The following is a 144179-nucleotide window of genomic DNA, read 5'->3' on the forward strand; positions in this document are numbered from 1 at the left end:
ATTTAAAAAGCTCACCTCTCTCATTATCTCCTGCATCACATCAGAGCAGTGATTGGTACTGACCAGACCTCAGCTTGTTAATAGAGTGGTCTCTCCTGGACACTTTTTAGGTTAGTGTCCTCTCCTCATTCTCTATAAGAACAAGTCACTTTATAATTGTACAACATTTTGCAAGTTAAAACGTGCTTTACCTATCTGACAAAGCGTCACTTCATCTTTAAACAACCCTGGGGAAGCAGACAGTGCAGATATTGACATGTCCTCTGAACATGAAAATGGCTCGTCTGAGGCCACAGAGCCTTTCAGTCCAGTGTTATCATTACTGTGGTCACATTACTTTTGCTTAAAGCTTTAAAAAAAAAAACGTGTTCTTTAGTAATCCCCATATCTCTATTAATATACACGTATGTGCTATATCTAAATATGGAAAATGTCCATAATCTGAATGTATGTTGCCCATGGTTGCTTTGCTCAAAGATATATTCCTGGAAACTATCTGATAAAGCCAATCCAAGTTTCCCGTAGAAAAATGTAATCTCTGAGAATTACGTTGCCAATGACCCAGTATCAACTGAATCACAGATTAGAATCAGAGTGTGTTGGAAAAGCAGTGTTTTATATCAAGTAGAAACTTCTAAAGCTATCTGATTTACCGCTTAAAGTGGCAAATAATAGAATTTTAGAGTTAGAAGGAACTGTGAGGCCATCTAACGCAGTTCATTTATTTTGCAGATAAGGACCCTGAGACCCAGAGAGGCAAAATGAACCCCACAAGGTCATGTATATATCTAAGTCAGGGAAGGGACTGAGACCAGAAGGAAGATTCTGGTTCTTACCTGGTGCTCTTTCTACCACTCCACTTAGCGGTCTCCCTTTTAAAAGCCCTAATTTTGCCGCACTGATAATTCGAAAAATCCCTGTGTGAGGGGTGGGGGTGGGGTTCTTGTTTCAATTCCTGGTTCTTTTTTCGAATCTTGAGATATAAATTATACACAGAGGTTTTAAGCAAATAGATTGATGAATCTTGACAAATAAAATCACCTTAAAAGTTGTATCTTGGAGTCAAATAATGGGTAATAGGGTAGATACATAACTTTGAGAGCTCTAGCTTCTCCACATCCTCACCAACACTTGTATGCTCGGTATTCTAAATTTTAACCAATCTAGCGACTGTATAGTGCTCTCTTATTACAGTTTTAATTTATATTTAGCTGATGATTAATAAAATCCATCTTATTATGACCAATGTACTATTAAGCATATACAGAATAATTTATAAATCCAACCAAATGAACAAACAAGCTAAAGAGTGATAATTTTGTTAGTATCCTTAGACTTAAGGGCTTCCGCAGGAAAATGTGGATACTCTGGTTTTCTTCGCATGAACTCTCCAGGCAAGATTCAACTGACGGTTTCTTTGCTGTTGAACAAATTATTTGTAGCAAGCAGATATATTCAGGGGTATGCCATTAGTGATTCTTTCTAAAGTGGTTGTTCTAGCAATTAAATATTTGATGATTTCAGTAAGGAAATTAGTTACAAAAATTTAAGAAGGCATCAGAAGAGTATAGGGAACGTGTGGCCTTTGAAGTCATAGAGAACTAGATTTTGATCCTGACCCAGGTTTTGTTTTTCTCACCTGTAAAATGGAGACAAGAATACCTACCATATTAGTTTTTTACTGATGCTCTAACAACTTACACAAATGTGGTGGCTTAAACAAATGTACGTATCTGGAGGGCGGAAGTCGTGAGTGGGTCTCACTGAGTTAAAATCAAGATGGCAGCACGGCTGCCATCCCCCTGTGTCTCCTTGCCTTTTCCAGCTTCTAGAGGCTGCCTACACTCCTTGGCTGGTGGCCTCTTCCATTTTCACTCATGGCTTAACACGTGTTTTCCCAGGTCAGGGTCCTGGGAGCAAAACTGGCTACCATAATAGCAACCAAAGGGCGTTTTTCTGGGGAAGCCCTGGCCTGCAGAATTATAGGACCTCCAAACTATGCTCCCATCCCCACAAGAGCCTTTCAGTCCCAATGGAGATGTGGGGCAATGCACAAGCTATCCCTCTTGCAGATTACATTTCTAACCACTACTCCCTAACAGTGGACCCTGCCTGTGCTCCCTTGTACGCAGCACCTCCCTCCATCCTCTGCTAATGTTCCGGCAGCCTCAGCGAAACTGGTGAGATTAGGGCCATGTCCTGAGCCAAGTCACAGCCGGACCCATGAACACCTACCTTCTCCAGGTCTCCACCTGTTACCTGGTGGGGGCCCCATGACAGGGTTTACACTGTTGCTGTTACCACCCACATGCCAGTTCTGCAGGACTGTGTGCCCACCCAGGCCTGTCCAATGAGGTCCCCGAAGCCAGGCCTCATTACCGTCCCCTCACCCACTCCTCTGACCACACAGCGTAAATCTCTACAGCACCATTCACACCCCGGAGGCTGTACATATGCATGTCAATTATAAAAACACTCCAACAGATGGCAGTCTGGAGCCTTCAGGAAGGGATGCTTTTTGTTTTTGAGTATAGTTGCAGGGGTACAACATACTGACTCAACCTAAAAATTTTTTTTTTTAATGTTTATTTATTTTTGAGACAGAGAGAGACAGAGCACGAACAGGGGAGGGTCAGAGAGAGAGGGAGACACAGAATCCGAAGCAGGCTCCAGGCTCTGAGCTGTCAGCACAGAGCCCGACGCGGGGCTCGAACTCACGGACCGTGAGATCATGACCTGAGTCGAAGTCGGACGCTTAACCGACTGAACCACCCAGGCGCCCCGGTACTGACTCAACTTTATACATCACACTATGCTTACGAGTGTAGCTACCATCTATCACCATACAGCTCTATTACAATACCGTCAACTAGGGACATCCTTTCTATTTCACAAAAAGGTACCAGAAGGACTAGCCGCAGTGTCCCTGACACAGAGGGGCCTCGAGAGCTTACTATCCCCCTCCTGAAACATGTGAGGCAGATTCAGCCCTGTGGATCCTGTGCTTTCAATTGCTGATATCAGCCCAAAGGATCGGGAGAGCAAGTGCTAGCATCACTAAGCACGAAGGTGCCCAGCATGCCCTCCCACCCAGGTTAAAGGAGAGGAGTGCCCCTGCTGTGCTGCCCCCCCAAGGACCTTCAACCCCTTTCTGTCCCTGGAGAAGAAGGCCTCTGTCTGAAATGCAGGCAGGATGAAGCCTAGTACTCTCCCTTTCTGCCCTGCCCCCAGCTGCTGCAGGTGCTACCTCTCAGATGCAATGGCGGGGGCGGGGGGGATTGGTTTCCTTTGCCTGGGTAGCAAAAGTTTCTCCTTTCCTGCTCCGTGACTCCATAAGGCATTGCAAATGAGGGGGTGCCTGTACACGTCTTAAAGAGTGACATTCAAGGGTCCCTTAGGTGGTCTTGAATGTGCTCAGAGTGAAACCAGAGGCGTGAGAAAGCTCAGGCTGTCTGTTTGGATAGAATGAGTCACACTGAGCAGAGGGTGTGAAATATTAAACAGTTCAGCCCAGAGCACTCTGATAGTTTAAATGCCTGTCACTGCCCCAGGAAGCAGGGCTGCGCTGCATGGGGTGGCAGGAAGTCGCAGACACTGAGGCTTAGGTGACCAGGGCCAAGCAGACTGTCACCACAGAGAAAACAAGTTGTCAGTTGCCCATTATGTCAATTAGTGGTTGCGTGGGTTGGTGGAACAGGTGACACCAGAGGAAGATGATTTCTGCGAAGGACCCAGTCTGTGTGGGGAATGAGCTGGTTAGAGACTGATAAAGAAATTAGTGATGAAGTTAAGGGTGAAATTAATGATGAACTGGCCATGAGTGGCAAGTCAGCAAACATCAGCAAAGACATTTCTACAATGGAAAAACTTTCCAGACCCTCTTTGTCCTTTCTTCCCAAGACTAGGAGTGGAAAGATTAGGAGCGGATGAAGGGGCACATGTGCACACAATGCACATGCATGAGCATGCTCAGTGAAGGTGAGGGTTGGTGGGGAGGGGATTCTTCAGTCTCCTTATGTCATCTACACTGTGGTCAGAGAGCAGTTTTAGGAAGATAGCTGTGTTCTCCATTTCCGAGCTGCTTCTCTGAAATGGAGCAAGTCTCAGCTAGCCGCCGCTTTCCAACCACTGCTTTCTGGAAAGATGAATAGTTCTAACAGTGATATAATGAAGTATAATAGTAGTAATAACGATATAATAATATCATCTGACTCTACTTTAAAATCTTTCCTATGCATTACCCCATCTGAAGCTATCAGTATTAGGGTGCTGTGAAGAAAAGTAAATAAAAGTGTTGCAAAGTACTTTGTAAATAATTAAATATCTGTCCTTCATCCTGGTAGTATTCTTTTTTAACAATACTTTTTACATTTAAAAAAATACCATGAAATGCTTAGGTGTAAATCTCACAAATTACGTGCGAGACTTACACTCCGAAAATTATAATATTGTTAAGATAAACTGATAAAAGCTAAATAAACGAAGATGTCATATCTGTGCCCTGGAATACTCATCAACCCGAACATACCATTTATCTACGCATCAATCAAGAGTTTCAATTGAATCCCAAGCAAAATCTACAAATTGATTCCAAAAGTTATATGAAACTGCACAGGATCTAGAAAAGCAAAGAAACAACTTTGAAAAAAAAAAAAAAAAAAAAGGTTGAAGAACTCAGATGTTCTGATTTGAAGCCATAATGTCAGGCTACAGTTCTGGAGATTGTGCTTTTCGGGGCGAGTGCATTTCATCCCAAAGGGCAAAAGAGCCTGAGGCCATGTTAGGAGCTTTCACCATAAATAAGCCACCATAAAATCTGTTAACAGGAGTCCCCCCTTTAAATTGTCCTTCTGTCTTTTAAAAATGTTGCTGTGCTAAACCAAAAGGAGGAGAGCAAAGGTTTCAAAGCAAGTGGATAGAATGGCTTCAAACAGGCTCCTTAACCAGGAACAGAGTGCAAGATTAACATTTAATTGCACCAACCCCTTCACAAAGTCATTTTATGACTTTTTTTTTCTTGACCTTTTAGCCAATACACAGAGTCATGCTTCTCCTGGGGGGACCCACCCCCACCCCACCTCAGACCATCTCACCCCCTGGTAGGAAACGTTACCCAGGAGATATTTTTTTCCATTACCCTTTTAACAACGGTGTAATTAGCATATAATCTAAAAGGTTAAGAACCACCTACATTTTGATTTACTTGTTTTCCAAAAGAACAAGCCAGGTATAATAGTTAATTTTTGTTGCTTGCTTTCTGGCTCTGAGGTAATACTACCTTACTTCAAAGTTACACATTTGCAGGTTAATGGTGACCCCCTGTCTTTAAACAAGTAAAGGTAGTTTGTACTTTTTGTCATTCTGCTTTTTTGGCTTATTTGATATTTGCCTAAAAACCACTGATGATTACATAATAATGGGCAAATTCCCTTACCCCCCAGGAATGTTACATATATGAAATGGTCTGAGGCTTGAGGATGAAAAGAGAGAAAGGATTCCCCCGACTGTGGACCCCAAGATGCACAGGTCAGGGTAGAGGGGATTCTCCAGGACATTCTTGGGCTGCAGTCGGTAACCTTCTGTGGACCCAGCCACCTTGGTGCTGATGGGATGTCTCTGGGGAAAAATGTGTGTGTTTGCACCTAAAGAGATATGTCATTAAAGGGCTATAGTGTTGGCCTGAAGTGCCCATAGTGACCCAGGACTCAGAGGCATGATGGTAGGCCAGCAATCATGAGCTCATCAGTGGTTCTAACTCATCAAAGCCTTCACTTGGGTGAACAGAGATCATATCAGACTATACTATCAACAGGTATCGGTGGTGAAATCTGCCTAAATCACCACAGATGATCATACGGTGACTGGAAAGAGGGTATCAGGTGACTGGCTGGCCCCGTTTATTTTTTTTTGCTTTTTTAAATCTTTATTTATTTTTGAGAAGAGAGAGAGACAGAGCGTGAGTGGGAGAGGGGCAGAGAGAGGGAGACACAGAATCTGAAGCAGGCTCCAGGCTCTGAGCTGTCAGCACAGAGCCTGATGGCCGATGTGGGGCTTGGACTCATGAACTGTGAGATCATGACCTGAGCCAAAGTTGACGCTTACCCAGCTGAGCCACCCAGGCATCCCCGGCTGGCTCATTTATAGGGATCATTTTTACCCTGGACAGGACGCTTTGAAAATGTTTGCAGTGACAGTTTAGGGATATTATTAGCGAGTTTGTAAATCATACCAAAAACGGTTGTGAATTTATAAGAAAATCAATTACAATTGTTTTCTATTGACTATTAACAATAACTAAATATTTAAATGCAATAAATTTCATTGATTTTGTGAGGATGTTTGGTAAGATGATGTCAGAACTGTGGATGGCTGATTGGCTGTTCGAAGTGTCAGCGTGTGAGAGGATTTAAATGTTGGAAGCATTAGGGGTGCCCGGCGGGCTCAGTCAGTAGAGCATGTGACTCTTGATTTAGGGATTGTGAGTTTGAGCTCCGTGTTGGGTATAGAGATTACTTAAAAAAAAACAAACATTAAAAACAAACAAACAAATAAATAGTTGGAAGCATTTATGTGTGGCACTGACAGTATGTGGGGAATACATAATTTGACTGGCTGGCTCCTGAGGCCCAGGCACAATACAGGTCAGCACCAGGTAATGTTCTGGTTAACGCCCCAGATCAATATATCCTGGCAGAGCCAATTCCAGCAGACTGCCCCCACTTATAGCCGGCTTCCTTTCCATCCATTGTTGTAGTAAATATCTACTGATTGGCCTTTCTATCTCAGCTATTAGTCTGGGTGCTGGAGAGAGAGCACTCAGCAAAGTCCTGACCTCATGTACCTTCCATTTGTAGCAGAAGAAAACAAACAATAAACAAATATGTTAACATATAGCCTAATGTCAGGAGGTGATGGGTGCTCTGACGAGAAATAAAGCAGGGCAGTGGGGAGGGGTATGTCATCTTAGATAGTATGATCAGGGGAGGCCTCCCTCATGAGGCCACCTGGGAGCCAGGTCCTGAAGGGGGAAGAGGACTCTGAACATACGTGGCCAGTGAAAGGCCCCGTAGTGGCTCCTGAGGCTGTCAGAAAACTCCCGTGACATGAGGGAGGTGAGTACATGAAAGAGCCCTAGGAGCTACAGTGGAAGAGAGAACCAGGAGTGAGGTCAGGTAGACTTAGGCAGGCCCTGGTAAGACATTTGGATGTCGTCTTCAGTGGAATGGAAGCCACTGGAACATTTTGATCAGGGGAGCGACCTGATCGAATCTACCTTGTTAAATCAGTTTTTGGGAAGAAGTTCCCTGTTTGCCATGCAAAAATTGGCTTGCAGGTGGTAGGTAAGGTCAGGACAGCTGGGCCAGTCCTAGTTGTAAGACAGTGGTGACGTGCCTTGTGGAGGTGTGATAGCGGAGATGGTGAGAAGTGATCTGTTTTGAAGCTGAAGCCAGTAGGAGTTCCTGTTGGGTTGGATTGGATTGGATGATGGAATCTGAGAGAAAAGAGCATAGGATGACTCCGCGGTTTGACCTGAGCACCTGGGTAAATAGAGATGCTCTTCACTGAAATGGGTAAGACTTGAGGAAGAACAGGCTTTGAAGGGAAAGGTAAGAGTTAGTTATTGATAGGCTAAGCTTGCAACACCTGTTCAGTGACAAAGTGGAGATGTCAAACAGGCAGCTAGATATGGAGGCTGGGGCAGAGGGAGAGGTCAGGAATAACATATTAATTTGGGAATTATAGAGTATAGATGATATCCAAAGTCGCTGGGCTGGATGAGATCACCTAGGGAGAGGCACAGCTAGAGAAGATGTCCATGGCCCAGCACTCCTCAGTGAGGGATCATGAAGGTGAGGGGGAGTTAGCCAAGACTAAGAAGGAGAAGCCAGGGAAGTCATAGGCAAGTCAGGAGAGTGCAACCTGGAGATGAGAGGGTTTCAGTAGGAACTGGAGTGTGATCAACCCTGACAATTACAATCACGATCGATGAGGACTATGAGTCAACTGACCATTGGATTGGGCAACAGAGAGAAAAGAGGGGTTTTCAAGGTACATAGTGGGCATAAAACCTGATGGGGGAAGAAAATGGGAGAAGAGGAAGTAGACACCCTGAGTGTAATAAACTCTTGAATTTTCCTCTGAATCGGAGCAGAGAAATCAGACAGAAACTGGAGGTGGTGTGGGGCCAAGGGAGGACTTTTTTTAAAATGGGAGATATTGTAGCATGTTTGTTTGCTGATTGGAATGATTCAGTAGAACAGAAAAAATGTGATGACGCAAGAGTCCAAATGAATCCCAAAACAAATAACCCAGTTACTCAAAGCTTTTGGATCCCAGGATGTATGCTCCCTTCCTTCCCCACCTGCTTCACTAACATCAAGAGTATAAATTGGTAAGGGTCCCAGATCTAGAGCAGGTAGATGGTAATCATAGGTAACACATGTACTCAAATGTTCAAATTTCTCTTGTAAATTATGATCTTATTATATCTTGACATTTAATAACAGGATTATACATTTATGTTTACATTCTTCAATCTGTTCCTTTAAAAAAAAATCTCTTAAAACAAGAAAAAGAGTTAATTGGACCCTTGTAGGGCGGATAACTCAGGTTTCAATAGCGACACCTAGTGGCAGTAAGTAGCTCTAGCTGAAAAGAATTGAATTCCTGACTGAGCCAATTTTCCATTTTTTTTCTTCCTCAGGTAATAGTAACTGAGACCGACCCTTTGTATTGAATAAACATCCATAAAGTTTCTTGAAGTCGTCTGAGGAGGGAAGTCCCCAGAGAAGGGAAAAAGCCACTTACTTGGTGGATAGGACCGGGGCGGGGGTGCGGGGGGGGGGGGGGGGGGGGGGGGGGGGGGTGCGGTTGAGAGTCATAATTTAATTTGAGTAATAGGAAAAAATTCTTCTGAGCTTAAATGCTCTTTGAGTAATTTTGGGGGTTAGGTTCTCCCCTGACCTGAATTTTCTGAGAAATAATTTGGGCTGTTACCTACAATTTGTATGCTAAATAAACTGAGCGGAGGGTTGGAATAGACTGGTCTACAGAAAGTCTCAATTTACGACTTCGAACTATGGAGTAGGGGCATAGCAGGTGTTCGTTTCCGATGAATTTTGGTTGGCTCTTCATTTACAGCTTCTCTCAAGAACAAGAGGAGCACCACAATCAATTTTAAAGGCAGGGTTAAATTTCATCTTTTTTGCCATTCGCTTGACGCTGCAGAATGTCCTCAACAGTCTATGATTCCCCAGATGCGAGAGCTCCTGCAATTTTATTAGTGTCACAGGCACATCATATTCTGAGTCTTTATTTTAAATAATGAAACGAATAAACTGTGCAAATAAATGAAAACATCCAAAATGATAAAGGAAGAAACTCACACAGCTGAAAAAATGTTTCTACCCTGAAGTATTTACCATAATAATACCATAAAAGATCATGACACATATGGGAGTATTACAGAGATTAGGAGATGAATAAAATTCACGGGATGAGCTTGGAAATCAACTTCTCATTTGGATTCTGAGGCAAAAGAAAAACACAAGGCAAAGTGCTGGTAACTCTCTAGATTTGCAGTAGTTTGGTTTTCAAGTACTTTGTGAAAACAGGTTGCTTGCCATTCTATTCCAGCCTGGTGTGTATTTTTATATTAGCTTCATTCTTGGCACTTTTAATTTGTAGGGAAAAATTTGTGTTTCGTTGGAAATTGTATGCTGTTTATACTCTAGAGGATACCCCTCTGGCTGTTACAGGATTCTGATGACATGGAAGCCATTTTGTAACTTTGCAAACTGTAGATTATTGATAATAATAATGCAGGAGGGATGCAGAGTAATTCTTGTGAATAGACATGCAAATCCTGTCCTGTCTAGGAGAGGCTCAATGGACTTCCTACTCCTACAGTGAAAGGGGTCAGTTTTGCCTCTATTTGTACATTCAATATTCCTGCTCTTTAAATATTTCATTAAAAAAATCTTTTTAATGTTTATTTATTTTTCAGAGAGAGACAGAGATAGAGCATGAGCAGGGGAGGGGCAGAGAGAGAGGGAGACACAGAATCTGAAGCAGAGCCTGACATGGGTCTCGAACTCACAAACTGTGAGATCATGACGCAAGCCAAAGTCCAACACTTAACTGACTGAGCCATCAAGACATTCCTAAATATTTAATTTTTTTAACTTCTTCCTTAAACTCATTGTAAGACCTTTACCAGTTTCATGAAAAAAATCTTTTAACACATTTTCACTGTATATCTATATTTTATGTCATGGTTCTGCCTTATTTTGAAAATTATATTTTGAAATGATCACTTTTGAAGTTATGAAATTATTTTGAAAACAATATTTTTGAAAATTGTCATTGTTTCTATCTTTTTCTAAAAAAATCTTATGTTACTTTGATTTTCTATTGCCTTGCTATATTTTATATAGTTTTTAAGTTGCCTTAAATCCTTTCTGAAATAAGTTGGGGTATAAATGAATAAAGAGTAAGCACTTGACAATCAAAATGTTTAGGTGATCTCTAAAGTTCCTTCTTTGATAGTCCATTCATCTGGGAACAGGAAGTTCAGAGTAAACCTTTTTTTTCTGATACAACTTTTCTTTTGTTGTGGTAAAATATATGTATAACATACAATTTACCATTTTAATCATCTTTTAAGCCATATGCTTTTGAGAGAGAGAGCCAGCGAGCGCTGGGGAGGGGCGGAGGGAGAGGAGAGAGAATCTTAAGCAGACTCCAAGCATAGTGCAGAGCCTGGGGCAGGGTTTGATCTCAAGATCATGAGATCATGACCTGCTTGGAAACTAAGAGTCAGCTGCTTAACCAACCGATCCACTCAGGCACCCCTTAAGTCATATGCTTTAAAAAAAAAAGGAGGGTATGAGAGTTCCCCGAGAATATACAATTAATCCAGGAAACAGCGATGTCTTAGCCATGTCCCAAGTTCAAAATTTGACACCCCCCCCCAATCTGCCATTGGGGTGCTCCACCAGTCCATTTTCATGATTTAGAACAAAGGGCATTAATAACATGTTGTGGTTGGGTAGACAGAATGTGGGTTACCCCACTTCCTACTGTCACTGTTGGAAACCACAAATGCTTGATTTAAATAAGTTTTTGAAGACAAAGTTCAGCTATGAAGTTTCTTGTAATGACCACGCTACCTGTGACAATAGTTAGGCAGGGAAAAAGCAATCAGAGTACTCAACTTCATTCAGGACACTTGTGATATATGCTGACTGTTGGTTTTGCTTCAGGAAGTTGGAAAAAATGAGGGAAGGACTAGTTTGCAATTGGCCAGGGTTTTTAATCATCTGTATAGCTCAAGACAGAAAAAAATGTCTTAGTGGTTTTAGAAAAGACTCCATTTTATGATCTGTCAAAACTGAAGGTGCTTTCATTGCCTGGGACAGAACTTTCATCATTGTTGTCATCATTAGCATTATTATTGATGAAGAAACTGAAGACACAGGATGGACAAAAGGATGCTACTATCCCTCTTGTCCTTGATGAAATACGAGACCAGACGTTATTACCCTGAGCTCACCTGCACTGTTATTGCACCTCTGCCTGAAGGAGCATGTCTTAATTATCCAAATAGTCCAGAGCACCAGGACCCCGGAAAATGGGGTGGGTCATGCAGGGCTGTGGCTGTCCCCACCCCAGGCCATTGAGTCTCTGCCAAGGTGAGCAGGAGACTGTTCCAAAAAGAGGTGTCCTGAAGGCTTTCATTTCTTTCTTTGGGACATAAAATGTGAACTAGAAGAGACACTCAGTCATAACTCTCAGAGACAATGATGGATGAAAAATTTTTTCCTTAATGGAAATATTTTTTAAATAACCAGCATAATATTTTTATAGAGATGTTCTTCATAGGAAAATTGCAAAGATCACAAATACCCTTCTGAAGAACAAAGTCATACTCTGTGTTTTGGGAAGGTACACACAGATGTTGACTATACTTCCCTTGAGAAAAATAGGTAATACTGAAGAAACTTCTCATTTGACCTATTATAAAATAATATGTACATAATGTATTTGTATACTTTCATTTTTCGTACATAAATCACTTCTATAAAGCATTATTTGTGATTTTGGGTTTCCTTTCTTGAAATAGGGGCCGAGCTGAGCAGGCTCTGTAACATGGCCAATATGATATTTTTTAGTGGCTCAGTTTTATCACTGTAGGATAAGAATTCTATCCCAAAGAAATAATTTTAAAAAATGAGAAAGTGTATGCACTAAGGTGATCTCTCTGTCACCATCTGTATTAATGAAAGAAGAATTAATGTAGCCTAAATAAAAAGTAGCATTTGCCTATCCAAGAAAATACTAAAATCTTATTAGAAAATTTTACAATTATATATAATGTCATAGAAATGCTTATGATAAAACAAGTGAAAAGGATATACAATTATAAATGGAGTATGATTAAAATTATTTTTTAAACATACCGTATATTGAAAAATAATATAACATATCCTCTCCTCTCTTCTTCCAAAGTACTAGCATGTGGCTTTCCATTATCCAGCTTTATTGCTTTCTACTAAGGATGATTCCCCATATCACTAAGGTGGACTCAGTGCCCAGGATGGTTCTGACACTGGGAAAATACAGACTGAGAAGAGTGTGACTAGCATTTCCTGCTGACCTCTTTGGGGCGGGGCTTGAGGACCTGAACTAGTGACTCCAAGAACTGCTACAGCCTTTCTCATGCTACCAGGCCCTTTAGAGAATCTACTCATTATCTCTTTACTATCCATGACCTTCTCCACTGAGGGCCTCACTTCTAGAGCATATCAAGACTTAAAAAAAAGAATTTTTAATATGTTTTAATTATTAAAAAATTACTAAGTAGTAATAAATAATAAAGAATCATTGCTAATTACTAATTTGTAATTGAATACAAAATAGCAAAGTGTAATTTAGTTATAAAAACTAATATTTGCTCATTAAAAGTGCACAAGCCGAGAGGGAGCCAAGATGGCGGAACAGCATGGAAGTTTTTTGTGTGTCTTGCGTCCGTGAAATACAGCCAGACCAACACTAAACCATCCTGCACACCTAGAAAACTAATCCGAGGATTAACACAACAATCTGCACAACCTGAACCACAGAATTCAGCAGGTACACGGCGCGGAGAGATGAACTTGGGGAGAGAGAAGACGCGGAGGGCAGGGAGTCACTTTTACATGCAGAGAGAGGATGGAGACAGGGTGGGGGGGTAGGTTTCAGGAAAAGCACCCCTCCCCCCCAAAATCAGCTGGAGAGATAGTGGAAAATTGGAAACAGCCACAGGGACTAAACTAAAAAAGGGAGAAAGGAGAAAGGAGACAGTTTAAATTCCATTAAGACTGTAAATAGGGGGAGTGCAGAGTCTGCAACTCCACAGCTTGATACCTGGTGGTGCTCTGGTGGGAAGGGCAAATTTCCAGGAGCAGAGTGGAGTCCGGGGTTCTTCAGGTCACACAGGGAGAGGCGGGTCCACTGCTGGAAAGACATTTGTAAGAGGCTGTGAGGCAACCTGGGCCCAGCAGATCCAAGAGAATGGCGACATTCACTGGTGCTGGAACAAGGTCATTAAGGGTGAAGCCTGGTGCCACATGTGTTGTGATTTTCCATAATCCCTGAAACGCTGCTGCTACACTGTCTCGTGAACTTTATCTGGGGTGGGCTGGCACCTGGCCACAGTCTCAGGGCACCGGCAACAGCACAGTCCCATGAACTTTCCTGGGTGCAGCACCCAGCCATTGCTCGATGAGAGCCTCTGCAGAGGGGCGGATCGGGTCAAAGCCTCAGTCCCTCAGAAGTAAGGGGTTGGGGAAAACAGCCATATCAGAGACAAAACTAGGGAGAGAGGTACTGCCTGGGGCCTGGTTGCGGACAATGAACAAGCAGGGAATGGATGAAAGCTGAAGACAGAGGACAAATGTGCAATTGCTGATCGGGGAGAACAGAGTTCCGATACCAGAGACTGGGTAGCTGGGTGACGCCATTTTCACTGCTCCCGCGCATGCACATACCCACCTACGAGGGCAACACTCCACCCCAGTAGGTTAGCAGCACCATCTAGTGGAGAACAGCGCTGTTACACTGAGCCCCACCCAACTGGGCCAACCTTGCTCTTCAAGAACAGAAGTCTCACCACCTGGTTAGTTTATGGACTATAAAGTGCTTCATATTCTGACTTCTAGGGGAAAACGAAGTAATTTCAGTCATATTACAGGCTGTTAGCAGGTCCATCTATTCAATTTTCTTTTTTTCTCTTTTTCATTTCTTTTCTTTTTCTTGAATACAGAAAGAAAAATCATTTTTATTTTCAATTTTTATTAAAAATATTTTTATTTAATTTTTTTTACCGTATTTTTTACTTTTGTAAAAGTAAATTTTTTCAGGAGTGCCTGGGTGGCTCAGTCGGTTGAGCGACCGACATCGGCTCAGGTCATGATCTCATGGTTTGTGAGTTCAAGCCCCGCATCAGGCTCTGTGCTGACAGCTCGGATCCTGGAGCCCACTTCTGATTCTGTGTATCCCTCTCTCTCTGCCCCTCCCCCACTCATGCTCTGTCTCTCTGTATGGCATAAATAAACATTAAAAAAAAGTAAATTTTTTCAAATTCTATTTTACTTCCATCATCTTATTTTAGTCTACTTCAGTGTATTCACTTTTTCAAATTTTCAAACGATTTCCTTTTTGTCCTTCTTTCTCTTGTTCATTTGTTTTCTTTTTCTTGAATATAGAAAGAAAAAATTAATTTTTATTTTCCATTTTTATTAAAAATATTTTTCTTTAAATTTTTTTACTATATTCTTTACTTTTGTGTACACTTTAACAAATTCTATTTTACTTCCATCATTTCATTATAGTTTCCTTAAGTGTATTCATTTTTTCAAATTTTCAAACTATTCTCTTCCCCCCGCCCTTTTTTCTCTATTCTATCAAGCCACTTTCACAACCCAGACCAAACACACCTAGGATCTAGCATCACTTATTCGATTTGTGTGTGTGTGTGTGTTTAATTTTTTAATTTTAATAATTTTTTAATTTTAATATTTTTTAATTTTAATTTTTGCTACCTCATTAATTCCTTTTCTCCCTTCAAAACGACGAAATGGAGGAATTCACCCCAAAAGAAAGAGCAGGAAGAAATGACAGCCAGGGATTTAACCAACACAGATACAAGCAAGATGTCTGAACCAGAATTTAGAATCACAATAATAAGAATATATATATATATATAAATAAATAAATAAATAAAAATATAGATAGATAGATATAGATAGATATAATGGAATATTACTTGGCAATCAAAAAGAATGAAATCTTGCCATTTGCAACTACGTAGATGGAACTGGAGGGTATTATGCTAAGTGAAATGAGTCAGAGAAAGACAAAAATCATATGACTTCAACTCATATGAGGAATTTAAGAGACAAAACAGATGAACATAAAGGAAGGGAAACAAATAATATAAAAAAGGGAGGGGGACAAAACAGAAGGGACTCATAAATATGGAGAACAAACTGAGGGTTACAGGAGGGGTTGTGGGAAGGGGGAATGGGCTAAATGGGTAAGGGGCACTAAGGAATCTACTCCTGAAATCATTGTTGCACTATATGCTAACTAATTTGGATGTAAATTTAAAAAAAATTAAATTAAAAAATTTTTAAAAATAAAATTTAAAAAATAGCTTTAAAAAAAAGTGCACAAGCCAAATGTATAAAAACACATATAAATCCTCTCCAACTTTTCTCCATTCTTCATATCTGAGGTAACTGAAGTTAATAGCTTATGTATAGCCTTATAAATACCCACAAACAAGTATAAGTGACTTCATGGTTTGATATTTACAAATATTGGATTATAGTGTACATGTTGTTCAGCAATTTGTTTTTTTACTTAATAATAATATTTCATATATATCTCTCCAGGTCAACGGTTATATTTGCATATAAGTTTACTTATTATATCAAACGAATCACAAAGTACAGAAACTTAAATGAGACAAAGGTTTATATATCTGTGATGGTTAATTTTATGTATCAATCTGACTGGGCTAACACAGCTATTATAACTATGCTCCATAAGCATAAACATGAGGTAAAGGTAAACACATTTGAAATGAATGGAATGGTAAAAGTCCTCAGCAAAGATATATAAGCTATATAAACTTTAGAACTAAAAAAATATAGTATCTGAAATGAAAAATTTACTGGATATGTTTAATGTCAGGATGGAGAAAAGAACCAGTGAACTTGAAAGTACATCAATAGAAATTATCTACTCTAAAGAGCAAAGAAAAAAAAGATGGGGAAAAAAAAACAGGTTCAGAAACCTGTCAAAAGGTTGAACAATATATTTCATTGAAGTCCCAGAAGAAGAGGTAAAAAATTTGGATTAGACAAAAATTTTAAGTAAAAACATGGCTGAAAACTTCTCAGAATTGGTGAAAGACATAAATTTAGAAGTTCAACAAGTTCAGCCATCCCCAAACAGGACCATTCCTAGATACTTCATAGTCAAATTGCCACAAAAAAGAAAAAAAAATCTTAAGAGCAGCTAGAGAAAAAGTATACATTATTTATGGGGATGGGGGGGCGGTGTGGTTTGGGGATCACTATGGAATTCTCATCAGAAACCACAAAGTTTTTCTCATCAGAAACCACAGACAATAATAGAGGAACATATTTAAAGTGATAACAGAAAAGAATTGTCAACCTAGAATTGCATAGCCTGACAAAATTACCTTCCAGAATGAAGATGAAATAAAAGACATTCTTGAAAGAGGAGAAGGAATGGAATTTGTCTCTAGCAGCCCTACTCTGAAAAAACTGTGGGGGCACCTGGGTGGCTCAGTAGGTTAAGCTTCCAACTCTTGATTTCAGCTCAGGTCGTGATCTCACAGTTTGTGAGATCAAGCCCAGTGTTGGCATCTGCACTGATGTGTGGAGCCTGCTTAGGATTCTCTCTTTCCCTCTCTCTGTCCCTCCCTGCCCTCTCAAAATAAATAAATAAATAAACTTTTAAAACAGCTGAAATCATACAAAGTGTGGTCTCTGAGCAAAATGGAATTAAACTAGAAATCAATAACAGAAATATGTCTGGGAGTCCAAATATCTATAAATTAAAATTTAATAAATATCGGCTGAATATTTTCCCAAGGTTTTAGCAGAGCAAATCCCCATGTATGAGAGTGTTTGTTCCCTGGAGAGAACTTCTTTCTTCAAAGGTGGTTTAGAGGACAAATAAGATTCAGGACTAATCTCTGGTACAAACACGTTAGAAGAGGGAGTATATTAATAGAAATAGCATGGCGTCTGGGGCTAATTGTGTGACATCAGGAAAAACACTCTACCTCTGTCTCGCTTCCCTATAGCAGAGTCACTATGGAACTCGAGTGTGAATATTGGGCTTCCAGTCCTGAGGCCATCACTTACTCATGTGTGATCTTGGGCAAATTAATTAACTTCCCTGTGCTTCATTTTCACCATCTGTGCAATAATAATAACAATAATAATAATAATTCAGGTCAGTGCATGTCCTGGTTTGTCTAGGACAGTTCCCTTATGTTTGTTATTTGGCTATAATTACTAACAATGTCCTGGTGTTGGGAGTAAATTATATGATCACTATAATAATAGTACCTATATATCACCGAGTTGTTGAGAGGATTGAGTTTGTAATGATGCATAGTGTTTTAGAATGGTGCAGGCAGTCAGGATCATATCCATCCATCCTTTTGGTATATCTGAGTGCCTGCTGTGGTCCAGGCACTTTCCTAGATGCTAGGCTATGGTGCAGATGCCACACTCAGGGTCTGGGGCCTGGCGTAGGGATTAAGTGCACAGACTGTGATGCCAGACTACCTGACTATGAATCCTTGCTCTACTCTTTATTAGCTGCATGACTTTGAGCGAGTAATTTTAGTGTATGCCTGTCCTGAGTTGTTACAGTTTGAAATGGGTTAATATTTGCAAAGCACGTAGATCAATACCTGGTACATAGTAAGTACCATATAAATATTTGTTGAATAGAACTTACATTCCAAATGTTAGGAAGATTAAATGCATTGGTATATGTAATGTTTATATGCATTTATACCGGATACTTACCTTTTATTACTCAAGTTGTCCATTCTGGTGTTTTTCTCCAAACAAAGGGAATCTCCTCCAAAGGTGAATTGACGGCTCTTCTCCTTCTAGACAGTAGACTTCCAGGAACTTTTAGAAGACATTTTTTTTCTAGCTTAAAAAAATACAGTCGTGTTGTATTCTCACAATAACCACAGTATTATGAATATGGTTCTTATACAGGCCGGAAGACTTGCCAAGTTCACAGAGCATTGCGTCTTTTTGATCAAGTCTTTGGCAAAGCTATTAAGGTGAATGTTGCATTTCGGTGTGCTTCTAGAGGACAGCAAGCAAGCTTCTGAATGAGTCCAGAACAAGTTCAAGTAGCACACTATCAAAACCAACACGAAGAAGCGAGATTGTTCCATTATCAGAGATAGAAAAGCTGTAATAATGAAATCTCCGTTCAAACACAGGCAGTCTAGCTCCAGACACCATGTACAGAAAATTGCAGCAATAGGAAGGGAAGAGATCCTAGAGTTGACTATAAATACAATAGTCAGCCCTTACCTTTCATGGGGTGAGATAACACAACCTCCCAAGTGGGCCCTGTAGCCTAACTGTACCTGCCACAGTGTTCAAGGACCCTTTGCACCCACCAACTCCCTAGCTTTGATGGATTTCACCCATCACCATTTCCAACATCCATATGCACAGGCAGCACTTTATTTTCTGTGAAGAGACTCCAGACATTTCCAATGGCTAATGCTTGTGGGTCTAATTCAGGATTTGCTGGCTGAAACCCGACTACAGTGACATTTATATGCTATAATATACGCAACCGATGCACTCAGCAATGCTCCCTCCTCACCCCCAGCCTCTTGGAATGTGCAAAATGTGCCTGTTAAGTATCATAATCCTTTTTACTTGGAGTGCCTTTTCCCCTGGAGCCTTGCAAGTGCTCTCCGCTAATGGCCTATTTTTAAGGATCTCCTGGAGACCAGAGATGGCACCCGGGCCTTAAATCTAATAGAATCAGAGCCTGTCCCCATTTTCAACATTTCTAATGTGCTCAGAAAGAGGCCCTGAGACATGGACTATCTTTACCCTCGGTTTCTTACGGGCCCTAGGGAAGTCCTGATTTGGAAGATGCGCCTCTCACTTAAGCTTAAGCTGCTCCTGCTGATGACATATCTGACCGTGAGCTGCTATTTTGTATCCCCAAAGCGGGCCATCAGCCTTTGACCCGTGTCCCAGGCTTCTCTGGATAAATGTGTGGTTTTTCGTGGATCTAAATGGAAAAGAATAAAAAGCGTAGACTAAAAATTTCAGAATTGTAAAGAAGGGGAAGAATCAGACATTTTTCTCTTCCAACATGAATCATTTTAAACGTGTAATTTTAAGGATGCATTTAACCTGCTTGACAGTTCTTGCAAGGAAGACTTCCTTTCCTTTCTTCATTCTGTTCCTGGACCCCCTTCCAGCTATTAGCTAAAGCCAGAGGTGAGACCCTGTTGAGCAAAACTGCTAGGAATCCTATGATTCACTCAGTGGGTGGTTCTGAATGGTTAGTCTGGTGGTGGGTGTTACTTTTACTACTGGTTATCAGTCTCCAACTCTTGAGATGTCAGGCAAAAACATTTGAGAGAGAAGACAAAGGATAAAAGGATGAAGAATCTGAGAAGATGTGCTTTCTCCCTGGAAGCCCTTTCTGTCTTCACTCCATGCGGAAGAGCAGAATCATGAAAAGCCCATTTATGTGGTAGTGAAAACAGGAGCTTTGGGGAATATCAGTCCTGAACAAAGGCAAGAGTGGCAAACCTTTTTTTCTTTTTTAAAAAATAGGCTTCACACCCAGCGTGGAGCCCAATGTGGGGCTTCAACTCACGACCATGAGATCAAGACCTGAGCTGAGATCAAGAGTCAACCTGAGCGGAGATCGAGTCAGACGCTTGACCAACTGAGCCATGTAGGCACCCTACCTGTGACAAATCTTGATAAATTTTGCAAAAGACACAGGAATTTAGAGAGTTGAAATACAGAATGTCATACGTTAGTTGCTAAACTCATAGGGTTCTACTTAAGGTAATTTTTAAAAATAAATGTTATAATGTTGTAAGAGAAAATTCCCCTTAAAATACATATATATATTGGTAGGCATGAACTTTTATTCTGGAAATTGCCAGAGCCACATGTCACTGGTCCACATCATGCTGATTAATGCCTGATCAATGAGAAAAATTCAAGGGTGAGGTATTCAGTGTTGTCAGTGAACTGGCCACATTGGTCTCCAGGATTTTCCCCAGGGGATTAAATGCTTACTATCACCAAGTGTAGCCACCAGAGAAACTTGTACTACCTCTGTGCTTCACAGGGGCAGAGAAGACCCAATAAGAGTAGTTTTCCCCAGTTATCTGAAATTGGAGTGTTCTTACGAAAACTTCCGAAAGCAGGAATGGCATAAATTGAAGCAATTACCACTAATCTATATGGAAACTTTATTGAGCATCCCCAGACCAAAACCAGAACCTCTCTTAGGTTTCTCTAATACCTTAGGATGCATCTTGCTACAGATGCACAGCATAAATCATGATAAAGCACAGATACTCACTGGACACAGTTCAAAGCCAGGCGGCTTGCTGATGAAATGTAGCTCCCAGGGAAGGAGTTTGGTGGGGTCACTCTCACTGCCTCTACAAGCCTCACTGCAAAACCAATGCCAAATACTATTTTCACTTTCACCCTTTTTTCCTAAAAGCAAAAATCCTCTTGAGATTACTTTCGGTTAGCGAAAACCTGTACTTCTGTACCTAACACAGCGGGAGATACCTGTGTTAGGGCCGTGGCAGGAGCTATGCGTGAAAGGGCTTGTCTGCATGGAGCCAGCATGTGAACTCACACAGAAGCCTCCTCTGAGTTACTTATTAGGCTTGTCTTCCTCTTCAGCTCCCGGACATCCAGGGATGCATCTTGGTTTTCTCCCTTTTTCCAGTGAGAGCCATCCAACTGGCCACGGGGTAGCTATTCATTCTGCATTACTGCTCAAATGCAGGCAAATCAGCCCATTTACCTGCTCCAAAAATACTGTGATGTAAGGTTATGCTAATAGAACATGTGAGTCTCTAGGACTTCCTGGCATTCAGAAGCAGAGGAGCAAGTCATACGTACTTCATCATCAGGTTGTTATTATGTAGCTCTGCACTATTTACAACGTTGTTGTTCTTTGTGTGTGTGCTTGCTTTGGCCGTACATATGTTAAATAATTTTTACCAGCATCCTATTAATTTGCAGGCAGCTTGGTGGGGAAGACATGTTTTCGAGTAAAGCACAGCTGTATTTTAACTCTGGGGCTCCTACTCAGCAACTCTGGGACCTCCAGAGGGGAACACTTTACCCCTCTAACCTCTGTTCCTCATTAGAAAATATGGGAGATGCTACCCAGCTACGGAGGAGTGAAAGTGATACCATATTCAAGTTCTTGGTGGAGTGGCTGGTCCGCGGAACACACTTTGAGAACCAGAGCCTAGTGCGTACTATCATCTTACTGTATTGTGTTTCCTTAAACAGGACATAAACTTATTCACAAAGATGGCTCTTGCTTTTATTTTTCTATCACTACCAAAATTTTAAAAGTACTTCCTTGACAAAATCTCCTGTCTTCAGTTATTAAGGTTTTTTCCCCTCTGTTATGAGTGGAATTTTTAAAAATTTTATAATTTGCATTTCTTCATGTAGCAATGCAATTGACTTGCGTGGTTTTCTCTTATATTCTGCAACTCTCACTAATTTTCATTTCCTTCATTTTGTCATTGTGTTTGTTGACTTGCTTAAGTATACAAATAGTTGTGTAACAGGTACATTAGCTGAAAACAAGCACAATCAGAAAACGACTTTATTCTTTCTCCCACTACCTGTTAAATCACTCTTTCTTTCTGCCTCTGGACAAAATCTGTAGTAGGTCTCATGATTTCTCAGCTCAGTCTTCAGTTTTTAAAAACCCTTCAATACGAAAAGTCCTTAACAGTTGTTTGGGTTTGGCTCCAAATCTATCAAAACTCAGGCTGGTCCAAGTGCCAGAGCAGGCTTCTGGAGGCCCCTCTGTTGGGCCAGGTGAGACTTCTTTAATTTCTGCATCTTGCAGCTGATGGAAAGTCCCAGAAGGGTCATGTTTTCTGTGTGTGTGTGTGTGTGTGTGTGTGTGTGCGCACACACACATCAGGGAGAATAGGCTGGAACATTTACCTTCTGGTATAGGACTACTTATGTATTTTGATGATTGGTTCAGCCCTACTGGTGTAGATTGGCTCGGATTCAGCCTTATTCTTAAGTAATAAAAAATCAACTAGTCATGTCCAATGCCAAGTCCCTGATTAAAATTTTATTAGGGGTCCCTGGCTGGCTCAGTTGGTAGAGCATGTGACTCTTGATCTACGGGTCATAAGCCCAAGGCCCATGTTGGGCATGGGGCCTACTTAATTAAAACAAAGACCAAACAAACAACCAAAAATTTTATCTCATATATTAGCCATAATGCTAAATTTCATTTTAATATTAAAGACTTTCCTCCACCCTAGGTGAAGAAAGAAAGGAAAAATCAGCTTCTCTCTTTCCTTGCCCATACTTTCTGCTTCCCTCTTTTCCAGGCGCCAGGATGACTCTGGAAACTCCATGGGTGACAGGGCTGGGAGGCCGGGGAGACAACTGAGGAGAGAGCCAGGAAAGGTGCAAATTCACAGGCACAGATGTAATCTGGCGCTGGAGTCTTTGATGTTGGCAGTATAGAATGCTGTCTGTAAAAAGTAGATAACTACCGCCTACATTTCTAAGATTGTAACAAATCGGAGCGTATGTTAATCCGGGCTATGGTTATGAGGATACAGGTGGCAGGAAGGATCAAGTGTTGATACTGCCACCAGCTGGGCAAAGAATGTAATGCAGCACTTTCTCAGACCAAACTGGACAATAGTCTATGCTTTTAAGAAAGACCATTCAAGAAAGAGGTTGAGGCAACATGTATACACGTTTTAAAAATAGTTTAGTAAAAAGATGGAGAGAGAATAAAAAGTAGCTGAAGTGTACATATGTATATTTACCACAATCTTCAATGATCAAACCACATTACCAAGAAATGCAAAATATATAGAAAAAAGAGAAGAAAACAGAATCCCTCCATGCTAAAACAAATATGGTTAAAATGTTGGTGCATTTTCTTTTAATATTTTTCCTGTAACAAAAATTACTAGGTAGGGGCGCCTGGCTGGCTCAGTCTGTAGAACATATGATTCTTGATCTCAGGGTTTGAGAGTTCAAGCCCCACGTTGAGTGTGGAGGTTACTTAAAAATAAAATCTTAAAAACAATTACTAGAGAGCCTGGGTGGCTCAGTCGGTTAAGTGTCTGACTCTTGATTTTGGCTCAGGCAGGTCATGATCTCACAGTTCATGGGTTCGAGCCATGGGGTTGTGTGGACCGTACCTGAAATTCTCTCTCTCTGCCCCTCCCTGCTCATGTGCTTGCTCTCTCTCTCTTTCCTGTTATTGGCTTATGGCCAATCTTGTTTGCTCTGTTCCCCCTCCCACTCCCAGTCCTAATTTTATTTGATGTTATTTTGATGTTATTTATTTATTTTTTAATTTCAAATTTTATTTAATTTGAATTCTTTTTTTAAATGTTTATTTATTTTTCAGAGAGAGCAGGGGAGGGGCAGAGAGGGAAGGGGACACAGGATCTGAAGCTGGCTCCAGCTTTCCAGTGTCAGTTTCCTGACAGTGAGCTTTGTCTGCATATTACTTTGAGCTTATGTACTTAAACATATTTGATGTTTTTCAGTCTGTTGTAGTTACCGTGGTAGGCCATGTCCCATGTCCACGTCCCTATGCCAGGAACCTGTGAACATGTTCCATTACATGGCAAAGATAAGTTAAAGTAGCAAATAGAATCAAGGACGCTAACCAGTTGACCTCAAAATAGGGAGATATCCTGGATGACTTGGGTGGGCCCAATGTACTCACAAGGGTACTTAAAAGCAGAAGAGGGAGGCAGAAAGAGGAGGTTAAGGGTCATGGGATGTGAGGACTGTTGCTAGTTTTGCAGATGGAGGAAGGTGGTCATGAGTCAAGGACTGCCTGCAGTCAGTCCCCTTGCATTCCTTGGGAAGTCATGCTGGAAAAGGCAAGAAATAGATTTTCCCCCAAAGCTTCCAGAGAGGAGTGCAGACCTGCTGACACCTTGATTTTAGCTCAGTGAGACCATGTTGGCCTTCTAACCTACAGAACCGCAACTTTATGTTGTTTTAAGCCACTAAGTTGTGGTAAATTGTTATAGGGACAATAGAGAACTAGTACAGTTACCATCCTTACTGATGTTCATATTGATTCATCTTTGGCCAGTGTGATCCTTTTCAAACTGGCTTCTAAATCCTTGAGTTTTCTTGCTTTCTGGTATGACAAGATGTCATTGGCCCACCTACTGGTAAGCTCTTGGAATTTGACTTCTATTTAAATTTATCGTGTTCCCTTGACTGTAATCAGGGGTTTTCAATAGGAAAATCCAGTCCTTACGATTCGTGTCTTCTCTGCAGAACTTGACACTATTCATTTCTTTCCAAAAGACATCTATCCTCCCCTATGATATCACCACAGAATCTTGTTCCAAGCTCTTTTTGGGTCTTACTTCCTAACTCCCTAAGGCTGTCCTCAGGCCTCATTTCTTCTTTCTCCACACTGGTGCTTAGTAATCTCATCCATACAGTAATCTCTGCCTACACCCCCCCCCCCCCCCTCCCCCAAGCCGGTGGGTCCTAAAACTGTATTTCTCTACCTCATCTCTCCTGGTACCAATACAGGACCTCATTTCCAACTGCTTGTTGTTGATAGCAGTCCCCTATACAAACAGCTGGCACCTCAAATTCATGGCAAAACCTTTACTATCATTGCCTGCCATCTCTTTTCTATTTCTGCTAATGGTTCTCTCTGGCACTCAGATTCAACCTCAGGGTGCTATTTTAAAATCTTCCTTGTCCTACGACCCTCCTAAAATTAGAAATAGAACTACCGCCAACTAATTATAATATTTTCACTTTTGTTTTGTTATGCCATAAGAAATAAGAATTTTTAAAGTTTATTTTGTCCTTGAGTGTCTGTTTATGGACAAAGACCCTCCTCCCTCCCCCCATGAGAATCCAAATAACCATCAGAGATTGCTTTGTGAGCAGGGAACTAGAGCACAGGGATTGGATGGTTTGAAGAGTTAATGGTGTCCAGCTACAATGGTGTGAGTAATGTGGGTCTTATCACGGAATCACAACATTTGAAGTCTTTGCTAAGCATCCCTCTTCACTGAAAAAGCTTAGGGGATCTCTGCCGATGCTTCTGCATCCTTTCTATACCCCATGCCTGACCAACCTTCTTTTGATTTCCTTAGAAAAACTGGTGTCTTCAGTTTGGTGGCAGACAAATCTTTCAGGCATATAAAAATCACAAAATTAACTGAGATGGGTACCTACTAAACTAGAAGTCGCCATAGCTGTAAGTCTCTGTTTAACATTTGGTATAACCTCTAAGAAATATCACTTGAAAATTACTAGTTGTACGTATGCCATGATATGGACCTTAGTGGCCTGTGCATCATTGTGGAGTTCAGCGCCCTCTTGTGTTCACTACGAAGCCAAGCACAGCGGCTCTCCAGGATTTGCCAATCATATTTTGAACCGCATCTCTTAAGTTCATGGGGAATGTGTGAATTTGGCTATCAGTTTTTTTGTTTGTTGGTTTAAAAATTTTTTTTTTTTTAATGCGGGGCTTGAACTCACAACCCTGAGATCACTACTTGACTGAGATCAAGAGTCAGACGCTGAACGGACGCTGGATAGTCACCCAGACATCCCTATCGGTTGTGAAAAGGATCTGTCGCCCTGAGAAGCATATGTGCACAGAGCCAGCTGTAGGAAAAACTGAGGACGTAAAATTCTTTAGCTCCTTTATTTTCTCGTTCATCCTATTCTCTCTCCAACACTTTCCTTTCCCCCATTTTATAGCCTCCAGAGCTCCCAGATCATATCTGATCCTGTAACTTATTAAGTCATCTAAATTTATATATTTTTTTCATGCTTCCAAGAAATATTTTCTTATATTGGGCATCAAACTATGTTGTATAGATGGATAGATGGAACCAAAGAGATAAGTGATTATTTAAAAATTAAGTGCCATAGCTCTAGGCTCCAATGGGAAAAGCACTTAACCTCAGAAATGAGCTGGCTTTTTAGTCAAAGGCATGGAACTAACTGTGAAGAATGGGAAAGATTCACAACTCTTCCAGAATCTCAAAATGGCAATGACAGCTACAAATCAATGGACATTCATACCGTAGCTCAATGTTAAGGCCCCCCAAAATATCCAGGATACACTAAACAGGATTAAATTATACACAGTCATGGAATTCTTCTGGTTCTCCCTTCAGATAACTTAAAAAAGCATTTATTTTGAACCCTGTGTAAGGCCCTTAACGGACAAGCCAGTCACAGGGCCTGACAGGCCCATTAGCCCCGTCCACCTCGAGAATCTCAAGCTAACTAAAGGGGGTCCTTGCTAGGCTGTTTTTGGATTAAGAAAAGACCACCAATTAGGATAGAAGTGGGCACCTGGAAACCTATTAAGTGGCTTGGTTTAAAAAGCTCTTCTTATCAGGGATAATTAATAAAGTAATTGGATTTTCTCCCTCAGGTAGTTGAATGGGAGTCAGCTGGTTGATAACAGGTGTAGACAAGACATAAAAGAGAAGCAGTCGAAACAGGAGTCATATTAACGGCAGCATGCTGGGTTAAAAATACAACAACTCCTGCTGGAGGAGCAAACATGTTAATCTGGCCCCCAGAGCTGCCTTAGACTGTGAACGGTGCTGTTCTTAGAAGCCTGTATGATCGCGGCCTCCCTTGTCACAGTGAGTTTGTTTCCAATAACCCCCCATTACCTGAAATAGCGTGAGACCTCTGGTTCATGCAATCAAATAAGAGTAATTAACAGCAGCATGGGGATGAAAATTAGAGGAGACGGTTTCTGCCGTCACAGAACTTAAATTGTAGTTGGGAAGATCATGCATATTAATTCATGGAACATTCGTTTCCTACTGTCAAGTGGTGTGTATACATATATTTTTTGTTGTTGTTTATTCAATGTGAGAGAGAGAGAGTGAGAGAGTGAGGGAGGGGCAGAGGAGAGGGAGACACAGAATACGAAGCGGGGTCTGGGCTCTGAACTGTCAGCACAGAGCCAGATAGAGCCGGACCCGGGGCGCCAACCCACAAACAGTGAGATCATGACCTGAGCCGAAGTCAGACACTTAACTGACTGAGCCACCAAGGTGCCCCTGTCGAGTAGTATATTAAGTGCTAGGGAAAAAAAGATAAGTAGAACAGAGACCCTCTGCTCCAGAGGCTGAGACTCTGGCAGGAAAGGGACGGTGTGCAGGGGATACCCAGCACACAAACGGCATGGGGAGGGGCAAGTCACCAATGGTTGTGCCAAGAATCTGGATTTTTTTTTTTTTTTCAGATATAACAAGGTATTTAAAAGCTTTCTATCTTCTTTGTGTGTTCTCAGCCACTGACTAGTACTTAGGCGTAATATTCTTCAATTTTGTTATCAGTATCTAAAAGTGTTCTGTGTGTCATTGCATTTTAACTGTTCAGTCAAGGTGATGGACTGTTCTGAGTCACCCACAGTCTCACTGGGGGGGGTGATCATGATTACTAGACTGGGTTGAGGTTACAAATTGCATGTGGCATCAGACAGTGAGAATTAGGGGGCAGGAGCAGAATGTATTGGAAAGAGTAAGGGCTTTGGACTCAGAGAGACTTGACTTTGAATCTTAGTTCTACCATTTACTGATGAGCAATGTAACATCTCTCAGCTTCATTTCCTGATAAAGAGTACTCACTAATCCCCCACCCTGCATAGGATTGTTGTGCTAAATGAGACCAGGCATAGAAAACACCCACACCCATGCAACCTGAGAACAAAATATCAGAACTATAAAATAGCTAGTTATTATTTTTAATAAATATCTCTGACCTTGCTTACCAAAATAGTCACATATTGACTCATTTATAACTTAATAGAAGAGAATACAACCTACAAGAGGGGTATTATTATATTTCAGGAATAATTTGAAGAACAGAAGGCAACAGATCTATGAATGTCAAAGTGAGCCTTCTTTCATGCCTGATTTGGAGCTGGCAATGCACTTACTCCAGAATTATCAACAAGGAGAGAGGAGGATTTAGAAAGCAGGCAATCCTGCTTTTCAGAAAAAAACAACGAAAGCCCTAGTGTTATTCACTCTGGCCTGGGATGCAGCTTGAAGCACCTGGGGCTTGGGGTAGGGAACTAAACCAGGGAGAGATACCGTTAGATTGTTGGGAAAGAAAAAGAATGTCAGCCTCTGTCATTAAAGCAGGGCTTGGATGCCAGGCAAGTTCTTTACAGGGGCAGGTCACAGAATAGAGCCTGGGGAAGCAGCTGAGGAAGCCTGGGAGTCACCTCTCTCTCACAGGTAGAGCTGCAATTAAGTAGATTGCAGTTACTGTTTAAAGATAATGCAGAAGCAATCAGGTGTTGGAAAGATAAAATCTGGTAGAAAGGAAAATTTGAGACAGAGGTAAAACCACAGGATGTAGCTGTATTTTCCTTCTGGGCACTTACTCATTTTGGGTCAAAAGCCAAAGAGTCCAGGGGAAGGGCTTGGGCAGAGGGTCTCTACTAAAAGGAAAAGAAACTCTGCAGGGATGAAGAAATAAAAAGTAGAGAACAGAAGGGTGAATATCTCAGCAAGAAGGGGCAAAATGTGTACCCAACATCCTGCCCTTAAGACATCTTCCAAGTTTTCAAGCTGACCAAATCTAAGAAGCCAAGCAGACAACAAAGAGCATGATGGAGTTTGTGTCAGTTCAAGACTCACCTTGGGATGAGCCCAGTCAACTTCCCAGGCTCTGCTGGAACCAACTCTACTCTCAGTCTTAGCCAAAAGGCTGAGATGTGATCTCCTGGAACCCTAAAAGGCTACACTTTAACAGCAGGGTTGAACCAGATGTAGATAAAGCCTTTCCAGAGTTTCAACCTAGCCTCAAATCAGCTCAGTTTCTAAATGGCTTGAGATAATCAGCCTCCTTGCAAAGAAAAGGTGAACTTCTTCTGGGGGAAGATATTATCCAGAGCCACTATAATTTTTAATACTCCATGTTAGTATTCAATTAAAAATTACTTGGCATGCCAAGAGAAAGGTCAAAAGGATTGAAAACTGAGAGGAGAAAAAGGACAATAGATCTATAAGTGACCCAGATATTGACACTATTGGTCAAGGACTCTGTAAGTCTCACAATTAACAACAACAAAAAGGCATAACTTGAAAATATAAAGTGAACATCCCAATAAAGTGCAATTTACAATAAAGCAAGTCAAATGAGTGTTTTGGTTTCCCAGTACATATAAAGTTATGTTTACATTATACTGTAGTCTATCAAGTGTGAAATAGCAGTAGGTCTAAAAAATATGTGCACTTTTTTTAATTAAAAATACTTTATTGCTGGGGTGCCTGGATGGCTCAGTTGGTTAAGTGTCTGACTTCAGCTCAGGTCATGATCTCGCAGTCCGTGTGTTCGAGCCCTGCATTGTGCACTGTGCTGACAGCTCAGAGCCTGGAGCCTGCTTTGGATTCTGTCTCCCTTTCTCTATGCCCCTTCCCTGCTTGCACTGTCTCTCTCTCTCTCAAAAATAAACATTACAAAATTTAAAAAAATCTTAAAAAATACTTTATTGCTAAAAAACGCTTAACCATCATCTGAGCTCTCAGTGAGTCATAATCCTTTTGCTGCTGATGGCTGCTGTCTGATGGGGTAGTGGTTGCTGAAGGTCAGATGGCTGTGGCAATTTCTTTTTCTTTTTTAAAAAAAATTTATTTGAGAGAGAGAGAAAGAGAGAGAGAGTGGGCATGAGCAGGGGAGGGGCAGAGAGAGAGAGAGAGAGAGAATCCAAAGCAGGTGCTGCGCTGTCAGCACAGGGCCTGATGTGGGGCTTGAATCCGGGAACAGTGAGACCATGACCTGAGCCAAAATCAAAAGTCGGATGCTTAACCAACTGAGCGACCCAGGTGCCCCACTATGTCAATTTCTTAAAATAAGACAATAGTGAGGTTTGCTGCACAGACTCTTCCTTTCAGGAATGATTTCTCTGTAGCATTCGATGCTGCTTGATGGCATTTTACCCACTGTAAAATTGTAGAACTTTCAAAATTGGAGTCAATCCTCTCAAAACCTCCCACTGCTTATCAACTTAAGTTCATGTAACATTCTAAACCCTTTGTTGTCATTTCAACAATCTTCACAGCATCTTCACCAGGAGTAGATTCCATCTCAAGTAACTACTTTCTTTGCTAATCCTTAAGAAGCAACTCCTTGTCTTTTCCTTTGCATTCACAACTTGGCTATTTGGTGTAAGAGACCTAGCTTCCGGCCTAGCTCAGTTCTTGAGATTTGCCTTCCTCACTAAGCTCAGTCATTTCTAGCTTCTGATTTAAAGTGAGAGACATAAGCTGCTTCCTTTCACTTGAAAACTTAAGAGTCCATTGTAGGGTTATTAATTGGCCTAATTTCAATATTGTTGTATCAAGGAATAAGGGGCCGAAGAGGGAGAGAGGCAGGGGAACAACGTGTGGAGCAGTCAGAATACACACATGGATCAGTTAAGTTCTCTCTTATATGGGTGTGGTTTCTGGGACCCCAAAACAATTACACATCAAAGATCACTGATCACAAATCACTGTAACAAATGTAATAATATAGTAAGAATTTGCAATATTGCGTGATATACCAAAATGTGATACAGAGACACAAAGTGAGCAAATGCTGTTGCAAAGATTGTGCCAATAGGCTTGCTTGATGCAGGGTTGCCACAAACCTTCAATTCTTTTTTTTAATGTTTATTTTTGAGAGAGAGAGAGGGAGGGAGGGAGGGAGAGAGAGCACAAGTGGGGGAGGGGCAGAGAGAGAGGGAGACACAGAATCCCAAGCAGGCTCCAGGCTCTGAGCTGTCAGCACAGAGCTCGACATGGGGCTCAAACTCATGGACCCTGAGATGATGACCTGAGCTGAAGTCTATGGCTCAACTGACTGAGCCACCCAGGCGCTCCACAAACCTTCAATTTGTAAAAAAAAAAATGTAGTATTTCCAAAGTGCAATAAGATACACCTGTACATTTCCCTAGGGAATTGGAAATTATAATGACCATGACTGGAGTGGTTTAATATGTGAAGCAGGGAGACTAGTTTTAAGACTACAGCAGGCTTTTTCAATCTTGGCTTTACGTTTTAGACCAGGAAATTTTGTTGTGGGGCTGTTCTGTGTATTGTAGGTGTTCAGTAGCATCGTTGGCCTGCACCCACTAGATGCCAGCCAACAGCACCCCTACACAGTGGTAACAACCAAAGATGTCTCCATTTTTGGAGACAAAAATGTCTTCCTCCCCTGCCCAAGGTGGCAAATTCACCCCCAGCTGAGAACCATTGTACTACTCTAACAGTACAGATGGAAGATAATGCAGACAAATTAGGAATTGATTTGAGTGACAATTAATGTATAGAAACGAAAATACAAAGTGATAAGTGAAGGATGGTAGAGTGTGACAAATCGAGAATATATGACTGATTTCATATATTTCATATTTTGGATTGTATAACAATCATGATAGGAAATAGAAAAGGATCAGGTTTGGGGGGAAAGTTAATGAATTTATTTTGGGATATGTCAGGTTTGAGGTGCCTGTATCCGTTTCCTATTGCCATTGTAATAAATTATCTCAAACTTTATTATCTTACAGTCCTGGAGGTCAAAATTCCAAAATGAGTCTCAGCAGGCTAAAACCAAAGTGTTGAAAGGGCTGTTTCCTTCTGGAGATTCCAAAAGGGAATCTATTCTGTTTCTTCCAGCTTCTAGAGGCTGCCAGCATTCCCTGGTTTGTGGCCACATCACTCCAATCTCTGTTTCCATTGTCATATTGCCTTCTTCTCTAACTCATCAAGCCTACCCAAATAATTCAGGATAAATTCTTCATCTCAAGATTCTTAACTTGGTTACATTTGTAAAGTCCCCTTTGCCATATAAGGTAGCATTCATAGGTTCCACGGATTAGGGCATGGACATATTTAGGTGGCCTTTATTCATACTACCACTGTGCCCAGGGGGTAAGGCAAATAAAGATGTCTTAAAGGCAGTTGAGTGTATGGCTTTTGAGCTCAAGAGGGATTTGGACTGTAGATAAAGATAAGAAGTCACTGGGATGTGTGTGGATATGTGTGGGGGGGGGCGGGGGGGGCGGGGTAGAAGGGGAATGTAAAGAAAGATATTATGAAAGGACTAACTGTGGGAACACCAATATCACATAAGGGGTGGGCATCAGTTAGGATGAGAATCAGCTGCATATAACAGAAACTGAAAATAACAATGGCTTAAATAAGAAGGAAGTTTATCAAACTATTAAAGAAGTCTGGGCTGGTATGGCAGCTTGACCACATCATCACTGTGCTAGTTCCTTCTATCTTTCTGCTCCACCATCCTAAGGTGTATGGCTTCCATCTTCGATGGTGCAATGTAGTCCAAAATGGCCGCCGGAGTTTTACCATCCCATCTAGTTTCTACGCAGGAAGAGAAGGGGTAAAAGGGCAGTCCTCCTAGCTGAGTCAGATCTTTCTAAAAAAAGATTTCCTGTTAAGACCCACCCAACTGACTTCCATTTGACCCACTGACCGCACCTAGGGAAGTTGGAGTGTAATCTTTTATAAGTACATTACCACCCTAAAAACAAAAAAAATCAAGGTTCTGGTCCTAAAAATGTACGAGAGAATGGGTATCAAATACATAAAGAGTAGTCTGAGAATGAACAAAAACAAAAACAAAAAGCAAAAACCCCAAAAGACTCTATAAATGAAACTGAGAAGAAATGATCAGTAGAAGACCACAGGAACCAAGGGTTTTGGAGCTGTGTCTTGAAGGACAGATCCCTGTCAAAAAATTGTTGGATTCAGAAATTGTACCTGCATGAAGGCCAAGGGTATAGGTTGGCTGTCCACTTTCAAAATAGATTCTGCTGGAAAACCAGCATGGGTAAAGGGGACTTCTCCAGCTGAGGTCTATTAGAAAATCTTACACCTTGCCTGAATTCTGTCGGATCTTCTAATAGAGGCCTTGGTTGTGAACAGCTTGATCAACTTCAGGGTGGAGAATAGAAAGAGAGCTACCAGAATTTTCAGACAGGTTATCTACATATCTGGCATATGCAAGCTTCATTTTGTTTTATTATGCTATAAAAGAGTACTGGAGTCTTTACCTGACCTTGATTTACAATAAAAAAGGCCCTCCTTCCTCCTTCCTTACTTTATCTTGAGAGATACCACGTTGGGAAGGGGCAAAACAGGCAAGCCCTTCCTATTTTTTCCACCAAGCATTCATTCTTTAAAATCCCTTTCCCCCTTATGTACATACCAAGAAACTAAATATCTTAACCTACTCTGATTCAGGAGACTCACAAACTAGAAACTGTCCCCACAGATCTTTTCCCATACTATCTCTAGGCACATAAGTGTTTGTTTGTTAGAATAGTGTTGTTACATCACACATGCCCCATCCAAGAATTATACAAGGCGCTGGTTTCCATTATCAACATTCTTTAAAAATACAACTATGGAATATCGCTCAAGACAAGTTAGCAACCACTGTGCCAAGACAGGAAACAGAAGCACTAGTTCTTTGGACAGGGGCCTTGTAGGTGGTACCCTACTATGACCTGGATTAGGCCTCCAGACAAATCCTGGGAGGTGCAACCATGGAAGGCTGGAGTCAGTCTACTAAACATTACCCTCTAAACTGCCTTTAATGCACAGGGTCCCATCTTAATGTCTCCTTCCTTGTTGAGATTACTTTTAAAGCTTCGGAAGTTGACTAGAGCCAGCATAATCCCAGTAAATAGAGTATTAACAACTATGTCTTTGTTAGGTTACTAGAAAAACTAGACACACAAGATGGGTGTATGAAAATTAGGTGCCCATTTAACCTTTTGACCACATGTCTCTGACCTCTCTGGAAAAGCTAACTGGAGTTGGATATTGCACTTCATGCATTCTTGGTCCTGGTCGCTAAAAGGGAATGAGGTATCACCTGGTCAGTTATTAGTATGGCTACAAGTAAGGAAAGCTGTAATTTCCAGAACTTAGTGATATTTGTTATGTTGAATTGTGGCTCGCTGCACTGTGAAGTTCCTGCACTGAACTGAAAGCAAGCAGTTAGCTCTTCAAACTTCTATGGGAGAGAGAAGCAGAAGACAAGAGGGTTGGGAATGGGTGTTACACGGACCATGCTGGAGGAAGTGTAACATCTGGAGCTCCTCTTGATGTAACTGAACATTCTGAAACATATCTGAATTAAGAACATGGCTGGAGGTGGGGGGTGGGGAACAAAACCCTTCCTTGTAGCCAGGGGTAAAGAATTCATATCTGAAATGGGAGGCAAGGCCATCTACTGTGAGAACAGAAGAGAGGTGAGAGAACCTTGAGGAGCATGATTTTGTAAATTAACCATGAGGAAGACTGGGAAAGAATGGTTACATAAAAAAACAGTTGCAGAGTTTCTGCTAGTTCAGTTGAATCAGAGGTATGTTTACAGTGGTGCCAGTTGGCAGATGTATGTGATTTTCTTCAATAATGCTCAGATCAGATGTGGAAGTGGAGAAAGCAGATGGCTGGGCTGCTTCCAGGCTGGGTGTGTGCAGAGGAGATGCTACAGAAAGCAACCGGTGACAATGGTATTGGATGTAGGCAATGCACCGACTGAAAAGATATGCTGAAAAGTTGGCTATGGAAGGAAACCACAAGGGAACGAGTAGGGACTGGGATTTTGATGAGTAAAAGGAAACAATAGAGAGACACGAAGAAGAGAGACATGTAGTATGAGGTTGTATAATGGGATTTCAAAATTGAGAAGTGGAGAAGTTCTGGAGCAACGACAAGTCTAAGTTGCAGCTATGGGAGAGCAGCAGAGAAGAGTTAAAATCAAGTAAAAAGTTTTGAGGTTATAGTGGCATTAAAGACAGATCATTCATTCACTTTTTTTTTCATTCATTCACGTTTATGTAGCTCTTACCAGTATAATTTTATTTCTTCAAAAGAGTGAGAATGGAGCATGTAAATTCTTAGCAAATGTAGTGAAGGTCCTGAAGTACAGAAAACAGGAAAGGGTCCACAAAGATGTCCTCAATCTCACACAGGTAGTTCTGTCTGTGAGACTAAGAGGAGTCTGGAAGGTGCCAAGACCACAATGATCTCTGCTGTGGACAGTGTGAAAGAACAAGCAGGCTCCACCTGTGAGGGCTGCAGAGGTTTAGAGGCCTGGAGAATGTGGTCTTTAGTAAGAAAAGGAAGTGTGAGTGCTGTAAAGAGGCTACTAGATGATACCCCTTACGAGGTACTGAAGCTAAACTGAAAAGTGAATGGACTTTATAAAGCAATCTGAATCATAGGGCTAGAATTTGGGTAAAATGTCATGCAAAACAATGTATATGAGTTACCAACATATTAAAGCTACATGTGCATAAAGATTCTATGATGCCTGTATTTTATTCCATGTTGAGTGTGAAACCTAAACCAAGGGAGAGTAAAAGAGAAGTCAAGTGTGTCAAAAGTCCTAGAGATCATCATAACTATTGAGAACAGAAAAGAACTAGACATGACAATTAGGTCACTGCTAACCTTGGAAGAGGTTAACTTTTCACTGTGACTTTCAAGGAATTTGACATGAATGTAAAGTATTCTGGTGCTCACCAGTCCAGAGCTTTCACAGATGTCAATGCTCAACAACAGTCATATAAGGTAGCCATTTATAGCTATATAAATCTAGCCATTTTTCAAGGGCTTAATTGTCACATGTAATTACTGGCACTATATTGGATAGCACAAGTACAATCCATCATCACAGAAAATTCTATAGGACAGTGCTGTTCTAGACGAAATCCATGGTGTAGATGGAACTGGGAAGAAAAACTTAAAAGCATCTGGCTCTCAGGGTACCTGGTGGCTCAGTTGGTTGAGCATGACTTGATATTGGCTTTATCATGATTTCATGGTTCCTGGGATGGAGCCTTGTGTTGGGTTCTGTGCTGATAGCATGGAGCCTACTTGAGATTCTCTCTCCCTCTGTCTCTCAAAATAAAGTGTTTTTATCCTATTGATTTCTAAAAGAGCATGTATACCTCATAACTGGGAATTTCTTTTGAATTAGTTTTAGGATCATTTACATTATGTATGAATCACCAGATGCACTTACTGAGTATAACTGTCCTAGAAGACAGCAGGTACTCAAGTATCTCTGTCAACATAGGCTTCTGTTGATGTAGGAGGCACAGAAGTAAATCAGCCCCCTGGACTCCATGTCTTCCCATATTGATCTAGAATTCTTATAAGCTAAATGGCTAGACTGTTTCTGAATACCACTAACTTCTGCAGTTATCAAGTTGTTACAAAGGTGTTACCTCTGATTACAGTAGGCCTTCTTTTGCTTTCCCAAATTGTTTGACTTCTTTGCTTACTTACATTTTTCCAATGATTGAAAACAAGGTTAAATGACAAATTGCTTTGCCAGGCCTTAACAAGCTATCTAATCATCCCCATCATCTTTGAAACCATTGACAGACAAGGCCTCTTCCCAGTTTCCTTATTGTCTCAGAGATAGCTTGTCAGTTTTTCACTGAGAATTTCACCACCTCCATAAAATGGCCAGGGTCTCTCTAATTGTTAGGGCATGGACCATGTATGAAATAACTTGTACAAAAATTATAGTCACACACCACAAAACTGTGACCAGAAGCATGTTGTTTTATCCACGTATGAAAGTCTGAGGGCTCATTCTGGCCAAAGAAACTCTAAGGATGAATCACTGAAGTGTTGTTCTAGTTCAGACTGTCCTAGAGGATAAGCACACAATCTAATACTATTAGTAACACTGCTCCATCAGCACCTAGGGCTGTTGTACTTAAATTCTGGCATCAGTCATTAAATCAAGCACATTAGAAAAATCATGATCTGTGACTTTGTTTTTAATTATCTTAAGCCTTATCACATAATTTACAAATTTGTGCTGATGATATATCTCCTCTACTTTAACCCTTCTAACGAGTTAGCAAAAGCACCATTACCAATCATACATATATGGTAATTCCACAGTTGTATTTTTGAATAGCTATTTAGAAGACAATCCTGAATTATAACTTAGTAAAGAATTCACAGGCCAAATCTGCTGCTATAACTTATCACACTGAATTTTAAAAGCATCTGACCTTACAGATCATCTATAAAATGTGAGAAGTGTTACTATTGTTTATTTAATATTATACATAAACCACACTAAAATGCCTTTCATTAAGTAAAAGGCAACATTTTAAATGCAGGGAATTTTAATTAAATTGGCATAGTTAAGACTAAAAAGATAAAGTGGACATTGCCAGCTTATCTTCAGCCCTTGCCTTTAACAGGCTAACACAACTTTTGAAACACAGCTGAGTCTTGCTGTTCTGATACAGTGAAGGGATTTCCTCAGTATTTAAATATATTAACAGTTATATAAATCTAAATATAAAACCAATCTCCTGTAAGTTCAGAGATGGCATTTACCATCTCTGTGAAAAGCTCAACAATCTAATCAATTCCAATCATATTCAAAGGGGAAAACAGTGACAGCACTTGCTGAACCAGAATTACTATCAAAGGTCAAAAAGTGAATCATATTCATTTAACCACAAGCCAATCTTATTTAAATCAGGACTGTCCAAAAGAAATATTCTATCAGCCATTCATGATCTGAATTCTGGTGTATGTGATCAATTTAAATATGGTACACATAAAAAAAGTCATGAGACATTTTTGTTTTGTAATAAATAAGGCAACAGCCAACTATTACTCCTTAGTAGCTTTTTTGAGATAAGCTATCAAGTCTGCTCTTTCCCCTGCCTTCTTAATGCCAGCGAAGATCATTTTTGTTCCAGGGATGTACTTCTTGGGATTCTCCAAATACTCCATCAGTGTCTCCTCTCCCCAGGTGATGCCTAAACAAGGAGGAATGTATGTTAAGTATTTTACACTCCTGATGAAGGTCTTACCGTTGGTTATATTCATGCAATTTGTGCTTCTGTAATTTTACAACTGTCCCGCCTTACCTTTGTTCTTGTTGGCATCCGTGTAAGAAAACCCAGGGGCTTGGCCTGTCTTTCGCCCAAATAAACCGTGGAGATTTGGCCCAGTCTTGTGCTTGCCTCCCTTTTCCACAGTATGGCACTGGGCACACTTCTGAACAAAAATCTTCTTGCCCTTCTCAACATCACCCATTTTTAAATCTAAAAACGAAAGACTCAATTACTTACTTCCTTCAAGTAAAAGTCCCATGGAAATCAGTGATCACTCTGGACACTTACTCATCCACTGCGAATCTGAACCTATGATAGGATATTGAGCACCAGGGTAAATCCCATTTTACTTACTGGTACACTTGCAACAGACTCTTTAGTACCAAAAACAGGGAAGGAGAACTTCCTTAAAAACACATCTATGTGTGTCTAAGTGACAGAATTAAAACCCAAGTAAGCAAAGAGGGAACCTAGTTCAAAACCATTTCAAAAGTTGAGGTCAAGGTCACAAAAAGTCACAAATCTGAATACGTTGAAAACCATGATTACATTAAACCCAAACTACCGAAATTGCAACTTTTAAGAAAGCCTAGTTATTTATTCATACTACAGTTTGAAGCCACGTCTCAGGAGAGATCAAAATATATTTAAAAAAAATAGAAATCATGGTTGATTCGGCCTGCTCAGGTCACTATAAACTGTCTTGCTGTTGTGAGTGGGAGGGCAGCAGGGGGCTGAGGTCTCGCAAGGAACCCCGCTCTGGGATCTCTGGAAGCGACCACGAGGTCACCCAATCAGGCAGGTTTCAAGGAGACTGATGAAACTTAACTTCCCGAGATGCTTAGGCAGGTTAAGGGGAGAAGCGACAGGTAACCAAGAAGAAAAATGACCCCTTTTTGGAGGAGCAGTTTTTTCCTCTCCATGAAGAACGTGAGGCGTTGCGCACCGTCCCGCCCTCATCCCGGGAAGTCCCGTCGGTCGCGTCTACAACCCTCAGCCCCGACTACGAGAGCTGGGGTCCGCAACCAAGTCGCCTTGGGCTTTCAGAGTCCTGACTGACCCATTCCCTCACTTAGTTGGGATTCCACCCCATTTCAAGCCGTAGCCCACCGGGGTCTGGCTGGCCAAAGTCCGGGGTCTTCACTTCTGGGCCTACTGACCCCGCGTGGGCCCCACTCGCAGAACCCGGGCACTGACCTCGGCCCCGCCCGCATACCTACCAACGCAATTGCGTGCTCCTACAGCTGCGCTTCCCGCCCGCTTCGGCCTCCCCGCTTTGCGCTCACCGCTCTTTGGTTGCGCGCGAAAAGAAGGTGCCCGCTCTCAAGCCGGACGTCCAGCTCTCTCAGTCCAAGGACACGCCAGTCCGCGCCTAAGTACCGGTGTTGGTGCAACCGAACTCGCTCTGCCCCCTCGCGGCCCGAGTGCGGCTGCGCCGCCTGATACGCAGTGATGTCACCGCGCCTCATTGGCTTCGGTCTCCGGGGCCTGCGCCAACGACCTGCGCGTATGCCGGCTAGCAGGGTAAGGTGTACCGCGAGCGTGCCCTTCTGCTCGAGGCCTCTCTTGCCGGCAATTACGACAGGCCACTGGAAGTACGACATCGAGGCGGTGCCAGGAAGGGCTGACGTCACCGTTCGGCCTGTGTGTGCCTGCGGGTGCCCCGGGGAGGGTGGAGCGGAGTCGCGTGGTGGACTGAGGGCGTTATCCTGCTAAGGTAACTGCTCTTGTGCTCGTTGACGTAATGCGCCTTGAGGGGGCGTTTTGCCTGCCCAGAGGGGAACGCCCCAAATCTGTTGTACGTAGAGGTCTCCTGGCTACCATCTTTTCAGCTGGCGACCTTTACCCAGCGTCTGTCGTGGTTCCACGGCTGGCGCCAGCCGCACCCACAAAGAATACCCTGGAACCGGAGTTACGAGAGTTGGACCCGAGCTCCTGACGTGTTCTTGTTTCGCCTCCATTCCGATACTTTGAGTCATCTTTCAGATATCCCCTTGATGGATGCCCCAAGACTGAGGAATGGGGCAGGTGCAGCAGCAGCTGCGGCAAAAACTAGATTGTAGCTTTGGCCCCTCACCTGCCTGTTTGCTCTCTGCCAACACCCGTCTCTCCCTCGCGTCCATGTGCAGAATAAGGAGGATGTTCAGGCAACATTAGGAAGTAACAGTTTTTACATGGTTAGAGAATTCTTGGAAATCTACGGCGGATTTGCATCTCATTTAACCTAGGGTTGAATGTCATGTTCAAATAAGATACGGGGCTGGAGTCACATTAGAAATGCAGGTTTGATAACCCAGTTTCCAGTTATCATACTTTTCCTTTCGAACTAGCTCCCCTTCCTGTCATGCTCAATTATATCACTGGGAAATTTCTTCTGGACTCCCGTGGCCCTCTAATTTAGCCCCCGAGTTCTGAATGATTTTTTCCAACTTTCATATTCTAGCACTGCCATATTCATTCAGTCATGTGTTTGTTGAGTGCATATTCTGTACCTGGAGTAAATCGTTGAGGACTCTCTGGTGGAGCTTACATTCCAGCAATCTTCTTCCTGCTCCCAATTTAAGCAATAGATACTAGATTACCTTACACTCCTTCCAAACCACTGATACTGTGATTTCTGCTCCAGAGCACGCATCTCCCTGTAGAACTGGATTTTTTTTTATTTTCTGTGTCCTGACTGCCAGTTCCCCCTCTCTCTAATTGCACACACTACTGCTCCAGAAGTGTGCTGTGAACCAGCAGAAATCACACTTACTCAAGATCATTTGTGGCTTTTGGATGGGACCAAGATAGTGATTATTTAGGTTTACTCCTGAAGTAGGGTCATTTGGCTAACCAAGTATTTATTTACTTATTTTAAATAATCTTTTTTTTAAAGATTTTATTATTAAGTAATGTCTACACCCAATATGGGGCTTGAACTCACAACCTTGAAATCAAGAGCTGCATGCTCTACCAGTTGAGCCAGCCAGGCACCCCATGGCTAACCAAGTTTTTAAAAGACCAAACTTAACAACACCTTGCAAATTTCGAACACCTGTTCTTTTGAAGCCAAGTACTGATAGCGTCACCCATATTCCTCCAAGGAATGTGTGGTCCTTAAATAGGTATAGTCCTATCAAAATCTGTTTTGTTCATGGCATCAGAAGTTATTAGTCTTTGTTTGTAGAAGAGTTGACTCATGGAGAATATTGTGCTATTACCGCAGATCATATAGATGTAGCATTAAATCAGTTGGCTAAATGAATTGATGTCATTTAAAATTTATTCCTATGAAGGGGAGAATGGAAAGCAAAGTTCTTAGTACTTTTAATTAAAGACATTGTAGATAAAGAGCCTTGTTTTTGAATGTAATGGGAAGATGAAAAAGAAAGAACAAAAGTAAACACTTGGCACATTGCTGTAGTAAAGCAGATACCGTAAATTATGTGTTATAATATTTATGTATTTAGGTTTGGAAGAGACTCATAGTATTTACAGTTAACTCAGGATAACTGAGAGAATTAGTTGGGAACGACAATATTTTGCACTTGTTCTCTGTTATATTCATATGTTATATCTGTTCAGTCTATCTTCCTCTTATCCCGTAGGATAGTGGCTGGTAAGGAGCATAACTATTACAAAGCAAATGCCGTAGCTTTTTCCTTCCAGCAATAGAATGGATGGCATACTTTTAAAATCCCTCCTGATGAAAAAGATCTAATAAGATACCACCCTCCTCCAAATCAAAACATATACGAGGTCGCAAGAAAGAAAGGGAAATCTCCTGGTTGGAGGCAGGGCTGAGGTGGGGAACAAGCACTGAAAAGGAATGTGATAAGCTTAAGCTCACTTTAGGACCACCTGAGGGACTTTTGCTGAAGTAAAAGAGCTTTAGGCTTTAGGAGCAGCTCAGCAGAATGAGAATAAAGCTCATAAAAGGTGACAGTAGGGGGGATGGAGAGGTAAGGTTGGCTGAGACCCCTGCATAATGCTGAAACACTTGAACCTAAAGGATAAAATACAATCTCCCTGGAAAAGGGAAGAACCAGGTTAGTCTTGTCCGGCTTGGCCTTAAGTACTGAGTGAGAAGAAGAGGTATCCTCTGTGCATTCATAACCATGGGTCAGCCCTCATGCAGGTTTGATTTTACCCTACCTGCATGGTCTGAGAAACTCTCGCTGAAAAATTAATACAGTAGTCGTGGATGAGCAGTATGTTCTGGTGTCTCACAGAAGAAAACATAAATCTGCAGAGGAATATTTTAACCCAGGCCCTCAGGATTCCGTACTCTTAAGAAGTGCCAAGCATGAGATCATTATGAAAAAACAACAAAGAGCAAAGTTACACCACAGATGACCATAGGTGTTGGAACTATTAGATGTCACTGGGGAAGTAAAAATCTTACTGAGAAAGATATCTCCTCACATCACCGTATGAGGAAAGAAAACTCGTTCACTGTTGAGTAAGCACAATAAAGTGGTTGTACGTATGTAGTCCACAAGAAACTACCAAATCAGAATAAAATCTCACACAATTAAGCTAAATTAATTATAATCCTTTTATACCATGCTGTTTTTAGCTAGCATAGAACATGAGGCTTTAGGATCAATAGTAGCCTATTTCCCTTTGGGCGCACAATTATTGCTTATTATTTGTATTAATGGTGACCCTTTTTCCATAGGAGATCTTATCACAGTTTATGATTAGATCCTTCTTGGTTGAGGGTTTTTTTTCACATTCTTTTACCTTAAGTTCACTCAGGAATTGGGGTAGCCGTTTGTTTAATTAGTTGTCCTCATCCAAAAGAATAATAAAACTTATTTTCCTGAGAAACAAAGTTACATTAAGCTTTAAGGTGACACTCTACCTCCCTTCATGTTTACCTACCAAAAAGCATAAAACCCAGACCTCTGAGAGACTCTTTTATACTCTTAAAGGCTAGAATGAGGACTCTGGCCCTTTAGATTTTCATAGGAAACACTCCTAGAAGGGGGAAAGAAGAGAAATGGTCTTATTTTCTTTTAAAAACAGAAAATAATTTTTATTTACCTTTACAATGTGTAATATGAAATGACATTTAAAATATTTAGACAAAAGCAGGGAACAAAAGCATTTGCAATGAATAAGAGACTATCCAAAACAACCAGGCCGATTTTAAAAAGAGCCAAAGCTGATTTGTATAAGTAAAAATAATAGTCATTGAAATAAACTACATACAATATGATAAGCAAAACATTTATTATCTTACAGCTTCTCTGGAAGCAGCTTATTTGGGTTTTGGCTATGGCTCAGAATTTGAATTTGTAGTCACACTGTTGAACAGAGATACAGTTATCTGAGGGCTCAAATAGGGCTGGAGAATTCAATTCCAATTCATTTCATATGGTTGTCAGACCTCAGATCCTTGTTGGCTCTTGGTTAGAGGCCTATGGATGGGACCGCTTACCCCATGGAAACTTGCTTCCCAGAAACTGAGATAGAGAAGCTAAGGTAGATGCCAGTCCTTTATAACCTTTTGTAAATCTTAGAAGTGACATACTTGTTTTATTGGTCATTGATTGTGGTACAATGTAAAAGGAGCCTTCAAAAGGGTGTAAATACTAGGCTGCAGGGATCATTGGACATACTATTAGTCGTTAGATATATCGCTATCTGTATCTGTATATAGAAAATGTATGTGTCTTGGGGCATCTGGGTGGCTCCGTTGGTTAAGTGTCCAACTCTTGGTTTTGGCTTAGGTCATGATCTCACAGTTGTGAGATGGAGCCCTGTGTAGGGCTATGTACTGGGCATAGAGCCTGCTTAAGGTTCTCTATTTCCCTTTCCCTCTGCCCCTCCCCTGCTCCTGTGTGCACTCTCTCTCTCTCTCAAAAAAAAAAAAAAAAATTGATATCTACAGTATCAATTCAGGGCTTGCAGAGTTGTCGAGCCTGGTCCCTTGTAAACAACCCTAGCTGTAGGTCAGCATTTGAAATGCCTGCAGCCTGGAAATGAAGGTGAACTGGAAGAAACACTGATCCTACAAGGTCTGCAGCCTGACTTTAGTGGTTGGCCAAGGATACCTCAAATTTTGAACTTGGAATAAGGAATTCTGTTGCCTTCAGGCACCTGGCAGAACCAAATGAAAATTCAGGAAGATTATAATGTCACCCTAAATCTCAAATTATTTATTTTTAATGTATGTTTATTTTTGAGAGAGAGGGAGGGGAGGGAGAGAGAGAGGAGAGGGCAGAGAGAGAATCCCAAGCAGGCTCTCCAGAGGCTGATGTGGGGCTTGAATGTACAAACTGTGAGATCATGACCTGAGCTGAAACCAAGAGTCAGAAGCTTAACTGGCTGAGCCACCCAGGCACCCTTACAAATAAAGTTTTTAAAGTGTTCAGCAAAGAAAGAAAGATAATTTTTAACTCCATGATATGAGTGAGAACTAGCAGAAGCAAGAACAAGGTCGTAGGGATTCCAGATTTTAAAATTATCAGACTGTAAAATATTTGTGTTCTAAACATAAAAGCCAGGCTTGAATATTTTAGAAGGGAACTGGAAAGTATATATATAAAATAAAATGGCAGATTTGAACAAACTGTCAAATAGAAACTTTAGAACTGAAAAATAATCAAAATGAAGAAGATACCAAGATAACGTATAATGTACTGTTTAAAAAGAATTTTAATATTTATTTATTTTGATAGTGAGATAGAACAGGAGCAGGGAAGTGGCAGACAGAGAGGGAGACACAGAATCTGAAGCAGGCTCCAGGCTTTGAGCTGTCAGCACAGAGCCAAACACGGGGCTTGAACCCATGAACCATGACCTGAGCTGAAGTCAGACGCTTAACTGACTGAGCCACCCAGGTGCCCCTGTATAATGTACTTTTAAGTGGAGTCCCAGAAGGAGAGAAGAGAAAATGGGGTAGAAACTATATTTGAGTGAAAGATATCAATCCATAGTTCAAGAATTCCAGTGATTCCTAATACAGTAAAAAGAAAAAAAATACAATAACAGTGTAAAAGCAAAATGAGAAAAACACTGACATTCTAAGAACTCTTAGACTGACCACTGAGTTCTCTACAGCTACAGTGGAAGTCAGGGAACTGTATATGGATATCTTCAATATACTGGAAGAAAGTAGCTGTCAAATCAAATTCTTCATCTGGCAAAATAAAAATATCTCTTAGGAAAGAAAGACATTTCAAACAAAAACTGAGTTTGTCACCAGCATATCCACAATGAAGGAAATTCTAAAGGGTGTTCTTTATACAAAAGGAGAATGATTACAGATTAAGAGATCAAAGATGAAGAGAAAAAATAAAGAGCAACAAAATAGATAAATATGTGGTTGAATATAAAGGAACATTGTTCAGGGGTACCTGGGTGGCTCAGTCAGTTGGGCGTCTGACTCTTGATTTCAGCTCAGGTCATGATCTCACAGTCATGGGATTGAGCCCAGAGTTGGGCTCCATGCTCAGTGCTGAGTGTGGAGCCTGCTTGGGATTCTTTCTCTCCCTCTCCCTCTTTCCCTCCCCTGCTTGTGCACACTTGCATGCGTGCACGCTCTCTCTTTCTCTCAAATAAACAGTAAAAAAAAAAAAAAAGAGTCAGACATTTAACCAAATGACCCACCCAGGCACCCCTAGTCCAGAATAGTTTGAAAGGAGGTGTAATAAAATGACATGATCATGAAATATAAAAATTAAAAGACATCTCAACGAAACACTCATAGAAATTCCTTATGAACTTTCATGATAAACAATGTCTAAAATGTGCCTGTTGGCACATTAGAGTTGGCTTGCATTTGACGGTTAGCTAGCCTCTTGGTAGACACCTTCCAAAAATGATATTTGGCTTTAGAATAATTGATATCAAGCCATCTGCTATGGTGTCCATGTTTATGTCCCCCCAAATTTCATGTGTTGAAAGCCTAAGGTTTATTAGAAGATGGGACCTTTAGGAGGTGATTAGTTCATGAAGACAGCCCTCATGAATGGGATTAGTGCCCTCATAAAGGAGGCCCCGGAGAGATCCCCTGCCCCTTACACCATGTGAGGTTATAGTGAGAAGATGGCTGCAGGGAAGAAACAGACCCTTCCCATTCACCAAATCTACCAGTGCCATATAACCTCAGACTTCTAGCCTCTAGCACTGTGAGTAATAAGTGTTGTTTGTAAGCCACCTAGTTTATGGTGTTTTGTTTTAGCAGCCCAAGTAGACTAAGATGCCTTCCTTTCATGCCACAATTAACTCACCAGTTACTAATTAAAGCCACTGCTAGACCTTCACAATAAAATCATTTTTTTCCTGCGTGAAAAAATTGGTTATGTTTCTCTATCAGAAGGTTAATGGAAAAGAAACATCCAACTTTGAATGTGTGCATGCAAGGCATTTTGGGTTTTGTTTTTTCTACTGACTTAATTTGTCCATGTTTACGTAAAAAAAAGGGCCCATATATTTAATTTATTAAGGTAATGTAGTTTATAGAGCTGCCCATCTGTCAATTCACTGGGCATTTGAATTTTGTCTTTTGTATTTGATGTTAGTTTGTACAAACATTTACAAAAGGGGACAATGTTCACATATTTATTTTATTAAGGTACTATAGTTTGTATAGACATCTGTCAATTACTGGGCATATGAATTTGAAATACTCATTTCTGGAAAACGATGTAAACTTTGTCATACACATTGTTTTTCATGATTTTGGAAAATTACCTTGGAGTATAATTTGAAAATGAGATTAAAGACTATAAAATTTTCTGGTTCTAATATTTTATTGCCGAATTGTTAAACTTTTCAGGAAGTAAGAACATCCCCTTTTTATGGGTTCCTCTGACTAGATCCTAACTTAAAATTCCTGAAAACATAAACTTCATAACAAGGTCATTATGGCTTTTCTAGAAAACAGAATCCAACAACATGGAAGAAATTCTGTTAAATTTTTACTTTTCTTGCAAGAGGCTGGGTTTTGAAGGAAAGGATGAAAATCTCAATTATAGAAATAATAGGAATTATAGCCATAGAATTGGTGTTTCATCCCTGAATGCTCCTTATCCCTGAGGTCTTTATGGTCTTCTAGAATTGATTTATGGAAACGTTTTTGTGCACCAGTTTTTGAAAAAGAGTTCTTAAGCCCTAGCAGGTCAGTCTGAGGCTTGGCCACTCCAGCTCTAGGAATCCAACCCAGAATGGGTCTTGTCTCCTCATTGTTTTCTGTGTTCAAGGTCAGCCTTTCTTCTGGCTTACTTAAAAAATGTTCGAAATCAAAAGCTTCCAAGTCTGATTTACTTTCTAAAATAGTAGGCTTACTAAAGCTAACAGAGTTTTGACACATAGTACACGGGTCACGTATGGCAGGTTTTAGATGCTCATACTGAATGTAATGGTTTGGGCTATAGCAAGGTATAGGTTGGGGTTTTAATGCCAGCTGTCTCCAGTACAAATCTTTTATCTTCTTAGTATCCGTGATTTTTGGAGATATTTTTATGTCGCAAACGTTAGTCAGATCTCTTGTTGGGTAACAAGGTGGGGATGCATAGGTAGATAGCAAACTTTGTTCTTCCTTAATCTTGTCTTCAATTTCCTGTTTTTTATGGGTGACACCTGCCAGTGTGTTATCACTAAGTGCCATCATTTCTGTAGAACTGGGTACAAAGGTATGAAAATTACACAAAACTCTAGGGGTACAATCTGGACAGGAATGTGGTCTCTGCTGGACAACAGCCTCCAGAGGCCGTCGGTTCTGCATCAGTCGAGCAATTCGTCCTGCTAGGGGTCTTGGAGGTTTTAAGACAGGATGGAATTTTTCTTGCTGTAGTGGTGGGATAAAAAGGAGAAAATCAGTTAATAAATCTGGCATTGTAAGGGTATCACCACAAATGGCAGGTCAAATTTGTACCTGTTTTCACTGAGTAAATGTAGAATGGGTGTAGGAGTGCACATTGCAATGTTTGCTTATTTATTTATTTATTTACAGACATTGACATTTGGGTCCTAATAAACACATGTTTTTCTCTTCTACTGGTTTTTGCTGATAGGGAAAGGGGATGTTTTCACTTGGCTATGGAAAAATTCCTCTGTGTAGGAACTCTTTGCTTTCAAATGTTCAAAGATATAAAAGAATCACTTGAGCAGAATTTCTGCCATCTCCAACAGATGATGTTGAAGGTTATGTGTGGTTATTTAAATCTCAGTGAAAGCTTTCCAATGCAAGGGTTCTTAAACCTCGGTTGAATCAGAATCAGCTTTGGAGCTGGGGAAAATGAGATTCCTAAGCTTGATCCACTTGAGACTGTGATTCAGAGACTGTGATTCTGCAGTGGAGCTCAGGAATCTGCTTTTTTTTTTTTTTAAGTTTATTTATTTATTGAGAGAGAGAGAACAAGAGAGCACAAGCAGAGTGAGGGGCAGAGAGAAAAGGAGAGAGAGTATCCTAAGCAGGCTTCACACTGCAGGATGTGGGGCTTGAACTCATGAACCGTGAGATCATGACCTGAGCCGAAACCAAGAGTCGGATGCTTCACTGACTGAGCCACCCAGGTGCTCCGGGAATCTGCTTTTGTAACAAACATCTTGAGTGATGCTGAGACCAGTGATGTGCTGTCTTAAACAGCAGTCTGCGGGGGGCTTGTTCTATCTGTGCTTTTTGAGATATTTTACAGATATTATGAATCATGTCTGGTAACTGCAAAAGTAGTGTATTTACAAGTTTACTAATAGATATATGTCAGTGGGGGTATAGGAATAAGAGGGAGGAGTTGATTAGAAAGGGGCATGGGGAAACTTTCTGGAATGATGGTAATATTTAATGTATTGATAGGTGTTTGGGTTACAAAGGTGTACGCGTTTGTCAGAACTCAGTGAACATGCACTTAAAATATGTGCAATTTCATTGAATGTGTATTTTGCCTTAAAAGAAAAGCTGCAACAGATTGAACTCTGTTTAATGATATGCATGCTGATTGTTTAAGGATGAAGTATCCTAGTGTCTGCAATTTCTCTCAAATGCATAAAACATAATAAAGTGTATTGATGGGTGGCTGAAGAGATGGAAAGATGGATAGATTATGTGATAAAGTAAGTATAGCAAAATGCTGATGGTAGAATCTAGGTGGCGGGTGCATGGATGTTAGTTGTAAAATTATTTCAACGTTCCATAACTGTCAAGATTTTTAAGATAGTATGTTGAAGAAAAACTAACAGAATGGATGGATGGTGATAATGGAATCGATAGCAGAGGCAATAAAAATGAGAATGGCGAGAAAACAGTAACTGGAGTTTGGACGTAGAAAACAAAACTGAGTTAGGAGTGTCTTCTTGGATCCTAATTTATCAGAGTTGGAGGAATTTCCATCTATTATTAACAAATCTGTTATAACCTTTAGCTAGTTAGGTTTCAGTAGATACTAGAAGAAACCCCAGCTCTTAAAAATACTTTGTTAAATTTGTCATAAACAAAAAAGTGTGGGGTATATGATATCCTCCTTGGACAGGACCCCTTTATGCAAGAAGCAGTTTTTAGTATCTTTATTTCATTCTGTAACAAAATACTTCATACACTTATTACCACTAAAACATGCCTTCCCAGAGTCTGTTATTCATGTCTTAGTCAGAAACCAGAAAGAGGCACTAAAACTTACTTTCATTTATTTTTTTAAAGTTATTTATTTTGAGAGAGAACATGCATGCATGCACAAGTGGGGGAGGGGCAGAGAGTGGATGGGGGGAGAGAGAGACAGAGAGTGAGACAGGGAGAGGGAATCTCAAACAGGCTCTGTGCTGTTAGTTTGGAACCTGATGTGAAGATCGAACCCATGAACTGTGAGATCGTGACCCGAACTGAAACCAAGCTGGAAACAACCGACTGAGTGAGCCACCCAGGCACCCCTAAAACTTTTAAACTTTATTTTAGGCATAATTTATCTTATTATTAATAAAAATTTAGTTGATGGTTTACTTGCACAATAATTTTGCATATAATATACTTGGCAAACATTCTTTATATAACTGTACATGTATTTCTTTGTAAAAATGATAAAGCTGCTTCCTGAAGGGCTGGACTCTACAGGGTCAAATCTGTGGAAATCTGGATAGCTGATGAACACACTTGACAATGTTGGAGTACATGTATAGTGCTTTCTAGCCTTAGAGAATATTTGTTGCAAGTGAAAAGTAAAAAAAACCCTTCAATGAATGATAAAGCACAGTCTGTATAACTATTTCAGGTGTTATGATTTTTTTATCACCTTGGGAAATACCAAAGCTAATGTAAAATAAATGTGTTCAGTTCAGTCTAAATTCTATGGTTTATATCTTTGGAAATACTAATTTTGTTTTAAAAACCGTGTAGCTTTAGAGGATAAAATCTAGGCCCCAGATAAAATAGCATATATGTCTATTGTTAAATTATTTTATTTCATGTATATATAAGTAATCCAACAGACTATAATTTCTGTCAGTAACGGGCTTGATCATTTCTTTCAGGCCATTTCACATAATCAATTAAGAAATTTGTATTGATATTTGCAGAGAATTTATTGGCTTTCAATTGCAATTTAGCCAACTCTCAATTGTGAATATCAGGCTTTATCTCTTCAAAAGCAGTGGTAATGTACAAGATATACAAGTATATAAACATTCATAGAATTATTAAGAATCTCATTAAAGGGTAAGCATTTGTAAACCTATTCCTTTGTAAATTTTAGCAACAGTAGCATAGTAGAAAATCTGTTTTTTAAACAGAATTTCAGTGGGTGCCTGGATGGCTCAGTTGGTTAAGCCTCTCAACTCTTGATTTCGGCTCAGGTTATGATCTTACAGTTCATGAGTTTGAGGCCTGCATTGGTTGCACTGACACTGCAGGCCTGCTTGGGATTCTCTCCCTCTCCTTCTCTCTCTCTGTCCCTTCCCTGTTCATGCGCTCTCATGCTCTTTCGCTCTCTCAAAATAAATAAACTTAAAAAAAAAAACAACAAAACCAAACCCTCAAAACACCAGCACTGGGAATAGGAAAAGAAACCTCGCTTGTTCTTTGTAATAGTGGGCAAAGGTATTTAAAGCAGTTCAGATCAATTCAAAACTAACTTCTATAATGAGTTAAATTTTCCTTTTGTTAGCTTGGTCACCAGTACTCATGAAGCAAATAAAAAGTGGGTAAAGCAAGAAGGGGCCTAACACTTGGATACTTTCCCCCTATGTAACTGCGAGTTGACTGCAATTACTTACAGGCTCTGGGTCAAATCTTATCTGTCCAGTTAACTCTGCTCTCTCCTTTTCATGGTAATCATCCAGTTCAAGGGGGTTCATGGGCCCCAGACCTTAATGGAAACATCACATCTTATTACTTTGTTAGAGTAAATGAAGGATGGCTCTTAAATGACATTTTATAGAAAAACTTACCCATTTCCCTTTGTAATATAATTAGAATGAATAAATTGAAAACAGTTTTACCTCCCAGTTCCCCGCTAAGAGAAGCTTACTACCCACCCTAATTTCTATTAGTATTCAGGTTAAGAAACGGGAAAATATTAGAAGATGCAAGCTGGTAACAGCATTTGTCAAATATTCTAATTTTCTTCTTTTTACTTGTATTAAAGTAAACCCATACCTGTAAAATCATGAGCATATGAAGTGATCCAGTGGGACCTCTCAAGATTTCTTTGTATATTGGCTTCTTTTAGAGAGTTAATCGGGTCCCACGAATTTAAAGAAGTGTTAGGAGCGAAGGTTTTAGGAGGTTTCGGGTAGAACACTGGCTTGTTCTTTCCAACACATTTAGGAAACTAGAATATGAACATCAAAGTTTATTTTTATTAATGCCATCTAGTAGAATAGGGCTGATTCACTATCTTAGCAAGAAGGAGCATAAAGGAAATTCTAGGCTGAAGTCAGATATGATTTTTTTCTTCATTAATCACTAATATTCTGCAACTTAACCATATTTAGAGTTAAACACAGTATTTTATCACATGAATGATGAGTTTTTTGCTTTAGCAGGGACTCTATCTGATAACATACCTTGGAGAAATGTCCCTGAGAATACTCTACCTCCAGTAAAATTTTATTAGAGATAAGTGTTCTGAGGTACTCCTTTGGCTAAATTCAGCCAAAATTGTGTGTCTCCCACTTCTCTTTCCTTGTCAGAAATGGCACCACTTGATATATTTTATGGATTTCTGATGAAGTTTAAGTCATTTAAATTCAAATAAAATTTTTCCTTCTATCAATATAACTTTACAATGGAGTTTATTTTGTATTTTCAAAAGGAGGTGTATGTAAAAGTGAATGAATGAATGAGGTTCATTGAGGTCTCTTTGGGTATTTAGAAATTCACCTTTTTCTCAGATTGAGCGTACTCAGTAAATATTTACTGAGCACCTATATATGCAAGGTAGTGGCAGGGAACAAGGATGGACCAGAAACAAGTCATCCAGGGATGTATTGGCTAGAAGAGGAGAGAAGGAATGAACATAAATGACTCTAAGATGAAAAGTAACTGTTATAAAAGAGGTCAAGAAAGAATTATTGGTAAGTTCTGAGGAGGGAGAGATTGATTCTAACTGAACAGGAAAGTAAAGTGGGGAGCAGAGAAGAATGGAGGAGACAAGAGCCCATGTTATGTCATACCACAGAAAATAGGCCTTGAAGGACATGCAGAGATAGGGAGGCCAAAGGAACAGCAAGAGCAGAGGTATGGATGGTGGTAGAAAGTATGGAATTAACTTTCATGAACACTATGCACTTGTCCTGAACAAAGCCTATCCTTAACGTTTGCAGGTCCTGGGGCTATATTGAGACCCTACATTCCATTAGTGTAAATTATTTTATTTTATTTTATTTCATTTTCTTTTATTTTATTTTACTTTATTTAATTTTACTTTATTTCATTTTACTTTACTTTTTTATTTTATTTCATTTTATTTTATTTTACTTTATTTCATTTTACTTTATTTCATTTTACTTTATTTTATTTTATTTTATTTTTAAGTTTATTTATTTTGAGAGAGAGAGAGAGAGAGTGAGCATATACATGTGTGCATGTAGGAGGGAGGGTAGAGAGAGATGGAGAGAGAGGATCCCAAGCAGGCTCCATGCTGCCAGCATGGAGCCCAATGCAAGGCTCAGTCCCATGAACCTCAAGATCATAACCTGAGCAAAGATCAAGGGTTGGCCACTTAACTGACTGAGCCACCCAGGTGCTCCTAAATAGTTTAATTTATAAATCAAGCAAATAAGCTGTTAAATAAATATGTTCCATTTTCCTACCTTGACAAAATACCTTCATGACAACTTGGAAGACCAAGTTCAAATTTAGACTTATTAGACTGCAGTGGGGACACTGGTTCAAAAAGAGCTAGCTGCTGGCCCCTGGCCTCAACATCACTTGCTGCTTTCTTCCTACCCCCAATTCCATCCCAAATGGTGAAGTGCCTTATATATAAGGGTACCCTGGCCCTCAAGTTCAAGCTCCATTATACCTATTACCTCTACTTCCAGCAAACAGCCATCACTTGGCAACTGCTTTGGCCCTGTGGTAGATATTGGCTTGGAGCACTGTCAACCCCTGGGAGGATGGACCTGGGGAAGAGACCTCATGAAGGCCCTAGTACTGCATTCAAAGCCATTTTTTTAGGGAATTCTGCAGTGTAACATCAGTCTGGGGTGGGAGCCTGGGGAGCATGGGCTCTAGATGGACAGATTGTCTTGTTCCCATAAACATCCTGTCCCATAGGGAGGGGTGTAGCCAGAGGAAGGCCAGAGCTGGGCCCTAAAGGCACGGGGCCTTCTAAAATTCCTGGACCTAAGGGTGATGCTGATTATAGCAACTCTGTGAGGTTGGAGTGCTCCCCATTTTCCACATATAGAATAGTCATGATAAAAGGCACTTGTTAGAAAACTGTCTCAAGTATTCAATAACCACCTCTATAAACCTTTAACTAATATGTGGTTTGCTTATTCAGGGCTAAAGAAAACCCTTTCTGTTCTCTTTATCTTTACAATGATTTGCAAAGCGAGCTTAGAAATAAGGACTTTTTTCAAATATTGTTCTGAGGGGCTGGATTAATCTTGTGTCTTAATCTAGTTTAAGTAACAGCAGTGATCTACTAAAATGCAGGCAAGGGCACAGAGGAAGAAAATAGGGAATGGGAAATTGTATTGTAACCTGTGGTATTTTGGAAGAGTGTAAAGAGTCAGGGATATTTGAAGTGAAGAGTTGGCCAGTTTTCAATATAGAGATGGAACTGTCCTAGGAATGAGAAATATATCTCTAGGAGGGGGATGGGCACTTTAGATTAGAAAGAGGGCTGGTGGTTCAAGAAGGAAACCACATTCCTCTGTAAGGATGGTATAAGTGGATCCTCTTTGCAAGAGAAGCCAAAGGTCTTTCCAAATATTTACAGATAAGGAATAATGGATAGTAGGCTCGGTTAGGCTTTTAAAATTGTTCCTTAAAATATTTCAGATAGTCCAAAGTTAGGGAAGTTTATGTCACTTGACCTCTGTGGTTATTATATTTTATCTTACTCAAAAGATGATTACAAGGTAGATATTATCCCAAAGAATATTTTCATATTGCAAAAGCTAAGACCAGATGCTTTGGCTCTTGAGAAATAGAACAAAAAATCTTTGGCCATTTGAGGAAGAGACAAAATCTCTTGAGGAAAGGAAAACTGGGTCAGGCCAAAGAGATAAAAAGGTAGGGTGTCTCTGGGGAGTGGGTGGGAAAGAGGTACCTAGATTTCTGTGACTCTTGAGGGCACAGGCTTCATATATATGGAATGTAAAAGGATGAAAGCAAAATGACATTTAAAATAGTGTTAAAATTAAGGCCCAGAACTTAATTTTTAAAAGGTTAAACTCTTATTTAGAATATTCCCCTTTCCAAGACCACCCATTTCTTAATGTTCTAGGTCAACAAAGTTTTGTAATCATTGGAATAATGACATTGACAGAAGGTTACACTTATTATAAGCTTACTCTCTGCTAATATGGTGCTGAGTGTTTTTACATGCATTTCATTCTCAAGACAACCCTATGAGGTAGAGTTTATGATTATTCCTGTTCTATCTATGAGGTGACTGGGGTATTGAAGAATTAAATATATTATCAAGGGTTATACAATTGATAAATTATTTCATTTTTTCTTTTTCTTTTTTAAAAATTTTATTTTATTTTTAAATGTTTATTATTTATTTATTTATTTATTTATTTATTTATGAGAGGGAGAGAGAGACAGAACGTGAACAGGGGAGGGGTAGAGAGAGAGGGAGACACAGGATCTGAAGTAGGCTCCAGGCTCTGAGCTGTCAGCACAGAGCCGGAAGCAAGGCTCGAGCTCAGAAACCGTGAGATCATGATCTGAGCCAAAGTCGGGTGCTTAACTGACTGAGCCACCCAGGCACCCCTACAGTTGACACATTTTTAGAACCAGGAGCTGAGCCACTTTAAAATTTATACTTTTAAAAAAATTTTTTGTTTTAAGTTTATTTATTTATTTATTTTTAATTTTTTTAAATGTCTTTATTTATTTTTGAGACAGAGAGAGACAGAGCATGAGCAGGGAAGGGGCAGAGAGAGAGGGAGACACAGAATCGGAAGCAGGCTCCAGGCTCTGAGCCATCAGCCCAGAGCTCGATATGGGGCTCGAACTCACAGACCGTGAGATCATGACCTGAGCCGAAGTCGGACGCTCAACTGACTGAGCCACCCAGGCGCCCCAAGTTTATTTATTTTTGAGAGAGAGACAGACAGAGCAGAGGAGGGGCAGAGAGAGAAAGGGAAAGAGAGAATCCCAAGCAGGCTCCATGCTAACAGCATGGAATGAATTGGGGCTTGAACTTACAAACCATGAGATCATGGCCTGAGCTGAAACCAAGTCAAGCCTGAGCTGACACCCAACCAGTTGAGCCAGCCAGGCACCCCAAAATTTGTACTCTTTACGAAATGTTATACATGTTGTCTTATCAGCTTAGATAGAAAGTACTAAAATATGGTTTCTGGAAGTTTTCTTTTTTATAACCAGGAGATATATTTCTGGAATTAGTTAAGTTATTTTTTTTAAGTTTATTTATTTATTTTGAGAGAGACAGAGACAACACAAGTGAGGAAGGGGTAGAGAGAGGGAGACAGAGAATCCTAAGCGGGCTCTGTGCTGGCAGCACAGAGCCCGATGCGGGACTCGAACCCACAAAGCCAGGAGATCATGGCCTGAGCTGAAACCAAGAGTCAGATGCTTAACCGACAGAGCCACCGAGGCACCCCTGGAATTACTTAAGTTCTTAGTGTCCCTCTGCCTCCTCCCACCCTCAGAGAATGCTGATTATAATTATGTAATCAATTATAATGTGGGTGGGGTACAGCCTGGGAACTGGGATTTCTGAAAACACCCCAGGTGATTCTAATGTGCAGCCAAGGTTGAGAACCACTGCTCTAACAACAGGAAAGGTAAATACTATACAAAATATTCTCCTTTAACAGAGATAGAACATTGCAGATAAAGTTGAAGACCCCTTGGCCACTCTCCCCAGTGAAGTGGTGAAACGCAAGGAGGACAAGAATAGGTATTATCCTAAAGGGGGAAAAATGGATGAGTCATGAGATAACTGCCTTCAAGCCCAGTATCAAATTTATTTTTATTTTATTTTTCTGTCCAGCGAAGTACAAAACTTGATTAGGGTTAGGGATAAACCAGAAGAATAACTGAAAGATTGAAAATTAAGATTAGAAGAGATTAAGAAAGTTGGATTAATCATTGGATGAAGAGTCAGATAAATCAGTCAAAAATATTTACGTACAAAGTGCTGTGGGGAATATAGATATTATAAAATATTCCACTTTCAGAGAGCTTGTAATTGAGTTGATAAGATATAAAATACATGTAAAAAGTTATTGGTTATAATAATTGTAGGAACTCAGAAGAGGGGAAATCACTTCTGTTGGAGTGAGTAATAATGCTTATAAATTATAGCACTTTCCATTTTTCAAAGTGCTTTTTATAGCCTTCATATAATCCTCATATCCTGTGAAGTCTGCTGGACAGATTTTAGTGAAATTATACAGGTATATTTTATTAATGTAAACTCAAAGAACAGAAATAATATTGCTAATATTACCAAGAGAACAAATGGCAGGTATAGAAATAACTAGAATGCAGGTCTCCTTATTTGGTTCACTTTCTGCTCTGCAGCAGAAACAACCAGAGTTGAGCTGAGCCTTGAAGAATGAACAAGTTTTGCATAGGCAGAGAGGCCATGAAAGGAGAGCATTCCAAGAGTGGGAGATGGCCATCCACCTGTTCAAGGACCAGCGAGCTGAGCCAGGCTGCAGGAAGGAAGGAAGGCCAGACTCTGAAGGGTCTTCAGAGCTCAGTTAACCCTTGGAATTTACCCTTAGGTAAAGGAGAGCTAGTCAAGATTGTTGCAGAGGGCTGAGATATGAGGACAGCGGCATTTTCATGAGCAGGAGGAAGTGAGGGAGATTAAAAGAAGAAACTAAACCACTGAACTGGAGACTTTGGCCATAAGAACGTGTATTGACGGAATGGTCTCTCGAATGACTTCTCATATTTCTTCATATACTCTGATATAGATTTTGCTTGAAAGAATTAAAGAGGTCCAGTATGATAGATGATTCTGTAAGGATCTTTCCTGATGTATAACTTTACAAAAAACAAATAGGAAATTGTGTATTTCGTAGATGACTGTGTGACACCGCAGTGACCACACTCTGGCCTGCCACAATGGTTATCCCAACTAAAATTCAAATGTTTCTAGCCTTGCATAGTTATTTCTTGCCTACCTCATAGATTGTTAAATGCAAGAAGATAATATATGGAAAACACTTGGTACTGCCTCTCACAAACTAATTGGTCAATGAATGTTGGCTATTATAGTTTTCAAATGTCCGGATCTTTTCCTTCATGATTAAAAATTTTCTCTCCCTGCCTACGTGGAGTCGTGGTACAGAGCTTAAGAGCAGAGAGTGGAGTCCGACAAGCTTGAGTTCAATGATTATGAGATAGCCACAAACTCTCTGAGACCCAGTTTCCTCATCTATAAAATGGGGATGATGATACTAACCGTTTTAAGTTATTATAAAGGCTAAGTGATATACTGTATCCAGAATGGTCATTGTGTAGCAGTTTCTCAATACACAGTGGCTGCTGTTTTTATCTTTGATTCTACACAAATATAATGGTTGGGATAATAATTGTAAACCTTTCTGAGAATTTTTCATTTATCCTATGTATATTTGGAGTTACTTAATACGCTGTGACTTATAAGAATAGGGTTGGGGGATACACAGTGAGTGAAATGCAGCCTTCCACCTTCTTTCAGTGGGGAGCATTTTTTTTTTTTTTTTTTTTTTTTTAGTAATTGTGGAAATGTTACTTTACTGCCCAAAGTATGTGAAATCAGCTAAGGAAACGCACACAAAAAAATGTGAATCATGGTCAAAATCTCAAGTTTTTTAAGCAGATAGAAAATAAAACAGCCCATCTTTTGGGTTTTCATAAATGTATAGAGTAAAAACATTTTTACTTTGTTTTAAACACATATTTAAAAGATACTTACATCATAATATACACCCTGACCTGGCCAATTCAAGGCTTTCTTCTTTGAATCCATTGGAAAATCAAGCAGTTCATATCTGTAAGGGTTACCTGAAATTTTCAGGAAGAGTGCTGTTATTCTGAATATGCAATAACAGTTTTCTATGAATGGGATTTTGGGGTGCAATAAACAGAAACAAGATGATAGGAGATAGAGAGGAATGAGGGTGCATATTTTAGCTAGTGTATTAGAGCATTGCTTAATTCTTGCTCCCCTTGATGAGCAGCATGTGGGCCACACAGAGCAAGAATGAGTCTCTAACCCAAGTGTTGCCAGCAATATGAGGGGGCAGTAGAAATGTACCTTTCTTGTTAACGAAGGGGATTCTTAGGTAAGTTATAACTTTTAAGTTTAAATTTTCCTGGGTCCTCTTTTGGTCTCTGAAGGCTTAGTAAATACATTTCTGTACTACTTGTTTTGGGCTTTCCCTGCCTAAATATCAAGAAATAGAATTAGTATTTGCTTACCAAAAAGGTACTGAAAGAGAACATTTTAAAGAATGTAGCTTCTTAGGTATTAGTGGTAGTCTGATAAGCTTTATCAGATATAGCATGGTCTCCTCTGGTCCTGTAAGAAGTTCCACATTAAAGAATGCTCTGGGGCGCCTGGGTGGCTCAGTCGGTTAAGTGTCTGACTATAGATTTTGGGTCAGGTTTGTGAGTTCCACTCTGGCAGTGTGGAGCCTGCTTGGGATTCTGTCTCTCTTGCTGTGCCCCTCCCCAGCTCACTCTCTGTTTCTGTTTCTGTCTCTGTCTCTTTCTTTCTCTCTCTGTCTCAAAGTAAATAAACTTAAAAAAAAAAAAAAAAAAAGAATGCTCTGAACATCTATCCTCATATGTAATAAGAACAAAGCCTGGCATATATTGAACATTTATTGTGTACATAAAACTGTGTACTGTTTTATGTATACACTCACATTGCTATTTGTAAGGTACAATTACTTCCACTTTAACAGATGAGGAAACTGAGGCACAACAAAAATAAGCAATTTGCCTAAGATCACACAGCTAGTAAGCGGAATAATTCAAACTCAGGCAATCTGGTACTAAGGCACTCTTCTATGTCTTTCTATTAAAGAAGAGTTCAAATAAGTGTAGAAAACCTAATGTGGTAGTATAGTAGTTTTTGGAAAGGTCTTTTAAAAAAATTTTTTTAATGTTTATTTATTTTTGAGAGAGAGAGAGCACGCGCGCGAGCATGGGGGGCGGGGTGCACAGAGAGAGAAGGAGATACAGAATAAGAAGCAGGCTCCAGGCTCTGAGCTGTCAGCATAGAGTCCGATGCGGGGCTTGAACCCACAAGCCGTGAGATTATGACCTGAGCCGACGTCAGATGCTTAACCAACTGAGCCACCCAGTCACCCCTGGAAAGGTCTTTTAGAGGGGTTATTACAATATACTCATCTTTTAAAAAAAAAAAATAATGTTTAGTTTTGGGAGAGAGGGAGAGACAGTGCGAGTGGGAGAAGGGCAGAGAGGGAGATGCAGAATCTGAAACAGGCTCCAGGCTCTGAGCTGTCAGCACAGAGCCCGACACGGGGTTCAAAGTCACAAACTATGAGGTCATGATCTGAACCGAAGTCGGACGCTTAGCCAGCTGAGCCACCCAGGCACCCCTGAACTTGCTTCTTTTTTAAAAACATTTCTTTCGGTCTTTTGTAATTAAATTGTCATCCCTTGTCTTTTGCTTATTGTTTGATAAACATGTTAGTGTTTTCTTGTGGATTTCTATAAAATATTTACATATCAGAACAAATTTTGCATTTTTGGTCCTAGATAAAAATTTTTTTTAACATTTATTCATTTTTGAGAGTGAGAGAGACAGAGCATGAGGCGGGGAGGGGCAGAGAGAGAGGGAGACACAGAATCTGAAACAGGCTTCCAGGCTCTGAGCTGTCAGCACAGAGCCCAACACAGGACTTGAACTCACCAACTGCAAGATCATGACCTGAGTTGACGTTGGAGGCTTAACCGACTGAGCCACCCAGGCGCCCCAATATACTCATCTTTTTAAGGTCCTCTAAGAGTGACTAACTGGTCAGAACAGGTGGATGCTTGGAAGAGTGGGTAATGGTGGTGGTAACTTACTTTAGTCTGTTACCTACAACTGCACTGAAAAGTGTTTTTATAAATTCTGCACACATTTCTCTGATTTCTTGTTAACTCTATGCACTTCATGTAATTTTAGAAATTATCTAATTCAGGGATTGAAAAAAATAAATTAACTTTAACACTTTGCCTAATAAGATCATACAAATTTCAGTTGCTTGGCATCCTATCTTGTAGTTCTTTTGCACAGCTCTTCCCACCCCAACCTCCCATGTATTTACATGTATATATGTATGTATGTGTATCATTTAGAGTTGAGTGTATTTATATGTATGTAGATGTCTGTATATCTATATATTTGATACAGATTTCACTACCTTTTATCCATGATTGGACTAAGAGGTAATGAAGAAATTCAGTATGTGGCACACATACTGGAATCATTATATGGGTAGAGAGTAATAAAGTAGTAACTGCTAACACTTATCTCTGGTATCTATGAAGTAGGTGCTCATAGTCCCATTTTATAGATTGAGAAGTGGAGGCAAAGAAGTTAAGAAACTTTTCTATGGTCCATGGGGAGTAAGTGGCAGAGTGGCAGAGCTAGAATTCTACCCATGCCATCTGACTGCATAGTCCATGTTTAAACACTCCACTATACTGTCTTTCAAAATATTACTGCTGTCTCCTAGTAAGGTACGGAGGTTGATACTAATGATGGCAAACATTTGGGTCCAAATATTTATGTACAGTGGCACTGCATTATAGGACATTTCTTGGGTCTTACCTACATCACAGCCTAAATTCATTCAACAAACGTTTCTCTCTGCCTAACATGCACCTTTTCTGTCACCTTCGGTTACCTCTTCTGTAGTATTTTCAGTCTTTCTCCATAGGCTTCTTCTCTGTTTTAAGATATCTAGTGTGGGAGAGACTTGATGACTAGTGAATGGGCTTACCATCCTAATACAACACATCTGGAAAGACCCCAAGGTTTGCTTCTGCAAGAAGATGCCCCAAGGTGTTAAGAGGACCTAAACAAATTGTTCCTATTACTTTCTGAGTCTTGTTTTAATGACATTGTCTCACTTTCATCACAACTGCTATACCTATGTCTAGACCCTGATGCTCTGAACCAAATATTGTCCCTTGTGCTAATTACCTGAGCTAGGATAAAATTTTTAAAAGCTAAGCCATAAGAGAAAGCAGGAAGGAAATAAAAATAGAAAAAACAGGTAGAATAAAAACAACTAATTCTACAATGTTTGGTTTCTGCTTCTAGCATGGAAGGCTGTATAAAGAAGAAAAGTTAAGAGCACCTGCGGAAAATCTGATTTACTTGGTTTGTGGTAGGGTTCCCGGTGATTCTAAAGCACAGCCAGTTAGGAACAACTTTCCTAATCTGATGGGTCACACTTTTGTGTCTTGAATCCTTTGCCCTCCTTTCTTTGATTTTATTAATTGAATAAAATTCAAATATGAGAAGAATTAATACTGTTCTGATACCAAACCACATTTTACCTCTCGTTTTCAAAATCGTCGTATCGTAAGCCTTCGTTGGCACAGTGGGAGGAAACGGCCGTTGGCTTCGGGCTTTAATGCCAGTGTAAGGATCCTTAGGTGATGTAAAGGTCGGGAACATGGCACCACGTGAGATGTGTGTGTGGTAGGGGTGTTCAATCGGATATGGGGAGCAGGTTGCTCTGAAATTTAGTTGAGCAAACAAAACAGAATAGAAAGAAATGCAATTGAAAAAAATTAATCATCAAATACTTATTGGGATCCTTCTTTGTGACTGGTACTATTCTATTTCTGAGGATACGACAGTGAGCCAAGGCCCCTATACTCCTGGAGTTAGCCTTCTGGTGGAATATGTGCCACGAAACATATTTTCCTAATTTTGCTAGAGAAATAAAAATTACTTTTTAAAATAAACCATAACTGAATTCTTTATCTGTGAATAATTTTCACAGCTAATGCAGAAGATACATGAAATCTGTAGTTTTTCTAGTTGTTTTCAATTCCTGCCTCTTGTTTTAACAGGATCCCAGTGCTTTATTTTATGGAATCATTTCTGGGCATTCAGCTTCAGTATGCAAAGTGATATCCAACCATCTTGCCTTGAACTTTCAACCTAGGCCATCTGTTTCTTTTAAGCAGTCAATCAACAAAATATACTGCCTGTTTATGTACACAGTACTGTTTAGAAATCAAAAAGCCAAAAATAGCTGATAAACTGATGGGAAAAATAAAAACCAACAAGTTAAAAAGACCACAGGGATACAATTTTACTATGATTTGAAGAACTAGCAGAGTTCTTAAAAGAACTAGCAGAGATTTGTGAGAGCTGATAGCTGGCAATCAGCGGTGGCCCAGGCCCAGATCCCGGCCCCTTACTGCTTACTCGGCCCGCTAATGCAAATCCGTACTGAATTCAGCAGCCTTGGCATCATGACGGGCTCTCTGAAATACCTAGCAGTCCAAGATTCTTAACAAGTTCCTGATCTCTCATAGATACCGCAAGAAGTTAAGGCTGATTTGTAAGAGAAAAAGTCTAGACTTCAAGCAAAAGTCATTTATGAAGGCCAGCTCGTTCTGTTTTTGTGGAAAGATTTGGTTTTCTTGCCCTTGTCACAAACTCCCTCAGTTGAACACATTTTTGCATTGGGTATGGCATCATTTTATTGTGAATCACTAAACTTTTCTGATGTATTTATTTTGCTTAAAAAGCACCACATCAATGGCTACATGGCTTGGTACAAGGCACGAGGTCATCAACTCCGTGATGATATTAGAACACAGAATCAAGACATTCATTCCTGAATTCCAACTCATTGATGTACCTCAGAGTCATAAAAACACTAGCCTAGTAACTGCTTTCAGTGAAGCAATATTGGGTATACTTCCTTTTATATACAACACAGTGATTTCCACTTATTCTAAATAAACATTTCCATTGTCTAATTCAGTGGATATTATAGTTAACCATCTCCCTCAAATTAACTTCCCCTTATAAATTTGCTTGAAAATAAACGATCATTTATAGTTTGAGCAAACTGTGAATAAAATAGGAAGGAACACATTTTTCCTCATGGGGAGAATGTCCAGTCTACTTAAGTCAGGAAAGGACGGAGTTTACTGAGGTCTAGTAAAAAGCCCATGTTATAAGAGAAGTTCTTGTACATTCAGAGCCTTGAGGGTTTGCTTCGTTCACTTTCAGGTGTAGTAGTCAGAAAGCAGGGGACCTAGGTAAGAAAGATAGAGACCCTGGGGCCAGTAAAGAATGAAATGAGAAAGTCCAGGGTTCAAATATTGTCCAACAGAGACATTTAGTCACAAATCATACTAGAAAGAATGGCTGAGTAAATACAGTATAATGATTGTCTCAGTCTATGCTAATTAACCTACCTGGGAATAAGATTAATTTTGATTTTCTTGGATTTTTCCCAGTATGTGTCAGATTGAGATAAGATGTAAGAATTGGTGGGAATGGCGAATCAGTGGGATTAATTTTTGAACTTTCAATGCCATTTCCCCTAGACTTGATGATGTAGTTTAAGGAAATGTGGTATGAATATTTCATAAAATGGTCATGTCTGTCCACTGTCCCTAGAAAATATCTCAGTGGTTAATGTGGGAGGTCCTGAGACATTGTAACTACTACAGGAGCAGGAATTATACTCAGAGGACATTGCCTTGAGATGTTGTTAACCACAACAATAACTACAACAATAAAGCAGTTATGTTCCTGGCTTTATGCTAACTGCTTTATCTCTCCTCTTTATCAGAGAATCATTCAACAGGCTAAATGCTAGCATGCACCCAGAGGCCAGGGCAGGGTGGCCCCATTTAGTACTAATCTGATGTTGGCTAGGACTGCCCGACAAAGGCATTTGGTTTTCATTGTATCTTGTATCTTGTTCATCACAAAGACATGACCAGAAAGTAGAGATTGACTTCTTAATTTAGAATACAAATTCCAAAGGCCAAGATCACGTTAAATTACAAAAACAGAACCAAAAGAATTTCATAAGACATTTTTTTTTCCCTGGGGATTGGTCCCCCTAATAGGAAGTAAATTTGCAAAACGTGTATACATAGTTATTGGGTCTTTCTGGTTTTGTCTGTGGCCAGGGTTTTGCGTTGTGAAGAAGGGATAAAAGGTGGAAGTTACAAAGGCAGGGAGAGGCCCACTTAATTCTGATCATTTGGGATTGAGGCAGAATTTTCTTCCCCCTCAGATTCTAGAAACGATTTCCTAGTTAATAATATTAAGTTATATCTGGTAATGATTTAGCAAAACACATTTTACTCTAAAACTCAAAAGCTATGGACTCTGTCTTGAATCTATGTATGAGATTTCATTCAATATTTTATGTATATAGTACAAAGGCTATTTTTGTTAAAAATCTGAATAAAGTATGGAGTTTCGTTAATAACAATACATCAATTTTGGCTCATGAATTTGTAACAAATACACCCTACTAATGTAAGATATTGCTAATAAGGGAAACTGGGTATGAGGTATATAGGAACTCTGTACTGTTTTTCAAATAATTCTGCAAATTTAAACTGTACTAAATTAAAAAGTTTATTAAGAAAGGATTAGCAGAGTATATAATACCATCCTCTTCTCCCACTTGTTAAAGTCTTTCATGAAAAGTCACATTTGTACTCACACTGAGACATGGATTGCCGATATTTTTTACTTGACTATAACATGGAAGGAAAATGTTAAGTATATACTTACTGTACTGTTGCATTAGGTGGTTTGGGCATCCTAGAGTAAAAACAGGAAACAAATCCTAATTTATATTAAGGACTTTTCAAAGCTTACATTCCTATTAGAAATTTGCTTAAAAATAAAGCTGTGTCCCAATTTCAAACTACAGTGTCTTTAAGATAACATTCTCGATTGACTTTCTGGAACACTGAATATTGACCAGTCAGAGGGATGATATCCTCATATCTCAGTTCTGTTGATCAGTCTAACTTCAGTCCTACTCACCACCCATTTTGCGTTTCCTATTTGCAGTGCAGGTGCAGGACTGACTGCTTCCAATGATAATGCGGCTCTGATTTTGACATTCACCCTCATAATCAGGCAGTAGCCAAAGTGCTGCAGGCAGCCTGCCACCATGCATGTGGTGCAATTACATGACCTAAAGTGACCTCAGTGTGGCCTGGTGGGACAAGATATAGAAATACTGTGTGTGCTTTGTCCCTTTGCCCAGGATTGCTGATCTATCACGATCATAAATGTTGCCCCGTTGACAGAAAGGCTGGAACAAACCTGAACACGTTTCTGGAGGCATGTCTTTTCTGAATCAGTTCATTTGAAAGTTACGTCTTTACTATTTACCCTGAGCCCTGCCTGCCAAGAAATAATACTGAAGCCCAGGAACAAAGTCCACACTACAGGCCTGTCACCTACTTCTATTGGATTCAACAGTTACTTTCAGCCTATGCAGATATTTCTGAAATATTTCAGGCATAAAAAAGTGAATAGAATGTTATCTGTTGATAGCAGAGGTCAACAAAATGGAGTGTGCCGGTTAAGTTTTCTATGTTTCTTTAGAAAGTGGTACGTAAGCTATATTATGTTTTGATTCCACAGTGTATTATCAACACATAATTCAGATGAATTTTAACAGGTTTATGTCTTTCTTTATTTGGACTCCAAGTTTGCAGGCTTGGGACTAAAAAACAAAACCAAAAAACATGTCTTCCAGTTATATTTATGGTTGATTTGGGGAAGGCGGGGGCAATGAATATTAATAATCCAAGGAATTCCGAGTTCCTAGATTGGCTATAATATATGAAATGTTAAATCAGCATCCAAAATTTTTCTCATGTGACAAATTTAGATATGATATTGACAAGTGTATATCTAAAATCAGTTGGATTCAAAATTGAAAAAATTTTTAAAAAAGAAAACTTTTTAAAAAGTTCAAGTTTGAAAGGATAAAATAAAAATTAAAAATGCTCAGAGACCCAGGCCCTTGACCTAAACCAGTCCATTATTTTACTGCTGCAGTCTACATTTACTTTTCAAAGTGTACTGATCTCAAAGGGATAAATGAATAGGACCTAGTAGCCACCACAAATTTCACGTCTTTTTGGCTCCCTCTTGTGGCTAAACTCTATATTGACTTCTTATCTACACAAATTCCTCACAATTCTAATAAAGGTAAAGAAGTGATATTTTCCTTGTTGCTTCAGTGTTGTCAGTATTTTATTTTTATCTGAAAATTAAGAAGTATGCTTTTTAAATATATACAACAGACTATTGCAGAGAGGAAAGATAATTTAATATGCTGGAAAGTAATTCCTCTAAGCAAAGGGTAAATTAAAAATATTCCTTATCCAAAAAGGAGACTTAGGGAGTAACTTTATTACAAATTATTTGTAAATTGTCATGATAATCCTCTCCCCTCATAATATCCTGACAAAAAATTTTGCTGAGGGCGCTGGGGCATTTCCTATGAAACTTTTAAGAAATTTAACAGATTCTTATTAGATTAACTAGGTCAAAGGCAGAGAAATGGACCCAGATGACTTGTTTGAATTCTTTCGAAAATTACTATTCCATATTTTGTATTTTTTTCTTTGTTTAATTGCTACAAACTATAAGTGGGTTTTGGTTTATTTTTTAAATTTTTATTTCTTTGGTTTTTGTTTCTATTATTAATGATCTCTGTTGGAAAAATAAAAGAACACTTTTGTTTTTCTAAAAGTTCCCATTTGGGAGCTTTTTTATTTCTCATATAACACATTTTCACTTAAAAAAGCTATTTGGTCCATTATGAGGAAAAGAAACCCCAAACTTACAAAGAATCATTTCCATAGATGTCACTTTTTTTGTTCTGTGTCAAATAATAGAATTGTTCAATAGGAAGTTTTCTGAAAAGAAAGATTAAATAGAACATCTTTTTAAATTAATACAGTGATTATCAGATAGTAAAAAGACGAACAGACTAACAACCATGTATTTATGGAAATTCAGTATATGAAAAGGTGACATTGTAAGTCAGTGGCAAAGGATTTACTTTTCAGTAAACAATGCAGGAAAAATCACTAGCCATTTGGAAAAAAGTAAATTTCCATTTCATATTATGCATAAAGATAATTTCAGATGGATTAAAAATCTAAATATTTGGGGGAAAACATACAAATATTAAAATATGTAAGAATGTATTTTTTTCTTTGTGGTGGGGAAAACATTTTAAATGAGATTTTTCTTTTAAATTCAAAATCCAAAAGGAAATTTTATGACATCAGAAGAAAACCTTTGAATACGGGATGGAATAAAACTGAAATAGGGGTGCCTGGGTGGCTCAGTTGGTTAAGGGTCCGACTCTTGATTTCAGCTCAGGTCTTGCTCTTAGGGTTGTGAGTTCAAGCCCGACATTGGGCTCAATGCTGGGCATGAAGCTTACTTTAAAACAAAACAAAACAAAACAAAGGTTGGAAGAAATTTTTGCAATAAAGATATAGAAAGGATTACTATCTAGAATATAATTAGTAAGAACCTATAGCTAAAAGACAGTACAAATGGGCAAAGAGTAAGAACAGAAAAGGGAATGTAAATGACCATACATAAGAAAACATGAACATAAGTACTCAACCAGAGAAATGAATTTTGATAACCAGATAATCTTTATACTTACTAGATGGGCAAAAATTATGTAGTTTGATAATATGACACAGTTGGCCAGGAGTGTGGGTAAATAGATACTTTTACACACTACCATGAAAATATAAAGCATTTGGGCCATATCTCTAAAATTAAAAATATTCAGGGCGCCTGGATGGCTCAGTCGGTTAAGCGTCTGACTTCAGCTCAGGTCAGGATCTCGCAGTCCGTGAGTTCGAGCCCCGTGTCAGGCTCTGGGCTGATGGCTCAGAGCCTGGAGCCTGCTTCCGATTCTGTGTCTCCCTCTCTCTCTGCCCCTCCCCCGTTCATGCTCTGTCTCTCTCTGTCTCAAAAATAAAAAAATAAAAAAAAAACGTTAAAAAAATTAAAAGTATTCATATATTGTGACTCATAACTTTCACTTAGGATTTTCCCTAGAGAAACATTTGTGCATGAGCTCAAGGAGGCCTGTACAACTGTACAAGAAGGATATTCGTTACATATAGTTAATGTCAAAAAAAGGGAAACAATATGAAAATGGCTAAATAATCTCTCATGCATCTGTATTGTAGACACAATGAGAAATTAAAATGAATTAGATCGATCTGTGTTTACAGTCTTTAGATTGCAGAGAGCGAAAAAAGAACCGAGTTGCCTAATACTATACATCCAGCGATTCCACACTTAAACTGTATAATACATATATTTTCAAGGGGTACATGTATAATTATATAAATGTGCAGAAGGTGTGAAAGAAGGTACACCAAAGTGACAGCAATGGTTCCTTCTAGGAAGGAAACTGGAATTGGTGGGACAGTGGTCAAGGGAGACTGGACCTTGTCTTTGACTTTTTTTTTTAATTTTTTTTTTTAAGAAAGACTTGTATTTTGAGAGTAGTTTTAGGTTCACAGCAAGATTGAGAGAAGGTAGAGAGATTTCCCACATACCCTTTATCCCCACACATGGCTTAGCCTCCCCATTTTACTATTTCTCACCAGAGTGGTACATTTGTTACCATTGATAACCTGCATCAACACATCATCATCACCTAAAGTTCATGGTTTACATTAGCCTTTGCTCTTTGTGCTTATAGTGTTTTAATATGCATTGTAGTGCTCAACTGTTGCTTGTGGCTCCAGGTATCTTTTAAACACCCGTCTTTTATCTCATCTACCCAAAGTTCTAAAAAGCTTGCTTTCTCAGTCTTTGAGAATGGCCCTAGAGTAGTGAGGGTTATTTGTACCCCACGAGAGTCCTAACCAAGAGAGTCCTACAGTTGAGGATGTGCTTCGTAATTAGGCAAACAAAGTGACCAACTCTGTGAGTGTCAGGCTTTCTCCAGTCATCACAGTGCTTGCTCGGTGGCTTCATAAATTAAATTACCATGGAGGCAGGACAGAAGTTATAGGTAGATTCAACAACGTGAACTTCTCATCAAACTGACCTGGCAACATTTGAGTTTGCCAGTGGAAGTTACTAATCCCAAGTATTTCAAATGTTTGTTTATTTGTTTTGAGAGAGAGCAAGTGAGAGAGTACAAGTAGGGGTGGGTCAGAGAGAGAGGGAGAGAGAAAATCCCAAGCAGGCTCTGTGCTACCAGCACAGAGCCCAGTGCAGGGCTTGAACTCATGAACGGTGAGGTCATGATCTGAGCCAAAATCAAGAGTCAGACACTTAATTGACTGATCTACCCAGGTGCCCCTAACCCTAAGTATTTCATAGAGAAAACTCTCCCTGGGTGTACTAGTCAGCCACCTGATGGGAGGTTGATTACATCGTGAAAGAGATGATTTATCCCCACAGGAGTAGACACTTCTAAAGACAGATTTCCCTTTCTTTCTCTATATACTTCTGCCAGTTACATCACCAGTGGACTTCCTGAATGCCTTATTCACTGCACGCTATCTTAAAAAATACTACTTTCGATTAAGGAATTCAATTTATCACAAAAGAAATAAGGCAATGATTGCATTTAAAGGATTTACTGGTCTCCTATTTACAGAATGTAGAATAGCTTGTTGAAGATTCATTTGTGGCTGCAGCTTGTCCTAAAGAGTGTGGCACATGCTCTGAACCAGTGGCCAAGAAGTGGTGTCTCTCATAGCCAGAGCGGATGGTCTAAAAAGCAAAGGGTCAGAGTGGAACCTCTCACTATTATACTTACTGTTACACTTGAGAAAAATGTTACTTCCTTCCCAACCGCTTTGAGTTTTGCTGGGTTTGAGGTCAAGGGAGAAATGCTACCATGAGAAGACACAATGGTCCCACTGAATTGGAAGTTGAATTGATGATGTGGTAATTGGAGGCTCCTTATGATTGGAGAAAACAGGCAAGAAGTAGATTGGGATGATTGATTCTGAATGTCAAGGGCAAGAGGACTGTTGCTGTGCAGTCATGGGCAAAAGTATTTTTAGAACCTAAAGAATCTTTTGGACACCTCTTAGTATTGCCTCTAGTGGCATAAATTTAATGGAATACTGGAGCAGCCTCACACAGGTAAAACCACTAATTGCTTAGATCTCTCAGGAACAACATTGGGGGGTACCCCACTTGTAATGAACTTGTACCAGCCCAGGTGCTTGCTGAGGGCAAGTGAACTTGGCTATGTATATAATTATGTTATTCTCTCTCTATATATTCTATATATATATATATATATTCTATATATATTCTATAGAATATATTCTATATTCTATATATATTCTATATATATTGTATATATATAGTATATATATTCTATATATATATATACACACACACACTTAATATATTTTTCTATATGTTTTATATATCATAATATATAATACTACAAAGTTTATAATATATTTATATATAATATATTTATATATTAACTAATTTTATTTTTTCATTCACCCTTTTCCCTTATTTCCTTATTATTCTATATAGGGTGTTGGTGACGGTTTACTTCATTAAGTGTGTAGCTGTGAACTGTCAGGGCAAGATTATGACTGAACTAGAGGAGAACGTCACCCAGAGATCTTGGACTTGGAGCTGGATGCAGGCACTGATGAGACTCTGGGTTTCCCTGTTGGGGGAGGTGAGTGCATTTTCATGAAAACGTCTTGCATTGGCAGCCGTTCTCAAACTTCTCTGCATGTTAGAATTACCTGAGGGATTTTATTAAAATGCAGATTCTGTCTCAGTCAATCTGGGGTGGGGTCCAAGATTTTGCATTATCATTTTCTAGATGGTACTCAATGCTGCTGGTGCATGGACCACATGTTGAATAGGAAAGCATGATACTGTTTTTGCTGCTGTTATTTAGTGTGACAGTCAACTGGCACAGGTGGCTGACATCTTTACAGTACCCTCTCGGTATTCTGTTAGTTTTTCACATTTTGAATATCCCACTTGCCCAGGAAGAATCCACTTTCCAGCCCCTTGAGCAACCAGCGAGCCAGTCATCCATATCTGCAACCAGACTTTGATTTGAATGTGAGTAGCCTAAAAACACAGGCTTCAAGAGGGGCATCCATATTGCTAATAAGGTAGCAGCAGAGCCGCCCAGTTTTAGCATAAGCTCTTTCCTGAGGAGGCGAGTCTCCAGAATGAGTCTGGATATTATTCCCGGAAGCTTAGCAATTAGCCTATTTCTCTAGCCCTCCCACAGTTTTGTGAGTTAACCTAATATCCTCTGGTAGATCCTCTTCTTAAACTAGTCAGAACCGATTCTGTTTTTGCAACTAAAACTCCTGACACAAATGGATAACTTGTGAAACTAACATTTAATTTAAAAAAGAACAAAAGTGGTTTTACTGTGAAAAAGTCAAATGTAATTTAATTTAAATGAGATAATGTCTATAAAGCAGTTAGCACAATGTGTGGCTAATCAAGTACAAGTACTTGATTAATGCTGTTGTTTAAAAAAGAGATTGTTTTCTGTTTTTATGGAAATGGCATCATTCTCATTTTAAAGGTTTAAGTAATTACAAAAAAGTACATATAAATACTACCATGTAAAACATGATTCTAGATATCTGTCTCTCTTTAAAAAGTAGATGTAAGGAAATAAGAATGGGGGAATGGACAGCTGTAGTCAGAATCAAAGTTTCAAGAGTAGGATGAATGTTCATTCAATTTCTAAAAGAAAATTAAAATTAAAAAAATTAATTAGCACTTAATAGATGGCAGTGTAAAACTGTAGGAATTCCTGAACCATAAGTATATTTCTTCACTACATAGACATAAATTTCTAAAAGATTCATGTAAAAGTAAGAAAATGTTTTTGAAACATTTAGGATGTTGGGAGTCATTATTATTTCTTAGGTAATTTTGACTCTCAGGCGTGAGACCATTTCACTCGCTTCTGCTTTCTCTCTCTGATCTCTCCATTTTGGTTGTTTAGTTAATCTGTAGTTTGCCAAGGTTTATAACATTTACCTAATTGTATGATGATAATTTTCCCAACCATGTGAATGGATTCAGGGCTCACCATTTAGTGTCCAGACATCTCATGCTTCATCATCAACCCTTTTATCACAGTATCTCTGTTCTTGAGTTCTTTATTTTGACTTATTTTTTGGTTTGTTAAATTTCATTTTCAGATTTTTTTTTTTTTTAAGAAGGGCTCATTAGGTGCTATTACTCTAAACTCTGCCTGTATCGCAGTCTTTATGCTTGATTGACAATTGTTATGCAATATCTTTGGGTTATGTTTACTTTTACTCAAACCTTTGAAGATAGGTCTTCTGGAGTTGAATGCTGCTGTAGATGCTTGAGGCCAGCCTCCTCTCCTTCTTGTAGGTGCCTTGCTTTTCCTGCTTGAATGTTGAGAGAACTCTTTCTTTATGAATAAAATAATATTGGGGCGCCTGGTGACTCAGGTGGTTGAGCATCCGACTCTTGATTTTGGCCCAACTCATGATCCCAGGGTTGTGGATAGAGCTCCACATTGGGTTCCATGCTGAGCGTGGAGCCTGCTTAGGATTCTCTCTCTCTCTCTCTCTCTCTCTGTGCTCTTTTCCCCCACTCACATTTTCTCTCTCTCCCTTTCTTTCTTCCTCTCTCTCTCGCTAAAATAACCAGGTTGTATCTCAATGTCAGTACTTCCACTCTATTTTTGCCATTATATGGTATATGCTTTTGATTTTCAGATTCAGTTCTTAATTTCAAGGGAATTTTCTTGTGTATCTCTGAATACCTTTTTCTGTTAGATTTACTTATTATTTGTTTTACTTGTTAGATCCTCTGCATTTGGGACATCAGTTTTCCTTACGATAATTATGCTTGTTCTTAATAGCCATAACTTTTTCCTTTATTGCTTTAATATCCTTATCTTTTCTCTCTGCTTTCTCTGTGATTTATTGTCTTTATGCCATTATATCAATTTTCAGTCACATCCATTCTGTTTCTTGCTGCTTCTTTTTTTTTACTAGATTTGTGAGTGCTTTTGTGTGTTTTTCTTATTTTTTCCCTAAGCCTTGTGGTCTTCCCTTTTATAATATTCTATTTTCTAATCATCCTGTCTTTTATGAGATTCACATACTTATTTAGTCCCTTTATAAAGAATGTAGTTTAAAAAAAAAAAGAGAGAATCTACTTTTGTTTCCTGGGCTATGTTTTTTCTCAGACTAGTTTTTTAATGTGAGATATAGATATAGATATAGATATAGATATAGATATAATTTTATATTCCTGGTGCCTCATCATTTCTTCTCATATTACATGTATTTAATTGAGCAGCTCTGTTTAAATGCAGCTATTTGCTCTGATCTAGTGTGGGTGAATTCTTGATCCTGTCATCTGAAATAAGTTTGCCTTTCTGTCTGTGCTACAAGCTTGATGACTGAATATTATTCTCTCCATATTTCTTTAGCCTGATGGGATGGAGGGGACAGAGAGTTAAGTGCTGAGATTGTGTCAGATGGAATCCGAGTCTCTTGGTACTGCTGTCTAAGGTCCTATTAAATGTCCTCTGTAAGGCTCATTCCTTTCATTTAGGGAAGGAGCCATACCCATGGCTTCTACTCATTCCCTCAGGTCAACACAGTGTTCTGGAAGACCACATATTCTGCACAACTTCATCTCTCTTGAGATCTTGTTGTTTTTATTTAAAAAAAAAAATTTTTTTTTAACGTTGATTTATTTTTGAGAGACAGAGACAGAGTATGAGTGGGGGAGGGGCAGAGAGAGAGGGAGACACAGAATCTGAAGCAGGCTCCAGGCTCTGAGCTGTCAGCACAGAGCCCATCATGGGGCTCAAACTCATGAACTGTGAGATCATGACCTGAGCCAAAGTCGGACACTCAACCAACTGAGCCACCCAGGCGCCCTGAGATCTTGTTGTTTTTAAAATAGAGGCTTCTACTCTTGAGGCTTTTCTTCAGTTCTAATAGGATTACCTATTAGGATTGCTCAGTCTTTTAATCTTCTCTTCAAATTGGAGAATTATCAGGATTTTGTTGACTCGTCTCAGTATGCATTTGGAATATAGGGATGGAGTTAGGTATAATGCCTCTCAACCAATAGTGTGTCTTCTCTCTGGACCTGCAGCACTTCCAGGGGTCTGGAAATATGTGTGGCTGGTTTTATTTTGGTTGTCACAATGAATGAGACTGGTATTTACAGGTTGAGGGCCAGAGATGATATATATCTTGCAGTATACCGGACAAAGAACCGTCCTGCTCCAGATGCCCTCTTGAGAAACATTTAGTTATGGACTGGAATAAATGACATGGAATTTTCTTTTCTTGACATAATATTAAAATTAATGGCATAAAGTTGTTCTTCTTTTCTTATTTGGGGGCCGCTGGTGAATTTCCTGTTTATTTCTCTGTTAGGTAACAGGAGAGGGATATTCTGTGATTTTGTTTCATAAGCATTAACCTCCAGGCATTATCACCACCACTACTACTTGTGTCATCATTAAAGGGTGCTGGTTAGCAAGAGTTTCAAAGTATTCGTTAGTTCACAGAGCACTGTATATCTATCGAACAGCTTTTTAACATTTGCCAGGTTGTTAGAGGAAGATTCATTTCCTTTTTCTTAAACAAAGTAAAAACTTTGCTACTTTATCAAACTTATAAGAAGAAGTGTTTATGGAAGTGAAAACAAAGCTATAAATTGTTATTACTTTGTAACTTCATTCTTCTAAGCGAATGGATGCTGAGTTAGGTGATGACAATTTCACTTTGAATTTCCGAAGCTTGGTTAAGTAGATATTGTTTAAGTTCCTTTAAAAGCGTTTTAATTAGATATAGGTTATGTCATGAAATGCCGGAAGGAATACTGATGTTGACAGGGACATTGCATTGGAACATGCATATATAAATGCATATGATTATATTTCCATTAGTAAGCCATGTTCTTTTAACTTCTTAACCTCAGACGACATACCATAGGACCTCTCACTGGACATTTCCTAAGCAGTATGTACTTGGCGCCTGGGTGGCTCAGTGGGTTGTGTGTCCAACTCTGGATTTCGGCTCAGGTCATGATTTCACAAAGTGAGATTGAGCCCCATGTCAGACTCCGTGCTGACAATGCAGAGCCTGCTTGGGGCTCTGTCTCCCTCTTTGTCTGCCCCTTCCCTTTCCCTCCCTTTCTCTTTCTCTCTCTCAAAATAAATAAATAAACTTAAAAAAAAAAGAAGCAGGTACTTTCAATTTATAAAGTGATATGAGTGGAGGGTTGGTGAGGCAAAAGGGTGATCCTGTTCCCCATGAGGATGGGGTGAATGTGTGGCACCACAGCACCCCACTGAAAATCCCCATTAGGGAAGGTGGTAGGGTGTGATTGTTAGAGCAAGATTTTATATGGACCGGGATGAGGCTTGACCCCTCAGAGAGCTGGAAAATATTCTGTTATTAAACAAAAGGCCCTTTTTGGGGAGAAAGGAAAATATTGTGACAGAAGTTATTACCTATTAGGAAACAAGTAAAACCTATTCTGTAGTTGTTTGCCAAGTAATGTGCATTGTATCAGAAAATAGGACTTTGTCCTAAATATATTTTTAAGAGATAAATATGCCAAAGTGATAACATATAACATAGTTGTGAAGAGAATACATTACAGCAACCTGCATTTCTGAGCCAGGGATGATGGGCATTCTAATTGGAACTAGTACTTTATCTCCCAGTGGCCTAGGGCTGCATTCAGTGAGGCACCAGACACAAACCTCTCATTTCAAACTGGATTTCCCTTAAGAAACCTGTCTTTGGCTCTTCTTTTACACTCTTGAATTCTGTGAGTACAGTTCTGATCCTTTTAGACTGTTGTGTGTTTTTTTAATATGTAAATTTTGAGGACAATAGACGTAGAGTCCATAAAGAGATACATACAACCCTAGTCTGGAACAATGCTTGCCATACTCAAAACTGCTGAATAAATGAATAGCTGGAGTGAATGATGAACAGAATGGACAGATGAAAAGAACTTGGTCTTTGGGGTCAAGTAAATCTGGACTCCGGTCCCTGTCCCACAACTTCACAGTTGTGTGATCCAGGGAAAGGTACTGAATCTTCTGGGTCTCCATGTATTGTAAAACCAGGATAACAATGTGGCTACTGTACAACGATATTATAAATCTCTCTATATTATATTAGAACGTAAGTTCCATGAGAGTGGGGACTTGAAGAAATCTGTTGGATGAATTCATGATCTTGAGGTCCTTGCTATCTGTAATATGTCAGTATTTGCAGCTTTCCCATTGGACTGAGAGGCCTTTTCATTTGTCTGCTTTTTATTCAGTAAGGTCGTTAGCTGCCACATGTCATTATTGTTTCTCTTTCTGCCTGCAGCTTGTCTTTCCTAATGTATTTTTTGAAACTGCTTTAGAACAAAAAACTAGTTAGCTAGATTGTTAGTAAGCCAGGTAAGCAGGATTGTTGGATAAAGCAGGAGTAGGTAGGCTCTGTGGGAAGGTTTGATAGATTGTGCTTTGAGTAAATTTCATAGTTTTTTAAAATTTCATATTTTTAGTAAATAGTTAATGTGACATTTAATTTGCTGCTCAGATTTTTTTTTTGCTTTCTCTTCAGTTTTAATATGTTTTGAATAAAGTCGCCGAAAGAGTGACTTTAAGAGTTACAAGTGATTATTGAAATATTTTATTACTTGAAAACAATGCCCAGTAGATTCTAATGACTACAGATTGATGAACAAATTAGAAATCAAAAGTTCCAAAAATCAACAACATGTATACAAATGAGGCCAGCTATTTGCTCAAGCAAAAACATTTTAAATTTAATATCTCTCTGGAATATTCTCATATAGTTTAGATAAAATGTGATTAGCAAGGGAATTAATCAAAATTTCTGATCACAATAATTGAACATCTCTCAGGATAGCAAAGACATCCATAAACAGATTTTTTTTTTTTTACAGATCTCACAATTAGAAATTATATAATTAGTTTTTCCATCTGTGTCTTTTCATAAATAGTAAAAGAAATAAATTTGGAGGTAGATTTAAGTTAACAACAAGACTCACAATGGAAACAAAGAGCAAAGAAAAATGCAAAATAAGGATCTCTATGTAAAGAGCAGGAAGTTTATTTACCTTGGCCAGGTTTCTCCACCAAATCCATAATGCTGATGTCCTTTGCCCATGAGATGAGGAGGTTCACATTTTGGCCTGTGCTCCTCAGGGAGTGAAATGGGTATTACCCCACCATATTCTCTGTCAGCACCCCATGGAAGTCTACATTGTTGGAATGACTCCCTTAATTCCTGATATCTGTGAAAAAAGAGATACTTTTGAAATCACTTCAGCATGGAATACTATGGAATGCTATGGTCGGAATCTTTGTGTCCCCCAAATTCATGTGTTGAAATCCCAATGCCCAGTGTGACGGTATAAGGTGGGCCCTTTACTCAGTGACTAGGTCAAGAGCGGAGCCCTCATGAATGGGACTCATGCTCTTGAGAGACCTCAGAGAGCTTGCCAGCCCCTTCCTCCATGTGAAGATACACCAAAAAGGTGCCAGCTACAAACCAGGAAGAAGGCTTTTACCAGAATGCAACCATGCTGGCGCAGTGATCCTGGACTTCAAGCCACCAGAACTGTGAGAAATCAATGTTGCTTCTAAGAAGCCACCCAGTCGGGAGGACTTTGTTATAGCAGCCCGAACACACTAAGACAAACAACTAAAATTCCTATAGCTTTAAAATTATTTTTAGATTACATTGTTAAAACACAGAATTCTCAGTGTTGGGTACGTTATGATAGACACTGGTTACTTGGGCATCCTTGAATTGCTGAAGGAATGAGGTTAAATTTTTGAGGGCCTACAGATGATGATGATGATGATGATGATGATGGTGATTTGTAGTTGTACTCCATGTACTTCTTTCTTTTATTGAGATATAATATACATACCATACAATTCATCCATTTAAAGTATACAATTAAATGGTTTTTAGTATATTCACAAATATGTACAACCATCATACGATAATTTTACAGCATTTTCATCACCTCAAAAAGAAACCTTGTGCCCTTTAGCCATTGTTTATTTCCACACTTGCCCATCCCCACCCTAGCCCCAAGCAACTACTAATCTACTTTCTGTCCATCTCTAGGTTCTTGTATAGCCCTCCTAGGGCATGTGAAGTAGTATCTCTTTATGGTTTGGATTTGCATTTTCCTAATGACTAATGATGTTGAGCATCTTTTCATGTGCTTATTGGCCATTTCATGTATGTTCTTTGGAGAAATGTGTATTATTCAGGTCCTTTGCCATTTTCAAATTGGGCTTTCTTTTTCTTTTTTTTAATTTTTTTTAACGTTTATTTATTTTTGAGAGAGACACACACAGAGCACAAGCAGGGGAGGGGCAGAGAGAGAGGGGGACACAGAATCTGAAGCAGCTCCAGGCTCCGAGCGGTCAGCACAGAGCGCAATGGGGGCTCGAACTCAAACCTCAAGATCATGACCTGAGCCGAAGTTGGATGCTTAACCGACTAAGCCACCCAGGGGCCCTGAGCTTTCTTTTTATTACTGAGGTATAAAACTCGTAGATAAAGTCCCTTCTCAGATATATGACTTACAAGTATTTTCTCCTATTCTATATGTTGTCTTTTTATTTTCTTGATAGTGTTCTTTGGGGCACGAAAGTTTTTAATATTCATAAAGTCCAGCTTATCGATTTTTCTTTTATTTCTTGTGCTTTTGTGTCATATCTAAGAATATGCTGCCAAATCCAAGATCATGAAGATTTACCCCTATTTTCTTTTAATAGTTTTTATGTTTTAACTCTTATCTTTAGGTCTTTGATCCATGTTGATTTGTTGTTAATTTTTTTTTTTTAATTTTTTTTTTTTTTTAACGTTTATTTATTTTTGAGACAGAGACAGAGCATGAGCAGGGGAGGGTCAGAGAGAGAGGGAGACACAGAATCTGAAATGGGCTCCAGGCTCTGAGCTGTCAGCACAGAGCCCGATGTTGGGCTCAAACTCACGGACCGTGAGATCATGACCTGAGCCGAAGTCGGCCGCTTAACCGACTGAGCCACCCAGGCACCCCATTTGTTGTTAATTTTTATACATGGTGTGAGATAAAGATACAGCTTCATTTTTTTTTTTTTTTTTGCATGTGGCTATCCAGTTGTCCCAGCACCATTTGTTGAAAAGAATATTGTTTCCCCATTGAATGGTTTTGGCTATGGATTATCTTTTGATTTTTAAAAATGGAGAGTCCTGCAAAGGAGCAGAAGCATTTGCTCCTAAGCTTTATCTAGAGCTCCTTTCATAGTGGTTCTCAAAGTGTGGACCATGGACCAAGCATCAGCATCTCCCTAAAAGCTTGCTAGAAATACAAATTCTCAGGCTCTGCTTCAGACCTAGGAATCACAATTTCTGGAGGTGAGCCCCTGTAATCTGTTTTAATAAGCCCTCTAGATGATTGTTATGCATGCTAAAGTTTTCTCGTCCCTTATAACTGTGCCATTCAGTGGGCTGGAGATGTGGAAATTTCATAAGTTGGCTGGTAGGGTTTTCTGACCTTAAAAACTGGTAATTCACATGGCTCTTCCTGCTCGTTCTTAACAAGGAAGTGGAGGGCAAGGACTCTAACCAGTTCACTCTTGTAACCATGCTTTATAGAACATATCCAGTGGATGTCTTTTGAATGAGTGCATGCATGAGTGAAGCCAGAGAGATGGATTTGTTTCCTGGACTGTAGCCATTGACACAAGAATGGAAGCTTCTGCCTAGAAGAAGGCCTCACAAAACACTTAAGAATACGTGACAAAAAATCTGCTTCCTAATTAGTAAGGATTTAATGACTTAAGTCTCCAGTTATGGCTGTCTAGATTATTTGGAATATATTCCCACTGAAAACAACCAAAAGTACTGAGAAGGGAGCTTCTGGGTTGATGAATACATGGCAATGTGGGGAGAGTAGTGCACTCACAGAGCGTGGAAGTTCTGGGTACCTTTCCACATAGCTTGTCCTATGCATGTATTTCACCTAGCTGTTTCAAAGCTTTATCCTTTTATAATAACCTGGTAATCTGTTGCCAAGAGATGAACAGTATAATGTTGTAGAGAACAAAGAACACTGATTCATCACAGTTTCCATAGCACAGCAAAAAGGACAAGTCACTGTAGACAAGGACTCTGCCATACTCACCACAAAATCCCCAAGATAAAGCATAGTGTCTTGCAAATATATAATGCAAATATATGATGGGCTACAGATATTTATTGTCTAGGTGGTTTTCCTGGAGAGCAGACAATGACATGAAGATCTTAAAAAGGGAATCAATTACACTTTTGGGTTAAATTTTCTTAGAGAAGTTAAAATCTATTTCTGTCTGACCTTATTGATTTACCTGGAGGAGACAGACTAAAACAAAACAAAATGCTGAAAAGAAAAGAAGAAAAATACTTTTTTGAAAGTGACTAGTTGTTAACAAGATAGGAAATACCAGAGATCCATAAGAGGGAAAATAGGAAATCAACAAAACTAAAAGGCAGCCTGCAGAGCAAGAGAAGATATTTGCAAATGACATAGCTAATAAAGGGTTAGTATACAAAATCTATAAAGAATTTATGAAATGCAACACCAAAAACATATAATTCAGTTAAGAAATGGGCAGAAGACATGAGTAGACACTTTTCCAAAGAAGACATCCAGATGGCTAACAGACACATGAAAAGATGCTCAACATTACTCATCATCAAGGAAATACAAATCAAAACCACAGTGAGATACCACCTCACACCTGTCAGAATAGCTAAAATTAACAACTCAGGAAACAACAAATGTTGGCGAGGATGTGGAAAAAGGGGAACCCTTTTGCACTGTTGGTGGGAATACAAACTGGTGCAGCCATTCTGGAGAACAGTATGGAGGCCCCTGCCCCTCAAAAATAGAACTACCCTATGATCCAGCAATTGTACTACTATGTATTTACCCAGAGGATACAAAAATATAGATTTGAAGGGGGACATGTACCCTGATGTTTATAGTAGCACTATCAACAATAGCTAAACTATGGAGAGAGCCCAAATGTCCATTGACTGATGAATGGATAAAGAACATGTAGTATGTATGTATGTGTGTGTGTGTGTATACACATAAATAGACACACATATATATATACATATATAAATATACATACATATATACATATACATACATATACACATGATGGAATATTACCCAGCCATCAAAAAGAATGAAATCTTACCATTTGCAATGATATGGATGGAGCTAGAGTATATTATGCTAAGTGAAATAAGTCAGTCAGAGACAAATACTATATGATTTCACTCATGTAGAATTTAAGAAACATGAACATATGGGAGGGGGGAAAAGAGAGAGGGAAACAAACCATGAGAGACTCTTAAAGATAGCGAACAAACTGAGGGTTGATGGAGGGAGGTGGGTGAGGGATGGGCTAGACAGGTGAGGTGATGGGTACTAAGGAGGGCACTTGTGATGAGCACTGGATGTTGTGTGTAAGTGGTGAATCACTGAATTCTACTCCTGAAACCGATACTCACTATATGTTAACTATCTGGAATTTAAATTAAAAAAAAGGGAAAATAGGGCTACAGAGAGGTAAAAAAGCACAGGAGCCACTTTTGCCCTTAAGGCAGTGCCAATTGTTTCCAATTTCATTTTTGTTTTAAGGATGCTGTGGGGTGAGCAGTACAGAAATCAGTCAGGTGAGAAATCTAAAGGAGAGCATCTCTACAATAAGCTCCAAAAGATTACTATCTCATATTAGAGCTAAATTATAAGTAAACCACCTCTCTTATTATCTTCTGTCCAAATTTTCATCTGCCCACCACCTGACCTTGGAGTGGTCCAGGATAGGTAGCATACCCCCAGGTACCTTGCAGGACCAACAAGATTCCTTTTTGGAGGAAAGACTGTTGGGGGAATGAGTTCTAAAGAATGAGTCAGACATTTAGGTGGGGGAATAACATGTCAAAAGGCTAAGAGTTTAAAAAGATTATGGAATTGAAAATTTCTGACAGCCTTGGCTCTAGAACCCTTCTTAGGAAAGGATCTGTTTTGTTTGATAAAATATTTTGTTAGGCCACTTGATACAGAGGTAGAGACTCTATGAGTATGGGTGTCAGTATGATACCAAGCCACCTAAGACTGACTAAGCTGCTCTGCTGTGGGAGGGATTTGATGTTTTGCTCTTGTGAGAGGAAGATGAGAGGTAAGTGGAGTACAGGGAGATGAAGGGAGAAGCCATCAAGATATTAGGAGACTGGACACTGCACTTGGGTGAAAAGTCAGTGAGGAACCCTAGTGACAACTGAGTTCAGGGACTTTTAAGAATACAGAGGTTACAGCTAATAAGGGACTTTAAGTTATGTGTTGTATGGTGTGATGTGATTCTTCCTCTTGACCTATAACTGATCAGGGAAGTTTACCAGGCTCACAAATGCTCTGTGTGGATGAGGTCTTTGGAGGAAACTGAAGAATATGTTTCACGTCTGGGTCAAAGTGTTGTTGAACAGAAGCAGTATTAAGTGGAACCAAAGGAAAAACCAAAGTCAGAAAGTCAGTAATGATCACCTCCACCCCACCCTGGGAATTTGTAAAGTTTTGAGGAAGGCTTTGGACTTTCAGAAGGTATAGAGATTTGAGTGGAACTCATCCAGATCTTAAGGGCTGAGCAAATGGGAGTGGAATTTTGGGCCAAATCAGTAGAGATAATACAGAATCCAGGAATTTGAAGCACAGTAGAGAAGAGCTATGGTAAGAGATAAAGCAAGAGAGGAAAACAAGAACCAGAGCCTCTGGGCCTTGTAAGCCCTTTGGACTGTATTGTCTGAGCAGCGGGATCCAATTAGAAACACAGGAGAGGAGCTCAGAGAGAGGGGTATGGACTGTGGAACTTCTTTGTACCTGTATAGCACTTGGCTTAATGTAATCCCCTGTAAATATCTGCTGAATGGAATGAAGAACTAACACTGTCTTTTATAAATGGAATGCTTTATCTCATAAAGTCACTAGATAGGTGTTGGCAAACCATGGCTTTTAGGCCAAATCCAACCTGCTGCCTGTTTTTGTCAGTAGAATTCTGTTGGAATGCAGCCACAACCATTCATTATATATTGTCTATTGTCTATGGCTGTTTTTTTGGCCATAGCAGAGTTGAGTAGTTTGACAGAGACTTTAAAGCCTAAAGTACAGTTGACCCTTGAATAACATGGGAATTAGGGGTGCTGACCCCTCATGCGGTTGAAAATCAGCGTATGACTTTTGACTCCCCCAAACCTAACTATTAAGTCTACTGTTGACCAAAAAACCTTACAGATAACATAAACAGTTGATTACACTATTTTGTAATAGTGTACTCACATGTGGACACATATATTTTGTATGTTATATGTATTATGTATTGTATTCTTACAATAAAGTGAACTAGAGAAAGTGTTAAGAAAATCATAAGGAAAAGAAAATACATTTATATTACCATACTGTATTTGTTGGAAAAACATCTGCAAATAAGTGAATCCATGCAGTTCAAATCTGTGCTGTTCAATGGCCACCTGTATTTCCTGTCTGGCCCTTTACAGAGTAAGTTTGCCCATCTCTGCACTTGCTAGTCAAGGAGAATCTAGGTGACCATTGATTTAGGGTGCTGTCGAAGGGATGGCGGTATTCAGCTCTCAGACCTCTGAGGCTTTCACCAGCTTTATGGCTATGATCAGTAGACACGGTTTGGAGGACATGACAAGTGAAAAATATTTAAATACATTTGATTAATGACAACCTAAGCTTTAATATCTAAGTTTTAAAAGTTATATTTAAATTAGATGAGTCAATTTCTCAATATCTGACCTCCATATATTACATTGTCCTAGGAAGATGAGCCAGTAGAAAATGTTAATCAATCATTTGGGTTGGTATCCATCTAAAGCCAGTAAGTTGTAGGAATCCATTTAAAATAGAAGGCAAATGCAAAAATAAGTCCTGTTTCTCCTTTATTTTAGGGTCTCACATTTCCCCCCTCAGCTTTAATATTGACAGCATTGTATAGAAGGAACTAGGAACATAAATATTGAAGTTTTAGGATTAAGTAATGTGAAAGCTTAAATAATACATGTCTCCATAACAAAGAAAATAATAATAAATGATTAGTACTGCAATCTGTGACCACATAAAATTAAATGTTTACTTGTTTTTGAGAAAGATGTGTTTCCTAAGGATGAACCAGCATCTTGCTTTGGAGTCACTGTGGAGTTTTGAGTATTACATTCTACTTGGGGGAGCTGAATTTAGCCAGTAATTATTGGAAGGAATGATTAAAGGAAGCTCAGAACAAACATTTTCTCATTTTTAGTTGGCAGAGAACTAGTAGTAACAATAACAAAAAAGTTAAAGAATCTAAAAGCAGTGGAATGAATTCAGAAACAAAATGAGAACCAATGATGAAATCTTAAGCAATTCTCAAGGCACTTCTCTAATTGATGTTTGTTTGCTTAATGAGCTAGAGAACTTGCTAGAGATAAGGAGATGCCAACTGAATGGAAAAAGGAGACAGATCTCTGTCATGATTCTAAATAGCAGTATCAGCCATTCTTAAATTTTCAGTGGAAGAAATATAAAAGAATACCATCTGTTTATTAATATTTTTAAAGGAGATCAAGTCAGAGTATATATAATAGTGACTACTATGCTTGTTATGAAATACACCAGTGAAGAAAGTGACCGAAGTATGAAGAGTAACTCGCTTTTGGTCAGTGGGGAAGTTACAGCCATAGTCCTGGTTTTCTTACTGTTTTCAGTGCTTTCTGCTAGCCCACTGGTTCTCCAAGTAAGCTGAAAAACTTCTAAAAATGCAGATTTCCTAGACTCACATCAGAGCCCAGGACTCTCTATTTTTACAAAGCTGCTCAGGTAGTTCTGATGTGTTCTGTCTGCATACCAGTGCTGGATAACACTGGAGCTAGGCTGCCTATTCTGAAAAGAAAAAGTACACTGATGTGAGGAAGTCATTTTGTGTTGCTGTTAAAATTGCGGAGTTCAGAATACACTATGATATTTTAAAAAGGCATCCCTTTAAGTACATCCAAGTTTAGAAAACTAAACTGCTGAGAGCTAACATATGCTAGGACTCATGTTCATCCTTATCATTATGAAGGGTAAACCCTAAAGGCCAGGAGCTTTTTGTTGTGTTTTGCTTTGAGATACCATGAGGTTTGAGCTGGGAGCCATAGACCCTGAACTTCCTCTGAAGAAGTAAGCCTCAGCATTGACAGAGTAGAGGTTCCAATGTTACCATGATGACACTTTTCAGAGCAGTTCAGAAGAAAAAGGGAACTTTATGCTGTCCAGCTGCTTTTTAAGAGGGGGTTAAAAAAGGGGGTTCTGAGAATGCATGATCATCCTGGCTTTCCCATTTGGGGACTATGATAGGAAAGAATTCATATGGAATAAAAGGGAAAGCAAATTTTAGTTATTAGGAGTCAGGAACATGGTTCTACCTACCTACTGCTTCAAGGAGTACCTTATTGTAGTTTGCAGGTAACTGAACATATATTGTATTTAATTTTATAGGCAGTTAATAAAAAGCAATATTTTCTCAGAGATGCTTCTCTCCTTTTTTTTTTTTTAAGTTTATTTATTTTGAGAGAGAGAAAGAGAGAGAGAGCAGGGGAGGGGCAGAGAAAGAGAGAAAGAGAATCCCAAGCAGACTCTTCACTGTCATCGCAATTCAGAACTCAGACTCACTGACATTAGGACCTGAGCAAAAACTAAGAGTCGGATACTTAACTAGCTGAGCCATCCAGGCACCCCTCAAAGATGCTTCTCTTAAATTTCATGCTATTTAAAAGGTTTTGGGGCCAATTACTAACCAACCATAGGACCATTTAGGTAGAAGAGATAAAAATTTCAGTGAAAAGCCTTATATACATGCTGTTAGTGAATTCAGTCAGATATGACAGCCTTAAATTCCTACTCAGATTCCTTTTGACCAAATATAAAATTTTATGTTGCTGTTTTTGAGCCAGGGACAGTTGTCTATCCCCAGATCATGAACAATCTGCTAAGAGTTTCCTCTGACTCAAGGGAAGCCCGTCCGATTCTGATGACTCTTGGAGCTGAGTAGGAATTTAGGACCGACAGCCATTTTGGGGAATCAGGGAACAGAAGAGCATGTGTAGCAAGGACTGACTTAGTAGAAGTGAGCTGAGTCCTCTTTCCCACAAATACGAAAATATTCCTTTTCATTTAATGAAAATGTCAGTTTACAAAATATGTTAAATATGATCTTTAAGTTAAAAAAATGGAGAAGACACATATCATGGTGTTAACGGTGGTTATTCTGGATAAAGGAAGTACAGAGGTTTTCTTCCTTTTGTTTTAATTTCATAGCTTTTCCTTTTGTTAGAAAAATGGAAAACTTGTTTTCTTTGTGGATTTCCAGGATTTCTAAATTATTTATGAGGAATGTGTTAGTTTTATAATTAGGAAAAGAAAAGCTTCTTTTTTCATATAAAGAGCATATTTACAAACTGGACTAGATCCATGGAAGTCTGATCAAGATGGTGAAAGCCCAGATTCAAGAAGGAAGAGTTAAGTTTGCAGAGCAGCAGTATTTAGCCTGGCAAAGAGAACTCTTACAGAGCCAAAAAGATCTTCGAACTCTTGAAGGGCTGCTGTCATGGAGATGATAGGTAGATTATTCTTATTTTGCATGGAGAGAAGAACCAGGGTCAGCAGGTAGAAATTGAGGAGGAAAAATGTCCTCAGTAGAAAGAAATTATCTGATAACCAATAGCATTCAAAATTGGGATGGACTGCCTGTGTGGTAGTGATGTCCCATTTTGGAAGTGTAAACTGAGGCTGGGTGGCTTTCTGTATGATTTCTTAAAGAAGGAATTCTTAAACGAGAGATTTGATCAAGTGAAATTATAAATAAAACCAAACCAAACTGAACAAAATAACCATACAGGCGCTTTTTTTTTTTAACCATCGAAGTGTTTTGAGATTTTTTCTTTTTCCTCAAAATGATTCAAATAAATACAATACAGAGAGCTGGCACTGAGATCTTAGAAAATTACTTGTTTGCACCTGTTGCTTCATATGTAAAATGGTGAAAATAATAGTACTTATCTCATAGGGGTGTTGTGAGGATTAAAAGAATCGCTGTATACAAAGCATTTGGTACAGTGTCCATAAACAGCAATCAATCAACATACGTTAGATGCAATTTAAATAATAATTTGTAATTAGTGTGTTACAGGAAATTTGGTGAAGCAGAGATTTAAATGGCAACCTTGAACAACGGATTCTGGGAGTGTTTTTGAACAGATGGTGTCAGGGGATGATAGGGAACCTCTTATACTACTCCTGATAAAATAAAAAGTTTGATCAAAACAGATTAATTTTCAAATGAAGGAAGTGATCATTCTGGAATTTTAGAATGTTGTGAATGAAATTGATGTCTGCCTTGTAAAGATGCACACCAACTTTTGATCAAGTTCCTAACAGATGTGGACACTACAGTTTAGTTAATTGTCATGTTATGCCATCCCTAAGGTGTGATAAACAGAAGAGCCCTCTATCTGAGTGTTTTTTTTTTCTCACATATAAAAATAAACTAATATATTAAAGCCCTTTGTAATTATTTACGTACTCTAGTTTTTGTTTTACCTGTCCTCGGAGGCAGTTGGGCGAGTAGCTGTTTGTAATGGAGTGTGCAATTCATTAGAGTAAAAGGTGTTTGACAATAGGTCAGCTCCTTCAAGCTCTCTGCAACAGTAGGGCCTGCCATGAATTACCTCCATGTTTCTTGAAAGGCACAGACTGGAAAGAAAAGAAGGGCACAGTTGGTTCCAATAGTCAACTGACTTGGTCACTATCACACTGACCCTCCCTCAGGGCAGGCAGGAAACATACTTTATACTGCTAAGTTGCTCAACTCAACATTGCATAGAAATCAGGGGTTACCCTCCTCACCAAGAAACCATCTGTGGACCCTCATATATCACATCAGTAATAAATAGTAACTTAAATTCTATGGAAGTGAATTTCAAGGGAAATTGAAAGTGGAAGTGGAAGAGGTTCTTAAGGACAGTCTAAACACTACTGAATGACAGGTCCATAACCATACAAGGCCACTCCTCCATGGACATCGACTGAGATTAAATTTTTGCCTCAAAGTTTACCATAACTATTCAAGAAAACTCAGCTGACCCCCCACCCCATCCCCATAATATTTCTTAAAAGCAGGCAGAATCACACAGCAGAATCAGCAGCTGTGCTTCTAAAGGTTTCAGGGATCCGGAATGAGGGAAGAGCTTTGCAGAGAGGTGGAGAAGCAGTGGTGCAGCAGGACCCCAAAGGGTTAGAATCCCGCTCCTTCCCTCGGACTTGGACGGGGAAGCCAAGGAGGCGCCCCGGCTAGCACCGCGGGCCTCCCAGGCCATTAGCGTCCTGCCTAGCGGTGACTCAGGGGTTCGGACGCACCTGGGACATCAGCCTGGGGGGCGGCCCCGGATCTCACGTCTCCCCCTGCCCTCCCCAGAGCTGGTGGGCCTCTGCGGGGCGTGGAATCCCGCCGTTGTCCACACCTGCGGGCCCAGGGAGTTTGCTGGTTACGGGCAGCTGCGGGTGGGGAGAGAGAGGGACCGCGGGCAGGCCAGGGGTGGGGTTGAGGGTGCCTATGACGGCAACCGTGACCGTGGCACTAGGTAATGCATTCTTGCGGAGGGGCAGGAGGCTATTAGAGTTTTCGCAGGAAGCCAGCCTAGGAGCCTTGCGACTGGTAGTAATCCGAAACGGGACTGGAAGTGTAGAGAGAGGACAAGAGGCCCAGTCTAGAGGTGAAAGGGGCTCTTCTGGGGCTCCAGTCCCTCGGCCCCGCCCCCACATCTCGCCCCGCCCCCAGGCGTCCTCTGGTGGAAGATCGAGTTCTACTTGGTCTGCTTGTCCTAGGGTTTTTCTCCGGCCCTAGCATTCCCAGTGTGGACTGGGCTGAGGACGGGCTCAGCGCCGGGATGGAGGGCAGGACACCCTGGTGAGGCGAGAGCATCCTGCCCATCTTCCCCCTCCGCCTCCTATTGCTGGAATGGGGGGCTGCGGCCGCTTTGAAGGTGGCTTCGCTGGACTCTGCACGCGTGCTCCGGAGTTGTGCCCTGTGGGACACTTGGCTCTTTCTTCCTCGGGTGGGTGCGGACATGGCAAACGGGCAGGTCTGGCTGCGGCTTACTATCCAGTTCCCAAGGACCTAGCCCCACCTTGATGACCTCAGTTACGCGCAACCCCTGCCCTCCCACCTCCATCCCCTTTCCCCCAGAAGCTAATGTGAACACGGTTCCGCACCTACAGAGCCCTGAGTTTCTGTGATGACTGAGACACCCCCTACCCCCGAAGGACCGGGATGTGGGAAGCTTACATTTTGAGAGAGGCTAGAACTGAGCCTGTAGGAACACAGAAGGATGCGGAGGTAGAGAGATTACCTCTGAGAAGGGAGTTGTTCTCTGATTCTTAAAACAGCTTTTTAATCAGCTGGCCAGTGGATATTCATTTTGTGCTGTGCTTTCTAGGTGAGTGTTAGGTGACATGCGAGAAAGAAAGGTGCATTGGAGTCGGCAAGGTCGGGATTTTATATTCTTGGTCAACTTGATAGTCTCTGCACCTCTCCCCCAATTCCACTAAGCTTGCAAGAGTAAATACTGCTGGAGACAGAATTGTGAATTAGGTGAAGTTTGCCCTCATCTTTCCCCTTTATACATTTTATCCCCCCTCCCCCCTCCAAGTAACTTCTCAATGGAAGTCCATCCTAATCTTTTTTTGCCTTTTTGCTGCTCTAGGGTTTTCAGGATTTCCTTTTAAATTCCTTCCCATTGAATTCCCTGTCAACTTAGCCTATTTCATGTGCCCAGCCTTCCAGTAATTTCTGTATCCCACCTTTCTCTTGTGCTTGACCTTTGTTCCATTTCCTCATGGCTTGATTCTTCCTGGGTGGTAATAATTGAACACAATAGATTTAATCAGGGATATCTGCTGAAGCTGCATCACAGGCCATGGGCTCGTATGTATGCGGATGGTTGTGAGACCAGGGAAGTTAGGGCCACAATGGGACCCAGGATATGTGGTGAGAGTCTCCAGGTTCTAGTGAGTTTGAAATTTTATTTTCTGTCAAACGGTGTAAAGAGTAGGAAAATAGCATTACTTATTTTTAACTTTGTTATCTCCAAATAAAATTTATAGGCAAGAAAAAAAAATTCATTGTCAGATCTTTGTAAAACAAGTGTTCTCTTTGGAAATGCTTCCCCATCTGAAAGGTTCTTGAGGATGTCAGAACTGGGTCTACTTGACCGCGCTCCTCAGCCGTCAGATCATGTATATGTGACCCCAACCAAAAGTAAGCACCTGCCTTGGGATGCTCAAAATAACTGATTTCTTAGGTGTGTCACCACTTCCTGTGGAGTCAGATCACCTATCTCTCCTGACATACTGTTCTCTCCGTCACCACTTCATTTACCTTAATGTATTCTTTGAGTCACTAGTAATCCCACCAGCAGAGAAGATGAAATTTGGGAATGAAAAAAATGTATGCATAGAATACTGTGTCTGGGTTGACAGAAATTCCAAACCGTTAAAGTTAGACCTTTCGCCTTCAAGGAGATAATATACAGGAAGTATATAATAATGTAAGCTATACTCTATAACCTTTATTTTAAATCTGCTATAAAGACTTTTAATTAAAGTGATATTTGATAATGAACCAAATAAAGTTTTGAGGGATCTCGTACTTCTTGGCAGATATGGGTATTTAATCCACCCCCCGCAGTTTCACTGATATAATTGACATATAAGATTGTATAAGTTTAAGGGGTACAACACAATGACTTCATATATATATATATTATGAAATGGCTGTGACAGAAATTTTATTTATTGGCATCTATCACCTCATATTGTTTCAAAAAAGAATTTTTCCCCTTGCGATGAAATCTTTTGGGATTTGCTCTCTTAGCAACTTCAAATATACCAAACAGCATTGTTCACTATAGTCATCCTGTTGTGCATTATATCCCAGTACTTATTTCATAAACTGGAAGTTTGTACTTTTTGACCGCCTTCGCTTGATTCCCTTACCTCTCACCCCCTGCCTCTGACAACCACAAATCTGATCTCTTTTTCTATGAGTTTGTTTTTTTTAGATTCCACATATAAGTGAGATCATACTGTATTTATCTTTCTCTGTCTTACTTAGCATAATGCCCTCAAGATCCATACATGTCAGGAATGCAAGATTTCTTTCTTTTTTATGGCTGAATAGTTTTTCTGTGAGCACACGTGTACCACATTTTCTTTATCCACTCATCTGTAGATGGACACTTAGGTTGTTTCCATGTCTGGCTATTATAAATAATGCTGCAGTGAACATGGGGTGTAGATCTCTCTTTGACATAGTGATTTTATGAATATCTAAGTTTTTTTTAATATATTTTTTTAAAGTTTATTTATTTTGAAAGAGACAGTGACAGCACGAGTAGGGGAGGGGCAGAGAGAGAGGGAGAGAGAGAGAGAGAGAGAGAGAGAGAGAGAGAGAATCACAAGCTGTTGCCACACTGTCAGCACAGAGCCCTAGGTGGGGCTCAAACCCATAAGCCACAAGATCATGACCTGAGCTGAAACTAAGAGTCAGACGCTTAACTGACCGAGCCACCCAGGCATACTTCATGAGTATTTTTTAAATGGAAAAAGTTTGAGTATTATTCCTTGCCTAGAAGATGGGTTGGGAAGTCTTTTTCAGTGACTTTAAAACATACATTAAAAAACAACTGTAAAACTTAAAACCTCGTTGATTCCAATGTATGTATCCTACTTACTAGGATGATAATTAAAACTACATATTCTTCTGGCTTTAAAATTAAACTGATTACAAATGAGTTTAATGACACTTTAATATTAAATTGAGTTTTTTTTTGCCTTGAGTAGCTAAGGAACTGTGTACTCATTGCAATGACATGGGTGCAGATATTTATAAAATGTCCTTATTTGGTAAATAATCCCTAATTTCCCAGAGTGTGTCAGGGATTGCCCCAGTGCCTGCAATCTCTGGGGATATGGAACAGGAAACAGTTACGATCCAATGAGGTAGGTGCTACCTTGGGAAGCAAACACCCTTGTACTTCTAGCCTCAAGAATTATGGAAATTAGTAATGCTGGATATTTTATTCCTGGCCTCTGGTAGACTCCTCTAAAGATGGCACCCATTGCACTTCTAGCCTCAAGAATTATGGAAATAAGGACTATAGTAATATTGGATATTTTCTTCCTGGCCTCTGGTTGACTAGGCTCTAAAGATGGCCCTTAATGAACCACAGCTCCTGCTATTAATGCTTATGTGTAGTTCCCACCTACATCTGTATGAACTGCTCTGTGACTCGTGTTAACCACTGGAATGCAGAAGTATGCTCTGCCAATCCTAGACCTAGTCTTTAAGAGGACTGGTCGCTTCCACTTTCTCACTCTTGGGACACTTACTTTTGAGAGACCTGAACCACCATGAAATAAGTCTGACTACCTTACCAGAGGGACCCTGTGGGAAGATTACGTGAAGAGGGAGAGGGACCCTGTTGTCATAATGTCCCTATTATCTGAAGAGATGACTCCAGTCTCACCTGTCACCCGACTGCAACCAGATGAGAAGCCCCAGGTGAGACCAGTGGAAGAACTGCCTACATGATCTCAGACAACCTACAGAATCACAAAAGGTAATAAAATAGTTGTTCTTTAAAACCACCAAGTCCTGGTATGGTTTCCTGTGCAGTGATAGATAACCACTTATTGTATAATGTTTGTACATACTACATAATTTGTTTTCTTTCTTACCTTTCTAAATATTAGAATGTTTTAATATTTTAATGTTAGTTAGAATGTTGGTGGTTGACTTTACAATGTAGTATTTAGGATGCAGAATATTTTTATGGCATTGTAACTAAACTAGGAGACGAAATAACATCATCCAAAAATAGAAATAGTGACTGTTAGGGTCATCTGGGGAGTGGGGGAGTGAGTGATGGGATATTCATTTGTATGAAGAATAATTTCATCATTTAGGTGGAAGCATGCCATATAATTGTTGCATTGACATTTAAATATGGGTAGAAATGTGTCTGTGGATACCTTAGGGTCAAAGGAGTAGAGCGTAGGCTGGTTGATGCCACAGTAACACATAACCACCAAATCTAAGTGGCCTAAAATCTCAGTGGCTTGTTTCTCCTTATGTTCCATAAACCAGTACTGCAGGGGACCCTGCACCTTGTCATTCAAGGGCTGCTGTCTCCTAACTCTGCCATTTCAATGTGGGGCCTCAGGGTTTGCAGCAGCAGAAGGGAGTGTAGGTAATTAAGCACCAGCTCTTAGCTGTTTCTACTCACAAGTGATTCACAGCAGTTTATAAACATTCCTATGGCCAAGGAAATTGCAGGGCATGGCCTGTGATATGTCATGTTCCTGTGTGTCTAGGGAATGGGAAATGTTAATGAATTCTAGTAACGTTAGTCACAGTGTTCTTCTAGTACTTTGCCTCCCTCCAAGTTTTACCTTCACCCTATCATTCTCTATACTACCACCTGGGAGATTTTTGTAAAATGCAAATCTGACATGTGTCTTGCTTGAAATTCACCATGGACCCCTGTTATTCACAGCATGAAGGCTGACTTCTGATTTTGAAAAAAATTTTCCTAATCTAATCTTTCTCAATCCTGTCCCACAGCAGCCCACCCTTCAATTATATTGACCTTACTTGCAGTAAGGAGCAGAAACCATGCTTATTATTTGAGCAGGGTAAACTTAATATAAAGGATTATTAACTAGTAGAGGCTGGTTAACTACGAAAAGAGGGAGATTTAAACTTCTTAGAAGACAGAGTGTCTGTCATAGGTACACACAGCCTTCGGATGGAGAAGAAACCTGTTAGAGGTGTAGGTTAGCACTGTTCTCTAGAAGTGGTCTTATCTTAGAGGATGTGAGTTGGCCAGGACTGGCCTCTGGAAGTGGCCTGCCATTGCTGGAGGCTATGTGCTGGATATGGCTGCTGGTAGAGAGAGAGAGTGGTCTAATGGCCAGTTGGAACGCTTCTAGGTGGATGCCAGGCTCTAGTGATGAATAGTAATAATAAGGGATCAGTAACTGAAACAGAAGTGTCTTACTGTTATCATTGCCTTGCAGGGGGTCATTCCAGTGCTTTCTATTGATGAAACTTAAAATTCTGCCACCTGATGACGGAGAACTTTTTGCAGGATCCAAGTCCAGTATCACAAAGTGCAGGGCAAAGAAGAGTGGATTTGGAATGGAGAGCCAATAAATTGATAATTTGCACACCCTAGTAATGGTAATTTATTTAACATACACTGTGTACCAGATGCTGTGATAGAAGAGTGTGTGTGTGTGTATGTGTGTGTTTGTAGGTGTACATAATTTTAAAACCCACAGCATCTCTGTGAAGTAGATATCCTCATTTGACATATACAAAAAATGATCCACTCTTGTCTGGACATTAAAGCTATGCTCTTCTCTGCCATCCTGATATTCTTTTCTTCTCTGTGGAAAGTTAAATGTGCCCTCTTATCTTCCCCCTTAGTACTTGCCTCTGTATTACAGCACTTATGTTGCAGTACCTTTTGGTTTGTGTGTCTACCTCTCTCGGTAATGTAGGAGACCTTGAAAAGCAGGAATCGTATTTTTTGTTTCATTTTGGGTTCCCAGTGCCTACCTTTAGTACTTAGTACCTAAGAGGCACTTAAATACTCATGAAAAGAATAATTATTTGGATGTCCCCTCCTTGAAACCAATGTCAGTGAGCTAGATAACTCTGGAAACATATAGGTAGGTGCTAAGTAAATCTCTTGAGTTGGGTTGAGTATTTACTATTGGATAAGCTAGTAAGGTCTTGTTGAATATTGGGAATAGGGAAAGCCTTATTTGTTTTTATTTTATTTTATAATTTGGTTTATCAACACCATAATGTGATAGGAAACTGTCAATTTAAAATCTCTTTTATATGTTTGTGCATAGGAAAGGTTTGATTCCTAAAAAACATTTAGCCCATCATAAAATGGTACAATTTCAGGTCACAGTCATGGATAGGTTCTGCTGTTGGCCATTCCATTAAATCTCCTTTAGGTTCAAATTCTACCTCTGTCAGTTTTTCTTTCTTTCTTTTTTTTAAGTTTACTTATTCATTTTGAGATAAACAGAGACAATGTTGAGTGGGGGAGGAGCAGAGAGAGAGGGTGAGAGAGAATCTCAAGCATGCTCTGTGCTGCCAGTGCAGAACCTGATGCAGGGCTTGAACCCACAAAACTGTGAGATTGTGACCTGAGCTGGAACCAAGAGTTGGATGCTTAACCGATTCAGCCACTTAGGTGCTCCTACTTCTGTTAGTCTTTCAAGTAAGAAACTTTGGAATCATCCTGTGGATTATGTTATTGGTATTTAAAGAGTTTTGAGTTTTGTTCTAGCAGGAGTTAAATTACCAGCATATATGAGGCTTGGTTTTATGCTTTTTTAGAGTGCTTTTTTAGGGTGGGTCTATTTCAATCCCCCCCCCCCCCCGGCCCTTTATGAAATGGCCTTAGCTGAATGGCCAGAGTGTTCACCAAAGTCTCCACTCTTGCTTAGCCTGAATTCCGGTGTGTCCCTGGCACTGTTCAGTATCCAGAATCCTTGTTCAGTTCTTGTGTCCTCAGTAGCTGTTCTCTGCTAGTGCTCCTGGAGTTTTGCTGTGTGTTTGAGATCCCTCATAGATCTGAGTCTAAGATTCATGAGCTTCCAGGATTTGATAACCCCTGATTTTTCCTCTGCTTCCCTAGCTTATTGTCATTATTATTTCTTTTTATTTTTCTATTCTTTTTTGCTCCTTCAGGCCTCTAACATCTGTGTAATCACTTTTCTATATTAAATTCCCTCTGCTGAAATGCCTAGTTTGGTTTCTGTTTTCCTAACTATTCATATTGTGTCACACATAGAAAAGAAAAACCTGTTGAATAAAAAAGTAAGAAACACAGTGAGATCTAAAGCACCATACCATTTATTTAAATACAGACAGAGTGACATAATCAATAGGCCATTTTAAACCTCAGTCCCCCATATAAGAAGACCCAACTAGCAACTATCCATAGACAAGACACCATTGTAAAAATTGCAGAACCCAGGGGTAAGGCTGAAGCACCTCCCATGTCCATAAAGATTGAGAAAAACCACATTAGGAGAGTAGGAGTGACTGCACTTTGTATTGTCTTTCTCTCACTGGCATAGTGCTGCACTGATGTCCCCCCAGGGCCTATAGTTTCTCCAGTGGGGAAAAATATAGAACCCAAGGTGGACATCCAGCTTCTGAGCATTGTGGGATGCTTCCCAGAAAGCCCACTTGGGTCTTACCTCACAGAGATCACTGGGGGAATCTGTGGGGCTTAACCACTGAGGATAAGATAGAGATGGAGAAGACGGTGGGGCTTACAGCAGCCAAAGCTCAGAACTTGGCAAACCCTATTCCTGCTTGCAAAGATCCCAGTCAGTGGCTCTGTCCATCTGCAGAGCAAAACCAGTCTAGACAGGGAACTTTGTTGGCAGTTCTACTTGATTTGGGTCCCGAGCTAACAGGCTTTACTGGCTGTTGAGCCTGTTCTATGCCCCTTAATCCCCAGGAAGAGAAGCAACATTGCAGTTCCGATTGCTGAGTATAGCCTCCTGCCTGATCAGGAAATCCAGGCAGCCACAGAGTCTATCCTACAGCCATGCAGAGATGGAGGCTCCCAGGCAGGGAGTAAGTAAGTATAGATCTGCTCCCATAACCAGGGAGCATGAACAGTGACCCTGGGAAGGCTTGGAGCCAACCCTACATTACTATCCAGCTGCAGAGCCCAGCCTACAACCCAACCCAATTGCTGAACCAAGTCCATGGCCTTGCCAGCAGGGAACTGAGCCAGTGAACCTGCCAGACCTCAGAGTACACTATCTGGACCCACCCTACTGCAGGATACAGCCGAGGCCTCTCCTGATCAGAGAGCATAGCCAGCAGTCTACCTAATCATGAAGCATAACCTGTTGTCCTGCCCAACTTCAGGGTACAGCCTATGGCCTTGCCTGATCACAGGAACCAGCCTGAGACCTGACCAACCATTTAGCTCTGCCTGCATTCCCACCTGAGCACAGAGTCTAGTCAGTAGCATCATCCAGTTGGAGAGAACAGTCTGAGATCTAATCTACAATCTACAAGCAATTGTAGAGCTGAGCCCATAGCCCTGCCCGACTGTGGAGTTCAACCAGTGGCATCACCCTGCCATGGAACATAGCTTGTGACCTCACCTTACCAGAGATGATTGTAGAGCCCAGCTAGTGACCACATCTGACTGAAGCACAGCCAACAGCCCCACCCAATAAGAGAGCCCACCCAACTACCTTGCTTAATATGTAGCCCAGCAAGGAAGCCTACCCAAGCCTAGAGCTCAACCAGTGGCACCCTCCTGCCAGCCAACCTCAGAGCATGAGAAGTGGCCTCGCTTAACTAGAGACCCTGATAGCAAGCCCATCTGCTCACAGACTGTACCAGCTGACCCATTCAGTCCAAGCTGAGCTGACTGTTGAAGGTCTTTCTCTGCTGAAGTGAACCTGTAAAGTATAGAGAAGAGGCTACTTATTCAAATGTATAGATACTAATGCAAGAAATCAAGGATCACAAAGAATCAGGGAAACATAACTAAAGGAAACAATAACTGACCCTAAAGGAATGGGTATCAATGAACTATCTGACAAGGAATTCAGAATAACCCTCTAAAGAAATTCAGTGAAATATAAGAACAAACAGTTAAACAAAATTAGGAAAACAATGCATGAACAAAATGAAAAGTTTAACAAAGAAATAGAAACCATAAGAAATCCAAACAGAAATCCTAGAACCAGAATATAATGACTGAACTGAAGAATTCAATAGACAGCTTCAATACAGAATTGACTAAGCAGAAGAAAGAGTTGGTGAACTAAAGGTAGGGCATTTGAAATTATCCAGTCAGAGGAGAAAAAGAAAATGAAAAAAAGTGAAGAAAGCCTATCTGACTTACAGGATGACATCAAAGCAAACAGTAAAATGGAAATCTCAGAAGGAGAAAGGAAAGCGATAGGGACAGAAAGTCTCTCTAAAGCAATAATGGCTGAAAACTTACCAAACTTGAGGAGAGAAATGGACATACAGATTCGTGAGGTCCAAACAACCCCAAATAGGTTGAACCCAAAAAGGGCTACACTAAGACCTTATAATTAAATTGTCAAAATTTAAGATGGAGTATGTTGACAGCAACAAGAGAAAAATGACTCGTCATGTACCTGGGAAGCCCCATACAACTATAAGCAGATTTCTGAACAGAAACTTTGCAGTCTAGGAGAGAGTGGTATGATACATTTAAAATATTCAAAGAAAAAACTGTCAGCCAGGAATACAATACCTGGCAAAGCTATACTTTATAAAGGGAAGAGAAAGACTTCCCCTAAGAAATGAAAGCTGAAGGAGTTCATCACATTAGACTGACTTACAAGAAATGCCAAAGGGTGTTCTTCAGGCTGAACTAAAAGGTTGCTAATTAACATCATAAAAACAAGTGAATGTGTAAAAGTCACTGGTAATGGTAAATACATATTCAAAGTCAGATTTTCTAATATTGTAATGGTGGTGCATAATTTACTTATAAGTCTACTTTAAAAGTTAAAAAAACAAATATATTAAAAATAACCATAACTATAATAATATATTACTGGATACACAACATAAAAAGATGTACATTATAACATCAGTAACCTAAAATGTGAGGCTGGTGGGGAAAGTAAAAATGTAGTTTCTGTATGCTATCAAAGTTAAGTTGTTATTAGCTTAAAATAGGATGCTTTAAAGATTTTGTGCAAGCATTATGGTAACCACAGAGAGAAAACTATAATAGATACATAAAAGATTATGGTAAAAGAGTCAAAGCATACTATCACAAAAAATCATCAAGTCACAAAGGAAGACAGTAAGAGGGGAAGCAGGAACAAAGAATCTACAAAGCAGTCAGAGAAAAAAACTAACAAAATTTCAATAGTAAGTCCTTACCTACCAATAATTACTTTTAAGATAAATGGATTAGGGGCACCTACGTGGCTCAGTGGGTTAAGCATGTGACTTCGGCTCAGGTTATGGTCTCGTGGTTCCATGGGTTTGAGCCCCACGTCAAGCTCTGTGCTGACAGCTCAGAGCCTGCCTGGAGCCTGCTTTGGATTCTGTGTCTCCCTCTCTGTCTGTGCCCCCTCCTCAAAAATAAACATTAAAAATTTTTTTAAATAAATGGGTTAAATTCTTCAATCTAAGATATAGAATGACTGAAAGGATAAAAAAAAAAGATACAGTGATATGCTGCTCACAAGAGACTCACTTAGTTTTAAGGACACACATAGACTGAGAGGGAAGGGCTAGAAGGAGATATTTTAACCAAGTGATAATCAAAAGACAGTAGGCATAGCTTTACTTAGACAAAATGGACTTTAAGCCAAAAATGGTCAAAAGAAACAAGGTCATTATAAAAATGAGAAAGGTGTCAATTCATCAAGAATATATAACAAGTATATGCATATTGGGATCATCTGAGAAGTTTTAAAGAATCCCAGAGTCCCAGTTTCACTTCCAGAGTCTTTGATGTAGTTGGTCTGGAACTTGCTTGGGCTTCAGGATTTTTAAGATCTCCTCCAGATGATTCCCATGGGCTACTTTTGAGAACGACTGCTTTAGATCCAACTTCCAATTTACAGAAAATGCATGACACAGAAGAAAATGTTATGTAACACCATGGGGATACAATCAGCAATAACCAGGCCTTAGGAAATGCTATAGGGCAAAGACCCACTTTCTTTACAGAAAATTATAAGGAAAAAAATTAAAAAAAGAAGGCACAGAGGAGAGAGAAACATACATTAAAAGTGACTTAGAAGAAATAGCAACCCATTGCAATATATAGCTCCTTTTGGATGCTCAGGTGAATAAAGAAAGTATATAAAAATTTTTATATAACATGCAGAGTATTGAACATTTAGTAAATAGTTGATTTTAAGGGATTATTTCTAAATTTTGAATATGATGGTATGGTGGTTATGTTTAATTTTTAAAAAGAGTTTTTATTTTTCAGAGAAAAGATGTTAAAAGATCTCTGGATGAAATATATAACATCTGGGATTTGCTTCAAAATAATCTGGGAAGAGGGAGCTTTGGTAGATTGGTATAGATTTAAAAAAAAAAAGACTGGAAAAAAAAGAAGATAAGACAAGTGTAAATATTTTTGCAACTAACATCAGAGCCCCTAAATACATATAGCAAATACAAACAGAATTAAAAGGAGAAATAAACAACAATGCAATAACAGCTGGGAATTTTAATATCCCTCTCTCAACAATGGATAGAGAATCAATAAGGAAATAGCAATTTGAACAATACTGTAGATCAAATGGATCTAACAGACATATAAAGAACATTGCATCCAACAGCAGCAGAATATACATTCTTCTCAAGTGTACATGGAACATTCTCTAGAATGGATCATATGTTAAGCCACAAAAGAAGTCTTTAAGAAGAGTTGAATCATACTGAGTATCTTTTCTGATGACAATAGTATGAAATTAGAAATCAATAGTAGAAGGAAAATTTGAAAATTCCTAAGTGTGGAAATTAAAAGTACATTTCTGAGCAATGAATGGGTCAAAGAAGAAATAAAAAAGAAATAAAAAATATCTTGAGACAAAGGAAAATGTAAACACAACATTAGCAAAATGTATGATATGCAGCAAAAACAGTTATAAGAGTTTATGGCAATAAATGAGTACATCAAGAAAAAAGAAACACCTCAGTAAACAACCTAACTAGTTCCTCAAGGAACTATTAATAGAAGAACAAACTAAGCCCAAAGTAATCAGAAGGTGGGAAATAATAAACATTAGAGCAGAAATGGGCTAAATTGAGAATAGAAAAACAGTAGAAAACATGAACAAAACTAAGAGTTGGTTCATTGAAAATATAAACCAAATTGACAAACCTTCAGCTAGACTAACCAAGAAAAAAGAACACCCAAGTTAATAAAATTATACATGAAAAAGGAGGTATTATAACTGATGCAACGGAAATACAAAGGGTCATAAGAAACTACAATGAAGAATGAATAATTGTACAACCACAAATTGGAAAACCTAGAAGAAATGGATAAATTCCTAGAAACATGCAAACTACCAAGACTGAATCAGAAATAAGTAGAATATCTGAAAAGATCAATAATAAGTAAGAAGATTGAATCAGTAATCAAAAACCTTGTAACACAGAAAAACCCAGGACCAGATGATTTCACTGGTGAATTCTACCAAACATTTACATAAGAACTAACACGAATCCTTTTTGAACTTCCAAAAAATAGAAGACAGGTAACACTCTCAAACTTATTTTACCAGGCCAGCATTACCTCAGTACCAAATCTTGATAAGGACACGACAAGAAAACTATAGGCCAATATCCCTCATAGGTATAATTGCAAAAATTCTCAACAAAATACTACAAAGCTAAGTTGTGGAACTTAGTAAAATATCATATACCATGATCAAGTGAGATTCATCTTTGGGATGCAAGAATGGTTCAACAGATACCAATCAATAAATGTGGTATATTGCATTAATAGAATAAAAGATTAAAATCATATCATAATTTTAGTACATGCAGAAAAAGCATTTGATAAAATTCAACTTTTATCCGTGATTAAAAATGCAACAAATTAGATGTAGAAGAAATTTACCTCAACATAATAAAGGCCATAGAAGACAAGCCCAACGCTAACATTATAGTCAATGGTGGAAGACTGAAAACTTTTCCTCTGAAATCTGGAAAAAGACAAGATTCCCACTCTCACCACTTCCATTTAATGTAGTAATGGAAGTCGTAGCCAGAGCAATTAGGCACAGAAAAGAAATAAAAGGAATCCAGATCAGAAAGGAAGAAATAAAATTGTCTGTTTGTAGATGACATGATGTTATGTGTGGAAGATGTTAAAGACTCCACTAAAGAGTTGTTAGAACTAATAAATGACTTTAGTAAAGTTACAGGAAGCAAAATCAACATACCCAATTGTTTGTATTTCTATGCACTAGAAATAAATTATCTAAAAAGAAATAAAGAAAGCAATCCAATTTACAATAGCATCAGAAATAAAATACATAGGAATAAATTTAACCAAGCAGGTGGAAAGATCTGTATACTGAAAACTATGAGGCAATGATGAAAAATTGAAGAAGACACAAGTAAATGGAAAGATATCCTATATTTATGGATTGGAAGAACTAATATTGTTAAAATATTCATACTACCCAAAGTAGATCTAGATTCTCTAGATTCAATGCAATCTCTATCAATATTCCAATGGCATTTTTTACAAAAATAGCAAAAACAATGCTAAAATTTGTATGGAAGCACCAAAGAACCTGAGTAGCCATAGCAAGTCTGAGAAGAAGAAAGCCAGAGGCATCACAAGTCTTGATTTCTAACTATATTATAAAGCTATATAATCAAAACAGTGTGGTATAGGCCTAAAAACAGACACATTGACCAACAGAACCGAATTGAAAGCTCAGAATTAAACCCATGCATATAACATCAGTTACTATTTGACAAAGGAGCCAAGAATAATCAATTGGGAAAAGATAGTCTCTTCAATAAAAGGTGCTGGGAAAACTGGATATTCACAAAGAATGAAACTGAACCCTTATATACTATTCACAAAAATTAACTTGAAATGGATTAATGACTTAAGACCTGAAACCATAAAACTCCTAAAAGAAAACCTGGAAAGAGCTCCCTGACATTGGTCTTGGCAACAATTTTGTGGATATGACACAAAAGCACAAGCAACAAAAGTAAAAATAAATAAGGGCACCATATTAAACTAAAAACCTCTGTACAGCAAAAGGAATGATAAAGAAAACAAAATGGCAGCCTACGTAATGGTAGAGAATATTTGCAAACCTCATATCTGATAAGGGGTTAATATCCTATATATAAGGAACTCATAAAACTCAATAGCAAAAACAAAAACAAAAACCAACAACAATAAAGCAAACCCCCTAAATAGTCTTATTAAATAGGCAAGGAGCCTGAATAGACATTATGTCCAAGGGAGACCTTCAAATGGACAACAGGTACATGAAAAAATGGTTAAAATCACTAATCATCAGAGAAATGCAAATCAAAGCCACAGTGAGAAATGGCCTCACACCTGTTAGAATGGCTATTTTCTTTCTTTTTTTTTTTTAATTTTTAACATTTATTTATTTTTGAGACAGAGAGAGACAGAGCATGAACGGGGGAGGGTCAGAGAGAGGGAGACACAGAATCCGAAACAGGCTCCAGGCTCTGAGCTGTCAGCACAGAGCCCGACGTGGGGCTCGAACTCACGGACCGCGAGATCATGACCTGAGCCGAAGTCGGCCGCTCAACCGACTGAGCCACCCAGGCGCCCCTGAATGGCTATTTTCAAAGAGATGAGATATAACACATGCTGGTGAGAATGTGGAGAAAAGGGAAAACTTGCGCACTTTGGTGGGAATGCAAACTGGTGCAGCCACTGAAAAATGGTATGGAGGTTCCTCAAAAAACTAAAAATAGAACCACCATATGGCTCAGCATTTCCACTTTTGAGTATATATACAAAGGAAATGAAATGATGATTTCAAAAAGATACTAGACCCCCATGTTCATGCAGTAGTATTTACAATAGCCAAGACATGAAAACAACGTAAGTGCTCATTGACTAATGAATAGATAAAGAAAATATGGTGTGTGTAAAATGGAATTAGTGAAAAGAATTTGAGAATTAACTCGTGTGTTTTAGTCATACACATATGTCACACACATACACATACACTTTCCCAATATCTACTACGCCTACCAATATCAATCTACTATCTGTTGACCCTTGAACAACACAGATTTGAACTTTGGTTCACTTATATGAGAATGTTTCACAGCACAGTACTTTCTTACAACTTTCTTAATAACATTTTCTTCTTTCCAGCTTACTTTATTTAAGAATACAGTATATAACACATATGACAAACAAAGTACCTGTTAATTGATGATATTACTTGTAAGGCTCTGGTCAACAGTAGGCTAATAGTAGTTAAGTTTTGGGGGAGTCAAAAGTTATACTTGGATTTTTAACCACGCGGGGGTTGGTACCCCAACCCCTGTGTTGTTCAAGAATGAACTGTATATGTATGTACACAACTCTTAACACATATTGGTGGTAAAATATACACATTAAAATGAGAGGTTTTATATGATTATTGCTTACCAGACTTCTCTTTTTTCCATTATTTCTGTTATTCTGTAAATGTCAATTGAACAACTACTGTGTTTTTACAGTAGGGGATGCAAAGCTGAAAATGTCTGATCCTTGATCTCGGAAAATCTGCAGTTTAGTAACTTAGATTCCAAAGAAGGGTGAAGCATCTTCAGGATGGAACCAGATGATCCAATAGGGCATGGAAAAAATATTAGAACCTCTATATTTTTTATCCTAACATTTAAAATTTCTACTTTTGCTTATATTTTATACTGGACTTTATTAATTCATTGGTGTGCATAAAGGAAGTGTATGGGGGAAATAGCCTCTCATTTATTTTAGCAGGATTTTAAATTGGTACAACATAAATGGAAAGCAGTTTACCAACATCTATCAAAATTGTGATTTGATAGCATTTTGACTAGGAATTCCTCTTCTAGGAATTTTTCCTGCATACATGCACACACACACAGGGCTCAAGCACACACACAGAGCATTCAGTGCAGCCTTGTATGTAACAGGAAAAGATTTGCTATGACCTAAATGTCCATCAACCAAGTTATATTACGTCCATACAATGCAATCCCATGCAGCCATTAAAAAGAGTGATGATACTTTTTAAAAAATGTTTTTACATTTATTTATTTTTGAGAGAGAGAGAGAGGAGAGAGACAGAGCACAAGTGGGGGAAGAGCAGAGATAGAAGGAGACACAGAATCCAAAACAGGCTCCAGGTTCTGAGCTGTCAGCACAGATCCCAACACGGGGTTCAAACTCACAAACTGTGAGATCATGACCTGAGCTGAAGTCAGACACTTAACTGACTAAGCCACCCAGGTGCCCTTAGAGTGATGATACTTTTTATTTATTGTCTTGAAGCAATCTCTGAGATCTATCTGAAGGGAGGAAAAATCTAAGTGTAGAACAGTTGTAGGGTATGCTATTTGTTAGTAAATGAAAGAAAATTATGTATTTTCTTATAAATCATGTATATATACATATACGTATACACATAACATTTTTTAACATTTATTTATTTATTTATTTTTAATTTTATTTTTTATTTTTTATAATTTACATCTAAATTAGTTAGCATATAATGAAACAATGATTTCAGGAGTATATTCCTTAATGCCCCTTACCCATTTAGCCCATCCCCCCTCCCACAACCCCTCCAGCAACCCTCAGTTTGTTCTCCATATTTATGAGTCTCTTCTGTTTAGTCCCCCTCGCTGTTTTTATATTATTTTTGTTTCCCTTCCCTTAGGTTCATCTGTTTTGTCTCTTAAAGTCCTCATATGAGTGAAGTCATATGATTTTTGTTTATCTCTGACTAATTTCATTTAGCATAATACCCTCCAGTTCCATCCACGTAGTTGCAAATACACATAACATTTCTTACATATGCAAAGTATTTCTAGAAATGTGCACAAGAACCCAGCCACATTACATTGGTTGACTTTGGGAAGGAGAACTAGTAACTGAAACTCAGTGGAGGGAGGGAGGGAGGGAGGTATTTTACCATATTCCTATTTGCTGTAGGTTAGGTTTTCTGGAAGCAGATGCTGAGAGGGAGTTTGGGGTACAAGGTGTCTGTTAAAAATAAACACCTGTGGAAGGGAGGAAAGGAAGCAGGACTGGGCAGAGGGAGAAGTCTGCCTATGTCTCAAGCCTGACAAAACCTTGGCTAACCCTCTGGGGAGCTATGGAGCACATGGCCTGTCATTACTTTTCTTATCCCTGCACTTCGTTGAGGGTTTGGATGGATATAAAATCCCAACGGTGTGAAGGAAGAGAAGTTATTCTTTGATTAATAAGTCTTCAAACCTTCCCAGAATCTCTTTCAATTTGTTTAAGTCAGTGATACCACCCACCTCACCCATCTTTGAATTCAAAGGCACTTTTAAAAAAAATTATTCATTCATTCATTCATTCATTCATTCATTCTTATTCATTTTTAGGAGACAGAGACAGAGCATGAGCAGGCGAGGGGCAGAGAGAGAGGGAGACACAGGATCCGAAGCAGGCTTCAGGCTCTGAGCTATCAGCACAGAGCCCAATGTGGGGCTCGAACCCATGAACCAGGAGATCATGACCTGAGTCGAAGTCAGATGCTTAACTGACTGAGCCACCCAGGTGCCCCCACAGGTACTTCTTAATTGATGCAAATACTATAATCATGCTTGTTTGTTTGGAAATTTGACAACATATAGAAAAAATCCTAAAGAAATTGGAAGTAGTTGCTTTTGAGGAATAGAAATTGGAAGTGGATGAGGTTGGGCTTGGGACAGTTATTCTTCATCCAGCTGGAGCCCTTTTATGAGTGAAAGGGGGGGCACTATTAAAATTACACTAGGATAATAAACCTAAATTAGAACTATCCCTGGAAAACGGGGATGCAGTCACCCTAATTACAAATCCGGTAGAATTCTTTTGACTTCTTAAACTTTGTACACCTATTTCTTTCTAAACATATAATTAATCTTAAAAGAAGACTCAAAATTTGGAAGCCAATTAGTATAACTTGACAGTCCATGCAGAAATGATGCCTGTGATATTCCTGGGGTTTAACCATCCAGTCTTTGCTTACACACTTTTCCATGGCCCATATCAGTCAGATCAATTACTGGGCAGCTATACTTGTTAGAAGCTTCTTTCATACTTACCAGTTTGTAACTTCCACTAATAGGCAATAATACAGAAGCGCTTTTCTCTTCTCTGACTAGCCTCAATTTTAGAAGTGCGTTGCTTTCATTAGTTTAAAAGAAGTAACACCTATACCCTGACTTACCCCTCAGCTTTTCTGTACCACTGTGCTCTGCTTATTAGTGTTAGAGTGATCAGTGCCCATAGACCTGAAAGGTGGGGAGAGCAGGTTTGCTTAGGGTAAGAAACAAGACTTGAGAAATGATTTAGTGTCTTGAGTAAGGTCATGCATAATCCTACAAGGTAAAAGCCTTATCCGGTTTGATTGGCAAGTGAAAGGCTCATGCATCAGAGAAATCACTGACTTGAGTGATGTATAATCCCTGGCTCCGTGCCTGACCCAATCCTCTATCAGGCTGCCACCATTGCCCTCCTGCTGTCCTATGATGTAGGACATGGCCAAGATTGACAGAGAGAGAAGGTTGAAGGGGCAGTTGTTAAAATGTCACCCACTCAGACTGAAATCCAAATGACTTATTCAGCATGATGCATTTTAATTAATGAGAGTGAAAAAGTGAAGAGGTTATGGTTTCTAATCAAACAAAGTAACACTTTAGTTACTGAAATGCAAATGGCTTAATTGGGAGGGAAGCAAAAGTTAATTAGATCAAAAAGATATATTAAGAAGAGACTAAAAACATTTTTGCCTCAAGTAGATCTACAGTCGGTTTGTGGCTAAAGAAAGTACATAGATATTAAATGGCCTAATGTAAATATTTTAATATTTGATCACTTTGGGACTTCAGTGACTATTTCAATTTTATAATAAATACAACCTTTGCATTTCATTGCAGGTATTTTAACATAGAATCTTGCTGATTCTTGGCTCTGTTGTTTTTTAGGACTTTCCTTTTCCTTAAGGATGTATGGATTCTCTGTTGCTACTAATCCTTAACTCATAGCTAGACTGAGGCTGGAAATCTGTTTACTTTGGCCTCCTAAAAACTGTTGAATTGAGGTGGTCTTACATTAGGTTAAAGTTGTATGTTAGGTTTAAGTTAACTGAGTCTTAAGTTACAGTATACTATACAGTATAAAACAAGAGGCTCTTAAGGACTTTTTGTGGTGGTGGTGGTGGTGGTTATTGTTTTGGTGTAAGAATTTAAAATTAGTTAAGGGGCACCTGGGTAGCTCAGTTGGTTAAGCGTCTGACTCTTGATTTTGGCTCAGGACATGATCTCATGGTTCCTGAGATAGAGCCCTGTGTCGGTCTCTGTGCTGATAGCGTGGAGCCTGATTGGGATTCTCTGTCTCTGTCTCTTTCCCTCTCTTCCTCCTTCTGCCCCTCTCCCTCACTCTCTCTCTCTCTCTCTCAAAAATAAATAAACTTTATAAAATAAAATGAGACGAAAATAGTTATGTACAATGTGGAGCATTTTCTGCCCTCTAGTGGTTAAAAGTAATTTTGCAATATCAGTTATATTTCAGAGCTTTAAATTACATGAGAAAAGCTACATGATATTTCATGGTACTTTAAAAGCAGTTTGAGGGGTTCCTGGGTGCCTCAGTCAGTTAAGTGTCCGACTTCAGCTCAGGTCATGATCTCACAGTCTGTGAGTTCGAGCTCCGCGTCGGGCTCTGTGCTGACAGCCCAGAGCCTGGGGCCTGCTTCAGATTCTGTGTCTCCCTCTCTCTCTGCCCCTCCCCTGCTCATGCTCTGTCTCTCTCTGTCTCAAAAATAAAAACATTAAAAAAATTTTTTTAAAAAGCGGTTTGAAAATTATGTGGGTGTATTTCTGTAGCCAGTTACTATAGTTGCATATTTTAAGAAGGAGAAATAATAATTTTATGTTTTATTGACCACAATATACCAATTCCTGGAAATCTGGTAAGAAATAAATTTTGAGATAATTTTTTTCTGGATTAAAGTAATATTTCTCTACCTCTGTGAAGAGAGTATTAATTTCGCATTGATCCCATTATAATTTAATTCCACTCCTGATTCTAACAGCTATTTTCCTGTTTTACTTCTTTCATAGTTCCTATATTAAGGAAGAAAATAATGGGTGATAATACTTCCCACTTCCTAAGCATAGAATTATACATATTATCTTAGTGTTATATTATCAGAGGAAAACTTCATGATATACGAAAGAGAAAAATAGACTATTAGGAAGAATGTGCTAGAGCCCTGAGGTTCAAAGAAAAAGGCTATAAAATAGCAAGCATATGAATGATTGTTGACCATTCTTTATTTCTTAAGATAATTAAACTAACCAAACTCTTCATTTTCATTATTGTTCTGAAATAAATGTTTCCTCATACCTGACTGCTAAAAGAGACCTTTACTGTTTCAGGTATTTGCAGAGAAGCATTAGCTCTGGCCCCAGACGGAACACATACATGTTATGAGTTGGTGAGATGATAAAGTAGATCAGGAGGAAAAAAAAGATTAGCAACAATTACCTCCTTTCAAGACAAACATAATGGGAATGTAGAAAAAACTCAATGTTCTGGTGAAAAATGCGACATTACTAAATAATATAAGGGTTTGTCAGAGTCAGCATCTCTAAAAACATCAACCTTATTGTTGATGGGAGATTTTGTGGGTAGGCAAAGCCATGCTAAAGCTTTGGATGTGGTTATTTAGGTATTAATAGTATGAAAATAATTAGAGAATAGTGCTAGACTATTTAAAAAGACACCTTTGAGATGTACTTAATGTCACTGAATTGTACACTTAAAGATGCTTAAAGTAGTAAATTTTATGTTGTGTACATTTTACCACAATAAAAAGAAAACCTCCCTGATTTTTTTAATACTTCTCATAACAATGAATAAAATGTGTAATATCTAATAAGCATTTTAGGAACTCAGGGCCAGATTAATACATAGTAAGTTCAAATAAACATTGGATATAATAAAGAGGGACAGACATTCACTACATAATATTTTCCTAGTTCCGGCCGAACTCCAAAAAGCAAAGTGATTAGTGACACACATCAGTCTAGGTGAGAGGAAGGGGGAGGCTTGTAACACCCGGACATACCTATGATTCATGTTGGTAGGGTAGGGCACACTTCCTTCTGATTAATTTTAATGCCTTTACTGCTTTGTCCCAGTTCATGAATGAGATCTGTAAGAGGCTGCAAATAGCCTAGGGAGTGAAAGATCTATCAGGATGAGTTTACCTACCAATACTTTTTTCCCCCAGTCCACTTGCCAATGAGTACATATTTTAGCAGCTCTCTTGACCAGTTCGGTTCTCCCACTGAAGCAGAAACTGGTAGTTGAGTTTCGTCATCAACAATAGCACTTGGGGGGCGCCTGGGTGGCGCAGTCAGTTGGGCGTCCGACTTCAGCCAGGTCACGATCTCGCGGTCCGTGAGTTCGAGCCCCGCGTCAGGCTCTGGGCTGATGGCTCAGAGCCTGGAGCGTGTTTCCGATTCTGTGTCTCCCTCTCTCTCTGCCCCTCCCCCGTTCATGCTCTGTCTCTCTCTGTCCCAAAAATAAATAAATGTTGAAAAAAAAATTAAAACAAAACAAAACAAAACAATAGCACTTGGTCTGCTATGGGGAAAAAAATAATTAATGTTTCTTTAGAACTTATTCTGTGATCTTTTTACCCTTTATAGTCATTCATTAGTGATGAGGTAGGCACCTCCTTACCTATTCTTAAGGTAGATACTTTAAGGAACAAGTAAGTGAAAGCTGTCCCGGAATCTCTGGTCTTTTTTCCTTCCTTCTTTCCCTTCCTACCTCCCTCCCTCTTTATAAAATCTGTACGTAAAACACTCTGGATTTATTCCTGGGATCCAGTGCACTCATGTTTTCTTTTTTAAAGCTTAATTCTACAAATGTTTCCTGAATGCTTACAATGTTTGGGGTCCGGATTGAAGGTGATTGTGGTGGTGGACGGGATGGTGGATAGAGAAGGAAGAGCACAAACTTTGAAGTCAGACAGATCTCGGTTTGGCCACTTGTTAGCTCACGTTTCTTCAGAAAGTTCTCTCTAAGCTTACTTCTCATGTATAAAAATGAGCATCAGGGCTTCTGGGTGGCTCAGTCTGTTAAGCATCCAACTTTGACTCAGGTCATGATCTCGTGGTTTGTGGGTTCGAGCTCTGCGTTGGGCTCTGTGCTGACCTCTTGGAGCCTGGAGCCTGCTTTGGATCCTGTGTCTCCCTCTCTCTCTGCCCCTCTCCTACTCATGCTCTGTCTCTCTGTCTCTCTCTCTTAAAAATAAACGTTAAAAAAATTTTTTTTAAATGAGCATCACAGAAATAGTTAAAACAGCATTAAATGTTAAAACAGACATAGTTACCATAACAATACATTGTCATTATTATTATGGTGGGAAGAGGTACAGAAAAGGTGAAAGTGTTTCTAGGAATAACATGTAGTTTGGTATGTTCATTAAATAATAGGGTAAGTTTCAAAGGAAGAGTGTCACATAATGTCTGCAGGAGGAGCTTTAGGATAAAAAAAGAAAAAAACACACATGAAGTAAGTGGAGGCCAGTGCTCTCACCTTTCTTGCCTATTTCATTTTGTCGGTCACACTTAGGTGAACACTGACCTTTCATTTTTCTCCCTGAGAAATTGGTCCCAGAGTCAGTACTTTTTTTTTTCCTTTTTGTATTTCTCAAGGTCATTGTCATGGTGTGATGTATGAAATGTGGACCTCAGATCGCATGGAAGTTGCCTTCCATGAAAATCGTTGACTTTGTCAACCCCAACTTTCCTCTGAAGCTCTTATACTTTACTTTCTGTTACAGGCTGGCTGAGGTTTAGGTTAGGACCAATCCAAATAGTATATCCTTGGGAAAGAAGGGAAGTGTTGGAAGAGAGGAGGAGGGGTATAGAACGGGGGATGTTTTGGGGTTGTGCCTAGGAAAACACATTGAGGAGGAGAGCATAATTACCATGTCACTTCCACTTTATGCTACTGTAAAAAGTCAGCATTTGGAGGAAGATCAATACTTCCCTCCAGGGTGATTCTGATTGGTTTGGCATTATGTTCTCGGCACTTAAATGACCAGATAACAACATTCACTTATAAACCGAATTAGATATTAATTTCAAGTAATTCTAGAAATAAGAATCTTCCATTGAAGTGATTCTTAAACTTTATGGGGAATCACAAAAACCACTGAGAGTTTATCCAAGAGCTCTGAACTCTTCTTCAGAAAAATGTACATATATGTGTAATGATTCAGAGAAAGTATCATTTTTAGGAGCTGTAAGCATTCTTCATAAGGAGAGATTGATTCATCATTTTTGCAAAGGGTGTCAAAAATGAAGTTTTAACCAAACACCAAAATCTAGCGACATAAAATTCCAAAGCAAGAGCACCGTTTGCAGACTCTGAAGGAAGTGTCTGGAAAGAGGTTCTACTAGTTTTCAATCCCCTTACCTACTTAGAGACTATAAAGGGATAGGATTTGGGTTTATGAAGAGATTTCTTTAGAGAGCTTTGTTACCTCATTGTTAATGCCCCCTACCCATGCCCAGGTGTCAGAGATTACTGTTTCTTACTCTTCAATGGTGGAGGTGAGGGGTGGCTTCCATATGATGGAGAAATGTGTTCCATGTGGTTGAGAGAAACAAAGGACTTGTCCTCAACTCTAGGCCAAAAAGCTAAAGCTTCTGGAGAGAGGCATGTTGGAGGGCTTCCAGCATGGAGGGTGAGCTGTGTGTGACCAGACTTTGGTAAAGAGAGTTTGAGAGAGCCATTTCGAGCTCTACTGAAGAGGATCATCAGAGGAGAAATGGGCATGTGTTAGAGTGGGTGCCTGTGTCCTAGGACAAGAGCTGAGGCCAGCTTGGGGATTGAAATACATCGCGGGAACAGAAGTTGGAGGGAGAGGGCCAGCAATGGGTCCCAGACATGAATCCGTCCATCCCAGTAAGAACTGTCTCATCCTTTTGCTTCTCATCTGGTCTTCCACCCCAGTCCAATCCAACAAAGCAGCCAGGGAGTAGGGAAGCAGGTGAGGCTGGAAGAAAAGCAGAAGTTGAGTATAATTCTGACCTCGGGCCTCACACGGGAACAGTGGAGAATGAATGGATGGATGGCCAAACACAGACTGAAATGCTGATTACAGTGGAATTGACTGCCTTTTTGACTTAGAGAGGCCAGGGGTCTGACATCACTCAAGAGCTGTGAAGTTCATGGCATCTGTCTAAGTTCCCTCCAGGGCCAGGGGGAAATTGCTGTATGTCTTCTTCCCTGTCCCTTAGTTTTTAGCACAGGTATGGGATGCAAAAATAAATTTGCATTTTGACCACATCTCACAAGTTGTGCCATTATATTGATACCCACTGTAGGACGTAAGCAGACCCTACTCCCCACCTCCCCCCTCCCAGCCCACGTGGCAGACTGGCCCTTGGGTCTTAAGGGGGAAGTGGGAACTCCTCTGATTAATAACATGGGGAGGGATTGAATACTTGGAGTGTGGGAAGAAGAGACAGAAGGGCCAAGTCTGGGGGAGCAGGGCATGCTACATAATTTGAGGGGCCCAGTGCAAAATAAAAATATAGGCTCCTTATTGAAAATTATTATGAATTTCAAATAAGCACCAACAGAGCGTTTAACCAAGTGAGGGCCCTGTGTGCCTGCATGTTACCCACCCATGAGGCTACCCTGGGGTGAGGAACAGAGATCAGAAGAGGAAAGGAACTTATTAGTGGTCCCGTTAAAGAGACACTTGGGAGAAGAGACTTGTCTAATTGAGACTGTTTTAGTGAAATGCTCTGCAATGTGATCCCGACCTCAAGACCCCACAAATCTTTAGCAAAATCACACACTCTCTTACATGAATGGTTTCTTGTGGAAGCTGGCAAAGGGGCTGGTGAGTGGTGAGGGGCTAAGACAGAGTAAGCCAAGTAGGTAAGGGCACAGCTGATGGCTGGTTATTTACCTAACACTTTCCATATATTTCAAGGGTTTAGGTAAAGAACCCATGTTATACAATAAGAAATTTCCCTATGTCATATAGTATCAAGGATCAAATGGCCTTTTGTTATTTCCTTAGTAGTGTATCAGGATGTTGCATGATATTTTCTCTGTTGCTCAGAATTGGTAACTAGGGGCCAAACTTGGATGTACAAAGGTGTGCCAAAATACCTAACATTATAATGAAAAATGTGGATGGGGGGGCAGACACCCCTTAAGGGCTTGCGAAGAGGTGGTGGAGCCATATCAGCCCCTGCGTTGACCCCTGTGTTGGCCCCTGCCCCACCCAGCTGTGTGTGAGAGGCTGGCCTGAAGGAGGCCTGCTATAGCTGCTTCTCACCCTGAAGCCAAGCAAGAGAGGCTCCTGGAAAATCCCTCATAGAGAGCAGGGTCATGAAGCGGATACTGGCGGTTCGCTTCTGACTGGCTGTTTGCCTAGGCAGTAGACTTACTGATGGGCCCCTGCCCCTCCTAAGCAGGGCAGAGAGGGTTGGAGACAAACAGGGGCAGCAGTGGAGCAGTCGAGGGTTAGCATGCAGCCTAGCCCTTGGCATACGAGGATGGCTGCGTTTTCTGTGGATCAAGTGGACACTGAGAAGGTAGCTGGCTCTAGCCTTTCTTTCTGGCAATCAGAAGCTGTGGGGAGTACAGGTGAGATAACAGTAGTTGGAGGAGATCGAGTAGCATCCAGGACTCTAAAGTCAGTGACCTGGGCAAGTGAAGGTCCTTATAGGGTTTCCTGAAGAACTCACTTGTGGAAGCAGTAACATATAGAGAGGACAAAATGGCTACCCTTGATGCCCTGCCCCCATCCCTCCTTTGCCCATTCAGACACCCTAGACAGAAGATGGGAGGGGAGATTGTTTTCCAGAGGGCTATCATTTTGCCTCTTACCACCTTACCTCTGAGATGAGGAAGGGGAGGAAGAGAGGAAGAGCAGAAAGATGCCCATTTCCCATTTCAGGTCCTTCCAGCCATCAGACCAGCCAGCAGTGGGGGAGGGGAAACTTTGCTTTGGGTATGAGGTTGGCATCTTCCACTGGACTTGCCTGAGGTTCTTTTTTTTTTATTCCAGTTACTTAACATACAGTATAATATTAGTTTCAGGTATACAGTTAAGTGATTCAGCACTTCCGTGCAATTCTCGGTGCTCATCACAAGTGCCGTCTTTAATCTCAGTCACCTATTTCACTCATCCTCTCATCCACCTCCCTTCTTGTAACTATCGGTTTGTTCTCTATAGTTAAGAGTCTGTTTCTTGTGGAGTTGACTGAGTTTTTTAATCTCGGGAAGTGACCAAGGAAGTTATAGAATCTGTCCAGGGTATCATTAAAGGATCACTACCCAGCAGGGAAAGGAGATTCAAAACAGCCCAGCTGGGGGCAGCATAGGAGAAAAATAACACTATTTCTTATTTGCACCCTATGGATTTGAGACTGTTCAATAAACTAGCTATATCTGATTAAGGACTTCATGTTATTATGACTAAAGTCGAGTAACTATGCACTTATATTGTGGTGTACTGTGTTTATAAACTGTTAGTTTAGGAGTGACCAGATTTTTTCTGCAAATAAATAAACTTGAAATATTAAATGAGAAAAGAGACATACCAGAAGGCAAATTTCCAGATACAGATAGAGAGGTGCTTAAAGAGGTATTTAATAATTGCCTTTTTCTCTCTCTTTTTTGAAAAATTTTAACCTAGCATAGAGTCACTAACAATTGATGCAATGGAAAAAAATGGGTGTATAAAAACATAATTTGTAAGTGATTTGTTATTCTGGTTCATATGTCAACCATATTACTCTCTTAAATTATTTAAATTTCATAATAATATTTGTCAGGTTACTCTTCTATTTAATTTTTTACTTCATTGTGGCTGTGTCCATGATATTTACATAAGATAGTGGTATAGCTTCAGCCTCCCCCTGCCCACCCACCCCCTTTCTCCCCATTACCAGAGGCTTCTTAAGTATTTGCAATGTTCTTTTTATTTAGACAAAAATTATTTCATTTTTACATTACAATATTATTTAAATTTTTTAAAATAACTTTTAAGATACCAGCTCTAGTGACAAGGAAAAATTGTTGTCAGTGATAACCCATCAAAAGAGTACCGTGACTCTTCCTTCATTGTTGTCGTCACTGTAGAGTTGTTTACAGATTACAGGCCACAGCTTTATATCATCTTTAGGGACAAGCTCCAAATCTCTTATTTTTCTTGTTTCAGTTCTGTATCGTCTATTTTCTTGAATCCCAGTCTCCTAAAATGTAAGCAGTACAACATGTTCTCATCCATCATAGCAATAGCATAAGTGCATATAAAAATACAAGCCATGGTCCTAACTGCTTAATTATACTTCAGTTGAATTGTGTTGCACTTCAAATGAGTGACATGTTGATGAGATCCTGAATTTGTAATGGGTACTCGGATTTACCAGCTTACCCTGGAATCACTTCTCTCCCTCCACACTGCCCCACTCGCAACATCTGGTTAGTTGCCAAATTCTACCCCTGTATATCTCAGGACCTCAGCAGAAATGTCAGTAGTTCTCCTTTTCTTTTTTAATGTTTACTTATTTTTGAAAGAGACAGAGAGAGAGAGAGCATAAACAGGAGAGGGACAGAGAGGGAGACACAGAATCCAAAGCAGACTCCAGGCTCCGAGCTGTCAGCAGAGAGCCCGACGCGGGGCTGGAACTCAGGAACAGCGAGATCATGACCTGAGCCAAAGTTGGACACTTAACCCACTGAGCCACCCAGGTGCCCCATCCCTTTCTTAATGAATAACATCCAAAGTCCTTTACTTGGCCCTGAGTTTGCACTGTCAGCTCTTAGCCCAACCTTGTCTCCTTCTTTCCTCTTTTCTTTGCACCCTTGCTTCTCTCACCAAACTGAACCTTAGCTGTGCGGGGCTCACCCTTGCTTTAGTACCATTGTTCACACTTCTCTTTTTGCCTGAAAGTATCTTCTCTTTTCCCACCTGTCTCTGAAGGTTCAAAACAGAGCCACCTTTCAAAGTCTAACTGGTGAAACTTTCCCAGAGTGCTATGTGTAGGAATACTCCCAGCACCGCACCCCCACCCCCACTCCCACCCCCGCCGGGCACAGTCTGTTGTGCCATGCTGTGGACAAAAAGCATGGAATTTATGGACCCCAAATTCTAGTAAAGGAGAAAATATGTCAGATGGCAATAAGAGCCACATAAAAAATAAACTAGGAATGTTCTGAAAAGGTCTCACTTATAAGGTGTCAGAGCTTGCTACCTGACTTTCTACAGGCCTTAAAGTTTCATGTTCTACTCTATATAAATTTTTTTTTTGTTTTTATATATACTCTCTACTAGAAAATAAGAGGGACACCTGGGTAGCTCAGTTGGTTAAGTGTGTGACTTCGGCTCAGGTCACAATCTCCCGGTTTGTGGGTTCAAGCAGGGCTCTATGCTGACAGCTCAGAGCCTGGAGCCTGCTTCAGATTCTGCGTCTCCCTCTCTCTCTGCCCCTCCCCAACTCCTGCTCTGTCTCTCTCAAAAATAAATAAACAATAAAAAAAATAAAAAAGGAATAAGAGGTAGCTTGTCTATTAATTTTATGAAACTCTTGCTTTTTGATTTGTGCATAGTAGATACTTCATAAATACTTATTAATACAATGATAGTAATAGCACTCATTTATAAAATGAGATCAAGAAAAAGAAAAAAAAATTGATTTAAAGTTGATGAAGAAAACCTTCTGAATTTGAGACCTGGTGTATTGAAATGGCATCCTGTGTACTTGTAGACAGTTCCCTCATATGGGATCTTTTGCATTAGAGAGATTAAATGTTGGACAGTATGTCATAGGCTTAAATTCCCAATCCCATCATCAGGATTTTCCTACTCAGTATGTGGCTATAGAATGAGACTGATGCCCACGTGTGGCTTAGGGGAAACCACCTCATTACTTTATACCTGTGGTCGTGTTCTCAGTTCAGGTATTCATTTCCCTGTCTCTACCTTTTCCCTTCTAAGAAACTTAACTTTCTTAGAAACTTTTGAAAAGAGGTAATCCTTTTTAATGTTTCCGGACCAGCTATATATAACTGCCCATTCATTTTAACTGGTTTTCAGGTATTTACCATGGGTGTTTTTGATCAGGATTCTGGATTTCTCGGGGCTGGCAGTTCATGGAGTAGAGTAACTCACTGGCAGATGGTGAAAGCATGGATTGTTGGAGCAAATCACTCCGTGTCTTGGCGATGCTTTTGGCCGTTGTTCTCCCAAACCTTTGGGGCAGATTAGGAACATGTCTTGAGATACTTTCCTTTATATTTCTTCCAAATCTCAGGGGCAGGTTGGCCATTGCCCCAGTGCTTCTTTCGTCTTCCATGGTCCTCCCAAATCTCAATGGCAAATTGGCAGCTGAGTGTGGCATTTTGTTGACTGTGGGTGCACTCATCTTAATGACAGTTTTTGGACCCCAGTCTTGGAGCTCTTCAAAACTGAGACTTCTTTCCTTTTCTCCCTCAGGGTCTCCTTTAGGCTATGATTAGAAAAGAATATTAAAATAAGTTATTGTTTCAGGTAGTAGGTATAAACCCCAAATTAACTTAAGTCCAGACTTTGGTTTGCAGAATTGTTAAAGCTATAAACAAAGTTTGTGTTAATGTGCAGAATTTTTAAATAAAGCGTTCACATTAGGCTTCTTTTTTTTTTATTTTTTTTTATTTTTTATTTTTTAATATATGAAATTTACTGTCAAATTGGTTTCCATACAACACCCAGTGCTCATCCCAAAAGGTGCCCTCCTCAATACCCATCACCCACCCTGCCCTCCCTCCCACCCTGCCCTCCCTCCCACCCCCCATCAACCCTCAATTTGTTCTCAGTCACATTAGGCTTCTTAAAGCAATCTAGTTTCTCTGTCCCTGGACTATTGTAAGGCACCCATAAAATATTAATAAAAAACATATAGTGAATACAGCAATGTGTTTGAGCAGCAGGAACATAATAAAGTATTGAAATGAGGCAAAAGTTTATTTTGCTGAAGTTATTCTCTTTCAGCTTTTGATTCATGCCGTTTATGAAATAGTTCATATATTTTTATATTTTGATTTTAGAGAAACCTTACACGGCCTCTTCATGTCTCTTGCTTCTCCTCTTTTTAAATGCCAAAGTGGTGGATAAATGCAATGAGAGATGCTAGCTAGGTTTTGGGGTATAGCTAGAGGAGGCTCCACTGAATTTCTTTCTTACCTGCTCACATTCAGAGCTCCACTCTAAAAGCATTGCTCAAGAAACCGATTGCATTTTTATTAGTATATAAGTTACATTTTTATTAAAGCAGTGATTGGTTTGTGGGTCACTGCACCACTACTCTACCAACTTTAAAGGAACCACTTAAGGGGTGCCTGGGTGGCACAGTCACAGTCTCACCATTTGTGAGTTCGAGCCCTGTGGCAGGCTCTGGGCTGAAGCTCAGAGCCTGGAGCTTGCTTCAGATTCTGTGTCTCCTTCTCTCTCTGCTCCTCCCCCACTTGCACCCTGTCTCTCTCTGTCTCTCTCAAAACTAAATAAATATTAAAAAAAAATTAAAAGAACCACTTAAAATACAACAAATATTTAATTAAATTTAGCTTTCCCATGAAAATTTGTCCCTAAGAAGATTAAAAATTGCTTTTTAATGTTTATTTAGTTCAGAAAGGGTGGGAGAGGGGCAGAGAGGGAGGGAGACAGAATCTGAAGCAGGCTCCAGGCACTGGCTGTCAGCACAGAGGCTGACATGGGGCTCATGACCTGAGCTGAAGTCAGACACTTGACCGACTGAGCCACCCACGTGCCCCCTTAAGATTTTTAAATGATTGTTTTTCTGATTGTAAAAAGTAATATGTACTCATTTCAGCAAGTTTGGAAAATGTATAAAAGCATAAAGAAGAAAATAAAAATAACTTGCAATTCCACCATCTAGGGATAAATATTTTACTTAGATGTAGATTTACCATAAACTTATCAGCTCATAATTGCTAGGTAGAAAATACAACCCTTGTATTTTTTTAGTTTATAGTTGAAGACCATTCAAATGTTCAGCTGAAGCATATCCAGATCTTATATCAGCAATTATTTATTACAACTGTGTACTTCTGAGTCCGTTGAAAATTCCTAATGCACCTTTATACTTGTTACATATCATACCCTGTACATAAATTGTCATTAGAGAGGCCAGGCTGTTTGCTGTTGTGTTAAAAAATACAAACTATATCAATGCACTGTCATGGGAAGCCTGCAGTTTGACAAACAACAAAGCACAAACTAACTTATTCCTTACTCTTTACAAAATACAAAAAGGCATCAGATTTAGGACATATATATAGTTAATGCTAGTCATGTTAGATGGAGTTAAAAAACTTACCTCAGAATATTTGTCATAATTTTCTTTGCTGTGAAAACTGGACATCATTAATTCATCTGTACAAAAGATGCTTGATGTTAACAAGCTTGAAGTGGCTAAAGTCAATAAAATAAAGCATTTTGATGAAATAACTTTCATTTTGTTCAGAATCTAGAATTAAGTTTCTATGTGCAGCCTGATGTCTGCAAGATGGGGAATCGTGGTCTTTTTATACTGTCTAAAAACAAAGGAAAGATTGATTTAACAGTGAAACCAATCCCACATGTTTTAAGTACTAATATTAATTAGAGTGTTTAACTAAACTATGTATTTAAGGAATGTGGGTAATTTATTCTGGAAAAGACAGCTATGTTCCTGTTTGCAAATTCATTAACTTTGAAAATAATTTTCCTCATTATGAAGGAGTTTCTAATTAGATAAGTTTGGGGCCATGGTAATTAAGAGTCCGAACAAACAGAATGCTTCATTTCTCTGAGCTCAAATAAAAAATATTTTGGTGTTTGCGTCAATTCTTCAGAAGGAAAAAAAAATAGTATTCAATACATGTGAGCTATCTTAAACAAAAAAAAAAACAACATTTTTTTTTTACTCACACAAAAGAGTTAGGCATAGTAATTTCAAAATGTCAAAGAAAATTAAGAATGTAAAAAGAATTCTAAGTCACATAATGCCCAAATAAATGCCATTAATTAACTTTTTGTAAAATGCTGTTTGGTTATGAAAAAGCTTCAGGAGTAAATGTCAGCTGCGACGTGAAAGGTGGGCATCAGACCATGTGCTAGGCGTTTTGACAAACTGGCTGTCTCAGGAGAAGCTGGAGGCAGTTCCAGGCCTTTTGTATTTGCCCTGTGGGCCTTATTTGGCAAAACCATATAAATCACTGGGATTTTATTTCTGTGGTGCTGCCGCACCCTACCTTCCTCCTCAGAGCCCTTAAGAACCCTAGCAGAGGTTTGGTAAGTCACACACATGCTAATTTTGTTGGTCCCCTGGCCCATATTATTTAGGTAATCTCGCATTGCCACAGGCATACTGACATCATGGCATAAGAAAAGAATTTATAGAAATAAATGGCTATTTACTGAAATGCCAAAGCGAGTCTCTTTTGGAGCAGATGACTGGTATTCTTAAACAGCTGTCTTATCATGAGACTACCTAGGTTCTAGAGAAATCATTATTTATTCCCATCTGCCCATTCAGCCCTCTCAGGGAAAAAAGACCTTATAGTGATTGATTTTTAGCTACTTCTAGATACAGACACTTAGAGGTGAATTCACAAAAGAGCAAATTATAAAATCACATCTTTTTGTGTCATGGATTGTACCATCTTGAGCCTCTTCCACAACCTACCATGATTTGAGGTTTGCGATGGGCAGAAGTGAAGACCTTTCTCTATATTATAGATCTCCAGAATAAATTAGGAAGACAATGGTTAAACTCTTGAGTACCCCAAGGTCACACTTGCCTGCAGCTTCTCTTAAAGGCAGTTGACATCATTGGCCTCATTTGTTTTAGTCTGTGCTAGCCAAGAAGCCCCACAGTAGGAGGCAATTAATTCAATTCATAGTCTAGGGTTAATTTTGTAACACTGTTATTGGATTATTTGGGTTTAATTTCCCTGAGGATTTAATGCATTTCTCTTTCAAATTGTTCCTTTGCAAACTGCTGATGGAACTTCCTTTTTTTGTGGTCAGTAGATCCAAACTTTTGAGAAATGGGTGACGCAAGGAGCAAGTTATGTTGGCCGAGTTCACACCCTGGAAAAAGTGGAAACGGTCCACCTGGGTCTCTTTCAAAGTACGTTCTGTTATCTGGTTGTTTGAAATGTTAGCAGTGCATCCATTTTCAGTACTGCTACTTGAGGTTTTGACACATCTATTAGAGTTTTTCTGATTGCAGTCAGCATCTAGAGTAGCCGATATGACTAATTACTCCCCTGTCTCCACCAGGTTCAAACTTCCAAGTTTGGAGTATAATTAGAATTATCTTATTAATATAGGGCTTGGCACTTTTTCAGCCGTATTTTCAGTTAGCTTCGAAAATGTTGCTATAATACAACATGACCTAACATACACAGTATGAAATCATCATAAATCTTTTGATGAAATGTGCTGCCACATACATAGCATATTTAGGGATTCTTGCTGAGACATGAGCATAAAAAAATGAAAAAAATCTATCTCCCGGACACGTGGCATTTACATACATGCTTCACTAAGATTTTAGGAACCTGAAATCAACTCACTTCTAAGCCTCTGTCTCCAGCTTGAACACTTCTGAGCTTTAGACCCCCCACATCCTTGGCTTCCGACCACACAGTGCTGTTGGGATGCCCCACAGGCATCTTAAGTGCTGTATGTCCAAAGTGGAATTTATCTTTTTCACACCGGTCTCTCCTCCTATGTTTCCCATTTCAATGAACAGTATTCTTTCTGTCAGGGTCCAATCAGGAGATAGAAAATACATAGTAATTTGAACAATAGTTTGATTAATATAAAGCATTATTAATTATAAAGGGGATTAACTATAAAGGGGTAAAGAATACACTAGAGCCAAGAGAGAGTATCCAAGGAAAGGGCAAGCTGATTGGGATTCAGACCATATTGGAGAAAGTAAGGATGGCAGAGAAGTTTGCTGGGTCACCCCAGGCCAGAGCCTGTCTACACTCACAAGTGGGAGATACTCTTCCAGGGTGCAGATGGGCCAAGGCTGGGAAGGCAACTTCTGGGATATCTCTGAGACTCACTAGGAATCAACTCCACGGGGATGAGTCCTACCAGATGTCCTGAACATGCACCACGGGCAGCCATGTGTAGGAACAAAAAGAAGCAAATGGAAACCCATTTGAGCCAGAAAGGGAAATCCCTTCCTCCCATAGTACCCTTCTAATGCCTTTTACTAACAAAGCCTAAAATTATTATAGCCCCAAAAGATAAATTCTTACTGGGTCCATCTCTATTATCTCAGAATGAAATGCGGAGTGGATTTGGAGCTGAAAGGCAATAAATAGATAACTGGCTCAGTCATCCACCCATAGGACCACTCCTAAATCCTTTGTGAGAACCATGACTATTTCCTCCCCGTTCCTCCCTCATCCCATTCTATAGTTAATGAACAACTGTTTCTAGTTTTGAGCTTTATACTCAGTAATAATAGATAGTATTTTCTTGAGCACTTACCACATGCCAAGAACTGTCCTAAGTACTTTGTGAATTAACTTGTTTGTCTTCCACAATAATCTCATAAGTATTTACTATTATCATTATTCGTACTTTTCAGAAAGGAGGACTAAGGTGCAGAAGGGTGAAACAATTTTCTCTGTACATGGCAGGGCTGGGATTTGAACCCAAGCATTCTGAACACGTTCTCACTCTGCCACTCCACCCAGTCAAGCCTGGTCTTTTCTAGCTTCTAATTAATCTGTTCACCTCTCTCCATCCCCATTGCCGTTACTCAGTTCACCATTTTCTCTTATCCCGATTCAATTCCTTGAACCTAATCAATGAAAATAATCCCCACCTTATCAATTCCATCAAACATCTCTTAATTGGAAGCATTTTTGCAGGATACCTAATTTCCTATAATATCCCCCCAACAACTATCCCACAAATAACTATACCCCACTATCTGAAACTAACCTTTTTCTTGGTCCTGTCCAGTTCTTCCTCCACAGAGTAATCAGACATATTTTTACAAAATAGAACATATTTATGATTTCTTTTTTAAAACCTTTCAGTGGTTTGCCATTTTTCTTGGAATCACTTAGATAGCCCACTTTTCATTGCTAGTAGCCCTCTTACCTCTCCTACATCATCTCTCTCACCACCTCTGTGCTTTATGATAAACTTCTTTCCTTTTTTTTTAAGTTTATTCTTTTTCTTTTTTCTTTTTCTTTTTTTTTTTTTTGAGAGAAAGCACAAGTGGGATAGGGGCAAAGAGAGAGAGAGACGGAGAGAGAATTCCAAGCAGGCTCCATGCTGTCAGTGCAGAGCCCAATGTGGGGTTGAACTCACAAACTGTGAGATCATGACTTGAGCCCAGATCAAGAGTCGGATGCTTAACCTACTCAGCCACCCAGGAGCCTCTATGATAAACTTCTGTTTTCCAAATGGATGCGATTTTTCTTGCCTCCAGGCCTCTTGCTTATGATTTTCCTGTGCATGAAATATTCGTCTATTCCCCTGTCTCCTTCTTACACCTCCTCATTGTTTGGGTCTCAGCTGAGACATTACATGTTGTGAGAATCCTCTCCTGACTTCCAGCTCCAATAAATGGCTCTTTGTTCTTCGCCAATTGTGGCCTTTTCATTCTGACTTGTCCTGTACTGTACCTTGGCCTCCCTCCTCCTATATTGTTCTGGAAACGTACATGAGGGCAGAGCCTTGTTTTTGCACATCACGGTGCTATTTCCATTGTCTATATCACAGATGCTCAGAACATTTTATTTCTAAATGAATGAATGTATTTTTCATTGGTGTTAGGAATAGGAGTTAAAACTGAAGGTGCTTGTTAATTGTTTTTCCCAGTTTTGGCTGTTGACCAGAGTTTCCTCTTTACTGTGACTTATACATTTTTAGAGCTTAAGTTTGTTGGCTTATACTGAAATCTTACCATCTTAACATTCTCCCGGTGAGGGTTCACATCTAAAGCTTTCCCAGACTGAGACCCATACATGGACAGTCAAGTATAGGTAGGTTGAATGCAAGTATGTTTTATCCTGTTACAGTGCAATATGCAGTTTGATAAGTTCAATATATTCTGATGGGTCTTGCTGTGTTACTGTGTCCAAACAGCAGGAAGGGTGTGAAAAGGGACTACTCAGCCCTAAGAGGGGCTTCCTGACCATGCTTCAGGGTCTTGCATTAGGCGGACTTCATAGGCTCCACTGACTGAGGGCAGAAAAGGGCTCTACTTTTCCATGCCCAATAGATGTCCCTGACCTTTGCCAGGCAGTTAGAGTAGGGGACAAATCATTTCTGCCAGTCAGGAACTGAGGTGATGTGAGTTGGGTTTAGGACTTTGTAATGTCCCGGTTTATCTGCCCCTCTAGGAAAATATTTAAAATACGTGGTTGTTTTTGTGCCATGGGCTGCAAGTTTTTATTGCAATTTTTATACAGAAGAGCTACCTTCCTCCACACATTGATCCATGCCCCCTAAGGCCATGGTGATGTCTGCCAAAGAGGTATTGAATATTAATATACGGAAGAATTTTCTTATACAACCCTGTTCCTCATCCTCACCCAAGCAGTTTATTTTCAGGGCATTTATTTACCTTCTTACAGTTTCTTTCTTTCTTTCCATATAAGCAGAGTCCAATTGTTGTGCTATGCACAAGAATTTATGGCATTATCGTATTATTTTCATTGCATGTTTGCAAAGTATTTTGTAGCCATTTGTTAACGAATTTCAGGCCCCCTTTAGAGGTGGGTGATGGTATTACTGTATAATACATCTCAGTCTATTGTGTACAAAGAGAAAGAAATGTCTGCCTTGGTTCCAAATAAAATTGTCCTATGCAAATTGTATAAAATTACTGTTTTAAAAATGTGTGGTGGTGCCTTTGTTTCAAGATTTATGAGTGGCTTGTTATAATGAGCATGTCATATTTTGATGGCAGGATTGTATTTACTTCTATGCTTTTTATTATGACAGATTACAATGCCAGGGCCTTGCAAGGTGCTGATGTGAACATGAGACAAAGATTATCCCTCCATGTAGTAAAAGCAGTTGAAATTCAATTCTAGTTGGAGTAACTTAAAGAATCAGTTTGTACAAGAATACACATTAAGTAATTATAAAAATTAATTCAAATGATTTATTCTAGAAGGTTGATTAAATGGCAAGTTCCCTATGTCTAAAGGATATATTTTAGAACAATGTACTGAACAAACTTTTCAGTATTAAATCTTTCAAGTGATATGGAGTGGTAATGTTTTAAAGAATTTTTAAAGCAGTTGTGCAAGGCTGATTAGGAAGCGGCCTGTCTACAACACAGCTTTCCAATTCAAGCTTTTACGCTTTTTAATGTTTCATTTTTATTGACATTTTTTTCCTTGCAGGAAAAATGTGTGATTTTTACTGGCCTGGCAGGGGGTTATGGTACCTCTTGCCAAAGTGTCAAGAAAACTCAGAATGCTCTACATGAGGGACAAAGACCAGATGTTTAGTTAAAACAACACATAGCTTTTATACAAATATAGGTAATGGAAACCAAGACCTTTCCTGGGATTTTTTTTTTCTCTTTTTTGGGCCAGTTTTGCCTTTGATATTTTTAAAATAAGCAAGCAGCCATCTTGTTATTCCAAACTGAGCAAAATAATTTAGTTTTTCACAAAGTGTGTGCCTTTTCAGTATCTTGTTTTTGTTTTATCTATAAAGGATTCTGCTCTAAAATGTGGAATGTGTTCTTCTAATAATAATTTGCTTTAATGAAGAGAAAAGTCACGACTTTTAATAGTTTCAGAAGGACCTAGCCTAATCCACCAGCCTGATTTTTCCATTAGCCTGAACACACCTTCACTGGGGAGGAAATTTTGTTACTTAAACCTACATTGATAGGAGTTTTGGAGGATGTTTATAAGCACAACTGTTTTCTCATCTCAAAACAGGAATAAGGACAGATGAGTAACTAATAAAAAATGAGTGTCATCGCTAAATGTGGGTCTTTCTAGATGCTCTTTCATCTCTGATTAAGAGATGATAAGGGGGCTACTTGAAATGTACATGTGAATGGGTTGTTGCCTGTTTCTCTTTGATTAGGGATCATGTGTTTTCTGTGCTCCTGAGTACTATTGCTAGGAGTTTCTCAAAGGCCCACCGAAGCCATGTAGTTGCCATTGTGAGCAGAAGCTGGCCTGGTTCTGACCACCCTTGCATTAACACACTGGCACTTTGACTTTATTCTTTTCTGTTACCAGTTGTTTGGCTTTGGCCATTCTGCCTGCCTTTCTTTCTAGATCTGAGCTCATGTGGGTACCTCATACTAATGGGCACCTGTATCCCTTAGATCACAGGGGCTGGATTTCATTACTGAGGAGTGGTTTGCACTTTCCTTCGACACTGGTTTTATTGGACCCTCAAAAGGATGTGTCCACAACATAGCCAGGAATTACAGGGTGGCGTTCTGCTGGTTAAACTCAGCTGATTCCATGATAAATAAAACTCAACCAATTCCAAGCAAGCAAACAGAAAAACCCTCAGTCAAATAGTTGTCTTTGGGGGAAGCACTTAAAAGCATACTTTTAAACCTGTAGTGACTTGGGGTATCAATTTAATTAAGAGAAGATTTTTCTGACAACCTCCTGATTCTAAAAGGTGAGATCTAGACAGAAAATTCTGTACTTACTGAGATTCAATGAGCTAAATAAATGTTAATGTAATCCTATTAAATACCTAATGGATTTAATTTTATACTGGGTTTTATACCAGATGAGTTGAAGAAATCAGGTATTTTCCCCTTGAGAAACAATAATAAAGAAAATAGACAAAGCTGGTAAAGGTTTTATAACATATTTAGATGTGCAAGCAGGCATATCATATCTAGGGACAATGGTTTATCATAGACACAGGCTTGAATGACCATAGCAGTTTCATGATGGTGGGATTTGGCTGATGGACCCTGTTGGAGCCCTGTCTGATTCATTGGTAAGGGGTAATCGATGATCCATACTCTAGAAGCATCCAGCTAGGAGACTGATGTGGATCTTTCAGTGAATACCATCTCTGTCCTTACCCCATTCCCTAATCTCTAGATCTGTCCTTCCTATGCTTCTATATTCTTTGGGTTGATTTGTTACTTTAAATTTACCACTTCAAAACTTCCCTTAATGAATATCTTAACCTGATCCAACTTGGATAAAAATAACTAGGAAGAAGGAATCCTTGAATCCTGGGCATGGTGAGGGATGCAAACGGAGAGAAATCACTGTTGACTTGCTTTGGATTTCCCTGCCTATTGAGCAGTTTCCTATTCTTGTAAATGTTTTGTAGTTGAAGCTTTTCATATAGGTACAGCTGCAAAACTAGGCTCTCCTTTACCTGATATATTACTCAGAGCTCCTTGGTTGCACATAACTGAAATTTCTAATGTGTTTAAGCAAAGTGGAGAATTTATTATGAGGATATGGGGATGTCTTATGAATGGGATTGGGGCCTATAGAACATCTGGAGCCTAGGACTCAAATCACCTTTGGGGCTTCCTCCTGGATTTTCATTTCTTCTCTCAGTGCATCAGTTTCATTATTCCCTCCTACTGCTGTCTTGATTTTTCCACCTCTCCGCCCATTTGTTAATGCCTTCTGAGTTTACACATCCTCAATTTCAGCCTCCTCATGAGAAGCTGCTTTATCTCAGTTCCAGATTCAAAATTACCAGGGAAGGATTCTGATTGGCCCAGTCTAGGTAAGGTGCCCCATCCCGAACCAATCATTTATGGCCAGGGATGGGTCACGTTGCACCAGTATTGAAGATCCTATTGCACACCTGTGTAAGAGTTGGGGGTGGGTGTTGCTACTGGGAAGGCAATACAAAAGTGTCTAATGTGGCTGGGTAGATACAGTGTGAGGGGGAATTTGGACTCTTCTCTTCCTGAAACCAGTTCCCCATGCAGGGGAAAACTGCTTCCCAAGCTGGTGAAAAACTTAGGTGCTGAGTTACAGTCGGAGGACAACTTGACCATTCTATTGGTGGGCATTTCTCTGTTTTTCTTTAAAGATGTTGACAAGGTCTCTATCCTGGCTCAGTGATACCAGTAGACAGTGCCTTCATCTGTGCCATCTGGGCCTTTGTTTTCGCCAGCAGGTGTTCTTGTGAGATATTTTTGTGGCTCATGTGGGGCTTTGATGGTAAAAACAAAACAAAACAAAACAAATTCTAGATCTTCTTCCCCAGGGGCAGCTGAGGGCACAATTCCCAGCTATTTCTCCATATATCCATCAAAAGCAGTGCCAACTTCGAGAGCCTGTAAGACTCCCTTTCTCCCCTGGCAGGTGAGAGCCCTGGCTCAGGTGTTTCTCTTTGGCATTTGGAGGCGCTCCTGTTTCCACCATTATGCTCAGCACAAGATATGAAGCACTGTCCTGAGAATTTCAAGACCAGGTGGTTTGGTCCCTAAATGGTCCTAAATTCTTTTTAACTTGGGCCTCTTTGCTAAATGTTTCACACCCTTTATTTTTCTGTGGTGATACTGGCTTGCTTCATTTCTTCCCACTGAGTTTACTAAGGTTGAGTGAATTCTATGACCCAGAGTAGAGTGGTTCATTGCTTTTTGAGCAAAGAAGTTTATTTTTCTATTAGGTTGGCAGATTTGCCATTCTCTGTCTGACAGTTGGGTAATCTTTGGAAACCCTCTAAAATTCCCTTTCCTTAAATAATGAACTTTCCTTAAATAATAGATTGGTAAGGGTTATTTTGGAGATAGTAAAAATAAGACTCTTATTCCAACTAGAAGCATATATTCTTTTGATAATTAGCTTCATTGTTCTATGTCAATTTTTTGACAATATTTACATTAAATTGGAAGTAGTAATAATGGGACATCCTAGTTCAGTCCTCCAAGTATATCTGTCTACAATAAAATATTTTCTTTCAGTGGCAGAAAGTATTTTAGAAGTGTTCATTAGAACAATTTGATAACCGTGTATCCATTATTAATAACTCAAGACAGGGAATTACATGTTATGTGACTCATGTAACCAATAAGGAAGCTGCCATTTCCATAATTATAAAGAATTCATACCACATCCATTTCACTATTCTGTATCATTTGACCCATTTATGGCTCATTTTGAAAGAGGAAGATTAAAAAATTTATAAAGTTTTTCGAATGAAAAATCTGCCAGGTAATTTCTCCTTTCTACTGCTTGCAGTAGGTGCTCTCCTTCTAAGAGGCTGGACCATTTGGTTCTACACCCCTCTCCTCTAACTACACACTAGTAAAGGAAGTTCAGGATCCTCCTCTGTCGCCCCCCCCTCCTGGAAGCCTTTTGAGGGGTGGATTCTGAAAAAAGTTGGAGCCAGGGAGGATGGTCTGGGTTGGCCACATTCTGGAACAAATGAAAGGTGTGGGGTGAAGGGCAGCTAGTCAGTGTCCATGTGCTCTCTGTTCAGTTGCCCGAAGTTTCTGAATGACTCATTTGGGAAAAAAGTTGAGCAAATGCTCAGCAGGGCTGGCTGAGTCATCAGCTCCAAAAATTCCTCCAAAATATTGGTTACTGATCACAGCTACCTCTCTGCTTTTATTCTCCCTACCCTCTAGAGTTAATTGTGGGGTAGAAGAAAGAGGAAGAGTGAGGTGGTCTGGGAGAGAGGAGAGCATAACTGGAAGGCTGGTAGAAGATGAACTTCTATATTCAAGGTTTTTTCTGGCACGGAAGAGAGAATCGGGGCAAGTGAATAATTCTGCGTCTATCTTTTTTTTTCCCCCTCACTCCCCATCCCAAATCTCAAAAGTAGTTGAATTTGGAACTTATTGTAATTAGGGTCAAGGAGACCCCCAGATTTTTGTCACACCTGAGAACCTGTGGCAGCACTGTTCTTAACACAGGGCAAATTAGTACCACGAGACTCTAACTCCTCTCCCACGTGATCTGATTGCATCACCCTCTCTCCCTTTGGTCAGGCCTGTGAACAACAGTTGCTGAAGTGATTTTGATGCAAAGTGACATTTGCAGACTGTGGCCACCGACCAAAGAATCCGAGCTAGAGTATCCAACATTTTACAGGCTACAAAATCTAAGCTGGCCAACATTTATTGCTTGTGCTAGCAAATCGAGCCAAGTTTCCTAAGCCTACAGAGCAGACGCCTTGCTGCTGCTGATTTTACTATCAGCAAACAAAAGGGAAATAGGAAATAATACAGAACAGTTGAATGAGAGCACTTGCAAGAGTGATACAGATTCAGGTAATCTGAAGAGAGAGGGACTTTCTTTTTAATAAAACCCAAAAGGACGCAGTTTGCACAGAAATAAAATGAAAAAAAAAAGTAATGTAGAAGTTTTAGCAGAGTTTCTGCACTGGTCTCCCAGGATGGCAGTGATTTACATATTAAGGCAGCCACCAGGGAACTGTTAAAAACTCTCTAGGGAAATTTCCAGTGTGATGGATAGAACTTTAATATTAATATAGGATTCATCATGATAATGTAAGTCATAGATCTAAAGTTCCCTTCATCAATTGGATCAGCCCTTTCCCAGCCTATTATACAGGTGGTACATGCTTTAACTAGTGTCATATAACAGGCCTGGAGTCTTTCTTTATCTGTAGTGTCTGAAGTTCTGTTCACAGAAACAGTGACCCAGTGAGTCCATTCATCTTTTACTATGTCTAGACTATCTGCATTTCTCCTCCCTTGTATTAATATTTACTACTTCTTAAAATATACATAGTTATACTTTTTTTTTTCACAAATAGAAAAAGCGTAATTCAACACATACCTGCAGTGAGTATAAAGGGAAGATCTGATTATTAATCTATTTGTTGATCATTATACAAAGAAGAAAAGTGATTTCCGGGTTGCTATTTGGTCTAGTTATTTCAGACATAATTACCAATCATATGCATATGTATTATTCAGTCATTTTCCTCTGGGTTTTCGGGTCTTCTGACACTGACACCAAACAAAATGGTGGCATAGCCTCTCTAGAATTCTATAAGACAATGGCAGCCTTCAGCAATGAGAATGATTGTAGTGTTGATAACAGTCATAATAAATGTTAAGATTTGTCTGCTGCTTTACCCAATAGGGATTTGAACATTCACTTGTGCAGCATACAATCACTTTTTCTTATCTTAGTCTAAAACACACATGAAAATAAATCCACTAGTACAGATTGTGAATATAAAGTGTATACACAGACAAGTAGACCCTCAAATTCTATCAAGAAAAGGGGGCTTTCCTGGGTGCCTGAGTGGCTCAGTCAGGTAAGCATCCGACTATGGCTCAGGTCATGATCTCTCGGTTTGTGGGTTCGAGCCCTGCATCAGGCTCTGTGCTGACAGCTCAGAGCCTGGAGCCTGCTTCAGACTCTGTGTCTCCCTCTCTCTTTTCCCCTCCCCCACTCAAATTCTGTCTCTCTCTCTCAAAAAATAAATAAACATTAAAAAATTTTTTTAATTAAAAAAAGAAAAGGGGTCTTTCCTTCAGCCTGGGAATCATTGAGCATTATGTCCCTCCTTTCTGGATTACTGTAATACTCACTGACTCCACTACACCCCAGTTCCATACCCATAGAGTAACCAGTGTTCACACTTGGGTGTATCATTTCATGTATCTTGTTGGCATAAATTTTGAGGGTGGAAAGGTTCTGAGAAGTCCTGCGGTAAAGAAAACTTACATGTTGCAGAATCCACAATTTCTTAAACTTTCTTTTGACCATGGAATCCTTTTTTTTTTTTTTTTTCCCCTCTCAAATAAGGTCTATAAACACATTGAGAAATGCTGGCCTAATGGAGGTATTCATAAACTTGGCCTCTTCTAGTTTCAGGCTTTGATTTTCATTGGAAAATTTGCAATGAACTCCAACTTCTCCCTAAGTCCTGGCTCAGGTATCTCTTCCTCTGTGAAGGTTTTTCCACTTGCCCTAGAATAGGTATATAATTGTTCATTCCCTTTTGCCCCCTAACCCCACAGGATTTTTTTTGAGGGGGGGCAGTGTGGAAAATCTGTGTTAATGTTTATAGATCATGAGCTAATCTATTTATTTTTTATTTTCTCTCTTCCAGTCTACAATATCCTTTATTTAAAGGAGTATGTTTTTATTCTCAGTGCCCTATAGAGTACCTGGCTCATTGTATGAATTCAACAAATATCTGCTGAAGGAATGAATGAACAAGTAGAGTCTGGGAACTTAGGCAGAAAAATTATCTTTCTGGTGTGTTGGTATGTGATTAATGAATGAACCCTTTTGAGTTAAGTACTTTTCCCATTATAGTGACTAATTTCCATACAGTTGATTGGATTGAGACTGACTCAGATGTGAAATGGTTAATCATTTAGTCTGACAAAAATACAAGATTGACTGTTATTCCATCTGTTTTCCCCCTTATATGGACATGGGCGGTATATGTATAAAATTCTAGCACCCAGCCATAACAGAGACATTTTTCTTCTCTACCCACAATCAGTCCATAACTCAGAATTTCCCCATTTTTAACTGCTAAAAAAAAAAAAATGGAATTTGTAGACCTTTTCACCTTTCATTAAAAACCTAGCCTTATAGATTTAAAGAATTATAGATTTGACTATATTATGCCTATAAACTTTTTATTTGTAATATATATTTAAAACATATTTTTCCTGAGTTACTCTAGGTTTCAGGCTTACAAATTTTACTGTGGCTTAGGCATGTTTTCCTCCCGTTTTCCCTTCCTTCATTTTTTTTTCTCATTTTTTAAAAGATGTTACTCGAAGGAAGATAATAACCTCTCTCTCTGGTTCTACCCCACTCCAGGTCTACACCTGTGGAGTGACGAATGTTAACACTTTAGTGTATGTATCACTTCATGTATTTGGTTGGCATAAATTTGGGGGGGAGGTGAGGACCCAGGCAGGATAGAGGTTAAAAGGCTACATTTATAACATTCTTTTCTACATTTCCTAGATCTCTTTAAAAAAATTTTTTTTTTAATGTTTATTCAGTTTCCAGAGACAGAAAGAGATAGGGTGCCAGAGGGGAAGGTGCAGAGAGAGGGAGACACAGAATCTGAAGCAGGCCTCAGGCTCTGAGCTGTCAGCACAGAGCCCAACATGGGGCTTGAACTCATGAACTGTGAGATCATGACCTAAGCTGAAGTCAGACACTTAACTGACTGAACTACCCAGACGCCCCTCCTTAATCTCTTTTGAAGATGGTTCACATAGCCTCAGCCTGGTAAGGACATTAAGAGGAATTAATATGCCCAAGAAACTTAATTATGTTTCTGTCATGGAGAATAGCCTGGAAAATTAGCTAAGGTTAAGTCGGCTCATTCTATGATGTTGTCAGAATGTAAAAAAGAGGCAGAACACTTGATTGGAAGAGGAGGAAAACAGGTTGTTAGACTGGGATCAGGAGCACCCACTATCGGTCTCCCCTCCCCTTCCCTTAATTTTTTTTTTTTTTGGAATAAAGCCTATCGCAGCAGATAAGTGACACTCATGGGTACCCCTGGCACCCTGGAAAGACCTAAAACAAAATCAAAAGTGATGGCAGTAGTTAGGGGATAGGGGATGGGAGGGAGGAGAGGAAGGGGAGAGTGAGACTATGATGTAATGGGAAAAGCACTTAATTTAGAAAGCAGATTTCAAAAAGCAAAAAGCACTCTAGTTTGAAAACACTCAATTTAGAAAATTCTAGTTTCTGGCTTCTGTGTAACCTTGGGCAAATACCTAAGTTAGTTCTTGGACAAATACCTAAGTTAGTTTCTTCACAGAAAAGTTTGTGTATTGCCAGATGATCACTAGGGACTCTTTACCTCTAAAAGTCAACATTGAGGGGTGCCTGGGTGGCTCAGTAGGTTAAGCGTCTGAGTTCAGCTCAGGTCATGATCTGGTTCTTGAGTTTGAGACCCGCATCGGGCTCTGTGCTGACAGTGAGGAGCTTGGAGCCTGCTTCAGATTCTGTGTCTTCCTTGCCCTATGCCCCTCCCCCACTTATGCCCTGTCTCTCTCTCAAAAATAAATATTTAAAACAAACAAATAAAAGTCAATGTTGATGATATGAGATAAACAGAGAGAGCTGGAGAGAAGAAAAAGATATGCATGTATGTGATTAATAAGGTCACCCAAGTCAGATGCCCCGGAACTTGTCTGCTCAGGAGTAATTCCTGCTTCCTCAAATAAGGGGGACAATTGATTAAATCTAGAAGTTTCCGTTCATTAGCTGGGGTCAAGATGAGAATCTGGCTAATATTAGAAACATGTTATATAAGCTGTTTTATATATAACCCCTGCTAGGAAGCCAAAAGATGGTGGGCAGTAGATAGAGTCCTTGTTAACCAGGTAAGTCTTGCACCTGCAGGTTTATCCCAGGAAACCAAGCATGGAAATGGTGGCTGGATCCTCAAACTTTCATTGTTAGATCGGGCAATTTTTGACAGAGCACAAACTTCTTGGCTAAGAACCAAAGGTTCTTGGGAACCAATCTCTGTAGCAGGTGTTAATCTCAAGATTGTTTGAAGGCCAAAGCAAAGAGAATGGTTTCCCATTTTCATAACTGCTCTGATGTTTGAGTTCCAAAGGTGCTTTAGAAACAGAGCTCAGACTTGGACCCTTGACCATCAGAGTTCTCCCGGTAGGCCATTTCAGGGTAAGCTTGGGGACAGTCAACTGTGGAATGTTAGGAGAGGAGAGAATAAGTTTCCAGGACTGTGTGCTGTTAGTTGATTCCCCAGAAAGTAGTTCTGTGAAGGCATTCTTATTTTTACATATGGCAGAGCTGAAAAAGGGGTTATTCAGCAATTGCAACATTTTTTGTTTTATGTGCCTCTGAAGGCAAGATATGTTTTGTCCTCCATCAAGTCTTAAAAAATATTTATCCTGGCATCTTCCCATTTTTCTTTCCACATGGAAACTCTGATATTTTTAAGACTAGATGTGAAATCATTCCTAGGTATGCTCATTATATTGAGATCTTAGAAAAACTTTTAAGGAAAATGAATATAAGATGGTATTTCTTTTATGTACCAGACATTACAAACCATTCTTTTGTTAGGCTTTTCTTGATGAGCAAGATGTAATAAAATGATATATATTCTCACCCTGTAGCAGATACACTTTATCTAGTGGGACAAAATATTAAGAGCAGCAAGGAAGGTTAAAAAAAAGTGGGGGCCATTTGAAAAAATGTCCTCATGATAGCATCGTGAAAGCAATGCTATCTTCTGGTTAAATAAAGCATGAACAATAATTTGGGGTTTGGTATGTTCTTCAATTATGCATTTGATTTTGGTAATAAAAGACGCGTATTTTTCAATAACGTTTGGAATTTAAATACACTGTTCCTTTTTTCCAGTCTTCAGGAGAGCACTTACCAATGCAAAAGCTACCTCTAACCCATTCTTGTCCATTAAAAATTAAATGCTTCTACAGTAAATTATTAAAAGAGCTAGGTTGGCTGCAAATCATCAAAGGTACCATAAACCATTATGCAAGCAAGCGAGAAGTCTGATTAAATCTAAGGGATCAGAAGGCATATACATCCCTCGATATCCATCGCAAATTCTAAACTACAAAAGCAACCATAAAATGCTACATTAAATTACTTTTAAAAACTCTTTCAGAATTTTCAAAATTCAACTGTAACTTGCCTTTTCGATTAAGTATGAACTAAGAACCTTTACTGCAAAGCACAGATAAACTACCATTTAGAGTTTATTTCCACTTTCTTTAAACCTGCAGCAAAATTAGCCTCATTTTTCGACTGATATCACTCACTTAATGGAATCGAGGAACAAAAACTAGTTATTAAGTCCTGTTTCCCCAAAGTGTCTTTATTATCTTTTGATTATATTGGAAAAGAAATTGATGGGCCCTGAATGTTGCAAAATCATGTTGAAAATGTTGGAAGTATTTAAACAAGATACATTTAAAGAGAGGAAAAAAAGATAACTCATGGTTTTGGTTTAAATGAGATAATATATAACAAATGTAAGATGCCTAGCTTAGTGCCTGGCACATAGGAGACCCTCAATAAATAGAGGTTTTTCTTGTTGTTAAGCCCATTTTTCATTTGAGTAACTCAGGCTCCACCATGGCTAACTTGTCCAGTGCTCCCTGGATGGTGTGAGCCCAGGACTGATTGATTCTGAAGCACTTGCTCTTCTCTCTTTCACCCCAGTGTTATGGCCTTCTTAGCATCTGCCTGTGCAGGCAACCATTGGGCCACTCATGTATGCATAAAATGGTCTACTGAAACAACTCCTCAACAAATATAAAAGATCCAGGAGAGACAAAAATATAAACACCTAGATAACATTTGGCCAAATTATGATAACTGGGGAGAAGAGGAACAACAGCCAGAATAAGCATTTACATTTGGGTTTAGAGCAGGATCTGCTCCGAGGTCTCCCACCCATTGTTCTCTTTGGCCAAATGTGGTGAGGAGAAATAATTTTGCAGTTTAGCTGGGATTGGTTTGGGTGGCTAGTGAATCTGAATGAGTAAGTGAAAAGCAGACATTAGGGCTAAACAAGTGTCAATTGAGTTCATCTGTCAGTGGTTCGCAAACTCTAGTGTACATCTGAATCCCCTGGAAAGCTTATTAAGACACAGATGGAAGGGGGCAACCTCAGAGTTTCTCCTTCTGTAGGTCTGGGGCAGGTCCCAAGATTTTGTCTTTCTAACCAGCTGGCAGGTGATGCCAACACTGCCGGTTGAAGGCCCTCACGTGGGAACCACTGACTTAGGTTATCTCATTTAATTGTTACCACACTGTGATGTAGGTGTTATTAGCCCCATCTTACAGATGAGAAAACAGAGGAGTCGTGAGTTTGGGAAACTTGTCAGAGTAACGGTTTATCTCCTGGTTAAAGAGAAGCTGGGAAATTGCCTTCAAAGAATCTTCAGATTTTCTGAATCACTATGGTAGGTGAGAGAAATGTGAGACTATAGCTTTTCATTCCTACTCTCCTGTCACCCTCTGGAGGCAAGGAGGGTATTGGAATGAGACAAAAACTGTCATTGATACATGCCCAGTACTGAATGGTCTACAGATGACAATGAAAACTGAAGCCATTCTTTCTGAGATCCTTAAGCATCCTTAGATGCTTAAAGGATCCTGAGATCCTTGGAGAAGCTGCAGCATGGAAAGGCTTAATGATTTGTTGGGTTATACGGAGTATATGAGTGGTGGCATGGGGATATCATAGGACCTGAAACCTAATCAAGATTTAATTACAAGAGGAAAAATTTGCAGCTTTTGTTTGCCATCTTGATTGGTATCTGCTATGTCCACATCCAAAAAATGACTGAATACAGAGGCAACATAATGAGATGGGATAGGTAATAAAACAGGACCCAGAATTCATTTGTATGTTCTATATTTATTGACTATCTTTCACATGCTAGGCAGTGTTATAGGTGCTGAGGCTAAAAGGGTAAATAAGATAGATGAAATTTTTCTTTTTGCATTTTAAAGGCAGTAAGACAATTAATGAAGTAAAAAAAAAAAAGAGAGAGAGAGATCCAGGAAATTTAAGGAGTAATAAATACTGTTAAGAAAATTAAAGTCAGGTAATGTCAGAGAAAATGACCACAGACTCAGAAATTTATAAACATGGGTTTAATGGTTTACTAAAGATTCAGAAAGAAATGTGGAGGATTGACTACCAGTCAGAGGCTGGGACTATCATACCCCGGTTCTCAACATTTCAGTTTTATGGGTTCTCTTTTATCCATGAGTATAACTCAAGATTTCCCTTCCAAACTTCACCAGAAATTATCTTAGGATCCTCAGATGAGGGAGGTTCTTGTATTACATGCAGATAAACTGCAACTATGCATATCTAACAAAAGATTCAGGTATGCGTTTCAAAGACAAGGGCAACAATCATAGTAACAATTGATTCAAACAACAATTATCAGTGGATGGTCCAGCTAGTGTGTGTGCACATCTTTTCCCAACTTTCATGTGAGTGCTGTCACAGTGGTGGCTTGAAGTCAGCCATGAGGTAGTATTTAAATCAGGAAATTGGCAAATGATGCAATGCAGACCTCTGAAAATTACTACCTTTTTCCCTTTTTCCCAGAGGGCTTGTTGTTATTGGGAAAAACCCCTCCATAAGTCTCTCATGCTTCTACATATCTTGTTTTGTATGCCAAGAATGTAAGGCCTGATCTCTCTTTAACCAGGCTGTTTCTCAGGGTTGCATCTGAGCAATTTTGAAGATTAAGGTAATGTCTCTCTCCGGGACAAAAGGTAGGCTTGCTTACTGCTTGCTGTAAAATTGGTAGATTCTTGAAGATAAGTGTTTCTTTCCTACAGTGCAGCACACTGAATATGCAGGTCTCCATCTGGGTCCTCCTTGTTGTCCCCATGGGACCTGGGGGTAAGGGGAACCAATGTAAGCACACTGAAGCTCATGATGCTCACGATGCTTATTGTACTGTGAGTAGCCGGTCTATGGTCTGTGATACAAGTGTCTTGGGTTTTCTACAAGCATCCATGAAACAGTAATAGGCTAACTTCATAGCTTATAAAAGTGGGGTAAAGTCAAATTGCAACTTTGACTGTTCTGGAGACCAGGTTGGGATGCTCACAGAAACACGACCTTCTGGAAGAGGAAGCTTTCATGAACCAGGTTCAGAGAGATGAGAACATTTTCTGTGATCTGGTAGTGAGTATTCTTGCTCAAGTAGTGGGGAGGAGGGGTATGTGTGGAAGGTGTGAGTGGAAGAGGGGTTTCCTACTGTCCTGTTAATGAACACAAGTTGAATTAATGCTTATAGGCCAAACAATGAAAAGTAGGACTAAACGAACTACCCAAATGGTGCCTGACTATTGCTTATTCTTTCATCTTCACGGGCAGAGGAAGGGATATTACCACAACAACGAGCGAGCAGGCTCCATGGCCCCAGCTGAAAGGCAGTTATGTCTATGGCTATTGAGCCAGGAGTCCCCCAAACCAAGTGATTGATGTTAGTAATGAGAACCTTGCTATTTAAATAGAACTTTGGGTGAACCAAAAACATTGGTTTGGATGAATTGAAAGCATTGGTTAAGCCATAAGCAGGAGGCCACTCAGAAAGAAAAGCGAACCCAACACCTTGCCTAATATCACAGAGGCACTGCGTTCATCTCCATGGCCCTCTTCACAGCTTGACTTGGTTTGTAAGAAGATGGAACGCTAGGCACAGGGGTCACCAAAGGCCCCAAAGGTCCTCAGAAAGCATGGTGGAACCATAGTGGTTTGTGTTCTGGGGCAGAAAGAAAAGGGATCCGGGGTCCTGGTGCTTGCTGGGCAACAGGAAGTGTCTTAGGGAGGAAGTAGTGCTGTGCTTAGGCTCTGATCCTCGGGTAAAGGATTGAAAGGGGAGGAAAAGCCTAGCAATAAACTTCTCTTTCTGCTGCCCCTGCCATCCTACCATAGCCCAGATTCTCCTACCATGCTTTATTTCTCACCTGCCCACCTGGGAAATAGCATGATCTGGTATCTTGTGTAGACTCTGATGTGCATCAGACTCCTTGGTGCCTGAATTCAACTTTGGGGATTTGGGCACAGTTCAAAGTGGGGAAGAGAAGCTCAAGTGGCCTACTGCATGGGGCTTCTGGGCCACTTAAGTCTACTATTATTGTGGTTTCCACTATTGAATGCATAATTGGCAATGATGTTTTATATGCTTGTACTGTAAATGCCCATAAATGTCAGGGAATTTTCCTATTCAGGGGCTCCACATGTACTGGCCCCTCCTAGCTGGTCCAACAGGAACAATATATAAACCCAGATGGAAAAAAGGACATCTCAGCTTTAGTTAAGGGTATAATGATTGCCAGAGGACTAGGAGAGGCAGTACTTTTCAGTACAGTAGACCATTTCTGACAGCCACCAACTGGCTGCCCCAACCTTTTTTAAGGCAGCTGATAATCTGCTACTAAGCTCTTGTTGAAACTGAAAGTCTTATTGATGGAGGGACTCTAGGGTGGGTGTACCCATTTGGGGATGAGTCAAAATGGACTCAACAAAACAAGATGGAAGTGTCCAATAAGTCTGCCTTGTCAAGTGGAAATGGTATATTTAAGACAGTAGGTCTGAGTTTTTCATGAGTTTTACATGAAGAAGCGGCAGTCATCTCTTTGGGAGGAACTGTATCCCAATTTTACCCCCTATCTCACTGCTGGCACCTTAACCAAATAATAGAAGTTAGCATCACCAGGAATTGGACAAATGGAAATTGCATGCTGTCTGAAAAAATGCAATGGGAGAAGCACAACATATGTGACATTCTAGTCAAAAATATATACTGTGAATCCAGTCTTGAAGAAACATGGCACAAACCCATATGGAGAGACATACTACAAAATAACTAGTCTGTATTCTTTCAGATGTCAAGGTGATGAAAGACAAAGACATACTGAGGAATTGTTCTGTGTTAAAGAAGATTCAAGGAGACTCATGATCCTAGACTGGATTTTTGAGTAGTACATTTTTTTTCTATGAAAGACATTATTAGGACAATTGATGGCAATTAAATAAGATCTGTATATTGCATAATAGCTAGGTATCAGTATTAATTTTATAGATTTTAATAACTGTACTGTGGTTATGTAACAACAGGTCTTTGTTTTTTGATAGAAATACAGTCAAGTATTTGTGTCTGTAACTTTCTCCCAAACGAGTTGAAGGGACACACACTCACACGCGTGTGCGCGTGTACACACACACATGCACACATATAGAATGATAAATGCGTTACAGCGTTAACATTTGGTGAATCTGAATCAAGAGTATATGGAGATTATTTGTGCTATTATTGAAACTCTTCTAAAAGTTTGAAACTATTTCAAAATCAACTTTAAAAAGAAATGAGGACTCATAACTGACAAGGTGATACTCATACTGATGGAAGATTTAGGCATAGTTTAAGAAGAAAGGGGACCACAGTATCCTTGGTCTTCTTCTGGGGAGTGGGAAGATTTTAAGGGAATAAAACATTAATGATATTTGTATTCAGGGGCGCCTGGGTGATTCAGGTGGTTAAGCATCCGACTTCAACTCAGGTTGGTGATTCCAAGCCCTGCATCGGGCTCTGTGCTGACAGCTCAGAGCCTGGAGCCTGCTTTGGATTCTGTGTCTCACTCTCTCTCTGCCACCCTCCCACTCTCCCTCCTTCCCTCTCTCTCTCTCAAAAATGAACAAACATTAAAACAATTTAAAATAACAAATATTTTTACTTGTTGAGTTTTTAACTTTTAGAATATTTAACAAAGAGTTTGATTATGGAGGGGCTCATTTTTAAAAAATGTTTTATTTATTTACTTTGTGTGTGTGTGTGAGAAAGAGCGACTGAGGGAGGGGCAGAGAGAGAGGGAGAGGGAGAGAATCCTAAGCAGGCTCTGCACTGTCAGCTCAGATCACGACATGGGGCTTGAACCCATGAACCATGAGATTGTTACCTGAGCTGAAATCAAGAGTCAGACACTTAACCAACTGAGCCATCCAGGTGCCCTGGAGGGGCTGATTTATCAGCTGTGAGAAGGAGGTTTTAGAGGCTTTAACTAGGATGATTGAGCAAAGCCTCCTTGATCTGAGTCCCAAAGGATGAGCAGACAGCTTTGCACAGATGTGGGGGCAGTGACAAACTAAAAGAGCCAAGGGGCTTTTTGGGTAAGATCTTGGTGTGTGTGCAAGACTCTGCAAGAAGACCACTGAGGCTACAACACCTACACGCTACTCCTAATTTGTAATAGCTCAACTTTGACCAAGTCATTTTACTAATTGTGATGTTACTTTCTTCATCTCTGGTATAGCCCAATCTGTCAGTACATTATAGTTCCTGATAAATATATATTGACTGAATGAGTGGATGAATAAATTAATCTGAAACAAGGGCAAGCTAGGATTATCTCTAAAGACCCTCTAGCTCTAAACTTTTATGATTCATGTAATATTTACGGAATGCAGAATGCCTGCCATGGGGTCAAATGTTTGAAGTTGGAGGAAGATGGCATGAAAAATGCACTGTTCCTGCTTTTGCCACATTTATAATCCAGGAAACAGGCATCCAGAAAAAGTGATGCAGAATTTGGCACCAAAATAAATTTACACAGTAGTCAGCTCTTCTCTGCTTTTAATAGGTGTATTTGTCCTCTTGGTATAAGTGAGTTTGTGTGCGTTATTCTAGATTTGAAGATGTGTACAGGAAG

At 39.6% G+C, this 144179-nt stretch overlaps 3 protein-coding genes and 1 long non-coding RNA gene across 5 annotated transcripts; 1 reads left to right on the plus strand and 3 right to left on the minus strand.

The window, feature by feature from the left end:
• Positions 1-37186: 37186 nt before the first annotated feature.
• LOC125929995 (cytochrome c) lies at positions 37187-39685 on the minus strand. 2 transcript variants are annotated; one of them, XM_049641612.1, is made up of 3 exons: positions 39508-39685; positions 38321-38497; positions 37187-38209 (listed from the first exon to the last, which is right to left on the minus strand). In XM_049641612.1, exons 2-3 carry the CDS (start codon positions 38487-38489, stop codon positions 38061-38063), a joined length of 318 nt encoding a protein of 105 aa, XP_049497569.1. In that variant the 5' UTR covers positions 38490-38497; positions 39508-39685; the 3' UTR covers positions 37187-38060. The 2 variants fall into 2 exon arrangements, with proteins under 2 accessions (XP_049497569.1, XP_049497570.1); XM_049641613.1 differs by having other exon boundaries at positions 39574-39684.
• Positions 39686-39838: 153 nt separating this feature from the next.
• Positions 39839-95342, plus strand: LOC125929996 (uncharacterized). The gene is made up of 4 exons (XR_007460027.1): positions 39839-40004; positions 71464-71614; positions 93547-93728; positions 95188-95342. It is a non-coding gene; the product is annotated as an uncharacterized LOC125929996 (long non-coding RNA).
• Positions 47190-89781, minus strand: CA2H7orf31 (chromosome A2 C7orf31 homolog). Its single transcript, XM_049641611.1, has 10 exons — positions 89467-89781; positions 88651-88803; positions 78076-78252; positions 67752-67823; positions 65671-65700; positions 62442-62623; positions 58834-58922; positions 51867-52041; positions 51485-51576; positions 47190-48071 (listed from the first exon to the last, which is right to left on the minus strand). The coding sequence occupies exons 2-10, from the start codon at positions 88782-88784 to the stop codon at positions 47250-47252; spliced, it is 1773 nt and encodes a 590-aa protein (XP_049497568.1). The 5' UTR covers positions 88785-88803; positions 89467-89781; the 3' UTR covers positions 47190-47249.
• Positions 95343-119002: 23660 nt separating the features above from the next.
• Positions 119003-121902, minus strand: NPVF (neuropeptide VF precursor). Its single transcript, XM_049641614.1, has 2 exons — positions 121340-121902; positions 119003-119473 (listed from the first exon to the last, which is right to left on the minus strand). The coding sequence occupies exons 1-2, from the start codon at positions 121475-121477 to the stop codon at positions 119066-119068; spliced, it is 546 nt and encodes a 181-aa protein (XP_049497571.1). The 5' UTR covers positions 121478-121902; the 3' UTR covers positions 119003-119065.
• Positions 121903-144179: the final 22277 nt, after the last annotated feature.

The sequence above is a fragment of the Panthera uncia genome, chromosome A2 (genome assembly GCF_023721935.1).
Source record: "Panthera uncia isolate 11264 chromosome A2, Puncia_PCG_1.0, whole genome shotgun sequence".
Classification (NCBI taxonomy): Eukaryota; Metazoa; Chordata; class Mammalia; order Carnivora; family Felidae; genus Panthera; species Panthera uncia.

What these genes read in the sequence shown, in the direction of transcription:
- LOC125929995 (XM_049641612.1), bottom strand. Translation starts at nt 38,489, where the DNA reads ATGGGTGATGTTGAGAAGGGCAAGAAGATTTTTGTTCAGAAGTGTGCC. An exon ending in GGATGCCAACAAGAACAAAG is followed by an intron (nt 38,210 to 38,320) that starts GTAAGGCGGGAC and finishes CTCCTTGTTTAG; the next exon opens with GCATCACCTGGGGAGAGGAG.
- NPVF (XM_049641614.1), bottom strand. Translation starts at nt 121,477, where the DNA reads ATGAAAGTTATTTCATCAAAATGCTTTATTTTATTGACTTTAGCCACT. An exon ending in ATTATGACAAATATTCTGAG is followed by an intron (nt 119,474 to 121,339) that starts GTAAGTTTTTTA and finishes TTCTAATCATAG; the next exon opens with CCTAAAGGAGACCCTGAGGG.
- CA2H7orf31 (XM_049641611.1), bottom strand. Translation starts at nt 88,784, where the DNA reads ATGGAGGTAATTCATGGCAGGCCCTACTGTTGCAGAGAGCTTGAAGGA. An exon ending in GGTGGAGAAACCTGGCCAAG is followed by an intron (nt 67,824 to 78,075) that starts GTAAATAAACTT and finishes CTTTCTTTTCAG; the next exon opens with AAAACTTCCTATTGAACAAT. An exon ending in TAAGATTTGACCCAGAGCCT is followed by an intron (nt 48,072 to 51,484) that starts GTAAGTAATTGC and finishes CCACCACTACAG; the next exon opens with CAAGAAAAATTCCATCCTGT.